The sequence below is a fragment of the Carex rostrata genome, chromosome 23 (assembly GCF_964058835.1).
Source record: "Carex rostrata chromosome 23, lpCarRost1.2, whole genome shotgun sequence".
In the NCBI taxonomy this organism is placed as follows: Eukaryota; Viridiplantae; Streptophyta; class Magnoliopsida; order Poales; family Cyperaceae; genus Carex; species Carex rostrata.
In genome coordinates, this window is record NC_135940.1 from 6,883,800 (window position 1) to 7,025,876 (window position 142,077).

The 142,077-nt window shown below is 34.3% G+C and overlaps 12 protein-coding genes and 1 pseudogene across 23 annotated transcripts; 5 read left to right on the forward strand and 8 right to left on the reverse strand.

The window, feature by feature from the left end:
• Positions 1-9,242: 9,242 nt before the first annotated feature.
• On the forward strand, positions 9,243-13,774 carry LOC144575010 (NAC domain-containing protein 54-like; annotated as a pseudogene). The gene is made up of 7 exons (XR_013518340.1): positions 9,243-9,338; positions 9,444-9,658; positions 11,459-11,739; positions 11,970-12,314; positions 12,664-13,094; positions 13,314-13,392; positions 13,613-13,774. The product of XR_013518340.1 is annotated as an NAC domain-containing protein 54-like (transcript).
• Positions 13,775-19,790: 6,016 nt separating this feature from the next.
• On the reverse strand, positions 19,791-22,913 carry LOC144574772 (vacuolar protein sorting-associated protein 28 homolog 1-like). 2 transcript variants are annotated; one of them, XM_078324829.1, is made up of 3 exons: positions 22,272-22,912; positions 21,383-21,619; positions 19,791-19,974 (listed from the first exon to the last, which is right to left on the reverse strand). In XM_078324829.1, exons 1-2 carry the CDS (start codon positions 22,692-22,694, stop codon positions 21,395-21,397), a joined length of 648 nt encoding a protein of 215 aa, XP_078180955.1. In that variant the 5' UTR covers positions 22,695-22,912; the 3' UTR covers positions 19,791-19,974; positions 21,383-21,394. The 2 variants fall into 2 exon arrangements, with proteins under 2 accessions (XP_078180955.1, XP_078180956.1); XM_078324830.1 differs by lacking the exon at positions 19,791-19,974 and having other exon boundaries at positions 21,286-21,619; positions 22,272-22,913.
• A 630-nt stretch (positions 22,914-23,543) lies between these two features.
• Positions 23,544-27,595, reverse strand: LOC144574773 (uncharacterized). The gene is made up of 4 exons (XM_078324831.1): positions 27,384-27,595; positions 25,800-26,515; positions 24,625-25,086; positions 23,544-23,956 (listed from the first exon to the last, which is right to left on the reverse strand). The coding sequence occupies exons 2-4, from the start codon at positions 26,431-26,433 to the stop codon at positions 23,778-23,780; spliced, it is 1,275 nt and encodes a 424-aa protein (XP_078180957.1). The 5' UTR covers positions 26,434-26,515; positions 27,384-27,595; the 3' UTR covers positions 23,544-23,777.
• Positions 27,596-28,871: 1,276 nt separating this feature from the next.
• On the forward strand, positions 28,872-31,045 carry LOC144574776 (uncharacterized protein C227.17c). The gene is made up of 3 exons (XM_078324833.1): positions 28,872-29,075; positions 29,220-29,338; positions 30,712-31,045. The coding sequence occupies exons 1-3, from the start codon at positions 28,973-28,975 to the stop codon at positions 30,841-30,843; spliced, it is 354 nt and encodes a 117-aa protein (XP_078180959.1). The 5' UTR covers positions 28,872-28,972; the 3' UTR covers positions 30,844-31,045.
• Positions 31,046-32,719: 1,674 nt separating this feature from the next.
• LOC144574775 (elongation factor P (EF-P) family protein) lies at positions 32,720-35,693 on the reverse strand. The gene is made up of 10 exons (XM_078324832.1): positions 35,391-35,693; positions 35,227-35,257; positions 35,110-35,123; positions 34,917-34,967; positions 34,639-34,708; positions 34,489-34,555; positions 34,333-34,400; positions 34,117-34,240; positions 33,358-33,397; positions 32,720-32,791 (listed from the first exon to the last, which is right to left on the reverse strand). Exons 1-10 carry the CDS (start codon positions 35,586-35,588, stop codon positions 32,720-32,722), a joined length of 735 nt encoding a protein of 244 aa, XP_078180958.1. The 5' UTR covers positions 35,589-35,693.
• A 3,343-nt stretch (positions 35,694-39,036) lies between these two features.
• On the reverse strand, positions 39,037-43,757 carry LOC144574877 (protochlorophyllide-dependent translocon component 52, chloroplastic-like). The gene is made up of 7 exons (XM_078324970.1): positions 43,167-43,757; positions 42,262-42,449; positions 42,058-42,154; positions 41,584-41,754; positions 40,908-41,111; positions 40,070-40,263; positions 39,037-39,474 (listed from the first exon to the last, which is right to left on the reverse strand). The coding sequence occupies exons 1-7, from the start codon at positions 43,653-43,655 to the stop codon at positions 39,219-39,221; spliced, it is 1,599 nt and encodes a 532-aa protein (XP_078181096.1). The 5' UTR covers positions 43,656-43,757; the 3' UTR covers positions 39,037-39,218.
• A 6,643-nt stretch (positions 43,758-50,400) lies between these two features.
• Positions 50,401-53,706, reverse strand: LOC144574777 (tryptophan aminotransferase-related protein 2-like). Its single transcript, XM_078324834.1, has 5 exons — positions 53,531-53,706; positions 52,669-52,972; positions 51,119-51,399; positions 50,727-51,028; positions 50,401-50,627 (listed from the first exon to the last, which is right to left on the reverse strand). Exons 1-5 carry the CDS (start codon positions 53,605-53,607, stop codon positions 50,443-50,445), a joined length of 1,149 nt encoding a protein of 382 aa, XP_078180960.1. The 5' UTR covers positions 53,608-53,706; the 3' UTR covers positions 50,401-50,442.
• A 15,769-nt stretch (positions 53,707-69,475) lies between these two features.
• Positions 69,476-78,738, forward strand: LOC144574511 (Cleavage and polyadenylation specificity factor (CPSF) A subunit protein). 2 transcript variants are annotated; one of them, XM_078324471.1, is made up of 15 exons: positions 69,476-69,834; positions 70,339-70,473; positions 70,620-70,699; positions 70,779-70,862; positions 71,041-71,128; positions 71,233-71,393; positions 72,040-73,969; positions 74,287-74,597; positions 74,916-75,162; positions 75,464-75,619; positions 75,714-75,855; positions 76,216-76,292; positions 76,976-77,115; positions 77,602-77,710; positions 78,266-78,738. In XM_078324471.1, exons 1-15 carry the CDS (start codon positions 69,676-69,678, stop codon positions 78,470-78,472), a joined length of 4,026 nt encoding a protein of 1,341 aa, XP_078180597.1. In that variant the 5' UTR covers positions 69,476-69,675; the 3' UTR covers positions 78,473-78,738. The 2 variants fall into 2 exon arrangements, with proteins under 2 accessions (XP_078180597.1, XP_078180598.1); XM_078324472.1 differs by lacking the exons at positions 69,476-69,834; positions 70,339-70,473; positions 70,620-70,699; positions 71,041-71,128 and having other exon boundaries at positions 70,801-70,862.
• A 1,033-nt stretch (positions 78,739-79,771) lies between these two features.
• Positions 79,772-98,332, reverse strand: LOC144574778 (RIBOSOMAL RNA PROCESSING 5). Of its 6 annotated transcripts, none has more exons than XM_078324839.1 (40): positions 97,963-98,332; positions 97,392-97,600; positions 96,819-96,956; positions 96,436-96,612; positions 95,762-95,855; positions 95,310-95,422; positions 95,080-95,202; positions 94,927-94,998; positions 94,745-94,837; positions 94,504-94,617; positions 94,275-94,397; positions 93,850-94,035; positions 92,058-92,132; positions 91,792-91,928; positions 91,285-91,419; positions 91,026-91,165; positions 90,867-90,932; positions 90,634-90,740; positions 90,428-90,508; positions 90,259-90,333; positions 90,071-90,172; positions 89,592-89,751; positions 89,350-89,480; positions 88,577-88,660; positions 88,374-88,474; positions 87,159-87,309; positions 86,743-86,817; positions 86,501-86,657; positions 85,799-86,399; positions 85,427-85,487; positions 85,146-85,291; positions 84,496-84,676; positions 83,870-83,968; positions 83,442-83,782; positions 82,882-83,058; positions 82,393-82,489; positions 82,149-82,304; positions 81,177-81,407; positions 81,012-81,095; positions 79,772-80,126 (listed from the first exon to the last, which is right to left on the reverse strand). In XM_078324839.1, exons 1-40 carry the CDS (start codon positions 98,138-98,140, stop codon positions 80,013-80,015), a joined length of 5,685 nt encoding a protein of 1,894 aa, XP_078180965.1. In that variant the 5' UTR covers positions 98,141-98,332; the 3' UTR covers positions 79,772-80,012. The 6 variants fall into 6 exon arrangements, with proteins under 6 accessions (XP_078180965.1, XP_078180963.1, XP_078180962.1 ...); XM_078324837.1 differs by having other exon boundaries at positions 85,799-86,402; XM_078324836.1 differs by having other exon boundaries at positions 85,799-86,405.
• Positions 98,333-106,750: 8,418 nt separating this feature from the next.
• On the forward strand, positions 106,751-114,143 carry AAE18 (acyl-activating enzyme 18). Of its 3 annotated transcripts, none has more exons than XM_078324842.1 (14): positions 106,751-107,141; positions 108,006-108,135; positions 108,226-108,485; positions 108,580-108,781; positions 109,167-109,207; positions 109,471-109,599; positions 109,749-109,822; positions 110,000-110,220; positions 110,613-110,707; positions 110,821-111,037; positions 111,965-112,090; positions 112,319-112,417; positions 112,921-113,130; positions 113,817-114,143. In XM_078324842.1, the coding sequence occupies exons 1-14, from the start codon at positions 106,867-106,869 to the stop codon at positions 113,925-113,927; spliced, it is 2,190 nt and encodes a 729-aa protein (XP_078180968.1). In that variant the 5' UTR covers positions 106,751-106,866; the 3' UTR covers positions 113,928-114,143. The 3 variants fall into 3 exon arrangements, 2 of the variants coding, with proteins under 2 accessions (XP_078180968.1, XP_078180969.1); XR_013518292.1 differs by having other exon boundaries at positions 106,757-107,141; positions 112,270-112,417; XM_078324843.1 differs by lacking the exon at positions 111,965-112,090 and having other exon boundaries at positions 106,759-107,141.
• Positions 114,144-114,873: 730 nt separating this feature from the next.
• LOC144574780 (mitochondrial 28S ribosomal protein S29-like protein) lies at positions 114,874-119,930 on the reverse strand. Of its 2 annotated transcripts, XM_078324845.1 has the most exons (7): positions 119,446-119,927; positions 119,042-119,205; positions 118,260-118,465; positions 116,373-116,627; positions 115,791-115,877; positions 115,490-115,662; positions 114,874-115,307 (listed from the first exon to the last, which is right to left on the reverse strand). In XM_078324845.1, the coding sequence occupies exons 1-7, from the start codon at positions 119,838-119,840 to the stop codon at positions 115,199-115,201; spliced, it is 1,389 nt and encodes a 462-aa protein (XP_078180971.1). In that variant the 5' UTR covers positions 119,841-119,927; the 3' UTR covers positions 114,874-115,198. The 2 variants fall into 2 exon arrangements, with proteins under 2 accessions (XP_078180971.1, XP_078180972.1); XM_078324846.1 differs by lacking the exon at positions 114,874-115,307 and having other exon boundaries at positions 115,496-115,648; positions 119,446-119,930.
• A 6,411-nt stretch (positions 119,931-126,341) lies between these two features.
• SPP1 (Phosphatidic acid phosphatase (PAP2) family protein) lies at positions 126,342-129,497 on the forward strand. Its single transcript, XM_078324878.1, has 8 exons — positions 126,342-126,900; positions 126,983-127,078; positions 127,165-127,239; positions 127,351-127,481; positions 127,568-127,671; positions 127,995-128,123; positions 128,314-128,429; positions 128,981-129,497. Exons 1-8 carry the CDS (start codon positions 126,736-126,738, stop codon positions 129,380-129,382), a joined length of 1,218 nt encoding a protein of 405 aa, XP_078181004.1. The 5' UTR covers positions 126,342-126,735; the 3' UTR covers positions 129,383-129,497.
• A 2,871-nt stretch (positions 129,498-132,368) lies between these two features.
• On the reverse strand, positions 132,369-137,261 carry LOC144574781 (serine/threonine-protein phosphatase PP2A-2 catalytic subunit). The gene is made up of 11 exons (XM_078324847.1): positions 136,973-137,261; positions 136,117-136,173; positions 135,699-135,782; positions 135,458-135,529; positions 135,084-135,155; positions 134,962-135,002; positions 134,744-134,810; positions 133,948-134,139; positions 133,444-133,533; positions 133,240-133,347; positions 132,369-132,897 (listed from the first exon to the last, which is right to left on the reverse strand). The coding sequence occupies exons 1-11, from the start codon at positions 137,066-137,068 to the stop codon at positions 132,832-132,834; spliced, it is 945 nt and encodes a 314-aa protein (XP_078180973.1). The 5' UTR covers positions 137,069-137,261; the 3' UTR covers positions 132,369-132,831.
• Between the last annotated feature and the right edge of the window lie 4,816 nt (positions 137,262-142,077).

A 142,077-nucleotide genomic window follows, 5' to 3' on the forward strand; every position in this document is an offset into this window, starting at 1 on the left:
TGATCCAACGGTAGCTTAACAAAACAGTAAAATCAGAAGCCACCGTCGGATTGACAATTTGAACTTTGAAAACGAAGATATAAAATATGAGGTATGATGACACACACACACAATGAATAATGAATAATGCTAGAAAAGTAATAATTAATAACATGCGATCAAGAATAGAACCGGATTTTCGAACTATAAGAGTCAAACACGAATAGACCAATCATATAAAAAAATTCTTCAGAGAATGAGAGGTCAATTTTACAATACCATGACATTTTTCTCTAAATTATATAAAAAATTATATATAAATATAGAAGAATTGAATCCATTCTTTTCACTTAAATTTGCTATATAAGATGTAAGAGTAATAAGAATAATAGTTTAAAAATATATTGTAGAAATCTTGAAATATTACATGTTCTACAGAAAAACAATGAAATTGCACCCAAAAGAGAATTTTTTTTCTTCTTCCTTTTCTTTTTATAAAGAAAATTGTATATAAATATAATTAAAAAAAATAGAAGTTAATTGATTCCATTCTTTTCACTTAAATTTGCTATTGCATACACTATAAGATGTAAGAGTAATACGAATAATAGTTTAGGAATATATTGAGAAAATATTAAAATATTGCATGTTCTACAACAAAACAATGAAATTGCACCGAGAAGAGCATTTTTTTTCTTCTCTTTCTTGTATTCAGTTATTTAATTCTTTTCTTAATTAATTTGTTTCAGTTATTTAATTCTTTTCTTAAATCTAACAAATCATCCAAACAAAAATTTTATATCCCACAATAATTTTGCAGAACATAATATTGGTATACACAAAAGAACTACCAACTCGATCGAGATTGCCAAATAATATGTCAAAAATTTTGCTAGAATTTCTTTGATTGGTTGTGGAGCGGATCAGAAACCGCAGTTTCTACCTTTTGTAATGGTAGTTACTGGCATGCTTTAAGACGCCACGTGTCATCTATTTTGCTACAAATATTGCATTTTGATTTTTGAGATTCAAAAGAGTTACGCTAGCTTATTCGCATTTTGTTGACATTCTCACTTCACTTATAATGTTTTACATTTAAGGTAGTCCATTCATGTCACCAATTAAAGATTCATGATGTATAGGCTTAGAATACTGGTTAGATTTAAGGTAGTCCATTAACTTTACTTGTAGAATTAATTTCTTGTGTACCCTTCAACTTTTTCTTATTTTCTTATTTATCCTTCAAGACTTCAATATATTATAGAGTTAATTTCTTATATGTCATTCAACTCTTACTTATTTTTTATAGAGTTAATTGCTTATGTGCCCAATTAAACCCAGACCAAATCTTATTACAAATTTAATTAAAAAAAATTGAGTACCCTCTTTCGAAAAAAATCTCACATCGTCGTATTTAAAATGGGACACAGCAGACATTCATTTTGGTTAATCAGACCTGAGTTAAACCGTTAAATTTGAAACACAAAATTAAAATTAATTTGAGACCATTAATTATACTTTCATATAAAGTTCAGTGGTGTTCTATATGAAAGTATTGTGGTCTCAGATGAATTTTCATATAAAGTTGAAGGAGATTTAACCTAATATATATTTCAAAACAAGTTCAATGGTATTTTGAACAAGAGGAGGGCTCAAATGCGAATTCATATGCTCTCCAGTACCGAACAAGGGAATCTTTTAAAATTAGTGGATCCGGACCATTTTTTAACTTTGCACGAATCTCAAAGCACAAAAATACTAGCCCCCCCTCTGCGTTGTCCCCGAATAGGCACCGGATTGAGTTTATCTGGATCGTAAAGTTGTGGATCCCACCGTTCAATACCTGAGATGATATTTGTCCCTCAAATGCTTCATTGTGTTGTGTCCCAATCATATCCCACATCCTTACCCTTGTTTTCAAAGTTCAAATATTTTATCTAAGACACTCGACATATATTTCCATTTTCCATATTAAAATGTTCAAATTTTATATTTTTGAATATATATATATATATATAGGGCTGCGGCTAATTTGCTACCGGCAGCATTTCTGCCGGCGGTGCTGCCACTGTTTTTTCTATTTTTTGATGTTCAAAAGACAAATCTAAACCGTTAGATGTTTAATCTATATTATAATCTACTTCGAGACCAAATTTTACATTTTTTGGAATTTTTTTACTATATATTAAGCTGGATTGAAAACCGCTGATTTCAATGCTGCAGAAATTTACTGAAATCAGCGGTTTTCAAACCAGCTTAATATATAGTAAAAAAATTCCAAAAAATATAAAATTTTGTCTCCAAGTAGATTATAATATAGATTAAACATCTAACGGTTTGGATTTGTTGTTTGGACATCACACGGCTAAATATAGCCCCGGCAGCACCTCTGCTGAAATGCTGCCAGCAGCAATTTAGACAGACCCTATATATAGAGAGAGATGGGCTATGGTGCATTGCAATGTATGGAGGGGTTTGTGCATTGGACCATAAATCTAAAATTCAAAATCCAAATGACCGATCCAAACCGTTCATCTTGTTCTCCATATTAATATGTGATTGGAGACCAAATTTTACATTTTTCTGAATTTTTTTACTATTTATTAAGTATTTTACAAAATTGTTGATCCAACGGTGGCTGCTGATTTTACTGTTTTGTTAAGCCACCGTTGGATCAACAATTTTGTAAAATACTTAATAAATAGTAAAAAAATTCAGAAAAATGTAAAATTTGGTCTCCAATCACATATTAATATGGAGAACAAGATGAACGGTTTGGATCGACCATTTGGATTTTGAATTTTAGATTTATGGTCCAATGCACAAACCCTTCCATGCATTGCAATGCACCATAGCCCATCTCTCTCTCTCTCTCTGTATATATATATATAGAGTTAGGCTGGGGTGCTATGAATAGCATAGTGGCCTCTATGCTACGGCTCAATATTCGAGTTTTCAAAATCCAAACGGTCGATCCGAACCGTTCATCTTATTCTCCATATTAATATCTGCTTGGAGATCAAATTTTATAATTTTCTGAATTTTTTTACTATTTATTAAGCCACTTTGAAAATCGCTAATCCAATGGTTTTACTGTTTTGTGCAGCCACCGTTGGATCAACAATTTTGTAAAATACTTAATAAATAGTAAAAAAATTCAGAAAAATGTAAAATTTGGTCTCCAAGCAGATATTAATATGGAGAATAAGATGAACGGTTCGGATCGACCGTTTGGATTTTGAAAACTCGAATATTGAGCCGTAGCATAGAGGTCACTATGCTATCCATAGCACCCCAGCCTAACTCTCTCTCTCTCTCTCTATATATATAGAGGTAGGCTAATAAACAATTGATTGTTCCTAGCCTCCCGTGGAACCAAGTCATTTTCCAATTTTTAAAGTCCAAATGATCGATCCAAGCCGTTAGATGTGATCTCTATATTAAAGTGTGCTAGGAGACCAAATTTTACATTTTTTGAATTTTTTTTACTATTTATTAAGCCACTTTGAAAATCGCTGATCCAACGGTGGCTTAACCAAACAGTAAAATCAGAATCGGCTGTTTGAACCGTTATTGTTCAATCTATATTAAAATATACTTGGAGACCAAATTTTACATTTTTTGGATTTTTTTACTATTTATTAAACTGGTTTGAAAACCGCTGTTTTCAGTAAATTTATGCAGCATTGAAAACAGTGGTTTTCAAACCAGCTTAATAAATAGTAAAAAAATTCCAAAAAATATAAAATTTGGTCTCCAAGTAGATTTTAATATAGATTAAACATCTAATGGTTTGGATTTGTTGTTTGAACATCACATAATAAAATATAACCCCGGCAGCACTTGGCTAAAATGCTGCCGGCAGCAATTTAGCCACACTCTATATTTTTATATATGTACAAAATAACTATTTTTTCATAATATTCTTGACCATCCAAAAGTAGTACGATTTAATTTGTACTTATTTAAAAAAATAAAACTATTTTCAAAAATAATATAAAATTTGGTCTTCAAGCACATGTTAATATGGAAATCATGTTGAACAGTTTAGATCAATTATTTAGATTTTAAAAACAAGAAGAATGATTTGGGGCTCAGCCCTCTTTTTGAACAATAAAAGATGGGTTTTCTATATTTATTCTTTTGATGATATTCGGATATATAGCGGATCATGGCGATCATATCAAAAGCCGTACATATAAATTTCAACAGAACAAGATGTGAAGAAGAAAAATAATAAAGCTTTGGATCAGAAAGTGTGTTATAAGTTATAACATGTTGATTCTTGGATTAGACCTTTAACCTTTGTATTTTATTAGTTTGGCTGCTGCGAATTACATTTTGGCAACATGTACAAGAAAATACAATTTTCATCCCAAGAGCAACTTTTGGGAAGTTCTATCAGACACTCGAGTAAAAAAAAAAAATTCCTAAAAAAATAGAAGACCTGATCGACACTCGGAGCCTGGCAAATTTTTAAAGTCAAATTGACCTGAATCTCCGAAATATTTTACTTATCACCTTCAAAATTTAAAATTTCAACCTTGCCATCGCTTTTTAAAAAAATAACATCAAATCATTTTGAGTTGTATTATTATGAATTTATATGCCAATTTATAGTATTTGTTATTATATTTAAAAAAATTAGAATATTTAATAAACAGCAATAATTTTCTACATAACAAAATTATACTAAAATACATATTTGTATTTTATTTCAAACAAATTAAGTATCAGTAATAATCAATATGCTAATTTCATTTTTGTTTAGTGATCGAATAACAAGTTTATGAGCAGAAGTCTCGTTATGAAATCATAATTAATTAGTATTATTATATTATTGTTTAATCCAATTTATTTAATTATATTTAAATATTTAAAAATAATAATTATATTGATATCAAGCTTTTAGAAAAGGAGAATTAAGATTTCTCACAACTACTCTCAAGATACGTACAACCGAACATTTATTTCAGTATATTTTCATAATCATATTCGTACATATCATGGGTATGAATTCTCAAATATTAATTTGGAAGTTCTTGTACTCTTGAAATCTCATCCCGATAATCTTGTGATAATCTAATGTACTAATATATATATATATATAGAGGATGGATAAGCTCAAATCGTTTGTTCCTGGACTTAGGAACAAACGATTCAGTTTTCTGATTTCCGAAGTTCAAATGGACGATCCAAACCGTTAGATGTTTAATCTATATTAAAATGTGCTTGGAGACAAAATTTTATATTTTTTGAAATTTTTTTACTATTTATTAAGATGGTTTGAAAGTCGCTGTTTTTTTATGGTGCAGAATTTTAATAAAAACAGCGACTTTCAAACCCTCTTAATAAATAGTAAAAAAATTCCAAAAAATATAAAATTTTGTCTCCAAGCACATTTTAATATAGATTAAACATCTAACGGTTTGGATTGACCATTTGACCTACGCAAATCAGAGAACTGAATCGTTTGTTCCTGAGTCCAGGAACAAACGATTTGAGCTTAGCCATCCTCTATATATATATATATATATATAGAGTTAGGCTGGGGTGCTATGGATAGCATAGTGGCCTCCCGTGCTACGGCTCAATATTCAAGTTTTCAAAATCCAAACGATCGATCCGAACCGTTCATCTTATTCTCCATATTAATATCTGCTTGGAGACCAAATTTTATAATTTTCTGAATTTTTTTACTATTTATTAAGCCACTTTGAAAATCGTTAATCCAACGGTTTTACTGTTTTGTGCAGCCACCATTGGATCAACAATTTTGTAAAATACTTAATAAATAGTAAAAAAATTCAGAAAAATGTAAAATTTGGTCTCCAAGCAGATATTAATATGGAGAATAAGATGAACGGTTCGGATCGACCGTTTGGATTTTGAAAACTCGAATATTGAGCCGTAGCATAGAGGTCTCTATGCTATCCATAGCACCCCAGCCTAACTCTATATATATATATATATATATATATATATATAGGGTCTGTCTAAATTGCTGCTGGCAGCATTTCGGCAGAGGTGCTGCCGGGGCTATATTTAGCCGTGTGATGTCCAAACAACAAATACAAACCGTTAGATGTTTAATCTATATTATAATCTACTTGGAGACCAAATTTTACATTTTTTGGAATTTTTTTACTATATATTAAGCTGGTTTGAAAACCGCTGATTTCAGTAAATTTCTGCAGCATTGAAATCAGCGGTTTTCAAACCAGCTTAATATATAGTAAAAAAATTCCAAAAAATGTAAAATTTGGTCTCCAAGTAGATTATAATATAGATTAAATATCTAACGGTTTAGATTTGTCGTTTGAACATCAAAAAATAGAAAAAACAGTGGCAGCACCGCCGGCAGAAATGCTGCCGGCAGCAAATTAGCCACAGCCTATATATATATATATATATATATGTATATATATGAGGAGGGTTCAAATACCTCCATGTTTTGCGCCTCCACTATGTCTCCATTTTTAAAACGTTAATTACTCAAAATTTAAATCATAGACTTCAAAATAAATCCGTTAGATGTGATCTATACTATTTTATCTATGTGCTCAAAGAAAATTATCAAATTTTGATTTTCTTTTTATATGAATCAATTAGTTGAAAAATCAACCTCTAGAAATTATCCACATTAGTACGTTTTTACAAGCTTTTGATGACAACCAAAACCAAACGGTTTTATTTTGACTTTTAATTTTTTAATTTTGAGTTATTAAAGTTTTTAAAAATAGAGGTACGATGGAAGAACAAAAAATGGAGGCATTTGAATTCTCATCTCTCTCTATATGTATATATATAGCAAGAAGTTTAATTATCCTCTTGTAACAATTAGGCCCTGTTCGGCAGCTCGCTAAGGAATAGGAATGAGAATAGAAATCCAAAATTTTGAACTAATTTTTACCGTTCGCCGTGGAAAAAAAAACTTGGCTTTGAGTGAATTTTTTTTTCCACGGTAAACAGTAATCTGCCGAACAAAACCTAGAGTGTTCCGCCTTTAGTTGTATAGCAACACACTATACGAGGTAAAAGGCACAGAATTATCAATTACTGCACAAATTTGTTATTAATTAGGTATCTAAAAAGTGATTATTTTTAAATGACAACGGCGGGATCCAAATCCACATCGAGAAGCGTGTGTGAACGTGACGTGAAGGCTTGACCTGAAAGCCTCCGTCCCCACCTCGGGTCCCGCTCCTTTACACCCATAGATGACTAGACAGTTACCTGTCGTCCCACCTATGCCCAATAGGAACTTGCCACGTCAAACTATTCTTCTTTCTACTGCAAAAGACATAGAATAGAGATTTTTTTTTTTAAATAGAATTTATTTAAATTATTTCAACGGAACAAACCTTTTTTAGTTGAATTTTTGAAAACTAGCCTCCACCGATTTCTAGGATCGGTGCAGCAAAAAAAAATCCAACTTACACCGGTTCTAGGGACCGGTGGAGCCAATTTTTATTCATTTTCGCATCTAGTAGAGTATTGCCACATAAAATCAATATTTTTTCTGCACCGATCCGTAGGATCGGTGGAGGATTCTTTGTAATCAATATTTTTTTTGCCCAAGACCGTGGGGTCTTCACTTTTTTTTTTTTTATAAAACAAAATTTTTTTTATTTTTTTTATTTTTTGTATTAAAATATTAGAAATGTTGAATATATTTCTTTGAAAATAGATGAAATACAATATAATTTGATTTATTAGAAAGACTGCAACAAATAACTTGGATCAATATTTTTCAGGTCGGGTTTTTCGCGGCTGTAAGAAAAATTAGAGTAGAAGTAGGGTGTTCTTAAGCTCACCAAAGTGTTTGGTGAGCTTGATTTCAAAACCCGTCAAATCAGTTTCAAATGACGAATCCGAACCGTTGGAACCCGCCTATTTTACGTGTGATGCATCTACATGTGAAATTTTTAAACTTTCGAATTAGTTTAGTATAAAGTTAATTGGTCAAAATTAGAAGGTTAATAAATTAATTTTAGTGCATTCATTTTTTGAACATTTTTTGACCGCTTGACTTTATACTAAACTAATTCGAAAGTTTAAAAATTTCACATGTAGACGCATCACACGTAAAATAGACGGGTTCCAACGGTTCGGATTCGTCATTTGAAACCGATTTGACGGGTTTTGGAGTCAAGCTCACCAAACACTTTGGTGAGCTTAAGAACACCCTAGTTCTACTCGAAAAATTAATATATTTCTTTATGTGTTATTGGAAAAAAAATAAAAATGCTTAGATTCTGAGTTATTGATCCCGGTTCAAAAGTCACTTCTAGGTAATCCAGAAAATATTGTGATCCTTCTAGGACATTTAATTTATAAAAAGTTGTATCTATTTTGAGAATTCTTTTTGAATAACAATCATTAAATAACTTAAAGTTTTTATTTTTTTCAAAAATAGATACAACTTTTCATAAATTAAATGTACTAGGAGGATCACAATGTTTTCTGGATTACCTAGAAGTGACTTTTGAACCGGGATCAATAACTCAGAATCTAAGCATTTTTATTTTTTTCCAATAACACATAAAGAAATATATTAATTTTTCTTACAGCCGCGAAAAACCCGACCTGAAAAATATTGATCCGGGTTATTTGTTGCAGTCTTTCTAATAAATCAAATTATATTGTATTTCATCTATTTTCAAAGAAATATATTCAACATTTCTAATATTTTAATACAAAAAATAAAAAAATTTAAAAAATTTCTGTTTTATAAAAAAAAAAAGTGAAGATCCCACGGTCTTGGGCAAAAAAAATATTGATTACAAAGAATCCTCCACCGATCCTACGGATCGGTGCAGAAAAAATATTGATTTTATGTGGCAATACTCTACTGGATGCGAAAATGAATAAAAATTGGCTCCACTGGTCCCTAGGACCGGTGTAGGTTGGATTTTTTTTGCTGCACCGATCCTAGGGATCGGTGGAGGCTAGTTTTCGAAAATCCAACTAAAGAAGGCTTGTTCCGTTGAAATAATTTAAATGAATTCCATTTTAAAAAAAAAAATCTAGAATAGAAGGTCTATATATTATTAATTATCAGAAAATAGAAAAAGCTCCATATATTAATAAAATAATCTCTGCCAACGATATAAAGCCCCATGAGACAAAAAGAAAGCATTCAAGCTCGAAAATAAAGAGCCTTCCTCTGAACGGTTGAAAGAATCGTCATCCCTTGTCTGCTGGTATAAAGAAAAAAATAAAAAAAATCTCATTGATTGCTAGGTTTAGGCTCTCTATAAATTAAACCATAGATAAGGGTTCTCTGCCTTCTTCCTCTTTCACTTCTCCCCACCATTTTTGTCTCTTGTAGCCACCATCCCTTTGCCATTGCAAAGGTACTTCTACCTCATTTTAATTCCCTTTTTTTGTCTCATGCGTAATATATAAACGCACACATAAGATGTTTGTTAGCTAACAAGCTTCAGTCTTCTATTTTTCAGGGGTTTGTTGTGAGTTATGATAATTTTTGCTTTGTGAGAAAACTGAGGTGTTAAATTAATGGCGCCAGTAAGCTTGCCTCCAGGTTTCAGGTTCCATCCAACAGATGAAGAACTAGTGATATACTATCTAAAGAAGAAGATAAATGGGAGGGAGATTGAACTGGAGATCATTGCAGAAGTCGATCTTTACAAATGCGAACCCTGGGATTTGCCAGGTATGTGCACACATCTTTATTTCTTAATAAAAAATTTGTATTTCCGTTAGCATCTCTTGCATAAATGAATTAACTTGGAAGAACAAGCATTTTTTGCTTAAAATGTACAGCATGTAAATAGGTTTTTTTTTTTTTTTTTTTTTTTTAAAAATGTGAAGTCATGAACATATGTAATTAATGCAGATTCAAAGAAATATTGAAGTACAGTATTCTTAGCTTGAACATCGAATTCCAAGAAATAGAGTACTTAGTCATTAAATGCGAGGTCTAATTTAATTTTTTTTACTATAAAAGTTTATTTTTAATGTAATTAACAATGAAGTATTTTATTATAAAACAATAGAGGTGTATAGTATAGACTAGAGTTAATTTTAAAATTAATTTGCTGAGTAATTAAATTATACTTATTGATACTTTGTTTAAACAAGTGCTCTCATTCGTTTGCGATACCATGCTGCTTCTTGGGGTAAAGGTTAATTCCCATGTTTTCTTGGAAAATACTTCATTCAATATGCATTTTCTGTTGTATAGTTCTTTTTTTTTATTAATTATGAGATTTGAGAAGATCATGTATGTGAAAGGAATCACCACACACAATCATGAAGTATTGCACAAGTTCAATTTTAGGTTGATATATATACAGAATATATAATTTCGTTCATGTATGCCAATCATATAATTTAGTACATGCAGCAGCAATCCAGTTTATAGTTCCATTTGTTTACCCAATCAAATATATTATAGAAAGAAGCTTGTTATATTTTTCTGAAGTGGTCGGTGCATTTCTTTTGAAGGGAATTATGTCATCTTACATGTTGACATTTCCACATTCACATTCATGCTCATGCTCCTGCTGTAAACAAGTTTTCTTCATCTTAACAAAAGCTAAAGTGCAGTACTAGATAAAAGAAACGGTATTTTCATGGCATATAATTAAGTTGATTCCTTGTTGAGGTTCCTACAATGTGGTACCGATCATATATACCATAATATTAAACTTCCAACTGATGAAACAAATTATGTAGGAACGTGAATTCAATAGGAATATTCGGGTTATTTGCAAAAGAACGTCTCTTGAATCCAGTATTGTAAGAACCGAGGAAAAATAGAAAAGAACAAAGTTAGAAAAAATTTGTTAGCCTCAAGTCAAAATATTTTAGAAAGCTCACACTCTTCAAGGCAAGTAAAAATTGCCTGCGCTCTTACTTTTTTTTTTTTTTTTTGTTGAAAACTTGCTAGTAGCTACTAAGGGTCGTGAGGGAAAATCGAACGCTCTTACTTTTATCTTGTATTCCTGTGGGGACCTTTTTGGATTCTATTCAGATTGTGGGCTCCAATCATTATGCTTTGTCTTGTTTAATTTTAATTTCTTGAAAAGTAATTAATTAATCATGCATGCTACTTAATCATTCATTTTATCTCATAGGCATAATAATTATTGTACCAAGCTCACTGTCGGCTAAATCATATATAGAAAATCTAATGACAAGTACATATTTACAGATAGCTTTATGCAACTTATACCAATTAATGATAGAGGTCCTCATTTTTCTTTCCCACTTAATGTTGCAATTTGTGTTTTCTGCATCTTCTTAGTAAAATTAATAACAGTTATGCTATATATATCAATATTTGTGTCAATAAAATATATAAAAGCTTCTCATCAATGTGTAATAACATATATATTCTTAGAATAATTTTAAAAATTGTGAGTGAACGTGTTAGAATTAATAAGAAATTAATATTACTTGACGGTTGAATATTTATATATAACATGAAACTACTCTGATTTTTGTACAGAGAAATCATTTCTACCAAGCAAGGATCTAGAATGGTACTTCTTTAGTCCTCGGGATCGGAAGTACCCGAATGGCTCAAGAACAAACCGAGCAACAAAGGCTGGTTACTGGAAAGCTACAGGAAAAGACCGAAAGGTGAACATCCAGAAACGCTCCATTGGTATGAAGAAAACCCTTGTGTACTATATAGGTCGAGCACCGCATGGCTCCAGGACTGGTTGGGTTATGCATGAATACCGCCTTGACGATAGTGAATGTGATGTACCATCGGCTGGACTTCAGGTGACTACCACAGGGGAAACTTAATTTATATTTAATCTAAAAGCTGATATAATCATATACAAAGAGTTTTTCTTTTCCAAAACCTTCATTCTCTTAGATATGCAAAGGTCTAGCTATATGTATCGCCACCTGGTCATGTAATAAAAAGCTCATTAGGTGTCTTGTAATTAATTTCATACCACAATTCAAGTTAGTTTTCAATGATTTAATCTCCTTTTTTCTAACATCAGGATTCATATGCACTATGTCGTATATTCAAGAAAGCAGGACCTGGTCCAAAGATAATGGACCATCAAGGTGCTCCTTATGAGGACAACTCTCAATGGACGGTAGCGGCCTCAGTTCAATCTCCAGCTGGGAATTTCTCTTCTGATGGAAGAGGTGAAGACATAGAGAACAGTAGCTACTCTCCTTGTGAGCCGACGTACACCTTTGACATGATGCAAGGAAGTTCATTTCACGGTGGCAGTGCTCAAGCTGATGACAAACGGATGCAGTTTTTGAACGAAGAAGTACTTAACCCGATGGCTTCATGCTATCATGATCCTGCCGGCTTCTCTACATTTCCCTCCAAGGTATATATATCATCACATTATTGTTTTAATTACCATGCTGTCAAAATTATTTTTGTAGACGATCAGTATAAAAACAATTAATATGCTATTATGTATATAATTTTTTTTTAGTTTTTAACTAGTTTTGACATGCATGTCTCTCCACTAAATCTTTGCTACATGTACATAGTCTTTCACTTTTTGCTTTTTTTATGAGTTACTAGGGGTGTCAATGATGCCCTTTTAATGGATCCTACATTTTACCATTACCATAACGGATCCTGCATTTTGTGATACTTTATTAGGTCACAATATATGTTATACTATTTTACCATTACCATAACGGATCCTGCATTTTGCAATACTTTAGGTCGACGTTGAACTAGAGTGCGCACGGCTTCAACACAGGCTCTCGTTACCTCCACTGATGACTGACGACTTCCCGCAATTTAATTTTCCTGACCACAAGGCCTTGCACAACAGCACTCCTCACCAAGAAATCAAAGGTGTCGATGTCATTCAAGAAATCTTATCAGTTGCATCTTCCTCTCAAGAAATGATCAACAATTTTGGCTACGACAACAATGTTTGGCTTGGAAATAATTACTCAGACTCAGGTGGATTTCCCGAGTTCCACTTTGGTAGTGGTGTCGCTAGTTCTTCTAGAATGTCAGGCTCAGAAAATGAGTCAGCGAGCTTGATAGGGATCAGAGATTTAGAAGAGGAGTTCAAACAAGAAAGGAAACAAGTAGAGAACTTACGTGGCATCAAATTAAAGTACTGAAAGATGATCTTGGAGAGGTACATCTTGCTTAGGAAAAGAGCTGTACATATGCTTTTGATACGCCAGATTATTTTAAGTTATATATAGTTGTATAGATCGATATATATATAAACTAAATTAAATATCTTACCTGATAGTTAAGTTTTGTGGATTATATATATCTCTACGTTTGTTGTAAAAAAGGCGCTTTTATGTTATATATGCCGTAATTTATTTTATCAATCTTCCAAATGCAGATTGTCTTAAAAGGAGAAGAAAATAACGAAGCAACAAGTATCACGACTTACCCAATAGCAGAGACTTCAGAAATCACAGGTATCTCTCTTGAGAAAAGCTGAGATCTTTGTTATTACTTATTACACAATGGTCATCATAAAAAAAAAAAAAAATCAAATTCTATTAAGATGACTAGATGAGCACGAATATTTTTAAGTGGTGCATATCTTCTGGTGTAGAAATAAATTCTTAATGTTATCTTAATCATCAAGAAGAACAAATTAATATAATTTAGTCATTTATATTAACCCATATTTAGATTGCAGGAGAAGTCGATCGCCGGACCTGTCTGAGTGACAAAAGCTACTTAAACAATGCACACAACTCGCAACTTAGAGCGGACGATTCTCCTGTTAGATTTATTGAAATAAATCCAAATTCTCAACACCGTGATGTATCTGATGATCGATCGAGTTAGAAGACCTTCATATGAACTTCTTGGGAAAGTTGATGTCAATCATGGCCTGTTTGTATCAAGGGTTTGTATGGCAAAGACGTGCTTCTTGCACAGTGAACCATCAAAGATGGTTTATTACCATTTGAACCCAATGGAAAGAGAGACTGAGGAAGTCAAAAGGTTTCACTTAATTTCATCAAAAGGTTAGATTTAGGGTTTCAAAGTTTACAAGTATAATGGCTTTGATAAATGACAAGCTCAAGCTCTTGATCAAAGGCTATGCAAGAGTTCGTTCTGGTATAAATCCTGCACCAATGCTATCTATACGAGTACTGAGAAAACTAAATTTGAACCCTCATGAGTGAAGGGTTTGGTTTTCCAAAGTGACAGGAAAAGGCTTTTCTGGGATGGTTTTGAACCAGAAATGCTCGTTTCTCTTTAATGTGTTCGCTCTCCATTATGTTCTTTTGGTTCAGCCATTGATGAACCTCATACTTACCAATCCAGTTCTATGAATGTAGCATACAAACAATTATTTGTACATAATTAATGATTTAGAGTTGAGAAGTTGAATCAAGGTCTTTCCTTTTTTTTTTTTTTAAGGTTAGTCGGCGAGGTGTGGCTAACAATGATATTGATAAAAAAAAAAGTTTATTTAATTTAGAAATAGTTTTTGTCTCATTTGAATTTTGAGGCATGATCCAATCATCTTTTGACCATAATCCCATGAATTATATATAGAGAACAATTATTATTAGACGTATAGATCAAGTACATTGTTTGTAAAAATATTGTTATTTTTTAATTTGTATGTTGATAATGTTAACGTTCGTTATTTTTTTTTTTTTTTTTTTTGTTATTGAACGTGGGATGTTCGTCCTATTTCCACTAGTAAGGAAACCTACCGTTTGGAAAGTTTCAAGGATTATAACATAAAAATTAGTATGAGAGAATTGACCATATTGAGCTAGATTGAAATAATACTCAACTCATTTATGGGCTAACATGTAATATTAGTCATAGGGATTAGGGAGAGCATTTGTCACTGGTAATGGGCCACTTAAGGCCCATACAAAAGTTAAATGTAACCCGTTAAGTTCTAATCAAATTAAAAACGGCCCAGTATTTAAATGGACAAGAATCCGTATCCTCTCAGGTATTGCACAGATATTGCAGAGGATCACTTACTTTACGGTTTGAGATTAAATTTCAATCAGCTTGGGATTCGGGTCACTGTAAGGGCTGTATTTTTGGGCTTTGAGATTCGTGCCAAGTTAAAAAATTACGGTTCAGATCTAGTAATTGTAAAAGATTCCCTTATCAGGTATTGGAGAGGATGTGAATTCACCAAATCAGGCACCGCAAATCACATGGTTTTCTTTTCTGTTCCTTCATTCAGTATTGTTTCTTTGGAGAATGGAGTGAAGTCATGATTCGTAAACGGATTGGATACCCTGTTCTATAGAAATTAAATGGAACAGGTATTTTCCATCCGAATCTGTTTTTTTTTTCAAATTCTTCTTATTCAGACTATTTAATTTTTTTCATGTTTCTTTCAGTATTACTTGTGGAACTAATATATATTCCGGTCCGGATGAGAATTTGCTCTCAAGAGTGGACTAGATCGTTGCTTTTCTTTCTTTTACTTGTGACTAATATTATTCTCCAACTCTATGTTCATTGACACCTTTATTTACTCTTTGTTTTATTTTCTGATTTGTTTTCTTAATTTTTTTAATTTATATTTGTATTTTAAAGTTCATTTGATTTTTTATTTTCAAATTATCCGTATACATGGATTATCTGTTATGTATCTGTATTTTCTTTTAAAATGGATTTAGTTTTAAATTTGACATTCATTTACTATTTGTATTTGTATTCGTATTCTCTCGTTAAAAGACGAATACAAATTAATATTAACATTAATTTATTCACGCCGAATTCGTTCCATTTATACCCTTGCTAACAGGAGAATAACAAGAAGAAGCTAGATGTTGGATATATCTACAAAATATTTTCCATGTCTAGTTGCGAACAATCATCATTACTTGCGCTTTGTTTACTAGCCAATAAAACCAGTATAGTTCATTAGAGCGAGGCTTCGGTGTATTATGTATAGCGCACATTGCTTCGTACTATAGATTTATATTTTCATATTTAAAATTCAAATAATTGATTTGAATTGTTAAATACGATCTACATTTGAAAATGTACTTAGAGATCAAATTTGATATATTTTTTTAAATTGTTTTACTATTTATTTAGATAAGTAAAATATCATTACTTTTTTACATTTGATAATTTTTAGATCAAGTGATAAACCCTAAATCCTAAACAAGGTATATTGTAGTAAAAATTTAGTATTATATTTTTTTTTTCTGTAAAATTATGAGTATTCAGGTATTCTGGTACGAACCAGGGCCATGCCAATTTTAGCATTCTATTATGTATTTGGTTAAATTGTGGCATTCTTAGCCAAGTTTTACATATTCCAGTATTCTATTATTGTTAGGGGGTGTCAATGGCACCCTTTACACATTTGTAATCTGATTGTACTAGATCTCCTTATTAATTGAAACAATTATTTTTTTCTAGAATTTTTATCATTTAATTATAATTGCGCTTCCTATCTCGCCACTGAAGTAGACATAAGAAATGGGCTCTAATTGTACATGGCATCACACATTGTTGGGCTAAATTAATTACATTCTAAATCTTAGCTTTTGTTTTTAAAAATAATCACTTTCAAGCATGTGCTGCTTTGATGATCTTAGAATTGGTTCAAATGCTTCTTGGTTTGTAGCTGTATTGGCTATTGGTCTTGACCCATTTGAGGAGATTAAGTTTGCTGTTTCTTACGCTAAATATGTAAATCTTAGAGATGCATGCAAGTTGTTCGATGAAATGCCCATTAATAATGTCAGAGGACTGTTTCGGTCGGGTGTGATTGTGTATGCGTTGGTACTGGTACTGTACTTGTAGTTGCACTGTAATAATGTCAAAGCAATTTCATAAACCTTCTAGATATCAAAACCTAATATATATTGTTGTTTGATTTTAGTCCTTTCTCTTTCTTTTATTTGATGCAGAAATTAAATATCAAATCCCTTCGCAACTTGAGTGGCCTACTCATCGAGATGAAGAAAAATACTCAAGGAGAGGAGAAGCCATGAGAGAGGAAATGACTCTTAATATGTGGACAAATTATACAAGATGATAATATGATGCAATTTGATGTTTTGAATTACTGCCCTTTTATTTTATCCTATGTATGCATCATTTTTGTGGATAAAGGCTTGTGAAGATATATATAATAGTGAATGTAAATTTGTTTATGAAATTCCATATAATATTTATATTTATATAAAGACTTGTTTACGATTGATGCAATGTTTTCAATAATAGTCTATATTTTGTTTGATGAGCAATGTCTTATTTTTCTCTAAATTTCTCCTCATTATTAGAATTGAGTTTGTGTAATTATGAAAAATTTGGTTTCTCTAAATTTTGTTTGATGAGCAATGTGCTATCTTTTGTTTGTGTAATTATGAAAAGGTTGGTGCTCTATACCAAATTGTATTAGTACTTCGTGGTTGGTACCTGTTGTACTGGTACACTGATTATATCATTTTGGGATAACTACTGTAAATTCTTTCTTTTTTGTGTTGGTTCTTTTATTTTCCTCTTAAAAAACTAAATGACATGGCCAATTCTTTCTTGCCTTTTTAGTTCTTTTCTTTTCGTCCTTGATTTTTATGATATTAATGGGGACAATGATTTTAATAATCTGAGAGACTTGAGTGGATTTTTTGAATCTGGTAACCTTGACACGCATGGGAACAGATAATGTATCATGCTGCAAATCGGAGGAATCGATTCTAGTGGGAATTGACTATCTTGTAAAATCTGATTCTGCATTCATGTCAGATGGTAATCTACTGTACAGCTGCTGAATTAATACATTTTTTGGAGTATAATGTGTCATGCAATCTGCTGTAATGTACTAGTCGGTACAGTAATGTATTACAGAAATTCAACTTTTTAGTGTTTTATCCTTGATTTTTCTTGAACAAGAAAAATGCTCTTACTGACAAGGATTTTGAGCTCATATGAAAGTTACGATTTACAACTGAAATTTTGAATTTATCTTTTCTTTTTTCTTTTTATAAAGGTCTGTCATCTCTCTAGATGCCTAGTCATAATGTATATTCTGGTTTTGTATTTGAATTTTAAATTTTTTTATAGGCCTTCAAGTGTCAAATAGTCATATGAAAGAAATAGTGGCTGGTGCAAACTAGTCAGATTAAAGAAACGATGAAAGTGTTTCCAAAACCAAAATTTGTGAGGTACGTGTATTCTGAAAATCACGATCTGTTTTTGAGATTCTAAGTGGTCTTGTACATTTGGAGGTGGAATTCGCCATATACCTAATGAATGCATCTCATATGGAGATTTTTATTTTGAGTAAAGATGTTGTCCCCCTTGAATCTGTCCCCTATCTGTCTCCCTAACAACTTTCTTTTTTTGTTCTCTCACGTGGTCAAAATTCACCCTCTTCAATCTTCAATCTTCAATCTTCTCACGTGACGAGGAGAGCGTGGTGCACCGTCGAGATCCGGTGAGGAGAGCGTGGTGCACCGTCGAGATCCGGTGAGGAGAGCGTGGTGCACCGTCGAGATCTGACGAGGAGAGCGTGGTGCACCGTCAAGATTCGGCGGAGAGAGCGTGGTGCACCATTGGAGGGGGTCCATGCTAGCCCAGCGAAGGTTGTCACAATGCAACATATGAATACTTCATTAGTTAGATATGAATACTTCAGTTGTTAGATATGCGTACTTCATGTTACATATGAATACTTCTTGGAAGAGGTGGGATGAGAGAGATGAATCTGACTTTGAATTTTGAATTGTATAAATTATTTCGAACATGTATGAATACTTCGTAATCGTCAGTATGAATAATTCTTTAGTTAGATATGAATACTTCATTGTTTTAGATATGCATACTAGTCTGTTGAGAATATTTCTTGGTCCCAATCTGGGCAGGTGTGAATATTATTAGTGTCAGATGTGAATATTGTTAGTGTCATGTGTGAATACTTTATTAGTTAGATATGAATAGTTATATATATGAATATTTCATTTGTTATATATTGAGTACTTCATTAGTTACATATGAATACTTCATTTGTTAGATATGCATACTTCATGTTAGATATGAACACTTCTTGGAAGAGGTGGGTGAGAGAGATGAATTTGACAATGAATTTTGAATTGTATAAATTATTTTGAACATGTATGAATACTTCGTAATCGTCAGTATGAATACTTCTTGGAAGAGGTGGGGTTGAGAGATGAATCTGACTTTGAATTTGAATTGTATAAATTATTTCAAACATGTATGAATACTTCATAATCGTCAGTATGAATACTTTATTTGTTTAGATATGAATACTTCTTTATTTAGATATGAATAATATATAGTTTCGCTGTAGTGGTCCCCAATTTTGGCAAATGTCGCTTTCAGACAATTGCGGTCCCCAATCCAGGCTGTTACAAGACGTCAGCGGTCCCCCTGGTTGTTACTGGTCCCCTCTAGCTTGTGTTTACATATGACAAATGTTTATGATAATAAGTATGAATACTATAAATTCGTAGGTATGAATACTATATGTTTTGACTATTAATAAAATAACATTAATCTTACTCTTTGGTGATAGTTAGCACGTTTTAACTATTTTTTTTGTCTTTCAGTGCGGGGGACAGATAGGGGACTGAAATAGGGGGATTGTTAGTCGATCCCTATTATTTTATTTTTTAATACTATTTTGAGTGCCTTATGTATTCTATGTACTTGAAAATCTCTTCTTCTTTTTTTACTGATGTAAGGGCAAAATGGTCACATTTACATAAAATAGAAGTTAAAACAACAAATTATTTCATAACCTTCCTTCCCTCTGTATCTTTCACTGGCGCAACAGCCTATGAGTTACCTCTTCCTTCCCATTCCCTCTCTCCCCATCCCCTCCCCTCCCCTCTCTCTCTTCCCCCTCTACTTAAATTTCTGGAGCACACTCTTACATACATTACAATTACAAAAAACAACACCATTTATAAAAAAAAATATCAGGCGGCCTCGTAAGTGGACCAGCAAATGGCAGCAGCTGGTGCATGGAAAAGCATGTGCGTCGTCCATCCTTGCATCAGCACGGTGTAGTCATCACCCTACAGATTTTTATTGTTGAAAACTTGTTGAGTCTTTAAACTATTAATCACATATGGACAGAGAAATAAACATAAAAACTTTTCTGGTAAAATAGCAAGATAAAAGAATAAACGCTCTGTTAATTGTCCCCTTATAGGCTTCAATACAAGGAAATTGGCAAAATAAAGATTGTAATCAGTGTACAAAAAAAAAATTTAAATTACCTGGCATTAAACTCATCATCAGGAGAGATATATTATTTTAAAGCTTATCACAAGTCACAAATTATTCTAGAAGTGCAACTTAACCATGTAAGTTGCAGACTTTTCGTGATTATTTGACAAAGATTGCATACCAGCAAATCAGACTCATTCTTAGTTACCTTCTAACGGGCATTTTTTATTTTATTTCCAATCAAATTACAATATTTTATCTGATTTAACTGTGACCCCACCCATAAATACTTAAAAATAGAAGAAAAAAATATATATACATGTAGCTTTTCAATTAAGGAGATACTTGCAGTTTTTTCAATATTTTATCTGATTTAACTTTAATTTAACTGTGTTTGAGTGTGTTTGAATTCAAGCATATATATACAGTACCTACTCAATTTCAGCCTAGTAAGAGCAAACCTTAAAATCTGAGTACTTGTCTGTCTGAAAATTGCATCCCCAATTTCTCAAATAAACCCCAAAAAAGAAAAAAATTAGTATACTAAATTTTTTGTCATTTGAGGAGGTCAGCAAGTAAAGAGCGGAGAGGAGATCAGAGAGAAGAGAGAGGGCACGATTTCATGACGGGGGTGCACAACGCCAAAGCTTTTCGCGTCAAAGATTCGCTGCCAGGCCATTTTAGCATAGTTGAAGTTTAGCATCAGAGAGAGAAGGGGTTTGTAGTTTTATTAATTGGACGGTCCAGTTGAAGTTTAGCCGCAACGAAGTTTAGAGAGACAGCGCCAAAATAAAATTTTGATCCAGACCATTGATTAGTGTGAAGATGTGAGGTCTAGATAGAGTGTAAAGATGTGTCACCAATTTTTGGTGTAAGTGGATCCCTCTTACAATTATTTATGAATAACACAGATTTGGATATAAGAACACTACTCCGAAGCCCACTAAACTGCCCCTGCATTCATCATATCATAATCCCTAGATAAAAGGATAAACCACATATGTTCATCCTCCTGATCGAACTTTCAGTTTAATCGGGTTGAGTTACCAAAAGTTAGGCTCGCTACAGTAGGGGTTTGGGGAAGGGGTGATATTTCTCAATGTTTAAAATAATGCCCTTGTAATTGAACGAGCCTCGGTTTGGTAAACAGTAACTTGTGTGCTTACTGCAAAACTCTATTACGAGTTGTTTGCAACCGCTATAAGATATAGGTCTTGGTTGCAAAAAAGAAATAAAAATAAAAAAAAGCAAAACCTTCTGAGCAGCTTAGGAGCCGGCATTGGGCAGAGCTGCCATGAAAGAATTGTAGGAAGACTCAAGATCAAAGTGAAGCTGCCGCGCCTGCTGCTCTGTCAGTTCGTCAGCTGCTCCCATCTTCGCCAATCTGGCAAGCCATTCTCTCACCTTCACTTTACCCTCGAAGTCTGGTGGCAAGAGATTGCCAGTGAGTTTGTGGAAGGAGGCAGATAGATCCGACAGTAGCGGGTGTACCTGTTTATATGTTACAAACTTATTAACAAACTACAAATGCAGTGTATATATTAACCTGACATTCATTTATATCTCTCAACATGAATTTTTCAAATATTTTTATATTGCACCTTCTGCCACTAAATTAGTACTCTTAAGTCGTACAGTGCCAGAAAACAAAGGTTTCTGCTGAAATTTAATCTAAGAAAAATAATAATAATAATAATACAAATGCAGTAACCAGCAATTAAAAGTAAATCCATTACCAAATAAAAAGTATTGGAATATGACATCACCATATTTGTTTCCAGTGATTGCAACAAAGAATGTCAATTGGTATTCGGGCTATGTGAACTGGCAAGACCCAATATATTCATGTGAACAATGTTATAAGACAGGTTAGAGAGGACATTTAGACACTCGCAACATGCCAATAATGACCAGTACCAGTATGATAGCAGCTCATGAATGAACCATTGTTGTTACAGTAAAGTCTTCTAAGAAGTTACTTAGATAGAACGTTTATTTTCTTAGCTTGCAAGGACATATATGGGTATTTGTTCTTCCAATCTTCCCAGTTTTAAAGTATTTGACCCTACTGGCAAACTCTATACCAGTACCAGTATGAATGATTGCATTATAAATTTACAATACAGAAGAAGAAAATAATTACCTGATCAACAGCAATCATGTTGAGTTTGATGGTGTCCATGGCAGTAATAAAATTTTGCACACACTGCGCAATTGCAGAGGCAGAGGTTGCTGCAGCGGAAGACGCAGCGGCTGTTGAAGCTGCGCGGTGCTCGACTGTGGCTGGGACGCCAGAAGTGATGAGGCGATTGAGGGCATGGGGGCAATCGAGCTTGTAAGCCTCAGCAAAGCGCTCAATGGAGGGCACAGAAGAAGCGATGGAGGCGGAGAGGGTTCTAAATTGTGCGATGAGTTTGAGGCACTCGGACTCGTAGGAATCGGAGGGAACGAGGTCACGGATGTAGGCCTTTTCGAGCTTCTCGGTGGTCTTGATGATGGCGAAGAGGTCAGCCAGGCTGTCGAGGAGCTCGCGCTCGCGCTTGTCGTGCCACAGGCGTACCTCCATAGCCACCAATTCGGGATTAGTCTTCACCGATCTGGATTCTGGGGATAGAGATGGCGTAAAGAGAGGACAGAGGGATTAGTCGACGCCGATCTGGATTGTGTGGATAGCCAATAGGAGATGGCGTAAAGAGGGGAGAGAGGGATTAGTCGGCGCCGATCTGGATTCTGGGGAGGGGAGAGATGGAAGGATACGCGGAAATAATCACTATCCGAAATATATGTCATATGATCTGGTGAGTCGTAACACCTTGGTAATAATCACTATTGTATACATTTTATTAGAAAGAGATGTCGGAATTTACGAAAATGCTTTTTTTTTTTTAAAAAAAAAAAACTCCCCTATTTATCTTTCTAAATTAAAATCTTAAATTTTCAATCCTGCGTAGTGAATTTGATAAGGATCTCATAACAGTCTTCGCACTATAACTATCATAACCGTCTAGGAACCGCAAATGCTCCATTACTGAATTTTTTTCTTTCTAAATATTAATACATATGCACATAAATATTTATTCTATGAGATAGACAAATTTTACGTAAATAATAGTATCTCCAACCAAATTCGCCAAACATCCCACACCATAATTACCAACCTGGAGTACCGCAAAAACTCTATTGTTGAATTTTTTTTAACCGATCGAGGCAACCGCCTTTTGCATAGAATGAAGTATCACATCGTTTGCTGTTTCACACCACCACTGAGAACACTCGAGTAGTCTGTCTTTTCTACCAAATGGAAACTAGTTTGGCCTCCAAACTGAATCAGTAAACTGACTATATAAAATACAATTGATTGAAATGAAAACTGAGTATATAAAATGCAATTCATAGCAATAATGACACAAACATCTTTTAAGCACTCAATCTAATTACCATAACCACATTAGCATCAAGTCTGAGCACAAAAAATGAAAAGGATAAATGCAAATGGAACCGGTCTGGTCTCGCCAGAGGGGGCCCGCATTCTGACTTAAACTAAGGCATGCAAAAAAAAAAATCCAAAATTCTTTAGTTAATTATCGTGTTCCCCTAACTTTTCATCCTTTTACATAAGAAACTAACTGGACATGAAAGAAAAGAACATCTAATTCTGATTGGTACGAGCAGTAGAAGTCGAGTTTTTCTGTTCCGTAAGCACCGATTTCGAGGAAGGAAGATATGACCATGCAATAGCAGCTGAGCCAAGCGTTACAGCGAGACCAACAGAGGCCAAAATCCACTTCTGCCTTCTCTTGCGCCTGTTCCTTTGTTGCCTTGCCATCTCTATAAAGTAGTCAAAAATGAAAGAAAGTTGTAAGATCTCTTTTGCTCTGTTTTGGTATTGTAAGATGACAAAGCACCAGAAATAAAATTAAATGTAAATTACCAAAAGCCTAGACAGTAAATCTAGACAGCATAGCATATTTAAATTAAATGTAATTACCCAAAGCCTTGACAAAGTAAATCCTAGACAACATAGCATATTTATGTTTTCTCCCTCTGCAAACTTCAGTATTATGCATTTTCAAAATTTATGTGCCTATACATGATTTTCTATATAGTTTAAGAGTAAAATGCTATGACTCCTGTAAAATTGACCCACATACTCAACATAATTTTTTTTATATAATTGACCTCTAATGTGTGTCTGATCTCATAACTAGAAACTCTGACTCTGCCTCTGATGCATTCTATACCACTTGTAAATACACAGGCGAGAACTAATTTTCACTAATCACGATATTGGTATAGAATTAACAAGTGTAGAAAGAGCACCATGCATTGCACAATTGGTTAAGTATTGCTCTCCGTGTAGAAGACGGCAGGTTTGAAACTTTGTGCATGCACTAGGGTTGATATGAGGGCATTAACACTCATCTCATGCTCAAAATGAGAAAAAAAGAATAAGTGCAGACAAATAAAAGAAAAAGGTAAAAGAGGACAAAGCTCACCAACAGCTTCTTGGTTCCTCTGAGACATCTCTCTATTAGCAGCCTCATAATACTGTACCCGATCCATTAACCTCGATATCTCAAAGTTCTTGGACTGAATAATGGGCTCCATCTCAGCCTCCACCTCGGTCTTAGAAATGCCTTTAGCAATCGCGTCACTCACAAGCCGGGATGCAATAATTTGTTGGGACAGCTCCTCTACTGAATCGAGTTCAAAATTTGAACTGTTACTATTACCATTTCTCTCTGTAGTGCTTGGTGGAGGTGGAGAGAGGTGTAGGCCGACAAGAGAGAGGTGGCGGCTCAATCTCACCCATTGATTTCTCAAGCTCTCCGCAGCCTCTTCAGCTTGCTTTCTTCTTTCTATCTCCATCAGAAGACTTAGCCTTATTTCACGTAGTTCCTCTTCTATATCGTTGCATCTGTTAGAAGGGATGGGGGCGCCTGTCTCACTTGAAATTTCTAGGAGAGGTGTTAGAGAAAGAATGAAAAAAGAGCTTAATAAAAGCAGCTTAATAGAAAAAAAAATAATTTACTCGAGGGTAAACTGCAGAGCAGGTTAAGGGGATAGATGATGCTTGATTGCAGTCATAGCAACTTTTATTAAACCTAATTATTAACTTGGTACTTTCCAGATTTGTAGGAAAAGACTTTATCATGATTTAGAACTGATGAATTCGAAAAAAAATCTCTGGCTTAGAGAGTTTATTTAGGGTTTTACAACTAAATTAGGCCATTGAAGCTACAGATATGAATGCTTAATTTCATATTGAAGCTTAATGGGGTTAGTTCAAGGTCAGGTTTTATTTCTGTTCTTTATGCTTGTTACTAGCACGTATCAAACGCTAATATGATATCAACAATTATTAATCTCATTTTTTTTTTTGACATCAACCCAATAGGATTATTCTAAAAAGAAAAAAAAAAAGACTTGAGCAATATCGTCCAAGGGAACAACATTTGCATTTGAACCCCATAACAATATCAAAAGATAATTTTTAACAATTCCACCAATTTAAGGGACGTCTAAAAGATAAAAAATGCTAAGAATGTACTCACAACAGTGCTATGTGTAATTAAATTGCAGGGAAAGAGAAATATAAGCACAGTTAGAACTAATATAGAAATTTATATATTAATTATTCTGAAAAACTAAAAAAAAAGCACATTAATACCTTCAAAGGCATCATAAAACTCTCCAATAGGCGTGCTAGGCTTCCATGACCTCTCAATTGCATATCCATCTTCACTTGCAATACTCATAGATTCCTGCAAATCAAGGAATTCATCTTTCTCAAATTTTTTCTCCTCATTTCTCACTGTCTCCGTCACACTTACTTCAAATTCCTTGCTAGTTCCCTCTTTTTCCTCCTCTCCATTGATTTGCTCAGTTCGAAGTACATTAGCTATCTCTTCAACCAGTTTTTCGTCAGAAGTATGTGCCTCTTCCTCCTCTAGTAAAGGTACAACAGTCTGGGTAGCAATCTCTGACAGATGGGACCCGCCGTCATCATTTTCCAATGATTGACTCTTTAGAAGGCGAGGCCCACGCCTCTTATGGTTGATTATGTAAGGAGATGCAGGTGGATAAGAGGAGGGGGAGGATGGGGAATCAGGTGGCACCGGTGTGTTCTCAGGTGTGGCATATAGGGCCGGTGCCATTTTACGACGCGGGATCAATTTCCTTGGAGAGGGAACCGGAGTGGGAGTTCGGTCCAATTTGATTGGTGCTGGTGGGGGTTTTTGTAATGTATGACGTGAACCCGGTTCCAGAAGCCGGTCAAGGGCCACATGAGTATAAGTAGGCATTATGTAAGATGGTAAAATATTTTGGCCCTTTTACCCCTCAAACATTTATCTTTGTTGCAACCTTATACTTCCTCAACCGGCACTATAACATCAGAAAAGGCAAAAGAAAATTAGAATTAAGATCCGGATGAGCCCTTTTTTGTTGTTCTTTTTGGAGCAACGGTATAAACTAGATGCACTCTACGAAGAAATACTAAACCGTACAAGGCCAAGCCAGACTTATTTTTTATATTGTTGCAGATGGTTACAAATAAAGTGTGACTTAAGATTAAACACCATGCCATATTATTTATATTGTTGCAGCTAGTTACAAAATGCAACGAAAAAGCAATTCAAGGATAAAATTAATTCCCAATCCCCACCTAGTACATTCCCAACCAAACAATGTGTTTAATGCCATCCTGAGTTGGCAAGAGGAAGGAATGCACCTCTTAATTTTGCTCCCGATTTCAAAGTTTACGAGGCAAATGGAGGGAAATAAGGTGCACTCTCCTTCACATTTCTCCGATTTTATTTGCCCCACTTTGAGAATTACTTCATCTTCCTTTTATTCCTCTCCCTCTCCATCCCATCACGCTCAAACTCAAAAGCACAGCAAATTTCACTCGAATTGAATCATTTTTTGCGTATTAGCTGAACCGTAAAAGTAATTGAGCAACAATGTTTTGGAAACAAAGGATAAAAATCAGCCAACCAATTGGCGATTCTTGTGAGGAAAAATTTGAAATATTTCTCTTTAAACAAAAACATGTTTAAGAAAACTAAACAATAAGACTGATGATAACAAAACATTTGGTAGTATATATCACTTTCAGAGATTTAAACTTAAATCGTCATCATTCAGCACAGAATGATGAAAAAGAAATGTTAAATCCATCAATTCCCGTTAAATTAAAGTATCGCCCATATAAAATCTCCAGAACTAATTAAGAACAACGCAAATCACATACCGAAAATGAAACAGCACTGCTCCTTCAATTAAAATCTATCCGGATGAAAGAATATGTAATATTCGACCGTTATTCTCGAACGAAGATCCCTCAGTTGTATGGATTAGAATACCGAAATAGATAAAAATCTAGATAGAATGAGTGGAGTTTGCTCTTGCCCTAGCTGTATCACTCTCTCCTAAATTTAGAAATAGAGAAGTACATCTCGCGCCAAGATACAAGGAAACCCTAGTCGCGGAGATGTGAAGTTTTTAGGTGGACCTGTTCTGTACACCGGATCTCATGCTTCTGTAATAGTTTTTTTTTATTTGGATTAAGAGTAAAGCTACACTAGTTATTAATCCAAAAAATATATACCGTAAAAACAACCATTTAACGTTATTTTCTACAAAAATTTCATATATACGAAGACTGAAAAATTTGAAACTGTGGTACCACCCTAGTGCATTTAATATCACACTAAATGTATTAATTTGGTACTGCAGTTTCAAATAGAGTTAAATAGTTTATTTTTTGTTAAAAGATGTTGAATAAAAAAAAGTTGGATTGTTGATATGTATTGTGAATTAATATTTTTATTTTAAATTTAAATAATTAATATAAATTATTTAACATAATTTTTATATAAAAGTATACTTGATATAAAATTTAATCTTTAAGTATATTTTCAGATAGAAATTAAAATTACATTCAACATATCAAATTAATTATTTGGACATTGAATTTTTTTTTATTGATTTGTAGTACGAAGTACGAACTGTGCGTTATGCATTATGCACTCGGCACTCCTATAGCCTTACTCGATTTTATAATTCTTTTTAGTTATTTTGATTGGTTGGATGATTTTTTAAGTGGGAGCGCTTCCTAAAAACAAAGAAAGTATATATATTTTTTTGATAAAAGTCAAATCTGCTTACGTTCTACTCGCCCTTTTAATAATTTATGTTATAATTTACGAGGAATCGGTTCATAATTTTTTTTTTTTGAAAAATTTGACAATTTATAAAATAAATTTGAAATTTAAATTCAACTCTATTAGCATGATTTATATATGGTGTATATTTTATCACTTATCAAGCGATTTAAAATTTGAACGGTATGAAATTATCGATCCTCTATTATCGTTGAGAAATACTTAAATTGTATAAAATTTGATTGTTAAGCTACTGAATGTCCAATAAATTTTTATAAAGCTTACTTTCTAATTTTCAATTTTGTTGGACTGTTAAGCTACTGTATTTTTAAATTTTATTTTTTTAATACAAAATTGATGCTCTACGTCTACGTTATTTTTCTTAATGCTACCAATAAAAAAATCGGAATTAATAAATCCTGTTTAGATCGGGACCGTTCAATTATGATTCGGACCTATTCGGTCCAGCACGGAGCCTTTAATTAATTATTAAAGTTTAATATTTGTGCGGATTCTCATCGGACAGTTCGCATATAACATAAATATCTGATGTGAATTCCCGATTTCCGAAGGGAAGGGGCGTCTACGCCGATCGCCACCAGTTCAAGTAATACTAGACAAAATAAGTGAATAACAGAAATCAATAGAATCGAGAGAGATCGAGAGAGAGAGAGAGATGGATGAAGGGAAGAAGGGAGAGGTAGGAGCAGGACCTAGTATCCCCGCCGCCCGCCGCCTCTCCTGCACCAAGTGTTTCGATATTCTCTGGTTCTGCTACTGTTAGTTTCCCAATATCTGGATTTGTTAATTTCACTTTGTTCATTGGATAATTTCCTTTTATTTAGATGACACTTTTCAATGGAACGAAACCCTTTATTTTGATTATAAGTGCACGTGTATTGAATTGTATGATGTTTTTGTAGCTCCATTTCATCAGATGCAACAGTATTACAGATACGGGGAGTTTGACAATTGTTTTGCAAAGTGGCATGATCTTTATGACTGCTTAGCTCTGAAAACCAAGAAATCTTCTGAAATCGAGGTTGAAATTTTGATTCAGTTTTAAACTCTTAATATTAAAAGTTTCCTATATCTTTGATCAGACTTTAAGAGTACTCCTATTGGGCCTGTTCGGTGAGGGAGGAAAAGGGAAATTGATTGGAATAGAGCTTCTATTCCAGCCGAACAAGAAAGAAATTGAGTATAATTGTGGAAATTGGAATAGTGGAATTGCATTTGAATTTTTACGGTCAAGCCCCTGCTTTTTACAAGTTAGTCCCTCCTCTATTCCACTACGAGACAATTCTCTATTCCATGGAGATGATGGAATAGTGGAATCGACTCTTTTTCAAGAGATGGAATTGGCTCTGTGCCCAGTATTTTCCACTTTTTCCACCTTCAACCGAACAAAAACCGAATAGTTGGAATTGAAGCACATTCCAAATTCTACTTTCCTCACTTTTTCCTCTATTCCAGTACTTCGCTGTTCAAGCCCATTAGGTCATAAGCAGACAATCTTTTCAAGTTTAACATTTGTCACATCTTTGATGAGAGTGTACTTGAGCCTGTTTCCGGCATGCGGTTCTTTACAACCAACCTGGTTGATGTAAAATTAAGTAAATCTTATGGTGCAAAGACCACCAACAGATGGCCGTCTTATAGTGGTACCAGATCGTACGTACTGGTCCAATTGGTGTATGAAATGAAATGGCTTTGTTTTCTCCGTAACTTCATATGGGGAGCCACTGTAAAATTCTCAGTACAGCTAGAAGACCTACATTAAAATAAAAAAAAGTGCTTCTTGTGCTGGAGAGTTGTTAGCAAGCATTTTGCCATAGAAAAAAAGGAGAAAACTAGACTTAACTAGACTTTTCAGTCAATAATGCTCAGCTTTTAATGTTTTTTGCAAGTTACGCCCAACCTTAGATAGCTCGAACAAAAAATTATACCCGGCCTGAGATGGCACAAAGCTAAAGGCACGTTTTGATAAACTTTGGATGGGATTTTTTTCAATTTTGGGGAAGAGAAGAAATGAAATATTTGCAGTAAGATGCAAAGAATTGACAATTCTACTTCCAACTCTGATTACTCTTTCTTTGTAAAAGAAAGGTTTCTGAATCCAAATTGAAGCAAAGTGAAGGAGCATATATGAAAATATGGTTGCAAGGTTATATGAATTATTTATGAAGATATTTGTTAATAGAAAAAGGCTGTGTAATTTTTCTAATATTTTGATAGACTGCAACAGCAATGTAGTTGGGTTATATTGCAAATAAACCCAAATATGGGCTAGTCCTTATGGGTACAAGAAATGCTTTGTATTATCTGTAAGTGTGGTAATATTAATAAGTATAATTTACAAAGAAACCCCAACAAATCTTACTTAGAATTCTGACTGGCACTCGTATGTTGCAGGAAATTTTAGTGGCAAGAGAGAATGAGAAGAAGCATATATGGACATATCGGACGGTAGATGAAGCATCTGAGAATTGGTTGAAAATGTATAGCCGCTTTTTATCTAGCAGTCCTCCCGAAACTAATCCTTAGTCCAGTTTCACTTGATGAAGCAGATAAATCTTTGTTTTCGGTCAATGAATATTTTGCAATTTCAAATTCTTGAATCCTGTGACAACGGCATCTAGGAGCAATACAATGGGGTTTCCATTATAATGGCTGAAGAACAAAGTGCTATCCTTTTTCTGTTGATAGCAATTTCTTTTATTGATTTGAGATGCATAATGTTAAAGGATATGATACTTAGCATTGTTTAATTTAGTATGTTCACAAATATAAGAAGCATTTATGTCTGGTGCTTCGTAGTTCATGTGCTTTGTTCCTTGAGAGTACGGGGGAAACTAGAAAATTTAGATTGGAGTGGAGGGCTGAAATGCATAATGTCTGGTTACTGAGATTTGAACTCAATTCTCCACAACCACAAAATGAAATTCTATTAACTAGACTACAAGCACACATTTAACATTATTTAACATTTTATGAGAGGGTTATATAAGCTACAAAAAAAAAAAAAAAAATTCTATTTATGATTTTTTTTTAAAACCATAGAGGTGACCAAGTATCCTTAAGACCCGCCCCTGCTTGAGAGCTTAACCATAATCTGTTGTATTGCAGTTTGTTGCGTTTATGAATTGATGTATACATAAATAAGGCCTAACTATGCTTAAGATATTTTATTCTTGTCAGAATTCATCATAATTTTACTTTTAATTCGTATAAAACCAGCCCTTTAAATGTTCGAAATTCACTCTTCTTTAAGCCGAAAAAGGATAAATTCTGCGCTGAATAAAATTTAGACAATTTTTTTTATTGACAAACAATATCATCACCCAAGTTTTAACACATGACATTTAGATAATTCAAATTAGAGAGCAGCACCTTAAAAAAATAACTCCATGCTTTAATAATGTTAACAAAAACAGCAGCGTAGCATGAATTACTACGGCAAATGATTATGACAACCATCACATGTCGCACATAATACATCCCCATACTGTTTAGAATAATTTATGAAAAAAAAGTGCAACCTCTTTATCTAGAAGAATTTATTTGTCTATCATAACGAAATAGTAATCAACTTGAGCTATACTATCTGAACAAAATTCACTCCTTTCAATCACACTAACTCAAATTTGGCAGGACAACTTTCCTCATATTGTTTCATCAATAAAATCGGCTTCTACTGCGTGGCCCTGAAAAATGGTTGTTAAGGGTGAACTTGATTAATTATTTTGGTCATAAATACATTTTTCTTTTAAAAAAAAAATAACAAGAATGAAACAAAATAATACAAGAGTTGGGCTATGGTGCATTGCAATGTATAACTCCTCTTGTACATTGGACTATAAACCGTTGTATTCGAAGTTCAAACAGTCGATCTAATGGGCTCAACATGTTCTCCATCCATATTAAAATGTGCTTGGAAACCAAATTTATATTTTTTGGAAATTTTTTACTATTTTTTGTAGAATTTTTTAAAATCATTGTTTTTTAGAAATTTCTAGACCATAGATAAACAGTGATTTTCAAAAATTCTAAAAAAATAGCAAACAATTTAAAAAAAAAATGAAAAAATTTGGTATCCAGACAGATTTTAATATGGATATAAAATTGAACGGTTTGGATAGGATATTTGAAAATCAAAACCAACGATTTATAGTACAATGTACAAGAGGGACTATACATTGCAATGCACCATAGCCCAACTCATAATACAATGCTAGGTAGAGTATTGTTTTTCTTTTTTTTCCAGGGCCAATTGATATGATTGATCCTTCTATGTTCACATATTATTTCGAGGCAGCCAATATGATAATAAGAATATCTTATCTCTCTATTCCAAGGTTGGCAAGTCAAGTGTAAAAGTAGTATAAAAATGGAATAACAAATAGGAGTTTTAGTAGGTAGTTTACCTGGTAAAATAGGAGTCATCTGTGGTATTGACGATGATCTCATCTCCAGCTTCGACAAATGGAGGTGCCTAAAATATTTAATATTGTTGTAAACAACATGAAAACCACAGATAAAAAGTATATATTCCATAGAAACATTAGAAAAGAAAATAGCTGCGCAAATATTAAAGCTTTCAGATTGTTGTAAACAAGATTTTATATGTATTTTAGTATTGAGGAGGGTTCCAATGCCTCATTTTTTTCATACCTCATCATACCTCATATTTTATATTTTTGTTTTCAAAGTCCAAATTGTCGATCCGAACCGTTCAACAAAATATTTATACTAAAATATGCATGGAGATGAAATTTTATATTTTTTGGAATTTTTTTGCTATTTTTTAAGATAGGTACAAAATCACTGTTTTTGAACCGTTCAAAAAACAGTGATTTTCTACCCATCTTAAAAAATAGTAAAAAAATTTCAAAAATTATAAAATTTCATCCCTAACCATATTTTAGTATGGATATTATGTTGAACGGTTCGGATCGACAATTTAGACATTGAATATGAAGAAAATGAAGATATAAAATATGAGGTATGATGAGGTATAAAAAAAATGAGGCATTGGAACCCTCCTCTTTAGTATTTTACCATTATTGTAAGTCCATTGTCCAGCACTACCCTTTTATACCTGAAAGTTTAAGAATCAAAATTAATTACATATCTAAAAAACTTCTTACTGTGTAAATGAAAAAAAAAAAAAGTATAATGAAATTGAGCTGGAACATCAGCAGTGTATTTTGGTCTCATATACGAAGGTTTTCTTTTTGCAAAAGAAAAGAAGAAAACAATATTCTCCTATTTTAACCTTTGATTTAATGTTTCTCGTGCTTGGAAACAAAACCTTACATTTTCAGCAGATGCATACTAATATCACTGTAATTTTTTTTTATCCTCATTTCTTTTATTCACATAGGAAAAGAATGAACAAAATCAAGAAAATTAAGTTTAAGTGTTGACTTCCAGATATTGATGAACTTGTCATCAGTAGGTTATGTTTACTACTAAAATGACAAACTTGGGTGGAAATTTAGACGCCTATGCTAGTATGCTTCAACCTTGGTTCAATGTTTGCTCATTATTTGAAAGGGGAATGATAACTCAAATGTTCACTCTCATCATTTGTTTCTCAAAAATGTTTTCATTTCCTTTTTTCTCCGAGAGCTATAGGGATTACATGCTTAAAATAACTACATGTGGTTTCGGAAAAGATTTTATGGGTATGTCAGGATTTGGCTGTGGGGACCCATTTACCCCGAGAAATTATCTCAGTTCTCTCTTAAAACCCCCAAGTCAAACTACCGAGAGACAAAATACCAAAAACTTACAAATAGACAAAAAAAAACTTACTGGGGAGCAGCAGTAAGCCCTTTTGTATGAGCACGTGCTTCAACTACAGTGCAAGTTACACGCGTAGGTACAGAAGCTGACATAGGTCTATCGTCATAATATTGCAATGTTACTGGCATGTCCTCTGTATCAGAATTGTATAATCATGTCACTGTGGTATTTTCAAATAAATTAATTGTAGAGAAGCTCAGAAGAAAAAGGTTAACATGGGACCACCTTTCAGGTAAGCAGCAGCTTTGCCAAACAACTCTTTAGAAATTTCAAATTGATCAAATGTTTCAGGCCTAACAAAGATGAAAGATTGTAGATAAGTAACTCTAAGAAGTTAAAATTTATGGAAATTAAACATTAAATTTTGTGATATTATCTTACTCCATAAGCATAATAGAATCGCCTTCCTTGTACAAGAAAGTGAAGGTCTTCTCTTCAACAAACACCTCTGATTAAATTAAATATAAGTTACACTTTAATTCACCAGTAATGAGGTTTCTAACAAAGTTAAAAAACAAAAAAAACACATACTCTCGATTGCCTCGTCAGTGCGAAATCTTTCAACAGTCTTGTTACCAGTGTCAACATCACGGAGTTCGACCTATGAAGCCAAAATATTGAAATCATAAGTCTAATAGTTTTTCTTTATGAAAACCATTTTGCATTTAGGGTTAGAGGTAACTTGGAGGGAACTGATGCCCATGCCCACTAGATAAATATGAAAATTACTTTATCACAAACTAACTATTTGATCCAACATATGCTATTTTACTTAAGAAAGGATGAACAAAACCGACATTTATTTTTACCTGTACAGTAGCTCCTCCTCTTCCTTGGTGTGTATGTTGTGCTTTAATTACCTACAGTAAATCCGATTAACCAACCAAAAGGTATCAGAAATAAAATCATGGAATTATTACGAACAATTGATAAGTAATACATAAACTAAAACAATAGATATAAAAAAAAAAATGAGAAATAAGAAGATAGCAGAAAATATACCTGATATATGCGACCTTCCAATAAAGGTTCCATCAAAAGATATTAGCAGCAACTTGAAAAAAAATAACCCGCTAGAAAAAAAAAGGATGATCATAAGACATAAGCCCAAAGTTTCACCTTTTCTTTGAATCACATTTCCTAGTCTCACCTACACAAAATTTGAGAGCTGTTTGTATCAGTATCAGGCACGTTTCTTTTTTCCATAAATCCAAAATGAAATATCACTATTCAAATGAGCAATCTCTGCTTATTGAAAAAAGAAGAAGAAGATGAGGTGTTACATCTGAACCGAGCATTTTCGCGCCTCGGGTCTGTGTGGCGGCCCATGGGGCGGACAGGGTGGCATGACAGTGGGCCCCACTCGTCGTTCGCCTGGTCAGAGTTGTGAATGGATGCGAGGAGGCCGAGAAGGGAGGAGGCGAGCGGCGGATCAGGCTGCGACGGAGGGCTTCGATCGCTTGCCTCCTTACAGACTGCATTGGAGAGAGTTCTATAATCTCACCTAAACTAGTAAACTGGATTGGTTGGAGACGGAGGCGGAGGCGGAGGCTGGCAAGTGTGCCACATCCGTACACGGTACACCAGGTTAATTGACATCCTCCCAGGGACCTGAAAAGGAAATATTTTACACCTTGTAGATCCGAGCCGTTCTTTTTAACTTGACACGAACCCAATTATATTGCCCCTGCGCTGGTCCGAATCTCAAACAAACTGAGAGTAAATCCCAAACCGTAAAGTGAGAATGCACTTTACAAGTTAATTAAAAATAAATAATCATCACATCATCAAATTGTTATCAGAGATCACGATTAAAGTTAATTAAAAATACATAATCATATAAATTTTCTATTAATATGTGTCTTAATTTTTAGATAATTATTATTTTCATTGATATATTTGTTTTTTATAATGTCCCCGTTGCAACGCACGGGTATGATACTAGTAAATACGGATACGGATAGTAAATAAATATCAAAATTTAAAATTAAATTTGTCTTAAATAGATACAAAATAGATACAAATACGGAGCATATGGTTTATGAATATAAATTATAATATGAATATAAAATGAATAATGGTCGGATAATTAAGGTATATGAACTTTAATATAAATATTAATTAAAAAATTAAATATAAATATTAATGATAACTATAAGTTGGTGTAGAGATGAGAGATAATCTATTGATATAATATATATATAAAAAATAAAAAATAGTAACAAAAGATAATGTGATGTAGTGGTTAGAAATTTAATTACTTTGAGTTTTGACACACAGGTAGGGGTGGCAACGAGCTGTTAAAGAGCGAGTTAGGCCACACTCGTACTCGGCTTGTTAGTGTATCAAGCTGAGAGAGCGAGTTTAGATTCCCGAGTTAAAACTATTGCTCAAGACTGACTCGTGGCTTGTCCAAGCGAGCCGAGCTAGCTCGTTATTAGCTTGGTAGATTTATAAATTTGTATATTTTCTTTCCTGCTATATCTTAAATTTTCATAACACATCTTATCAATTATGGCTAAAATAAAATAATATTTATATGACTAATTACTGAGGAATGCTCTTAATTCAATTGTAATTAAGCAAATCAACTACTATAAATTAAGTTTACAGCTAAATTCATACATACAAATATATCAAAATCCTAAATTCATACAAATATATTCACAGAATAAATTCATACATACCAAATCAAACAAATTCATACAAATTAACTTAATTGCTTATAATTAATTCACACATATTCCATATAAAATTACCAATCAATTTAAACACAGTCCAAAGTGCAATTGCCATAACACTGGCTATAACATCTATAGACCATAATATCCCTAATCTGAAGTGAACGGATCCGATTAAACAATTAAACTATGTATATTAAATAGCTCGTTAACGACCGAGCTGGCTCGTGCCGAGCCAGGCCAAACTCAAACTCATTAATTCTGGCTCGAGTATGTAGCGAGCAAGCTAATTTTAACTCGATCCACTAACGAACGAGCTGTTACCAATCGAGTCACAGGCGAATACCAAGCGGGCCACGAGCCACGAGCTTTTTTGCCAGTCCTACACACAGGTATACAATATAAAATTTGATCTCCAAACACATTCTTTTATATGGAGATCTCAGATAACTGGATCTGTTTATCCGAATTCGAATCTAAATTAGATACGAATTGGATTCGAAACGGATAATCCGACTCCATTTTCACCCCTAGTTCTTTCCAAAGTTGTTATTTTTTTGTTTTTTCTGTCCGTTTTTTCAAATGAATAACATAATAACCAAATTCATGATTATATGCATATTAACAGTGTTATGAATTTATATTTTATTTTTAAAATCTAAATATTAATCTAAACCGTTAAATATGATATTCATATGAAAATAAAAATGTATTTGAAAATTAAATTTATATGTTTTAGATTCTTTTTCCAATGTTATTTTTTTTTAACTATTTTTGTTGTCTGTTATTTTTTTTCTAACGAATAACATAATAACTATCTCTATTTTAAAGAAAATAATAAAAATATGGAAGCTGATATGAGTACCCGCGCTACAGTACCCGTACCTAAACTACCATAACTGTTTGTGGGGACCAAACTGCCATAACCGCACTTCAAATCTGTAACTTTTTTTTTAATATTATTAGTCAAATCTTGAAGTATGTAGTACAAAGAACACAAGTATTTATATCTATATAGTAAAAATGTAAATGATAAATTAATAATTTTTAAATAATCGTACCCGCACTTTTTTTTTTGAAATTTATGATGTCGTACCCGCACCTAAACTGCCATAATTACTTGTGGTTGTGGGGACCGCAACTGTTCCAGATCTGTAACTTTATTTTAAAATATTAATAGTCAAATCTTGAAGTATATAGTTCAAAGAACACAAGTATTTATATCTATATAGTAAACAATGTAAATGATTAATTAATTATTTTTAAATAATCGTACCCGCATCTTTTTTTGAAATTTCTGATGTCGTACCCGCACCTAAACTACCATAATTGCTTGTGGGGACCGCAATCGTTCCAGATCTATAACATTTCTTTTTAATATTAATAGTCAAATCTTGAAGTATATAGTTCAAAGAACACAAGTATTTATATCTATATAGTAAACAATGTTGTAATTTTTACATAACTGCTTGTGGGAACCTAAACTGTCATAATGTTGTAATTAGATCCCTCCTCTTTTTACATATGACACTGAAAGTATTAATATCTAAGTATTGAAAGTATTTATATCTATGCACTGAAGTATTTATTTTTATGAAGTCAACTATTTTTGTTAGAGAAATATTGACGCGGAATTAGTGCCGAGACTTTGAAAGGGTGCTGCTGGAATTTTAGAATAATAATTAGTTGAGACTATATAATATCTTTTAAGAATAATAATTAGTGGACACAATATAATTAGTGGGGACCATAATACATTATTTCCTCTAAATGCGGGTACTGTGCGGGTACAAAAATGATTATTCTAAAAATATACTTCGCATCTAAAATACACGTGTTCAGTAATTTTAAATGAATTTATATACAATAAAATCCTAATTTTTTTTATTTTATTTTTATAAAAACAGAACACAAACCGAACATGTACATACATTCAAATTAAACCGCGTATATGTTATCTAAACATCCGATTTCAGTGTAACTTGTAAATTTGTACGTTCACAAAGCATACATATAATTTTCAAATAAGTAAAAGCAAAATATTAATAATAGATATTTGAAAAACTAGATAAGCCCAAAAAATTCTTGAAATCAAAATACATACAGATCGTGTTGTTTATTATGATGTAGGCTTTTAGAATTTTGAAAAAAAAAATATTTATGTTGAATTTTTTTATTTAAATTATTATGGTTAAATCTGAACTTATTCTGAAATATATTTTTTTTGGAAGAAAAATAACCCCAGATATTATAAATTTTAAACTTGTTTAATAAAAAGTAAATTCTAAACTCTATATACATTACACAAGGTTCGAGCTCCGTATTGTAATGCCTTATATACATAACACATCTCGGACCATTCTGCTGGGCTATGACATAAGAACAGTAAATTAGTTTTTACATTTAAATTCTAAATTACTGTCAGAAGAATTATTTAAAAGCATGGTTATAATCATGGAAATAGAAGGTCTTTTGGATGAAATGAGAGAGCCACCGAGAGGCGGCAAAACACAAGACCGCGACTGAGATGACAGTAGTCTTTGCAATATTTGAGGCTATGTTCTGTTTTGCAACAGCAAAGAACCCAATAATGGCTACTGAGACGATCTGCAAAGACACCTCAATGGCTTTCAGTGTGTTCAGGGCCCCACTGCAGCTTGTGCATTGCACAACATGCGACCAATATCTGAAAAAATGATACAAAAACATATTGTGTTATTGACCATACCATATAATTCAAACATTTTCTAAATAAGTAAAAAAACACAACACATACTATGCTTAATTGAACTACATAAGGAGGAAATATGGTAGAGCACAAATAATAAAGTTGTTGTGGCAGCAGCCAAAAAAGATTCTATGCCGGATTTCAGTATCACGTTGGTCAAAGTTTGATGCTATAGAAAATTATGGTATTGGAATATATTCAGGGGCAGGACAAGATAGGGGCTGAATAAATAAGTGTTATGTAATTTCATTTTATGAAGGGATTGATAATGTAATTTTTTATAAAATTAAAATTTTGAAAAAAAAAAAAACTGAAAAATTCCAATTTATTGGGGGGGGATTTGGGGGGGGGGGGGGGGGGGGGGGGAGGGTTCTTAGCGCCCCTTTTGCTTTATTTACTTCCATCACGGAATATATTAGTCAGTACTGAACACGAACCTGAATGATTTTCCTCCCGGGATTTGCTCTCTTTTTAACAAATTGAGACCGTTTTTTTTTTCCCTTAAACAAAGAAAAATAAATAAATGTTGCATTATATTTATAATTTTCATTACCTATCCAGGAGCTGCTCTTTGGGGGGAGTAGGGGGCAGCAGCTGTGGTGCTGGATTCATACTTCCCCAGTTGACTTGGTTGTTTGAATACTTCCTCAACCAACTTCTAAAGGCAATTACCATAGCATCTGATTTTGTTGGCACATAACAAGCCTTGTGCCAATTTGAAAATGCAGCTGACGCAAGCTTGCGTTCCTGCTTATACAATAAGACAAATCAAGTACAATCCTTAATTGAAATAGAGTAAAAAAGGTAAAATTGATTAAACAAGATTAAAATTTGAAGCAGGTTCCTACAGACAATATAATGGAAAAATGTATACAACCCTGCAAAGAGATTAAAATCTCACATTTTATTCCAAAAGATGAAGAATCCCAACATACCCCTCTCCTACCATTTTTTTTAATTTAATGCCCAAATTAAGCCTCTTTTTCATCTTTTATAGAGGAATGAGGAATGGCAAGTACTTGGGGCATCTTTCAAGTAATAAGGTAATGAAGTGGAGAATAGGATATTTTTGTTCTTCGTAGGGTCTACATTAAAATTTTATATGCATATTTTTGCAGATATACGTGAGACTCCTGCATTTTTCAGGGCTATATGCTGAAAAACGTATATGCCGAGAAATGTCTATGGGAACAGTTCTGGCAAGTCTGCTTTTACCACAACAAATCCTTCCTCATTGAAAAATAAGAAAATATGCTTTCAAACTTATCTTACTTTGTCTCCCAGAGTAAGGGTGCATTAAATAGACGAGAGATTTTAAAACAAATTTACTTGAGGTACTTTAACGCAAGCAACTAATACTGAAATAAAAAATGATAGTGTACTGTACGCACCTCCACATGGAGAAGGTAAAGATCTGAATCCAAGATGAGATTCTGTCCAATATGGAAATACCATCTAGGGATGATTTTATCCAACCAAACAGCAAAGTTCCTTGGAAAAGAATATATAAGCCTGCTCTTACCGGGACTTACTGGAACACACAAGAATATGAGCACAAATCTTTGTTCTTTATCAGTGGTTTTGGTCAATGCCTCCTGAAAAGAAAGAAAAATCTCAAGGTGCTGCATTCTCTTCTTTTGCTGGGTCATATTAATTAGCACTATCACCATGGCACCATTTCATTGTATACTTGTCTTACTTGAGTGCTAACTCCGTATTTAGGGGAAAAAAATCAAACCCTTAATTTTTAAATTCTTCCAAGAACAAAAGCATATACTATGCAAATCAGATTAGCATCTTCTAGTTGCATTTTGTCGATATTGATAGTCAGGGGTGGAACTACCAAATTTACATTGTGGGTTGTGGGGGGGGGGGGTGAAACTTAAAATGCATATTGTGTACTAGTCGGGACTTGAACTCAATTCTCCACGATCACAGAGTGAAATTCTAAACACTAAGCTACATACACACATTAGCAATATATGAGGGGGGCTGAACCATATAGACACTTTTAAAGATAATAAATTCAATTTAATTGCAATATAAATGATTAAAAATTCTAAGTACCTCTTTCGAATTTGGAGAAGTAACAGAGAAGCTTTTTGATGCTGAACCATAAAAGAGGCATGGGGGAACAAACTTTGACCAACCTGCTTCCTGCTTTGCATGGAAGCCGTTTATATCTAACTTCTCTATTGTTATCTCGAGTGGTGCACCTCCTTCTCTATCTGTTTCAATTGTGAAGAATCAAAATAAAAAGACTTCAGAGTTTAGATATAAGATACTAGAAGCAGAGGTTTTCTAACAAATTTTTAGTGTTTTGGGGCCATCATCATTATACTGGTAAAGTTTTAAATGATTAAAGTTTTTCTTTTTTCTTTTGGAAGGTTAGTCGGCTAGGTGTCTACTAAAAATTGTATTAAAAGATTTTTATTTTTATTTTTACAATGCCTCTATCTCACTATAGAGTATCCCATATATACAATATCTCTAACTATTAAATAGAACATTTAAATGATTAAAGTTTTGTGTAGGTACATATCTTCCAGGGACCACGCGTTTTCTAACGTTCATCAACCCATGATGCGCATAAGGAACATGAGCTGGATCCATAAGGTTCTCTGTTAGAACTTCATATCTGAAATATCAATAACCAATATCAACAACAATATATACATAAATCATAACTTGAGAAAAAAAACAAAAAAAAAACAAAAGAGCAACAGAAATCAAGGATTGATTTACCCATATAGAAGGTCTCGTGTCCCCATTGTAGATGTAAATGATGGATCATCCAGCTCCGGGATATATGGAGGTGTTTTTTCGTTCCAAATATCTTTGTAACGAGAATCAGTGTTGGGCCAAAACCACAAAATTTTGTTTTGTTCAACACATGGGTAAACAGCAACACATGCCTTTTCATTCTTATGTACCTGGATTTTTTACATGAGACAGCACAAATAAAAATTACTGCATGAAGCATATGCAAGCCTCTCCAACCAAAACGCTTCAGAGACAGCACAAGAGATTAAATAAAGATTTTCTTTTGAACTCCGTAAAAATTATTTAACTTAATTCTGAGTATGAATTTCCCCAAAAAGCAAGTTTTGCAAAATTACTGAATAATGGCGTGGAGGATATACAAACTAAAATTATTATCAATGCTAATTATGCTTTCTAAATCATAATTTGTCTAGGATGCATGAGGTCTGAAGGTCCCCAATTCAAACCAAATATGCCCCTAACTAAATTAATTGCTTCCTATAATAATTTTTTTTGATGGTTGACGGCAAAGTGCCGGCAACAAATATATTGATAAGAAAAGTTTTTTTACAAGGAGAATTTACAGAATCAGTGGAATCCTCCCAGATAGATAGGATTTCCACCAATAAACCAAAAAACTAGCCTATAATAATTGGATGTGTGTATTATGGAAAAACGAACACATAACGATGAGGGCGTGCCGATTGTTAAGAAAATCAACCTTACTTTGCAGCAACCTCTGTAGCCACTCGTTAGTTAGTTAGTTAGTTAGTTAGTTAATTAGTATACAAATACATTCTCAGGGTCTAAACATAATACAATTAACCGCAATTCCCAAGCATTTCTCACTACAACTTTTAAGACATGTAAGTGAAAGATGAACTCACTGGAGGTCCAAGTGATGGGGCCTGGGGGATGTATTTGCAAGTGCCGGCACCATCAAAGCACCACCCATGATACACACACTGAAGCCTACCTTGCGGGTCAACACGGCCTTCAGAGAGAGGTGCGAGACGGTGGGGGCACTTATCCTCAAACACCTTCCATGCACCTTCAACCCGGTCCCACCAGATCACCACGTCCAGTCCCAGCACTGTCTTGGCCTTCGGTGCGCGCTTGTCGAGGTCGCATATAGGAGCTAGGGGGTACCAATGAGAGAACCAATCGAAGGTTTCCGATGTGGAGGTAGGGTTTGGTGAGGTGGTGGTGGTGGTAGACGAGGGAGAAGTGGACACGTGGAGTCGAGTTGACAGGCGTGGGATATGCGAAGGGGGAGGTTGGAAGGAGGTAGGAGAGGGTTGGGACGGGAAGGGGGAGAGAGAAGAGTAAGGGAAGATGCGTGAGGTTGGGAAGGAGAAGAGGCGTAGGGACTCCATTAGTGACAGAGGGAGAGGAGAGACAGAGAGAGAGAGAGAGAGCGCGCCCGCAAGCTCTGAGAGCTATCCGAGGACGAGAAAGGAGATCGGATATTGGTTGAGTGCACATCCTCTGAGGTAACGGATTATCTGAGTTTAGATAAAAACCGTCCGATCAAAATCTGGGCCAATCTGGCCCGAGGTGGAATGCACAGTGTCTCTTGAATATTCGTGTTAATTCTAATCGGACGGTTCAGATATAAACATAAATATACTGTTACCTCAGCTAATATGAATTCGTATTGGTCGGGATTGGTCCCGCGAAATTCTTGAATCTTTTTCTTAATGACAAATTTTGTAGATACCCATTACATTTTTATAATTAAGAAATAGGTTCAAAATCTAGCGTTATTTTGATTCGTAACATATTGTTCGTTTTTTGTGTAGTACGTCAAGGAAGAAAGTAGGTGCCTGTTGACAAATTGTTGACAACTAATTAATTAATAGGAAAGAGAATGAACATGCTGGTCTACACAAGTATAGCATACTTCTGTTTTTGGAGATTGTTTGTTACAAGTTCCTCTTTTGTTTTTTTCTTAATAAAATGAAATTACAATTCTTTTTTTTTTTTTGTAATTTCATGATAATTGTTAAACAGAACAATTGATATTTTCTCGATTTAAGAATGGACGAATTGATAATGAGTGCATTGCAAAAATCGTATATATCTCACAGAAAAATGTTTGTGCACGCTTAATTTTAAAGATGACAATACTTGTAATATCAAAAGAATTAATAATTAATGAGCGGATTGTAAAAATCATTTATATTACATTTTTTTGTGTACACTTAATTTTATAGATGACAATACTTATATTATACAAAAGAAAAATAAGAAAATGAAATATTTACTTTTTTTGTGTACCAAATGAATATCAAACATATATTTTGCATATATTATCAACATGGAACAAACAATTTTTTAACAAGAGACGGAAAAACTTATTATTTTTTATTTAATTAATTTCACAATAAGGGTTAAATAGAATAATTAATATGCTTAAAATGGGACTGAAGGAATTTTATAGCATGTGCATTCTAAAAGTCTACACTTTACAAAGAAATATGCACTTATAAAAAAATGAAGTACTTATTTTAGCGTACAAAATTAAATACCAAATAGATGTCTAGAGTATCATCCAGCCAATGACAATAAATAGACACAAGCTTTTTTCAGAACGAAATTATACATTTTTTTGGATCTAAACACAAAAAGAGCAAAAAAATCATAAATTGCTTTGTGAAAAAAATGGAGACGACATTGGCCCCCATTACTCCAGCATAAATCCATCCGTAGTATTTACACTTTTTACCTATCAATTTTGTTATTGTAGCATTTGCATTGCAAACATAAACTGTTGTTTTTTATCTATAAATTTGAAAAGTTCAAATCAACATTTATGACACAAAATTTGTAATTATATATGGAGGGTGATCCGATCATGTTTGAGCCACTTTGAAAATTGCTAATTCAACGGTGGCTTAACAAAACAGTAAAATCATAAGTCACCGTTAGATCAGTGATTTTCAAAGTAGCTTAATAAATAGTAAAAAAATTCAGAAAAATGTAAAATTTGGTCTCCAAGCACATTTCAATATAGAGATAGATCGACCTTAAATTTTGAAAACGAAAAAATGACTTATAAGCATATACCCTCATATACTTATGTAAGTAGAGTAGCCAATATCTATATATATATATATAGGGTAAGGCTACGGTGCTATGGGTTGCATAGAGGGCTACGGTGCTACGGCTCAATATTCGAGTTTTCAAAATTCTAACGGTCGATCCGAACCGTTCATCTTGTTCTCCATATTAATATGTGTTTGGAGACCAAATTTTACATTTTTTGAAAAAAATTTACTATTTTTTTAGATAGGTAGAAAATAAGTTGATCTAAAAAATTCTGCACCATTCAGATATTTGATTTTCTACCTATCTAAAAAAATAGTAAAAAGTTTCCAAAAAATATAAAATTTGGTCTCCAAACACATATTAATATGGAGAACAAGATGAACGATTTGGATCGACCGTTAGGATTTTGAAAACTCGAATATTGAGCCGTAGCACTGTAGCCCTCTATGCAACCCATAGCATTGTAGCCTTACCCATATATATATATATATAGATAGATAGATAGATAGATAGATAGAGAGAGAGAGAGAGAGAGAGAGAGAGAGAGAGATGGGCTATGGTGCATTACAATGTATTGACTCTTTTGTACATTGGACTATAAATTACCGGATTCAAAGTTCAAATGATCGATCTAAACTGTTCATCTTATTCTGCATATTAATATGTGTTTGGAGACCAAATTTTACATTTTTTGAAAACTTTTTACTATTTTTTAGATTTATTGAAAATCGTTGTTTTTAGACAAATCTGGACTATAAAAAAACAGCGATTTTCAATAAATCTAAAAAAATAGTAAAAAATTTCCAAAAAATGTAAAATTTGGTCTCCAAATACATATTAATATGAAGAAAAAGATTAACAGTTTGGATCGGTTATTTGGACTTTGAATTCGGTGATTTATAGTCTAATGTACAAAAGAGGCTATACATTGCAATGCACCATAGTCCAACTCTCTCTCTCTCTCTCTCTCTCTCTATCTATCTATCTATATATATGAGGAGGGATCCACTTACACTCTTTTTTGATGACACCGAATTATACCCTACATTTTCAAAGTCCAAACAGTCGATCCAAATAGTTCAACATAATGAATATATTAAAATGTGCTTGCAGATCAAATTTTACATTTTTTGAATTTTTTTTACTATTTATTAAGTATTTTACAAAATTGTTGTTTTCAGACCATTGAATTTTTGTACCCATCTTAATAAATAGTAAAAAAAATTCAAAAAAATGCAAAATTTGATTTGCAAGCACATTTTAATATATCCATCATGTTAAACGGTTTGGATCGACTGTTTGGACTTTGAAAATATTGAATATAATTCGGTGTCACCAAAAAAGAGTGTAAGTACGTAGATCCCTCCTCTTTTCTCTCTCTCTATATATATATATATATATATATATGAGATCAAACATATATATACATTAAAAATTAATTATATAAAATTTTCATAATGAAAATAATAGTTAAATTTTATAGTATTCATAACATTGTATTTTAATCTATAATAAAAATTATACATGGATACATAAATTTTCGAATAAATGACACCAATCATTAACTCTCCACATGAATCCACCTCTACTTACAGTTCACTTACATCTTGAGAAGAAAACTTGTCACGCCGTGATCAATCATGTTATGGAACGTCATGTCATGTGTATTGATTACGTGACGTGACTTGGTGTTGTGATCGCATTCGAGCGAAAATTATATGTCACGTCACGTCATGCAAATCAGTCATGTCATAGCATGAAACATAGAGTATCTAGTTTTTTCTAGTTAATTTTAAGTTTTTTTTTATATGCATAGAGTATTCAGGTTTCTTTTTAGTGTAGATTCAGTGATATCGGTACTCATGTAGTACTGATTTTTATTTTCTCTAGTTTAGTCCAATGAATATTTATAAGTTGACTTTTTAAAATAATGTCAGATGTCTAACGGTCTTTTCTCGAACAAAAAAAATAGTTTTGCAACATTATTTATTTATTTTAAAAAATTTAGAATTTTTCATATTTTTGATATATTTTTTCTGAATTTTTAACAATTTAAATTAAAATATAAAAAAAATTGATGTGACTAATTTATGTCATGTCATGTCACATCACGTGTGATCCGGTGTGACGACACGTGACATGACTATTTCCGTGACATAATTGTCCGCTACCATTTTAATCACGTCACGTGAATAAAGAAAAGTTAATTACGTCACATCACATCACGTATTTCCTTCTCTACTTACTCCCATAATTTCATTCATTGAATTGTTGGTGTAGGAATTAATTCTTATTTATTACCGTTACTTTTTAAGTTACTAACATTTAGTGCGCGAGGGCAACACAAGGAAAGAAACATTGAAAATTTTGTCACATAGCTTAATGCTTTCAATGTATGGTTTGCGCTTTCTAGAAGATTTCAGCTTGGGTCTGATGGCCATTGGATTCAAAGTAGTTTCAATGGGTTCGCTCACCATCGGATCTGTTTTAGAATTCGTGCGCATAAATTTTAAAGCATACGCAAAAGTGCAGGCGCGAATCATAAAGCAAATCTGATGGTGAGCGAACCTATTAGAACCACTTTGAATCTAATGGCCATCGGACCCAAGCTGTTCTCCTCAATTATCTCTCGCTACTTTGCTTCATTTTTTTTTTCAGATTTAATTAATTGCTCAAAAGTCTTTTATTTTATTCTACTCCTCTCAGTGTGGGACTAAAGGGAAATAAATCTGCTACGATCCTACAGGATCGCAGGGTCCCTGCGATTCTAATCTCAACTGTTCATATATTTTGAGATCCATGTATAAAAACTCTTTCTTTTTAAGATTCGTACAATGTAATAAATGAAGGGTTGAAATTGAAATTGCAGGACCCTCCGATCGTGTAGGATCGCAGCAGATTTGCTTCCAGGACTAAAGAGAGTTACTGTGCAATCTTCACATTCTTTTGTTGTTTCGGTAGAGTGGTGGGACCGGAAGTTATTCTGCTTTTAGTTGAGAATAAACAAAACTATACTTTGCTCATTTCTGTTCTTTTAGGTAATAAAATGAAATAAAATTCTCTGTGGCTCATTTGAAAGGAAAGAAAACAATTGCTGAGAACCTAAAAAATGCATAAATGGAAATGAGGCGTTCGGATGAGCATCGGATCAAATTTGATCAGATGTCTGATCTAAATCATCCGATCAATGTTGAGTTCATACAGATCTAAATCTGTCCACATGATTCTCAGCACGGACCAGACAAATATTACTTGGCGTTGGACCGAATTTGGTCCCATGCCCATTGGAGTGCATATCCTCTAAGATATCTCAACTTTTGCGTGACTGACGTGTCCGGTGCCTATTCGGGGATGATTTAGGGGGTCAGTATTATGTGTGCTTTGAGATTTGTGTAGAACGTATTTAAACGGTTGGGACTTTCCACAAAGTCACGCAAAGTTTGAGATATCTCAGAGGATACGAATTCTCGAAAGCGTCCCGCTTCCGGTTTTACGGAAATAAATCTGCTACGATCCTAAGGGATTGTAGGGTCCCTACAATTCCAAATCCAACATTTCATTTGTTTTGAGATTCGTGCATAAAAATAATTTTTATAGAGATTCACACAATCCAAAAAATGAAAGGTTAGATTTGGATATAAGCAGTTGTCGTAGCAGATTTATTTCCCCGGTTTTACATATGACGATGGTAAGTTCCAATGTGCATTATTGCTATAAATAAAGACCCTTTGTTGAATAGGAGACGCTCATCAAAAGCAAACCTTGAAATCCTCATCCTTCCCATATACTTGACAAAAACCATGATTCTGTAATGAGATCATTCTTGATCGTCAAAATCTGTGAAGAATTCATGGAGATAACTTCTTTGGATTTTAATTTTGGCATGGATGGGCTAGGAAATGTCAGAGTCATTTTAATAACACCAAAATTCAAGGTATTCTGTTTATTTCATATACATACCTCTTTTTTTGATAGATCATATATTTTGATTGGTAGATCATATATTTTGATCCTCTCGTGAATAATCACTAGATCGAGCCGTCGTACTAAATTGCTGAGTTGTTAAATTTGCTTGTTCTAAATACAAATATGTAGAAAACCATTTTCTCTGTTGGGACTAATGTGTTACGATTGTTCTTACAATCCGAGTCATAGCTCGTAGTTAATTACTTGATTAGTACACCTTCAATTTTCATGCTCAGAGCTCCGGTGATGTATGGTAAGGTCTTTTAGCGTTATTAATTATTGACGAAACAAAAATTAAGAGAACTGCTTAGAAAAAATGTAGTTTCTCTCTGACATAATTTCATTCGCTCCTGTACCTTGCAATACCTTAATTAATGTTATTTATATTTCTACAAAGTGTGTGTATTGCAGTACCATAAAACTATTTTATTTTGGTGTTCTCAAATTGTGTTTCATGAATAAAAAAACACATATATCTTCATGTTTATCTATTTTTTTTTTCGAATTTCAAGTTACTTTTAACTAAGAAAAAATCAGAAAAAGTCAAAATTAATAAAATACTTGTAAAACAAAGAAGCAACTTTGTAAAAAAAAATGTAAGTATAAATGATAAATTTATTGTTTGGAATTTGAATTGTTATTTGGGATGAATAATGACATAATATATAATGTTATTTGTCATGTATAGTCAACGTTTGATCACGTTTTGTGTCGTATTGTGTCACGTGCCGTGCCGTGCCGTGCTGTTTTTTTCCGAATGGAAGTCACAACACACACGTCATGTATAGTCAACGTTTGATCACGTTTTGTATCTCACTGTTATTAAACCAGTTTGCATGACATGTGGTGCCATGCCGTTTTTTCCGAATGGAAGTCACGACACACATGACTGCTGGCACGCGTGCTGTGATGTAGTGTTCGATCACAACAACATGACTTTTTTACATCCCTAAAGCAGCTAAAGCTCCACAAATATGCAAAAACACAGAATTAGTTCTCATATCACAACATTCCATCCTGGTACAACTAGGTGCTAGCTAGTATTAGAGAACAATATTACAAATAAAACCAAACACTCGAAGTACTTAATTCACTAACAAAACCATTATTTGAACCTCGACCTCGCAAGAACAAAATTCCAATCCATCAATCTAAGCATGTGATGCGTTTGATGAAAATATCAAAATTCTCATCCGTATCCAACATACTTATTCTAGTAAACTCTGCACCAGCCCCAAAGCGTCTCCCACTCATTGTGCACACATTGATGCTCTTAAAGAAAGCTTCGCAATCCTTAATTTTCTGATCCTCACATCTAATCCATGCAAAACCTTCAGTAAGATAAAAAAATAAAAAAAATAAAAACTAATCAGATTTTTCTTCTTCAGCAAATTAATTTAAAGACACTGATATTATCTTGTTGCAGATACCTGGATATGTTTCTGCGTGTTCTTTGGAGAACTCGCAGAATTGAAGGGAGAACCGAGGAAGGCTGCACTGTCCGGATGTGTCCAAGGCCTGACGCAACCTCTGCCACCTGTCAGCCAACATGCGCCGACCAAAGTGAAAGAATTGGCCGATCCCCTCAGGATTTGGAAACTCATAGCCATCTGAGATGACCTTGAGAATCTTAGCTGCTCGAACTTGGGAGTCCTTTGAGACTCCAATGGAGTTCATTTCGATGAACTCTACCATCTTTCGTGCCACCGCTTCATCCTTGACCAGGGCCCAGCTATCATGGAATAAACATATAAATTATGGGTTAAAAGACAATTAAAGATAATAATTACATATTATTAAAAATTGATGACGTTGTGCTAACCCAATACGGGTGCCGGCATGACCGGTGGCTTTTGACACTGTGAAGAGCATTATGTCTTGGTCGGCCGCGCCTCGCATAGGGGTGTACTGAGGCCAATTGTATGCCATATCATGGACCCTTCTCCCTACCTCATGGCCAAGTACGGCATCTCTAATCGCTCCGTCTGGATTGTTGGGGCTGCAAACAAGTTCGATGAAGTTGTCATCCCCTCTGTAGGTGGCTGCATCCCCAGCCCAGTGAAACAGTTTCGATTTCATGAAGTCAACCATACCTGAATACATCTGTAATTAAAATGTAAAAAGCGAATAAAAAAATTATGTGACTTTATGTACTTATTCTTAAGAATGCATGTAAAATGAAATTCTAGTGCATTGCTGGCTTCAGATTTTCTATCTTATAATACGTTGCTTACATAGTTCTTTTGAAGTTTGTGTATTGCTTAATTAGTTCGATAGTCTCTCCAGATAAATTCTCTAATTATAACATTGACAGAACACATGATTTAACAAAATATATATGAAACAGAGAGAAAAACATGATGGTAGAATAGTGTGTGCATATTATTTGCCAGACATTTATTAAATAAGGTTAGACTTTTGCTAATCTCGGCTAGGTACATGACTATAATGTTATACAAATACACTTGTTAAACTATTGTTTTGATATAAGACTTGTCCAGAGAATCCGTTTGGTAAAATTTATTGTTCTTCAGTTAAAGACCCGAAAGAGAATGATCAATTGAACCATATGATTGCCTGAATGTCACTAGCAGCTCACAAGACATTGAGGAGTGTATACTGATCAATCTCACAGGATATAGTTGAATAAAAGGAATATAAAACTTGAAGGTAACTTATAACCAAATCAAAAATAAATTCTTTCTAAATGATCACTCAGTATAACAGTTGAGATAAGTAACATACATAGGATGATATAAATATATTTACTAAAATAAATTTTTGAAATTGAATTCTTTGTTAATTTAAATATTTCAGAAGTAATTTTGTTGGTTTCGCAAAAAATTGTTGCGACGAACTCTTTCAAAATAAAAAAATAAAAAATTATTGTACAAGGACTTAGTAGAAAAATATATTTCATAAATGCCCTAGAGAGTACTTTATTAAAAGAGTTATCTCATTATCTTTCTTTCTTATACTTATATCAAACATAAACATAATGAGATCAAATTTATCTGCTTATCCCCTTATCCTTCTATAGATAGAACACACCTGAAAATGTGATATAGCAGTGCCATACTGCCAGGTAACCTTCAAAGAATATGATATTATCTTTATTTTTATTTTTTTTATAATCTAAAGAATATGATATTATCAGGCAATAAACTGTTCCTACGAATTTAATTCACCAGTGGATCCACAAGCATTTCATAGTAAACAATAATAGAATAGGAAATTTACTTCACCACATTCTGTAAGTCCCCTCAAAAACGTTTTGCAACAGTTCTATTAAATCAGTCCAGATTCAACGGGATCGTCAGTAAATTTTGAAATCAACAACAACAAGTGTGTAAAATTTAACTAAGATCATACCGAGTAATATGGTGCAGCAGAGACAACGTTAACAGGATGGCGAGTCTCAGTGGAAGCGAGAGCAAAAAGAGTGGCATGTATCAGCTGAGTGGACCCCACACCAACGATGAGATGGCGGCCATCAGTAACTGCATTGTTTACAATTCCGTGAAGGCGTCGTGCCTCAATTGCAAATTCAGGCTCCAAAAACCAACAAAGGTTCCCTCGTCCAGAGAAATAGCTCATCTTCTGCCATCCGGGAATTACCACAGTTGCATTGTCGCCAAACTCCCTCCAGAAAGGCTCAAACATAGTCGGGTCCCCCCTGCATAGTTCAATTTTAACTTTATACAATGCAGAGATCAAAATAATAATTAACATTAGCAAAGTGAATGCTACAATATTATGACAATGCACTTTATGATCAGTTTCCAGTTGAATAGCTAAGTTTTTAGATATTTTATTATTTCACCCAGATAAAAGTACTTGAATAATATTTCATTATTGACCCCCCCCCCCAATTGTTCAATACATATCATATGGAATAAATCTAAAGTTGAATATTAAAGAGAGCCCAAAAAAAAGTAATTAATATTCACCTACAAGGTCGTACCAATGCAAAAGTTTCCAAAGTCACTATTAATTACTCAATGATTTGAGTTTGTTTGGAGCTGATGGTACCAATATAAAACAAGTTAAGATGAAAAAAAAAATACTAAACAAAGCTAATCAACAAATTTATAATTTATCAAGTAAAAAAGAAAAGAATAAAATCCTAGTCCATCTCGACACCAGAGTTAAATTACTCCAAAACCAGTACAAAAAAATAAGATAAATTAAGAAACAAACGAGAAAGAGAAGGTAGCTAGAGAAGATCCCTAACATGTTGAGGTTGATGATTCGATCGTGGTCAAGCCCCATCTCGACACCAGTAGTTGCTGTTGATGCCGTCTTCTCCATTCCTTCCTCTTACGTATCAACAGGCTTGTCAATTTTATCTGTTAAGGCTTGAGACACAAAATAGGGGAGGTTGCTTCCTTTTTGCACAGCTCCAAGCAAAATAGTCAGAAATGTATTGTATGCAGACTCTAAAGAAGAAATATTGAATGTATTTGGTGAATTGTTTGACAACCTTGTGCCGGTATTTATAGAATAAATGCACAAAGGAGTGTATCTTTTGTTCAATATTCATTGAACGTGTTGGTGTAAATTTCATTCATTGAACATTTGATGTGCCGAGAGCTACACAAGGAAACAAACATTTAATCTTTTTCGCATAGATTGAGCGCTCTCCATGTATCGTTTCCTCTTTTGTATTTTTATTAATTCTCTTTCTGTAATAGTATCCAAATTTAAATAAAAGTTCAAAGCAAAAAAATAAAAATAAAAGAATGACCAAATGTGTGAATTAATGTTGGTCAAAAGATTTCAAAGTAACTTATCTCCCTCCAATTTTCTTCAATTTTTCAAATTTGCTCAAAAGGTTTTTGTTTTTCCGCTCACCTATGTAGGATCTGTATCTTCTGTAGTACTCCATTACTGTACGCAATCTCAGCCATGCAATCGTTTTCTGGACCAGAGATGGAAAGCAGGTGTCTTTAAGATTCGTGCCAGATTCATTAAAATCTGTGCAGATTAAAACAGATGGGTGAAGATTTTTCATTCTACATGCACGGTGAGAACTAGAGAGGATACGAGTTCCTCTCAGTGAGGATTTAAAGAGACGTTACTATGCAATTAATATTCATAATCTCTTGTTGTTTTTGTAGAGAGGTGGGATTGGGAGTTATTTTTCATTTAGGCAAGAATAAAACAAAATTATTAGTTGCTCGTTTCTGTGCTTTTAGGTAAGGAAAAAAAACAAAATTGTCTACGGATATTTGTTAGGAAAGAAAGTATTGTTGATTAACCGTCTGCACAAGTTAGATTCAGCCCATAAAATAGCATCCCTTTCTCCTAAAAAAGTCAATTCATGAGCAAATTTAGGAATTTCTTTTGTACTGAATATTATGAATCAAAATCGAGATATACTGCACTTTAGATTTCAAGTTTCAAAGCACGCTGAAATTGTTGAAAATTTTCTTTTCTGGCCGAGGCAATCAGATGTACAAAATTTTCAATTTTTTTTTTTTTGAAAGTTAGTGGCTTTAAAATTTTCAATTTAATTCTCTTTAAAAAGAGGAAATCACAAAAATCCACAAAACAGATCTCAAATCTTAATCAAACTTTTAAACCTTGTACCACTGTTCAGACGGGCATGGTATCGACTAATACAGGTGCCAGCATGGATAAAATTAGCAAATATATATAATTCTAGCAAGAAATATGAGTTCGAAATTCGACTTTTGAGAGAATCATCCAATTCTTCTTGTCAGCTTTTAGAAGTTCAATCAAACCCCATAAAAATAGCATTTGCAATCGCAAATCTATATATTTGCAAATGGTAACTGGTGCATAACTGTACTAGCTTCAAAAATTATATTCACAAACTATGTATATATCAAATCAAAGAAAGACAAAAACTTTATTTTAGATCAAGGAAAATTGAGCAGGCAAGCTAGGCAGTCTGATGCTTTTATTACCTAGCCAGGTTTCTGCAAATCTTCCTTTTATGGGTAAATCTCATGCATGCCCAAGAAACCATCAAAATATCATATAATCATAAATTTCATGAATTTATCTGGTCAAATTTATAACTATTAATTTCATGTAGGAGGGTATAGAATTATGTAGGAATTGCTTGAAGTAATTACTTGGGCTCAACTTGGCATCCACAACAAACTGGTACATCCATAACTATGCATTTTGTTTTCTGATACTGGTTGACGGTACTGGTCTTGGCCCAAAATTAAACAACTGAGATAAAATGATGCCAAGGTGATAGTGGGTCAAGTCCGTCTGCCCAAAATTAAACAACTGAAATTCGTGTTTATTGCTGGCATGTGATTTTCTATCTTATAGAGGTTGGATTTCAGGTTAATCAAGTCCGTCTGCATTAACTCAAAAGAGCATCTTTTGAGTTAACTGATCTTGACCGTCTGATTTTAAATGGAGCCAATCCAGCCACAGCCTATTATTCAGGAGTCCTTTAATATTAGTGTGGATCTAGTCTGCACGGATCTTAAAGAAGATCAGACGGTCCAGATACATTAACTCAAAAGATTCTTTTTTGAGTTAATGCAGAGGATACGAATTCCAACCTGAGCTTGGGCGAATTCGTATCCTCTGAGATATCTCAAACTTTGCGTGACTTTGTGAAAAATCCCAACCATTTAAATGCGTTCTTTACAAATCTCAAAGCACAAATAATACTGACCCCCTACATCACCCCGAATAGGCACCGGACACGTCGGTCACGCAAAAATTGAGATATCTCAGAGGATACGCACTCGCCGAATTTTTTATTAATAGAAATAAAATAAATTAAATATTTAAAAACAACACTACTTTTGGTTATTTGTCAAAACTAGGTAGATCGGGTTTTCTAAACCCGTCCCACCGGACGGGTCCAATTAACCCGTCCCGGTTAATTGTAGTTAATCCTTAATCACCATGACGGAAAAAAAAAAAAAAAAAATACCTGGCCGGGTCTTGTTAACCCGTCCCACGCCGAAAAAAAAAAAACAAAAACAAAAGCTGGCCGGGTCCTCTTAACCCGTCCCACGCCGAAAAAAAAATAAAAGGAGACACAAAGCACGAGGTCCATTGAAAAGTTTGAGCGGTCGTCTTTACTATTGATAGATGCTGCTGGGAGAAGAGTAAAATAAGTGACTGGTTGTAAAATACATAGATGTTAAAGAACAAAAAGGGAGCCTGAGACTCTATGAGTGCAGTACGAGTTTCAACCAAACTTTATTTGTGTATAATTTTTGTTATATGGTCAGGTGCGGATATCTTCCGTTGAAGCCTTGGGAGAAATGGTTGGTCTGATTACAAGATCTCAGCTAAAGGCGGCATTGCCAAGGCTCATCCCTACAATATTGGACTTGTATATTTATACTCTTAAACATTTTTTTTATACTTCTTTGAAAAGGAATACTTCAAGCAAATTGTTGTTTAATATTTTAACTCCTTTGACCAACAAGGTGTAAGAAAGATCAAGAAATTGCATATGTTGCCACAAGCAGCCTTCATCATGTTCTCACTGCTGCTTTGTTGACAGAATCAGGTCCTCCTCTCCTTGATTTTGAGGTGAGATCAACTATTTATTAAAATTTGAATTGAGCTGTTTTTGGCTCTTAATTTTGTTTCATTTAATATTTCCAGGAACTAGAGGTAGTTTTGGTTACTCTTTCTCCCAGCAGCATCTATCAATAGTAAAGACGACCGCTCAAACTTTTCAATGGGCCTCAAGGTGCTTTGTGTCTCCTTTTATTTTTTTTTCGGCGTGGGACGGGTTAAGAGGACCCGGCCAGCTTTTGTTTTTTTTTTTTTTTTCGGCGTGGGACGGGTTAACAGGACCCGGCTAGGTATTTTTTTTTTTTTTTTTCCGTCATGGTGATTAAGGATTAACTACAATTAACCGGGACGGGTTAATTGGACCCGTCCGGTGGGACGGGTTTAGAAAATCCGATCTACCTAGTTTTGACAAATAACCAAAAGTAGTGTTGTTTTTAAATATTTAATTTATTTTATTTCTATTAATAAAAAATTCGGTACGCACTCGGGCTTGGGCCCAGTCGAGATTTCGGCATTAAATGCTCTCTGAAACCTCGTTTCTACAATCTATGTATGGCAGGTCTCTTTTATTTTATTTTTCTATTCTTTATATAACTATAAACTAATAGTTTGTTTTAATTTATTTTTTTCGGCTTTTCATATAATACACTAATCGGGTATAAGTTAATTTTAAATACAAGGAGCATTAATTAATGAGGCGAGCAAACATTTAGAATATAACTCTTTATATAATTTTATGCAAATTTCAGTAACATTTTAGCAACTTGAGTTTATGTGAATTTAAAACTAAGTGATATTAAAAGAGAAGTGTTAGAATGAGTTTATTCATTTTTATCTGATAATTATTTATTTTGTAACTGTATCTACTCCGGATTCGTTTAAGACAATTTTCATTTAAAATTTTATATTCGTTTAAGATGAATTTGATTTTAAATTTTATATTGTTTAAGATTAATTTAGTTTTAAATTTTAACATATATTTACTATCCGTTTGTATTTATGTCCGTTCTTTAGTGGATACAAATTTATTATTAGCACTATCCGTGAATTCGCTCCATTTACATCCGAATTCAAACTCAAAATTTGAGTTACTACATAATCCAGATTCCAAATAAGGTAATCCAGTCACAGATTCCCAATTCGGAAACCACCGCCATGCACCAGTCGTCAAGTATTCGCCCCACGATAACTGCATAATAAAGCTCTACACTGAGAAAAGTAACACGTTCGCTTCTCAGCCAAGACGAGTTACAGAGGAATCTGCATCACCCCAGGTACCTGAGGTGCAAGTGGTGAATCTGGACCATTCATTTCACTTGGCACGAATCTCAAAGCAGGCCCCCTTAGACTCAACAGCTATCGGATTGAGTTTAGCCTAGATGGAATTAATTTGGGCCGTCCATTTTTATTAATTGCACCTCAGCTACCTAGGGGGATACGTACTCGTTACGGAGAGGGGAAAGGCAGCGTCCAGTGAGTCAGCACCCTCTGAGGTAGTAGAATATTTGAGTTTAGATCTGGACCGTCCAATCAAAATACGGACAATAGGTTGAATGCAAAAGCAAATTTGATGGTCTGGATCTAAACGCAAAATTTATGTTACTTATTAGGTGATATGTATTCTCGATTCAGAAGTCTGAATGCAGTTCCAATCCTTACCGTGGAAATTTTTATTAATAGGAAATATAATAAAAAAATATCGAGATTAGAGAACGCTTTTGGTTTTTTATTTCAGATATAGGGAAAACGTTTTTATCTATCACGGCCTCTGGCCGTTATGGCTTATCACGGCCAGAGTTAAACGCTTAATTAACCATCCTAACTGAGCTTCTAACTGAACCAAAAAAAAACCCGGAGAAAACCCTGTTTGTTATAGAGTGCAACGGCCTGACCTATCTGTGATCGATAGAAACGGCCAGGAGCGAAAAAAAGGCTGTTTGCGAAAGACAGCAACGGTCAGGCAGAAAAATAAAATAAAACAAACCCCTGACCGTGATAGGTAATAACAGCCAGAGGCAGGGAAAAAAATGCTGGCCGTGATTCTCTGTGACGGCCTATCGGCAGAATAGTAAACATTCTGGACGTGATTCTTTGTGAATGACAGTCCCCAGAATGCCAAAAGCAATATTATGTCCGTAATTCTCCGTAACGTTCATACAGAATATAAATAACCCCAACAATGCCGTGATCTGTACAACAAGTTCATAATCCTCTCTTAATCCCAAAAAAATACGTTATCTCCTCTGAAAAAAAAAAAGAAATCTTCTCTCTTAGATAATTTTTCAATTATGAAAAAGTAATTAATTTATTGTAGAAAGTGTTGTGGAGTTTTGCATCATGAAATATATATTAGATATTGGTTCCCTCTGTTCCACCATCAATAGTTTAGTTTAAAAAATTTCTATGTCATTATTGTCATAGACTGAAACTAGATTTTTTGACGGTGGCACAGGAGAACCCTATCTGTTTCACGTTGCAAAGTTCCTCATCACTTTCTCAGGTTCTCGTATTGTGAATTATAGCTTCAATCAATGTGAGTTATATATGAACATATTATTTTTGTATTATCTTAGTTATGAAGTTTTAATTCTGATCCTCAATAAAAATGAACTAAATTTTTTATGTTGCAATTACCCTTCGTAAATATTTATAAGCCGTATATTGATCAATTGGAGAACCGAAAAAAGTATATGTAATTGTGTTCTTTTTATGTTTAATACCAAGCCAAATTGAAAAAGAAGTTTTAATGGATGAATTGAGTAATATGATCTCTGACGAAGAAAGATTAAAAAAAATCTTTCATTTCATAGCAGTTTTTTTATTAGAGGACTGTACATTTTTTTATAAACATTTAAAAAAATTAATTTAGAAAAATTTAAACTGTTGATTGTTCATAAATTTTTTAAAAATATAAATTATAAAATTATAAAAAAATTACATGGATACATTGCTTATGAAAAAAATAACAATAATAATAAAACTTCATCTACTATTTTTTTTAAATTACTAAAAATAAATTTGTTTAAAACTGCAACATCGCCTTCTTTAAAATTTCACTTGCACTCATATGTAGCAAGAAGTATAATGTCGTAGAACCCTAAAAGAACATGCATTAAATCAATATCAGTTTATATTTTAAGAAATTACAGGAAGTACAAAAAAAGTTTATAAACTTGTGCCTCTGGCCCTGAACTTTTGTTCCTTCAAATGAAGCCACTGAGCACTTAAATTTGGTCAATGGGATATGCGGATGCCAATAGTTTTCCTAAGGTGATAGAACCGCTTTATATATTTGATGTGAATAAATGTGGATAAATAGACACATACCCCAGTTTATAAAGAATAATCTACAATTCTAGTCATATGACTTCAAACATTAATTATAGAGGTGACATCCAGAAGGTAATTAAATAACAAAAAATAGAAGTTCAGGGTACCATGAAACAAAAGACACTATAATTTTCTAATGTTACTGAAAGTTAAGGATTGTTTTGTTTTCTTTTAAATTTTGTAATTAAAAGACATCCACTAGCTTAGAGTGACTATAGGCATATTTATAACATTGCAATTTATGGTATTAATAATTTTATAATTTTAACTTGTGACACTTCAGTTGGGACCAATAGTCACCATTATTTTACATATTTTAATAAGCATGTTGTTTGGTAAATAACATAAAAATAAAAAAAATAAACTGGAGCTGAGTTCTACAAATCTAATCAAGTTGACATAATATTATTGGTGTAGTTTAATTGTTAAATATGATTTTTGTATTTTTTTTTCTTGTAATATTTGAAGAAATAGTGATGTTCATTAGCATAATATTTGAAGAGATAGTAATGTTAATATTCAATAATACAATATGTAAATAAATAAAGTAGTTCATAATATGCAACTAAGATGACTATTTTTATGGTTTGGGGGAACCTCTGTTAGGAAAAAAATATGCTCTTATTAGTTGGACCAGGGTTTGTAGGAGCAAAAAACTTGGTGGATTAGGTGTCCTTGATTTACACATGATGAACAAAGCACTCTTAGCTAAATGGCTCGTTAGATTTTTAGATGATTCAGTTTTAGGTACTTGGAAGACTATTTTGCAACATAAATATAGTGTATTAGGTACCTATGGATTGCTTTCCCCTTTTTGGAAAGATATCATGAAAACTAAAGATATAGTTGATGTTAGCACGGATTGGCAGGTAGGAAATGGGTACTATATAAAATTTTGGCTTGACAGGTGGATTGGTAACACTGCCTTGCATACTGTTTATCCCAACTTGTTTACAATTTGCATATGATTAAAATATTTTAGTCTCACAGGTGTTTACTTTTAATGGCTTACATTTAGAATTTTACAGACAACTAGTTAGTGTCTACCACACAGAGTGGTGTGCTCTATTATCCCAGTTTCATAATTTTCAATTGAGTTCTAATATTGATCAAATCGTTTGGCGATGGTCTAGTACGGGTAGATTTAGCGTGCATTCTTTGTATACTTGGTTGGCTTTTGGGGGGGATTCCTAATTCAATATTTTCCAGCATTTGGAATGCCAATGTACCCCTCAAAATTAAAATTTATTTTATGGTTGACCAAACAAAACAGGATCTTGACAAAGGATAATTTAAGTAAAAGGGGGTGGAATGGTAACCAAAGTTGCATATTTTGCACCATACATGAATCTGTTTCGCATCTATTTATACTTTGCCCTTTGGCTAGACAGATATGGGATTGGATAGCTCAATTTAACAATTTTGTGTTTATTTGTGCAACACTAGATGAGCTATGGGACATAGGTGCATATATACCTATGAAAGATGACAATTTAATTATGATTATTATAGGTGCAGTTTTGTGGACTTTGTGGCTTGAGAGAAATAGGCTTATCTTTAGGGGGGCATTGCCAAACAAGCTAGTAGTCTAGGGGTTCAGATTATAACTATTGCTATGTTTTGGTGTTCCAATCAAAAATATAATGCGCTTGAGAAACTAACATTTGTGATGCCTCATGATGTTAAAGGCCTATTAGGAGGTTTGCATACTATCCATATGGAGGATGGGGAGGCTACAACCCCTATGCTTGGGATAGGGCATTCGATGGTGGACAGGTTTGAAGATGCAGATGAAGGCCTAGGAAGTTGAAGGCAAGAAACTTTTGTGATTTTTACTAATGTAGGGTCATTTTTGCTAAATTGTGTCATATGTGGTAGTGGTAATAGATGCTCCTGTTAGTCTATATGTTTTCTTTGGAGGTTATTTTCGTTGGTATTGTCTTAATGCCGTATTTTGTTGATCTTTATTTTGTTTGTAATATTATTGTGGTACCAATGTTGGTACCGGTTCGCAAATACATTATAATGTGGTTTTCATTTTATTAATGGAAATTGGTGGGATTTTACCCACTTCTTTCAAAAAAAAAAAATTATTATTGTGTAGGTTAATTTATCAAAACAACTAATCATGCTCCTGCTAAGGATTCATTTCAGTGCTGAAGTACGACACAGTCATAAAGGAGCGACATATAGCATTAGTCCTCGATTCTCATTGACGGCAACTGATGAATCTAGTTGGTATGATGTGAAAGGTGAAATTTATCGTCAGCTTGGATATTCTGAGAGTGAGTACAACCTAAAAATACTTGCATGGGTTAATGTTGGTACAACATCTCTACGTTATTATGAGATACTAGAAATCGTCTGTGACCAGACTTGGAGAGGTATTTATACCCAAAGTGTGAACATGAGTACCCAGTTTACTTATGTTGATTTATACGTTGAGTTGGTTCCAATTGTCAGTTCAATACAACCGCAGTTATTTATTGATAGTATGGTACCAGAGATACAACCAAAAGCTGTACATACCTAATACAGTGTTCCACAAGCGGGTCCCAGTCTATTCCAACCATATCAGACAACCAATACAGAGGGAAGACCTTTATCGTGATCCTTATCCCGATGTAAATGAGTTGTCACTGCCTGTTCAGGCATATATGGGTCGGGAGAAATACAATAATCATGACAGTCCATGGGTTGAGCCACCAAGGGTAGGTAATTCTTGTTCTGATGACGACGTGCCTCAAAGTGATGACGAAGATGACGCTGACTCATGTGAGGATGATATTGACTGGGAAAATGAAACTGATTCAGAAAGGGATGTCTCGGCTGATACCTTGAGACAATCATAGCCAACCCGTGTTCGGGCTCAATATTTTCCCATATCTGATCGCGGTATGAGTCACTTTGTGGCAAGTTTCAATGACGCCTTAGCATTCAGAGAAGCATGTGTCAGCTACTTTGGTAGGACCAAACCCCTCAGTTATCCACTTGTTGTAGGTCAAGAGTACCCTTCGAAAGAGGCTCTAAAACATAAAATATATGCTTATCACATAAAAAACAATATTGAAATAAAAACTACTGGTAGCAATAGAACCAGCATGATAGTCGAATGCAAGGACCCCAGGTGTGGTTGGCGTTTGTATGCTGTGTTTGGATTTTTTTTTCATCTAAGTGGAAAATTAGAATAATTTCAGCACCGCATACGTGCCTTGCCGATGCTTATTGCACTGATCATGCATAATTAACTGCAGAAATGATTGCCGATGTTATAAGAGAAGATATTAGGGAAAATGTTACCTTAAACATTAAAAGCATTAAAGGGCTGGTCCGTAAGGAATACAAGGGAATTACTCTCAAATATAATAAGTTGTGGCATGGTCGAGAGCTGGCAATCGCACAAATATTTGGTATTTGGTCAGGCTCGTACGACCTTCTCACCCCACTATTGGAAGTAATTAAAAGAGCCGTTCCTGGCACACAATATGGAGTTGCGCACGAACCCATGAATGATCCAACAAAAAGGTTGTTTAAAGAAGCTATGTGGGCTTACGGTCCGTGCATTACTGTAGTTCCCCATCTCAGGCCAATCATTAGTATTAATGCATGTTTCTTGTCTGGTCGGTATCAAGGGAGGTTGTTGATGGCATGGGGTTATGATGCCGAGAACTAGTTACTTCCTCTGACTTTTGCATTAGTCAAGGAAGAGAGATTCGAGACATGGGGATGGTTCATGATGTGGTTGCGATATGGTGGTATCAAGGGAGATTGTTGATATGCATTTTTTTCGACCGGCACATGGGGATCAAGAAAGTATTCACTGATAGATATGGTGGTTGGTACAAGGATGGTGGCGAGTGTGTTCACATATTGTGTTCTTAACACGTTACCGAGAATTTGATGAGAAAGGTACACATAAAAAAAACTGCGAAATATTTAAAATACTAGTGAACAAAAAGAAGCCATGAAGGTGTGAGGAGTATTTTGAATTTTTACGGAGGAAAAGTCCGGTTGCAGTTGAAACATTATCCTTTGTCTCCCTATGCAACATTGTCATGTGTGGTCCTGACATGATCATGTGATCCCTATCATAAATATTACATTAATATTTCAATAAACATAATCAGCATCATAATCAAGACCTTGTTGAAACTACTGTAAAGTTTTCTATACTTACCAGATCGTACTGAGGTGGCATGTTCGTGACTTGTGCGAGATAGTCCATCAACCCGTTATTAGAGTTGATCAAATTCTCTTGATAGTGGGGATTATCATCTTGGGGCAACGGTGGAATAGGTTCTTGACCATGTGGAATATCACCAATTTCAATGTCATCGGGAGTCTTCTCCATTTCTTCCTCTTACCGTATCAACAGGCTTGTGAATTTTATCTGTTGAGGGCTTGAGACACAAAATAGGGGAGGTTGCTTCCTTCTGCACAGCCCCAAGCAAAATAGCCAGAAATATATTGTATGTAGACCCTAGAGAAGGAATATTGAATGTATTTGGTGAATTGTTTGACAACCTTGTGCCGGTATTTATAGAATAAAATGCACAAAGGAGTGTATCTTTTGTTCAATATTCATTGAACGTGTTGGTGTAAATTTCATTCATTGAACATTTGGTGCGCCGAGGGCTACACAAGGAAACAAACATTGAATCTTTTTCGCATAGCTTGAGCGCTCTCCATGTATCGTTTCCTCTTTTGTATTTTTATTAATTCTCTTTCTGTAATAGCACCCAAATTTAAATAAAAGTTCAAAGCAAAAAAATAAAAATAAAAGAATGGCCAAATGTGTGAATTAATGTTGGTCAAAAGATTTCAAAGTAACTTATCTCCCTCCAATTTTCTTCAATTTTTCAAATTTGCTCAAAAGGCTTTTGTTTTTCCGCTCACCTATGTGGGATCTGTATCTTCTGCAATACTCCATTACTGTACGCAATCTCAGCCATGCAATCATTTTCTGGACCAGAGGTGGAAAGCATGTGTCTTTAAGATTCGTGCCAGATTCATTAAAATCTGTGCAGATTAAAACAGATGGGTGAAGATTTTTCATTCTACATGCACGGTGAGAACTAGAGAGGATACGAGTTCCTCTCAGTGCGGGTTTAAAGAGGTGCTACTATGCAATTAATATTCATAATCTTTGGGCAAGGGTGGAATGGGTTCTTGACCAGGTGGAATATCACCAATTCCAATTTCAATGTCATCTTGGGGCAAGAGTGGAATGGGTTCTTGAGAATGGTCGCTCTCATCATGTTATGATATTTAGTTTCCATACCATTATCTCATAGAAGGCCACAACTTATTTTTAGCAAAAACTTCCCAATAGCTTTGCAAGTGGTTGATTTGCCCAGAGCTATGCCAATGGTGTTTAACTTTATCCCTCATAGTCCCTATAACATTAAAAAGTTTGTAACTTATCTGATAGAATAATTCCATAAAATAAATATGTTTATAATTAAATTTGAACTTACAACACGTGTGGATTTCGAGGCACTGGGAATGTACCATACTTCTTCGTGCTCATCTCTATATTCGGGCATGGGATTATCAACACCCTATATGAACCTTCTATTCAAGAAGACGTTAACATACAGTTCCTCTAAAACCAAATTCGATAATCAAAAAGCTGGTCGTCCATCCATATCCCCGTTATTTCAACCAAGTTGCCGGCAGGATTAGATGTCCTTTCTATGTAAAATTGGTGCTCATTGGCCCAATTTTTTCTGACCACATTGACTTGTGACTAATGTTATGTAACTGGCGTGCCTCCATCTCGTCCAACAATGGTTTAAGAGATGGGATGACCTGTGTATATCCAAATTGCCTCATCACTCAATTAGGATAATGATATTCCACTATCCAAAAGTGTATTAGTGGCATATAGGCAAGCCATACATCACTTTCATCGTAAATTTGTGACGGCAGCCGAGATGGATTCTCTTGTAACATATCTTTGTAAGGCTCCCATTTTACATGTAGTCTTCAAGATCTTGCAGTGTTGAACAGAAGTAGCCAACTCCAGCACAACCGTGAGCTTGCTTATAGTCATGAAAATAACACAACTGTTCCCTGATTGCAGGACACTTATAATAAAAAAAATACATAATCTTAATAAACATAATAAATGACAAATTAAACTATTGTAAAGTTTTTTGTACTTACTTTTCTGAATCTGGGTTACCCCAATTTGGAGTCCATCCATTTAGGAGATAAGGACGCCCGTTCGGTAATCTGGTCCAACATCAATGTTGGAGAAGAAGAGTTGGTCCCCACACTATTCTTGTCTTATGCTCAACGGCATTACACAAGTTCCTATAGAGTACTGCTAGAACAGCACCACCCCAGTTGTATTGAGTCGGTGAGTTAAGATTGTCAAGAAATTACAGATACATGGCCGGAACAGAATCTCTCGAAGAATCAGCATAAAGCATAGTCCCGAACAAGTCGAGTATGTAAGCCCGAGTGTACTACTGTACCTGCTCCTTTGTAGGCTCACTCGGCTATTTGTTTGGCATGACAGCAAATCGATTGCGCAGTTCCTTCAGTTCTATGGAATATCCAGAAGTCGTGTGAACAACTTCTTCGTTCGGCCCCATTCTCTTCTTCTTTTTAAGCAGTAGAGCTGCAAGCCCAACTCCAAGAAGCTGCTCCACTAATTCAGACGCTTGTACGTCTGCAAAACCAGTCATCTTGCAGTGTGACTGTCATCTCTTCCACTGGAAGATGGAAAGTATGTGTCTCTGGTCTCCACCGCTCAATGAAGCCAACAAGGAGCCATTTGTCAATATTTATTTCTTTCATTCTAGAAACCTGAAATAAATCAAGCCTTCGCACGTATGGTTCGCATCGCTCGTGGTATAGAATCACAGCTCGGTGGTGTCGAACATCCAACCCGTGATAAGTCTGTCATTGTTATACAATTTGGTAAAAAAATAATAATAATAATTCAAACATTTATATCTCATAGCAAAAATTATGTGAAATTTAAATTTTACATGATTCATTGAGTAATTTATAGGATCAGATAATAACGATATTTTATGCTGTGCATGCAGCATCCATAAAATTTTCCACCATCTTGCATGAATAACATTTTAAATAATTTAGATTCAACTGTACATTTTTGAGGTACATAATATGATGAATTTCGTACATAATATTTGTTAAATTTTAATCAAACCTAAAATATAAACATAAAACTAATTGAATAAAATTAAAACATAAAATTAATGCAAGTTTGGTACAATTTGAGAAAATTAAAACTAATTTGTAAAATTAAACCTAATCGGATACTAATTAAAAAACTAAACCTAAATAGTGTGTGCTAATTTATGAAATTAAACTTAAATACAAAATTGATGCTTAATTACAAAATTAAATCTATTTGAGAAATTACTAATTTCTACAATCAAATTAATAAATTATTAAACCTAATTAAATCTAAAAATATTTTTCAAAAATTACTAATTGGTTACAATTTCACCTAATTAAACTTAATAGTAGTCTTCACAACAAATCAAATTAATAAATTATTGAGAAATGACTAATTTTAGTAAAAGAAAAAAAAACTCACTTAAGAAAGGGAGAGGGCGAAATGGAAGCAGAGGAGACCTGGCCGTTGCTTGCTATGACGTCCTGTGCATGTGGTTGAGTTCTCTTCTTGGCTAGGACCACAGATTTTTTTTTCTTTTTTGGTGTTGTCGGCTGAGACAGGGACAGAGAGCGAAAGAGAAAGAGAGATAGCGAAAGAAGGGAAGGGAAAGGGGACCGTAGGATCTGGCCGTGATGGGCTATCACGGACACCATTTTTCGCATTTTTTTTTCTACGCTGGCCGTTTCTATCCATCATGGACAGGGTTTTTTTCTGGTTTTTTTGTCTGGTTCAGTTAGAATGGTTAATTAAGCATTAACTCTGACCGTGATAAGCCATAATGGCCAGAGGCCATAACAGATAAAAATGTTTTCCCTATATTTGAAAAAAAAAACAAAAGCGTTATCTAATCTCGATATTTTTTTTATGGGCCCTGAATTGTCCCCCCACTCTCATCCCCCCATTATCCCCCTAATTTTATTTGTTCAATCTCGTCCACATTTCTCACGATCTATAAGGAATTTTGCAAATCTAAAACCACGAATGTCTTCTACGCAATTTTATCTTTCAAATGAGATCCATGATGACATATTTTCGAGCTCGTCGTCACACAAGTATTTATACCTCGTCATTTAAGTATTTATACATAATATTTTCCACATATGACACTGCTGACATTTAAAAGTATTAATATCAAGTATTACAAGTATATTTATACCTATGCACTGAAGTATTTATACCTATGTGGTCAACTATTTTTGTTAGAGAAAGGTTGACGTAGGGATGATTGGGGAAGGTTGATGCGGAGATGCGAGGTCCACGATTGGGAATAAATACTTACAAGTATAGGTATAAATACTTGCACGATGAGGTATAAATACTTGTGTGACGATGAGTCCGAAAGTATATCATCGTGTATCTCATTTGAAAGATAAAATTGCGTAGAATACGTTCGTGGTTTTAGATTCGCAAAATTCCTCATAGATCGTGAGAAATGTGGACGACATTGAAAAAAGAAAAAAACTCACATCTAAAAACGTGTATGATTTTTCTCCTCATGTAGTTTGAGTGGTCCCCCCATATAGTCATATCAAGTTAGACATGCAAGTATTAATATCTTAGTTTGCAAATATTAATTTATTATCTTCCAAATATTTATACCTATGAATTTAATTAAATTTGGAAGATCACAGTGTTTTGAATAAATTTAATTAAACTAGTTAATTAAGTTAGTTTATGAAAGTTAAAATCTGTTTAAGAGATAAGGGATGATGAGAGTGGAGGGTTTCATATAATTTTTTTTTTATTTTACTATTAATAAAGAGTATAACTAATATAACATCAGTGTCATTTCAGTCTATATAACACCAACTCCAAAACCTATCAAATCGAGTTCAAATGGTGAATTCAAACCGATCTACTTCATTAGTTGTACGTTTACATGTAAAATTTATAAGTTTTTGAGTTTATTTGATATCAAGTCAAGCGGTCAAATGTTTGAGTTTTTAAGTTAATTTTAATACATTCATTTTTTTAATTTTTTTACTGCTTAATTTGATACTAAAATAACTTGAAAATATAAAAAACTTGTATGTAAACACATCACTCATAAAGTAAATTAATTTAAACGGTTTGAATTCATCGTTTAAAATCAATTTGATAGATTTTGGAGTTATATTATATATACGGAAATGATATATTAGCCATTATCGTTAATAAAATTTTCGGGTCTTTACCGCCTACTGTCCGACTTGCGTCGAAAAGTAACTAAACTAAACCCGACGTCAGTAAGATCCGCCTCCACGAATTCTCGCCATTGACAGTGCAAACCCGCTTCCTATACCCTCCTCCCGTTTCCACCTCGACCCTAATCGTTTCCACATCCCGTTGAGAGTAGAGATCGAGAAGGTGCGGACAGACAGATGGCGATTGGAGAGAAGGGTTTGGCGGAGGCTGCAGCTACTCCGGCGCCGGCGAGGAGCCATTACCTAGCGAAGTGCATCCTCAGAGGGAGCGCCGTGCTTCATGCCGTACAAGGCCGCTTCCGCTTCCCTTCTTCCTCGGACGTAGTGTTTGGAAAGGTTTTGATCTCTTGTCAAATTCTCCTATCCTGTAACCAAATCAGGTCTAGTGACCCAAAACTTTTGGCGATTATTTTGTCGAAGAAAAAGATCAATGTAGAAATAATAATTAAAAATTATCAAATTTCGTCCTCTTCTTGATTCCTTGTTATTTTTCATAATATAAGAACAGAGTGCTGTTAGATATTTTAGAGCTGAAATACTTGTATATCTGATAGTCCAACTAATAATGATTATAAGCTCTCAGCAAACAGGTCTCTCAAAACAGTCTCTTAGTTTTGATTACTCATAAAAAGTTATAGTAAGCTACCCTAATTAATTGCCAAAATGATATATTCTGTTTCTCATTTTATCTCTGTCTTGGAGTTAGTTTTACTAGATTTTGTAAATTTCTTTAGAATATCTCCAGCAATGAATTTCTGGTTAGTATTATTTCATAGGGCTGTAATTTTGCCTTTAATGATTTTACTACCAGAGTCTAACCATAATAATATGAATTGCCAGGAGACTTCTCTTGAGCTGGTAGAAATTAGTGAAGATGGAGTACTACAAACAGTATTTGAGCAAACTGTTTTTGGAATTATAAAGGACATTGCTGTCTTAAGGTGGAATGACCAATATCAACAATTTATTCCTCAGGTTCTATTTTATTTTTTTAATATATTTTTATTCTGGATTTTGATGTCAAGCATGAAAATTATATTTCTCCTCATTATTCTTACCAAATGGTAACAAGAATTCATCTGATTTAAAAAATGAAAAGATATTTTTTTTCTGTTTAACAGGCGCAAGGAAGAGATTTGCTGGTTATTCTTTCGGATTCTGGAAAGCTCTCTATTCTGGCCTTCAGTTCTGAGATGCATAGGTTGTTGATCGCTTCATTTTTGTATGCTTTTAGCTTACCGCTATCCAAGTACCTTCTAATCTGTTTGGATTTGGTGTAGGTTCTTTGCCGTTACAGATGTTGAGATGTCAAAACCTGGTAATTCAAGACACGAGTTGGGAAGAATGATAGCTATTGATCCAGAGTAAGCAATATTTTTCATGTTTTTTTAGAATACAATCATTATTTAAAAGATGTTCTCCTTTGTACCACTAGAATGTCAGTATATTCACATCCAATTTTCAGCATCAAGTTAATTTGCAATTTCTCCTAATGTAGTTTATGTTATATTTATATGTACTTCATCATCTGCTTGATTGCAGAGGTAGTTTTATAGCTGTTAGCGCATATGAGGACAAACTTGTAATATTTCCGGTTGCTCAAACCCCTGGAGGCAGCTTTCTAGATGATGTATGCCAACTCTATATTCAAACTATAAAAAAAAAATCTCACTTACCTAATTTGTACACTGATTTCATACTTTTAAGATATTCTATATTTTGTGTCAATTTTAGAAAATTTCATATCCGCCAGAGCATGATGAGTCCTGTAGTCTGAGGGGTATGTATAGATCCAGTGTTCGTGGCACTATTTGGAGCATGTGCTTCATTTCAAGCAGTGCCAATTTTCTCAGTGCAGAAGGGTATCATCCAATCTTGGCTGCGATAGTGCACCGGTTTGTACCTCTCTCTTACTGTCAATTGGACAAATTATTTTTCTGTTGTCTTAAATAGGCCAGGCCTGATAACCATCCCCTAAATACCTCACATTAACTTTTTCACACATCTTGAATGTGTACCTGCCTATTGTGCCGATGCACACTTATCTATTTCAGTTAAGACATCACTGTTGATAGCTGTCATGCTGCTTTGACAGCTGTCAACACCTGTCTGGATCTTCTGGACTTGTTTTCCGAACACCATAAAATGCACATTTGACTATTGCTCAATGCACACATGAGTATTACACTAATACACACTTGGCTATTGCGTCAATGCACACTTATTTAGATGGGGGTTGTTTATGGGTGAGAAATTGAGGGCTACATGTATTATTACTAAACAGGTTGTTCCTTGGGGGAATCTTTACTTAAGGATTAGCATACAACAGGCGATCTTGTTGAAGTGAAGGGGTTTGTGTAGATTTAAATGACCAGACACCTAACGTAGAATGGGTTTCCTTGTAAAAAAATGATGGGTACTTTCTGCTGTGGTTTAGATAAGTTATATTATGGCATGGGTATAATAGGCCATGCACATTCAAGGTTTATATTCATGTTAATTCGTTGCATTTGTAATTGACAATTTTGCATACATTGGCAGGAGAGCCTCTTCTGGAAATGAAGTGCTATTATTTGGCTACAACTCTAAAACAAGTAGCATTCATGTTATATCTAACTATTGTGAAAATACGAAGTTGGCACATAGCATAGCTGCAGTCCCTAACTTCTCAGGCTTTGCCTTTTTATTTCGCATCGGTGATGTTCTTCTATTGGACCTTAGAAACCCAGAGATCATTCGGTGCATCCACAAGATAAGTTTACCTTTCCCCAGTGCAGTTGAAGAAAGGAACTTCATTGTCGACATTTCTAAACAACCACCTAAGTTTGATGATCAGGTAATGTTTGACGAGGCAGCTTGCGCTTTATTAGAGTTAAAGGATTCCGGTGATGATACGATGGGGGATGATGATCCCATGAATATTGACACTGGAAATGGGAAGGAAGTTCAGAATTTGAACTTTATTTGCTCGTGGAGTTGGAAACCTGCTATGCGTACCTGTTCTAAGCTGTTATTTTGCCTAGACACTGGAGAGTTGTATGTTATTGAGATAAATTTTGATGTTGAAGGAATCAGAATCAGTCTTTCTGACAGTCTATTTTCAGGTCAGCCATGCAAGAGTTTGTTATGGATGAAGGATGTCCTTATATTGGGACTTGCCGAAATGGGAGATGGCATGGTACTTAAGATCGAGAATGGGGCATTAGTGTACAAAGGTTTGATACAGAACATAGCACCGATTTTGGATTTGGCAGTTGCTGATTGCCATGATGAGAAACAGGATCAGATGTTTGCATGCTGCGGGATGAAACCCGATGGGTCATTAAGGGTTATTCGGAATGGTATTAGTGTTGAAAATCTTCTTAGGACACCTCCTATTTATCAAGGTATATCTGGTACATGGGCACTGAAGATGAAAGAGGCTGATTTGTACCATTCATTTCTCGTCCTTTCTTTTTTGGAAGAGACCAGAGTGCTCTCTGTAGGGTTGAGTTTTAATGATGTAAGTGAGGCGGCCGGGTTCCAGCCTAATGTTTGCACTTTGGCATGTGGCTTGATGTCTGACCTGTCGCTTGTCCAGATTCACAGCAGAGGTGTGAGGCTTTGTTTACCAACAACAACTGCTCATCCTGAAGGTGTACCTCTCAGTACACCAGTTTGCACTTTCTGGACACCCCCTGATGGACTAAATATCAATGTAGGTGCCACTGGGCATAACTTAGTTGTAGTTGCCACTTCAAACCCCTGTTTCCTGTGTGTACTTGGGTTCAAACATCTCTCAGCTTACAAGTATGAAATTTATGAGATTCAGCGTGTATTGCTTCATTATGAGGTATCTTGTATGTCTATACCCTCTGACCATGTGGAGTTGACACGGAGTCAAAGTGACGATACCAATTCTGGCGTCTTAACTAAACTGAATGCAAGCAAGGTTGTTGTCATTGGCACTCACAAACCTTCGGTGGAGATTTTCTCACTAGAACCTAAAGATACTCTCCGTGTTCTTGCTGTTGGGCTCATAACAGTGAATAATGCACTTGGCTGTCCTATAAGTGGTTGTGTACCTGAAGATGTTAGGTTGGTGTTATCAGACAGGGTCTATGTGCTATCAGGCTTGAGAAATGGGATGTTACTTCGGTTTGAATGGACTAATCTCTATTTTTTCTCTCAACCTGAACCAAGTTCCTATTTCGGAAACATGGAAATCTCCTTGGCCAAATCAGAAACTGCAATTCTTGAGATGATTGCTGTTAGGCGTATTGGTATAATGCCAGTTAGTCTGGTCCCCCTGAATGACTCTTCTAATTCAGATGTCATTGTTTTAAGTGACAGACCCTGGTTATTGCATGCCAGTAGACAGAGCCTTGCGTACACTTCCATTTCTTTTCAGCCAGCCTCTCATGTGACTGCGGTGTGTTTTGCTGATTGCCCGTTGGGTATCTTGTTTGTGTCTGAGAATAGTTTGCATTTGGTGCGCTTCTGATTTTTTGTTTACTATTCATGTGTTTTTGTACATTCACATATAAGTTCTCGTTCTTTAACTTGATAGCTCATTTTTTTCTTGAAGGAATATTTGTCTGGTTTATACTTTGTTACCAATATCTTCTCAGCAAAAAAACTACTTTGGTGCATGTGTCTGTGTTGAATGATTGAAAACAGGCTAAATATGTGATATTTTTTCTGTGGCAATCAATTTTAGGCTCTTCTTTCTGGAGTTGTTAAATTCTGGCCATACTGCTTTGATCCTATCTATTTTATCTTTGCTTACCAAGCATTTGACTTTTGCAGGTAGAAATGGTGCATAGCAAGAGATTAAATGTACAAAAGTTTCCTATCGAGGGGAACCCAAGAAAAGTTCTATACCATAATGAAAGCAAAACTTTATTCATGATAAGAACTGGCTTAAGCAGTCCATCATGCTCCTCAGATATATGCCAAGTGGATCCTCTTAGTGGGTCTTTGCTATCTAAGTTCAAATGCGAACAGGGTGAAACTGCAAAATGCATGCAGATAGTTAATGCAGGGTCTGAACAAGTGCTAGTTGTTGGAACAAGTCGCTCTTCTGGTCCATTCATAATGCCAAGTGGTGAAGCTGAAAGGTTCAACTTTTCTAGTTTTTTTTTGTTTCGTTTTCATTTTTTGTTTTTCCTTTTCTTGCTTCCTGTGATTTCATTGCAGAAATTAGGGTTTGAAATTCTAGCATCCTTTTGATCGTTTCACATGGCCTGGACTGAATTTATTTTGGTCTGTGGTCTCAATACCCTTTCTCACTTGTAATCACAACATCAATTTCTCTCAGGCTTCATCATTTTTCCAAATTCAGCAAATGTTTATATTGATATGATCTAAACTCTAAATCATCATTGTTAATATCCTATTAAAATAAAATCACTAAAACTTTCTTCTCACTGGAGCAGTACTAGAGGCCGGATAATAATCTTAAGTTTGTCTAGTGCCAAAAGCAATGACGCTGCTAGTTCACCATATCAAGACATTTGTAGCTACGTCTCTGAAGAAGTAATAGCAAGTCCTAGCTCCAATACCCAAATTGAAGATTTGAGCATTGAACTGCTAAAATCAGTTGCTCAAATCAATTTACCAGGGGCTGTTCTTGCAGTCTGTCCATATCTCCAAAATTCTTTTTTGGCTGCTGCTGGTAGCATGGTAAGATTCAGTCTTAACCATTTTTCTTTCTTTCCAGTTTGATTTAGTTCAATTTGATCTGACTTTTAAGTTTGTAAAAAAAAAAAAATATGATTGCTTGCTTTATTAGATATGAAAATTCCTCTGTAAATGAATTAAGTGAAGATAATAGAAAGGCGATCATACTGGTAATATAACTAATTTGAATCTTAACTGAACTGATGTACTGTACTGGCACCTGAATTTATGTCTATGCTAGTGGTAGCTTAATCTTGGTTTGTTGTTCTTTCATTTCAACCGGATGCATGTCATTGGTTACCAGCTTAGTATGTTCGGATTTGTGTATGACAATCCACATCGACCGAAGAAGCTTGCAGTTACCAGGACACGGTTTACAATTACTTGCTTGAAAACATTTTATACAAGGATAGCTGTTGGTGATTGTCGTGATGGTATCCTTTTCTATGCCTACCGTGAGGTAAATATTTCTTTTGGTTGTACATAGTATTGTGGATAAGACAAGCTTATGCTTCTGCTCATAAATCAAAGATGCACCACATATCTTTTGTTAGGATGCCAAGAAATTGGAATTAGAATATTCTGACCCAGCTCAGAGATTGGTCGCTGATTGTGCTCTTATGGACCGTGAAACTGCTGTTGTATCGGATCGCAGAGGGAGCATTTCAATCCTGTCATGTCTGAAGAACTTGGAAGGTACTGAATCGCGATAAACAAATAAGAAGTATTAAACTAACTAATTCATGGCAGTACTGAATACTGCTGATATGGTGAAACCTTGCTTATTTGAGGAAAAGACCTGTTGATGCTATGGTATCAGGGCAATTGGAGGATAGGATTTTGGATTTTAGTACCTTAGTACTCAGTATCCTGAAAAAATTTAAGTCAACGTACATTTTTTTTTTCATTATCTTTTGATCACATTGCTTAAAAATAATTCCCTTAATTTTTTTTCTCTAGGCATTAATAGTGATTCTGGGAAGGTAAGTGTTATGGTTTGGTGTTATTTCCTCTAACCCTAAAAAAAAAATTATTGTTTGGTGTTACACCTTGCAGCTTATGAAAGCCCTGAGAAGAACTTAAACATAAATTGCTCATTCTATATGGGGGAAACAGTCATGAGCATCCAGAAGGTACTTTTGTTCCCATTAATGCTTATCATCTATTTGAGGCAATATAAGTAAAAAAATATATATATATATATATCTTGGATTAACTTTTTGGTTTCTTTTGTTATATAGTATTTTCAGCAAGAGTGAGGCTACAGTACTATGCATAGCGCGGATTGGTCCATACTGCAGATCAATATTATCGTTTTCAAAGTCCACATAGTTGATCTGAATTGTTTAACATGATTTTCATATGAAAATATACTTGCAGACTAAATTTTATATTTTTTTACTATTTTTTAAGATAGGTGGGAAATCACTACTTTTGAATGGTCTAGAATATTTAAATCAAGTGATTTTCAACCTATCAAAAAAAATTCTGAAAAATGTAAAATTTGATATACAAGTACATTTTCATATGAAGATCATGTTGAACGGTTCAGATTGATTGTTTGGACTTTGAAAATGGAGATATTGATCCATAGTACGGATCAGTATGCGGTATGCATAGAGTACTGTAGCCTCACTCTTTTCAGCAATTATTTATTTGTTTGTTTCACTATCATAAGTTCCCTGCACAGTGGCTCTAGTCTGTTACCGGTTGCCTATGATGTATACTGAACACCTTCTGGTCTTGTCTATAACTTTTGCTCTTTAGGCTCTTCAGTTTCTTTTGTGCATGCTTGACTTTCTGTACATTTTCATAGGCTTTGTTTTCCTACAAACTCCCTGTTGATGAAATGGTGAGTGGTGGCAACAATACAGAGAGGTTTCTTGAATCTTCTTATAACAGTGTTATTGCAAGTACATTGCTCGGAAGTGTGTTCATTCTTATCCCACTTACTAGGTAAGTTGCACATTTTGTTCTTTGATTTTTTGCTTGTTTATATTGCATTTTGTTTTTATTCAGTGTTATTTTAAAATAGCAAACTTAGTAGGGCCTGTCATGGTAAAACACATTGTCTAGCATGTTTTCTTTCATTATGATTATTATTATTTACTTATTTTATTTTCCTTGACACTCTGGTTAGGTTACAATTGACCTTTGTAAAGCTTTATTTTCCAGAGCCTCTGATCATATTTGGAGGCACGCCATGATCTGAAAAACATTTTTGTTAGTCTCTCATATATTTGCTTGGTATAAGTATCAACTTTTCATCGTATTATACTATTATGTAATCATTGGTTGAAACAAATCTATGAAGACTTTGCAATTGATTGGGAATGATGTGTCTGTACTCACACTTGCTGAGGATAAAATTGAATGTCCTTTCACAATAAGCTACTCCCTCAGGTAATATACTTTAATTTTATTGCTTATGTGATCTTACAGAGAAGAGCATCAACTATTAGAAGTGGTACAAGATAGACTTGCAACTCATAGACTGACATCTCCAGTCTTAGGAAATGACCACAAGGAGTTTCGTGGGCGGGACTCACCTGTAAGTTTTAATTCTTACCTTGAATGATTTACTGTCCTGATAGGTTTCTGTTGATGTTATTTAGTGAAGATAGTGCAAGCCCTTAGGCAGGGTTTGGATTCTTTTTTCTTCTCTTTTCTTTTTGTCGGACCCACCATTTAACGACTGTTAATCTATTCTTAAACCTTTGACCACCTGATGCAAGGAAAAAAAAAATTATTTCCAGAAGGGCACGCCTAAACTTTGATACAAAATTCTCAGAATAAATGGGAAGATACTGAACCCAAGAAATTAAGAACCTTTGATCTGAAACCGGCCATAATACTCGATCTAGAAATAGCCTAACCTGAATGGCCCGAGACGTGTATCTGGTGTGAACTTCCCAAACCTATTTTTTCCCATCCCATTCATTTGTCATCTCTAACTTCAACACACTTATGTTGCTTTCAAATCTCAATTCATCTTGAAACCCAGGTTCTCATATTATATTTCCTTCTGGATTGGAACGTTGCATGGGAATGTTACACCCGAGCATAACTTTGTCTCGTTTGCTGAAACCATTTTCTTTTTATGCAGGCTGGAGTACCAACAATACTGGATGGCGACTTGCTTGTGCAGTTCTTGGAGCTTACTAGTCTACAACAAGAGGCCGTGCTTATGTCGACAGGTGGACAGAGCAGTAAAGTCTCTACATCAGATGCCCAACCTGCTCCACGACCAACTCCCCTCTCTGTCAACCAGGTTGTACAAACACTTGAACGGGTCCATTATGCACTCACATAAAGTTTTTTATATTGAGACAGAAGAGCATAGAGGTTGATAGCAACAAGTTAGTTTTATTGCATAGAATACTTGATGCAGCTTTTGTTTGTACAGAGAGTGCATTAGTATGAGTCTCCTGTAAATTTAGTAGGATGCCTGATTTGGTTCTCTCAACCAGTCAACTGGCCATACAGTTTTACCATTTTTTTATGCTGTATGTAAAATAATTAACAACAAAAGACCAAAAGCCACATGTCATCACTGCATAGGGCATCACACTTTGCACATAAGCATTATCTTGAACCATCTGCATCTCGCTAGAGCTTACGGCATATTTTTCATTGGACCATATTTATCTGAAGTAGGTTTTTCATTGAACCATTTGTATCATCAGCTCATCGGTTGGACCAAAACTTGCCCAATGAGTTGGATTAATGGGTTTGATGGGTGCAGACCCAGTAACTAAACATGGCTCGTAAGGGTTTAGTAGAGTGCAACATGTATTTTATTGCAACCAGAATTTGGATACAGTTTTAACTACCAACGTAAAATTGGCATAAAAGCTGGCAATTGGACCCACGCACTTCAGCGTGAAGTCCAATGACAGAACCAACCTGAAGACCTTAATCTGTTAAAGAGGTATGTATATCGGGGTGCAAACAGATCAAATTCGGATCAGATAGTGATAAAATCACATCTGTATTTGGTTTTATTTTTAAAATACAGATATAGATCGGATATTGAATGGATAAGACTACAAATATAGGTATAATTTGGATCATAATTCAGATAACGTAACAAATTAACATATTATTCAATAAAATTAAATTTGAAGTCCGCTTATTCGTTTTTATTTAAAATTATAATACTTCTAATTGTATTTGTAAAATTTAAAATTTAACACTTTTAGGCAAAAGTATAACACCGGCATTGAACTCCTAACGTCGATGTTGTTATAGTCCAAGCTTCAGCGTTTTAAGATATCAAACGAAAAACCTTCACATTTGGATTAAACGAGCAGGTTTTACCTTGAATTTGAGTAATACAATTTGCTATTCTTTTGATGATTACAAAATTTTGGATTGATAAACCTAAGAGAGTTATAAACTAATTCCATTCTAGTATGAACTATCAACGTTGATAAAGTGCTAGACCAATCCCAGCCAAGCAAGCAAGAATAAGTTGTATGAACAAAAATTGACTGCAAAATTCTTTTAATGAAATTATAGCTTGTAATCTGCTCACTGCATAAAAAAAGAAAAAGAAAAAAGAACGTAACCTGCAGCCGTTTGATCATATTGTCTACTTACTGAATACAAGTTTAAGGATAATAACAAACAAAATATAACAATTAAAAACTAAATTTGGAGAGCTCTCTTCAGTCCACTACAGCGTTATATGAATCGAATATAAATTAAACAAAATTTTCACTGAAAAATACAAAATTTCCTTTCGCAAAGGGGATCCCAGTTCTTCAAAATGGATCCCATCAAAATACGTGAAATGATTAGAAGCCGAAAGATTTCCGGGCTCTGCCTTAATGAATTGTCCTAATTAAACATTATTGTGAGGCCACCGAACTCTCCACATATTCCAATGCTTTTCTCTTTACATGCTCGATCCTTTCTTCATCTCCTTGGGATTTCTCAAAATCAAGGTACTTCTTGAATAAGAACTGCAGATAAACATAAAAGATCAAATCTAATTAGCAGCATAAATACAAGGATGCTAGCACCCAGAAATAAAAAGAGTAGCAGTTGCTTCCTGTACAAGGTCTAAACAATTATATCGAAGCACATAATTTGGTTGGAAGATTACAAAGCTTTTTGAACTCTAATGAGATAAGATGAATCTATATTTTTATTTTGAATCCACATTCAATTAATTAAAATGAGTTGTATTTTATTTTTCTCATTTATTAGAAAATAAAAATAAACCCACTAAAGAAATAAAATTGATTAAGAAGATCTAATTATTTTAGCCTTTCCTCGAATATTTTTTATTAAACTGAGGGTATGAACTATGAAGCAACTGGACAAGCATCAATTTTATTTAGGCTTAATTTACTCGTGCACAAGTGAAGCCCTATTGAATCCAATCTGATTTCTAAGGTTTTTCAAACAAAATATTTTAACTTTTCTAATTGGAGGTTTCGAATCAATGGAAAATAGGCTTATGGATTTATTGTTTTATGATGAGTAGTACTTCAATTTGTTTTTTAAAGGATTAAAAGGACTAGTCCCTGGTTCGGTTCCCAGAGGAGGAACTCTCGGCTCCGTTTTAGGATTAGTTTTGAATCCTTCGTTTTTAAAAGGAATAGTCCCTGGTTCGGTTCTGAGAGGAGGAACTCTCGGCTCCGTTTTAGGATTAGTTTTTAAATGGACTAGTCCCTGGTTCGGTTCTGAGAGGAGGAACTCTCGGCTCCGTTTCAGGATGAGTTTTTATTGATCTTCTTTTATTTCTGTTTTTCTTTTTCTCTTTTTTTTTAGACTATACTGACAAAACACACATTTGCATGGTGCAAGTGCTATTAATGAAACAACATAATCAAGTAAAAAACCTTCATCTTTTTCGCAGGAAGGATCAAAGAAGTAGCCCTCTCAAACAAAGCTCTAATAATTTCAACATCACCAAGTCTTATCTCCTGCAAAAGCATGACAAAAGAAAATAATTAATCAAAAAAAAAAAAAAAGACTAGGAAACAAACAAAACAGAATCAAATTACTTGATCAAGGTAGACACTCCAAAGATCGGTTCTCTTTGGGTATTCTCGCAATATTCCTTCAAACAAAGATCTGCCTCTCTCAGGAACACCACCCTTGAATTCTAAGATTGCCATCTGAGAGATGAATTTTATGTGCTTCTTTTGAGGCAAGCTCAGAAGAGCTCGTTTCACTATCACCTGGGTACAATCTTGGCCTTGCTTGAGGATGTTTTGGGCACTGCGTAACCACACCTAACATTCCAAGGATAGTTATCAGTAAATGTATTTTTTATTAAGCACTTAAACAGACAATTGACATGCAGGCTACTAATGTTTCTAACTGAGGCAACAATTGTGCACCAAATAATTAAAAAAGCATCATACAAATGTAACTAGAAGAGGGCTCAAATGCCTAGTCTTTCATGTCTCATCGTGCCTCATATCCTTTATCTCCATTTTTGAAATCCAAGCAGTCATCTGAAGCTATCAACATGATCTCCATATATAAATGTGCTTGGAGACCAAATTTTATATTTTTTTAGATAGGTACAAAATCACTGTTTTTGGATGGTCAAAAACTGAGATTTTTGTACCTAAAAAAATAGTAAAAAAATTCAAAAAATATAATTTGGCCTCCAAGCACAATTAATATGGAGATCATGTTGATCGTTCGGATTGACTATTTGGACTTTGAGAACGGATATAAAGGACGTGAGGCACGATGAGGTATGAAAGACACAAGGTATTTTAAACCTCCTCGTGTAACTATATCAAAAAAATTGTATACTGTACAAAAAGGGATATGGTGTCAAACGTACTGTGTGCATACACCCAGGGAAAAAAAAAAAAAGCAGTTTCATTAATAAGCAGCTATGCCAAAACTAATATGCATAACAATTAATAGTTGATTGTATGACAATATTTCCTTTCATGATGTATTCATATATAGTTGCAACTATTTTATTGAAATCACAAAACAAAACATATAGACACCTTGCATGAAGTTTTAAACTTCTTTGTCATTCTGGCAAGAAGTTCATCCGCTAGCTTGTGCTGTTCAGTTCTCTCATACATTCCAAGGAGAGCAAGATGCAACTTTTTTGGATCACACAACTGCAGTGCTCTCTGAAACGTCTTTTTGACAGCTTCCTGTAAATTGCCAAAAGAACCAAGTCATTATTTGCACCAGCCAAGTGAGGAAAATATATAACAATGACACAAAATCCCCTAATTTTACCTCAGGAGGATTTCCATATTTATTTTCTAAATTGAAGTATGCGACCCAAACATTCAGTTTTTCTTCCTCTTCTCTGATATTTATTGTTCTCAAGGCCCTTCACCATGAAAAGATAAGGAAGATCAAAATTAGTACGGAAGAATTGTAGAACACACTACATGTAACTAAATGAAGTATTAAACAACTTAGACCAATTAAGGTACTGTTCTAATCATGATCGGTACTCAGATAATGGCACATCGATAGCACAAGCTGGATTTGTATGGATCTCATAATTGTCTTGAAAGTATATAGAGCAGAATGAGAGCAACAATGAATAACAATGGAAAAATGAAGTAGTAATTGACTACTCTCAACTCAACAGTTGATTTATCATCGTGAATTGATACTTGTGAATCTCAAATTTTCTAATTTAACTCATTTGATTGTTTGTTTTGATTTCCTTCAGATGCAACGCTTTTGAGACAGTTTAATTGTAATATATGTTACCTTTCAGCAATTGAGCGTGCTTTCTCAACATCTGCCACATCCAACATGAATGCCATGTAATTGATCCAAACATAGCTGCTATTAGGTGAGCTCCGTACCAATTTCTCAAATTCCTCCTCACTCTTTGGAGCATCCTTCTTTAAAGATCTTTCCTCAGCAGCACTGATTTCAAGTTCCCTGTATGCAAGATAGTTAAGAGCAAATTTTGCAATCAGGGTCAGTACCAACTTGTACCAGACAGAAGTAAAGTAGTGATAAGAGGTATTTTACAAGGTAATTTGGGTAGAAGTTGCCAACTTGTGATTTTGAAGTTTTGCATAGAGATTAGACTTCATCACTACATGAGACCTCAAAATTGACAATAAATAAGCAAAAGATAAACCTAATCTCTATGCAAAACTTCAAAATTAACAATATAAAGCCAAAAGACAAACTGTGACGAGATGAATAATGGGTGATACCAGGTATAATGGTATATATTATCAGTATCTTACCTTTACATCAACCCTGGTCCTAGAGCAAAAATACCTAAAGATACATTAGCAAACTACTCAACAAACCTCTCTTCTTTTGCCTTCTTTTTCGCAAGTTTAATTTTCTTCTTGTTAGCAGCATCATCTCCACTCACAACAACTTTCTCAGAAGTAAGATTATCATCATTATCTGAGGAATCAGATTCATCCAATGACACTTGAAGAGGAGGGACTGAGGCTCTAGATTGTGCTTGGCTAAGTTCGGTGTCGCCATTTTCGTGTAATGATGTGAAACCCATATCAATATTGACCTCTTCATTAGCACAGGTATCATTTTCATTATTTTCTAGAACTATATCGCCGTCAGAACCATCTTCAAAGTAAGACTGTTTCATTCCAAGAGAAATTTTGTTCTTTGCCTCGTCGACCTGAGCACAAGGAAAAAATAAGTTTATATACATTGAAGCATACAAATATTCCATGCTATTAAAAGTATATTCAGGGAGACAATGTACCTTCAGAATCTTTGCCTTCACTCTATCACCTGCCTTGTACATTGCATGGAGGTCATCAATTGATTCATCAGATATCTCTGACACATGGCACAAACCAACCTGCATAAGCATTCAACTGATCACTCTTCCACACAAAATATTCTCTAGATTTAACTTAAAACTCTAGATGGCATATAAAATGCCTCATCTTTTCATTTATTGCACTTCAAAAATGTACACCCAACCCTGAAGTAAGGTATCCTCAAGCACAAGGTAGACACGGTATTGTGATTTCTCTATTTGAAGTAACATAATTTACTTGAGATAAAGAAACATCTTGTGCAAAAATTTAGATTTTTTTTTCACAAATTTTCATTTTCGAATTTTGATTTCTCTGTTTCTCTATTTACCTTTAGAAAATTCAGGCAAACGTACAATTACCTAAACTTTCCTTAATGTTTAATTTATGAAACAATGTTTCTACATATGGGGAATTTGGGTTGACACGCTGATAGTCTAGTGCTTACAATTTTATGATTTCAATAATTTGAATGCATGTTTCAGAAGAATTGGTGAAGTGCAACAACTGACGAATGAGGGGCTTATGTTCAATAAAGCCAAAGATAAATCTACATAACATAACATACCAGTTTGCTATTGTCAAGTGTTATAAATAAGCCATACAACTCAACCCTCCTAACATGTCCGTAAATCACAGCACCCACATGCAGATTGCTAAACCCAACACCATCTGCCTTTCTCATCTCCCTATTTATCTTCTTCAAGGTGACCTCAACTTTCTTTGATGAAGCTTCCACGGACATAACCCTGCATTAACACTCATTTGCATCAAGGGACTAGAACCACAAATCATTTTTTTCCCCTAAAACTTACAAGTAGCAGGAATTTCAAGCAGCCTTCTGCATTAAGGTGGTGTTTGGCTGAGGCCTAAACCATGGAATAAGGAGTTTAGGCATCAGTTCTCCCCCAAACACGGATTTATTAGGCCAGCCTAACTAGGCATAACTCTAAAATTAGGCCTCTAAATTTAAACCATCTCTCCAGGCGGCTTAAGAGTTAAGTCTCCCTACGGTCCCACTGTCAGCAACTATCCAATTTTTTGACCCTCACTACTTCTATAGTTGATAATATTTCTTAATAACTTAGGCCATGAAATAAATTTAGACCTCAACCAAAACATGAAAAGCTTCCAAAACTTTAGGCCTCAACCAAACACCACCTAAGGCCATAGATCTAAATTATCTTCTGGAAGCTAAATTTTGCAAATATTTCTTACTTTCCATGCACAAGCTTCCCAACAGGGAACGCCTTATCAGGTTTCTGAATGTACTCATCTGACAAGTGAGATATGAGTATGCGAGCATCTATAGTCCGAGAAAGCATGATGAAGCATCCTTTGGGGCTAACATTCTTCACATAACCCTGCAACAGTTTTGGAGGGGTTAAATAGTATTTTTATTGAGCTTCTGTTGTACACTCTTGATCACAACTTTTGAGAAGATATATATGACAAGAGATATATGGGTTACATGAGACTATAGGAACTGTCTCATATACCTGGACTTCCATATTAGGCTGTATGTCATCCATTGTCTGGGGCCTGTTGGTGTGAACTCCCCTGAGAAAATAAATAATTAAACAATATTAGAAACATACTGATTACTAATAAACTAAATCCAAACTATCTTTGGTGAGAGATCCTGAAAATAACTGGTGAAGTAAAAAAGCTGCCAACCTATAAGTGCCACTAGTAGTTTTCACAAAAAGAACAAAGGCAACTAAAGCTAATATTTGAAGTCTCAACAAAATGTATTATTTAGACCAACAGAATTATTCCAAGCACTGCACTACAGCCAGGTTTTATTATCCAGGTGTTCCAAGAATGTCAAAGATATAAAGCAAAGCAAGTTGATTGCAAATGGCACTTACACTCCAGAATCAGATTTGATGCCGAGTAAAGAAGCACGGAGAGATAAATCAACGTGCATTGTTCCCTCAGACGAGCGACTTATGTCCAGGATCTTAGTTTTAACAAACTGCCCTTCATGAAATCCAGTTAAAGGTTCGGGCACCAACTCATCAACAAGCTCGGTGTAGTGAACCCTCCCGTATAAATGCGGACCCACCTGTACAAGGAGCCCACCAACACCAGGTAGAAACTTCTTTATTCGCCCTCCAACAATATCGCCTTTCTTCAAGTTCTCAGAACTAGTAATATTTGCATTGTCCTTTGCAACTTGATTGACCGTGATAAGTCCAACAGAAGCAGGAAGAGGTTTCAATCTAACTAATCTCTTTTCTTTGTTTATGTTTATAATTTGTCCATTCACGGCTTGACCAACCCTGTACAGGTTTTTAAATTTTTCGAGTTCATTGGGTTCCGAAGAGGCATCGAGAATGAAAATATGAGCGGTAACACTTCTAGATATTGTTAGCCAGGCCCACTCTGTGTCTATTTTCATGACATATCCTCTAATGATGTCTCCGAGAGAAAAATTGAAATCTGATGCCGGAGGAGTAATCTCTTCATCTTCTCCTGGCAAACTCACAGCATAAATTAACTGACAAAAATTCAATCAGAGAAAAAAAAACCGAGTGACAAGCCTGTTAGGCATTATCATCAGAAAATACCTTGAAGCAAAGAAGGTCTAACTGACAATTCCAATAGGTTTGTTTTCCCGCCCCTCCCTGAGTGATCGACCTTGGCAATATTCCGTGCATGAAGCACCTGACCAATTCGATATTTACCAAATGGATTCTCCGCAAAATCATCAGATTTGTCTAGTACCTGCCACAGAGAAATTCGCCAAGCAAATAGATGATCAGACCAAAAAGAGAAAGGACCCAGTAATCGTACAGAGCTAACTAATTACCTCAGTTATATGGACTCTCCCTTGAAGCCCAGTTCCAAGTCTCACAATTAGTTCAAGTGGCTTGATCTCAACAATCTAAACAAGATTTGAATAAAAAAAATAATGAAAACATTGCTTAATCTCAACAATATATAACAAAGTTTTGATAATTAATAAAAAAAATAATAATAAAGGTTTTCCAAAACAGTTAAAAAAATATCGAGGTTGATAACTGCAATCAAGGTTTTCAGCAATTTCAGCAATCAAAAGAAGGCAATATATGTTTTGTCCTCGTTCAAGAGGATAAATGATCCACAACTTGGACGGTTTCTAATGAGAAAACCCTGCTTGCAGTTGGTAATTCGCAAAAGTCAATTATCATTACAGATGCTCCATGTCCCAAATAAAAACCAAAAAGAAAAAAAAACAACTCGGACCTCCCCTTCAACAGCAGATCCGACTTTGTAATTGGATTTCTTCGCCCTCTTCGAGCTAGACGCCCTGGATTTATCACTTAATGTTTTAAGGAGGAGAAGAAGCCTCTCAGACACATCAGTGCTTGGAAGAGCTCCAACAACAGCAGTGACACTAAAGATACAAATAGTCAAATCACATTCATCATAGATGCACAAAAGATCAATTATTACAAGAGATGCCATATCAACTATATCCAATACCACCAATTTTACTATGTACCAGTCAATATAGCTTTTTTCAAACCTTAAATTGAGATCATAATGAAATAGGGATTACAATGAGCTCTAGGCATTATGCTTCTCTAGGTTAGGGTTGAGAATCCTTGAACCAACTCACCGGTGAACCTGGCCACCACCCGACCCACATAATTCTGGGCAATTGGTTGATGGGCCAGATCTGGCTCAAGCATTTTTGGAAGCATAGTGGGTCCGTCAAATACATGCTAATGGGTCATGCCCAACCAGCTTGGATGATCTATTTATCCACAGCAACATAGACAGTGGACCCTCTTCTATAGACAAAAGCCCATTTTGTTCAGATAGAAGAAGAAAAGAAAGAAGCGGATTGAATTCCCCACATGTGGGAATCAAATTCTTCCCAACTGCAGTATAAACAACACTAACACCAGCAACCCACTAAGTGTTATGTCAAGTGTAGTATAATATGCAAGTAAACAACCTGCACATGCACCCTATTTTAAAACTTGCAAAACTTGGGTGCAGGTGCAGGTTGGTACCACCAGTGCAAAAAGATGACAATAATTGCTCCACGTGCTTTTGACCATTTCAGTTCAATTGAGTGTGCATTTCAGCTGAAAGAAGTGGTCATACTGCCTAAAAGAAGTATCAATTCCTGGGAATTCGAATAATGACTGAAAGAACATGTTTTGACCGAAATGTGTGACAGCTGTCAACAGCTTTTTTGAACTGAAATAGGCAAGTTTTCATTTGGATTCAATGAAATTGAATTCCAGCTGAAAGAACTGTTCATTCTAGGCTTAAAATGTATGTATTTTGGATACAAGGAGAACTCTAGTAGTAGTTATTAAAGCTGTAAAAAAAAAGTATTTCTGACAAGACTCTCGACCTGCCTATGCCGCCACCAAGTGGCTAGGTGCTTATAATCTGAATACAAACTACAAAGGAAAGCAATGACCAGAACTTGATATATGCTACCTTTGGCCAGGAGAATAGGACTTGTGAGGCAGCTTTTGCAAGTTGTAGTCGGTTATGGAAGCATACCCTATGGTGTAGCTGTATCCTGGGATTGAAAGCACCTGGGATGGGAAAACAAAACAGCTAAGAGAGAATAGCAAAAGGGAAGAATGAGGCAGCCTATTCTATAAAAATGCTGAAATTAATTCTCAAGGAATAATTACCAAATAATTCTCTTTGGCAATCTCCACAACTGCAATAACTTCCTCATGTAGCTCTAGGTCAGAGGTTGTGTTCCTACGGCGTTTCTGAAATGCACAACTAGTTTCAATATTACAAAAGATGCTGTAGGATAACAATAATTCAGTCAAATAACCAGAAGAGATACTAGTAACATTAATTTGATAAAAGCTAGTAATAAGAGTCATCTTTTTGTGCTTATATTCTAGGGATATGTCATCTCACATTCTTTTGGTCCTTCAAAAAAAATCTGATGCACCATGTAACATTATAATCAGAAGATGAAGTGTTAAAGTGGCATTGCCTATTTTGAATGAGGCTACGGTACTATGCATAGCGCACTTTGTTCTATACAATGGATCCACACCTTCATTTCCAAAGTCCAAATAGTCGATCCGAACCGTTGATCATGATCTCCATATGAAAATGTACTTGGCAATCAAATTTTAATTTTTTAAGGATTCTTTAAATTTTTTCTTATATAGGTACAAAATCACTTGATTTAAAGATTCTGGACCATCCGAAAATAGTGATTCTCTACCTATCTAAAAAATAGTAAAAAAAATTTTAAAAATGTAAAATTTGGCTTCCGAGCACATTTTCAAATGGAGATCATGCCGAGCGGTTCGGATTGACTGTTTGGACTTTAAAATAGAGATATGCATCCGTAGTACGGACCAAAGTGCGTTATGCATAGTACCGTAGCCTCACTCGCCTATTTAATGGTTTTATTAAGAAGCTGACTCGGAATACTGACCTTCTTTTGTGCACTGCTTGCTGCGCTAACCAGTTCAGGCTTACACGACAAATCTACTAGGCCATCAGACCTTGATATATCCAATACAACAGCTTTAACAGAAGATCCTTCCTCCAACTTCTCGCCACCAACTAAAAATACATTCTTGTTAGCATCTCTACTGCTGGATAAGTATAATTTAAGACAACAAAAAAAACCAGAAACCAAGAGCATATATACTGCTGGATAAGTAGAATGCTTACACTGATGATTTGCAATGAAACCAAGAGCATTACTATGGTCATTGAAGCTAACAATTACACCGAACTCTCTTGTAGCATCGACCTTACACTCAACCAAACTGCCGATACTGAGGCTCTTTATCCAATCTTGATCACCATTTGAACTCTGGAGTGTGGCTATCTAAAAAGAAAGACAAACCAACTGATTAAGAAAAATAAAACAACATGACATTTTGAAAGAAGAAAATATATGGATATAGATAAGAATCACTTGATGTATATAAACAAATCACCAATTAATTAATCTAAACCAACAATAGTGTTACCATACATCTAAATGTACAAAGATTTAAGTTTTTGTTCAAAATTTAAGATATCAATGAACTCAACCTTTCCCAGCAACATGCTTAGAGATATAAAACAAACAACCTTCCAGATGTAACATCACATGTAGGAGTATAAGAATATAAAGAAAAAGATTATGTTATTTGGGAACTAACTTTATCTTCAGTAAGGAAGTATCCTCGGATAAATGAGACATCCGAAGAGGAACAGAGGGATTGCTTCAAAGAAAGCTTGATCCTTCCAGATTCAGCATTTGCCTGTCACCGGATCATCAATAGATCAATTTAGGGTCTGAAGCATGTAAACTTAGCAAAAAAACAATCATTTTTTATGATTAACTCACATTCAGAACATGGCTTCGAACTGATTGTCCAGTATAGAAAGCATCCGTCAAATCTTCCACCTGTTCATCTGTTGCCTTTTGAAGCAAACATAGGATCATTTAGTTGTCTATATACAGTTTAAAAAAATATAGTTTAAAGTCATAAAGAAGGGAGAAGAACAGAACATACTATTGGCTTGGGGCAAAATCCAGTCAAATTCCCAAGAAAGCGAACAAAGCAACCGGTTTCAATTATGTTGGAGATGTAACCCTAACAAAGACACAAGAGCTATTTAGGTGACCATTATAAATAGGAAAGTACAAATATAAAGCTAAATTCAAGCAAAACTGAGAAGTGAATAAAGCAAAAAGAAAATCGGTAAAAAGATATCATACATGGACAGCAGCTCCTAAATGGATCTGTGAAATATCTGAAGGGATCTCACTTGCATAATGAATAAATGAATGCTTTGCAGACAAAATTAAACTATTTCCCTCTATATCTGCAATAAAAGGAAATACAAAATGGTTCAAGAAAATTGCAAATTATGCAATATAACAATACCAAAAGAATAACAGCAGCATTTGAAAATGATACATAGTCGCAGGTTTAAGAAGAGCTTCTGTACCAATGACTACCAGCTGATCAAATTTGTATCCAGGCTTCAAGACCTCCCTGAATGCAGAAGCTTGATCTGATAAATGTTAAAAACACCTTACATTTAATAAAGCAGATAAATATTAAATTCATCAATAGACATATATAATGAAAATCTTTCAAATTTTACCGTGATAGTCTGCCAGATGTTCATTGTAGATAGCTCCTTTGAAGCTTGCATTGACATTAACAATCACTGCTGAAGGGGTTACATGCTCCACAACTGCAGAAACAACAGTTCCCAAATTTGCATTCTCACCCTTGGGAATCCTGAAAATACAAGCTAGACTATTTACAAGTAATATATATATATATATCCAATTCATATTTTAAAAATGTAAGAACATTCAATAATATGGTAATAGTAAAAAGGATAGCTGTATGATAACCTCTTCGGAGATATAACAAAACTAATATTTATTCTCTTTGAAGCAGGTTTAGAACTATTTATTCTACACTTGACAACTTGGCCAACATGATACACACTCTCTGCTTCAATTCCAGGCTGCAAGTCAAGTTCTGACCTGGAGCAGAAGTAAAGGTAAAGAAAAATTAAACTTAAATTAGTATAATGGATTAAAACAACTAAGTAGGATAAAAGCACCAAGGGAGAGTGTGAATGCTATTGCAATATGCACATGCAAAAGATACCAAATAAGATTTTGAAACTTGCTTCAGAAGCCACGTGATCCGCAAGGAAGATTTTTGCTATTATGTAGTATCCACAATAGCAAAATACTACATAATAGCAAACCAAACTAAAAAATCTTGTTCTAGCTATTGCGAGCAGCTTTGCACTATGGCCATCTCAGACTTATACATTAAAACTCACACTCTCATCTCTCATGAATGCATGAAAAAATCCAGAGGAAAAAGGAAAACGTGAAGAAACTAACCTGGGAACAAACCCCTGCACCCCATTATAAAATTTCACGAAGCAACCATGCTTTTCAATTTTTGAAATCCATCCATGTGTCACTAGTCCTTCAGTTGCATCTGCATAAGAAGCAAGAATATCGAGCTTCGATTTGACCTAAACATAAATTGCAGAAAGTTCTTATGCTGTTAGCCACAGGTACCTCCGTACCTTTAAGCCAAATTATGGTAAACAATTGTTCACATGTTTTAGTCTGATAAAAAGAAAGAGAGAAAGAATTCATACAAGTGTCTTCTTGTGTGTCACTGTTATTCTCTTGGATTTGCAGCCCAAGACTTTGAAAGACAACTGTGCTCCAACCTAGCAAGTAAAATGTCGAGAAAACTCTATTATTTTAGAAATAGAAGCGTTTTGTCAATTCTGCCATTGCCGTCAACCTTTTCTTGTATATTTATTGTTTTTACTTATAGTAATTAATAATTAATCAACTATTTAATTATCCACCATCGCTACTACTGTAGCTGCTTTTATTATTGAATACTGAGCAAGAATAATATGGAATACTCCATACTCAAAAAAGGAAAATTCGACTTTGAAATAGATTTACAAAAAATCACTCGGATCACTAAGGATTTTATTTCCTAAAAAATAGGTCCTAACAAACTACATTGGCTTTATCATTGTTGTTGATTTGTTGTCATTGTCACTATCATTATTATCATTTCTAGTTTTGCTATAGGTTAAGATCGACAGTCTATATAATATCCATAAACAACAACAACCAAGCCTTTAGTCCCAAACAATTTGGGGTAGGCTAGAAATGAATCCCAATCATAATCATAAAGTAGATAGTTATAAAATAGTAATAAAAATAACAATAATAATAATAATAATAATTATTATTATTATTATTATTATGATAATAATAATAATTATTATTATTATTATGATAATAATATTAATACGAGAATGGCCAAGCTCAAAACGTTTTTTCCTAGCCCCCGGAACAAACGACTTGGTTTTTCGATTTTCAAAGTCCAAACAGTCGATCCAAACCGTTAGATGTTCAATCTTATATTAAAATGTGCTTGGAGACCAAATTTTACATTTTTTGGAATTTTTTTACTATTTATTAAGATTGTTTGAAAACCGCTGTTTTGCAATAGTGCAGAATTTTAATAAAAACAACGATTTTTAAACCATTTTAATAAATAGTAAAATAATTCCAAAAATTATAAAATTTGGTCTCCAAGCACATTTTAATATAGATTGAAAATCTAATGGTTTGGATCGACTGTTTCGACTTCAAAAATCGAAAAACCGAGTCATTTGTTCGAAGGGTTAGGAAAAAAACGTTTTGAGCTTAGCCATTCTCATAGTAATAGTAGTAATAGTAGTAGTAATACTAATAGTAATAATGGTATCAATAAGAATAGTAATAATCCTAATACTAATTATATTATGCCTAAACTATAGATCGTAGGGGTCAAAAAAGTCCTAAATATAACATCCATAAACAAGGTATAAATTAAAAATCCGACATTAGAGGCACAATCTATATGGCAAACATATTAAGTAAATAAAGTGTTGGGGTTTGATGTATATTTTACATTCATGGTGTGTTTAAATGAAAAGGTGGAATACTTGGGTTAACAGCTAATCCAAGGCCGCTAACCCAACATTTTGTTGGAATAACGGAATAGCCGCTAACCCAAGAGAGAGAGATTGCATTGGGAAATGGGTCCAAACTCAGAATAGGGAATCCGGGCTAGCGCTGACCCAGGAATACCACTATTCTGGACCATCCAAACGCGACCTTCAGTTGAGCTTCTCAACAGTGTAAACTTGGTCATTCTTGACACATACCAAATGATTACTAAGTTGTACAAAAGTTCATAGGTAAACTATTTACAAGTCCAACACAGCACATAAACTTACTTTTACATTGCCAAGCTTTGATTATCAAGGTTTTGGGGGATTGACTATGTCACATTTATTGTTGGCATCATCATTACTATGATTAATTCGGGTACCTAGATGCTATGAAGTTGTTCCATTATACTTGGAGAAACAGTACCTGAAATTTCTTAGGTGGCTTGACTATGTCCAGTTCTGACATGTGTGGAAGCGGGCAGAGTGCCTTTACACCACTGGAGAATTGCACGATTGCACCAAAACTGTCCACAACTACAACCTTAGCCTTCACTTTCATACCAGGCTTGACATCAGAATGTGTGAACACAGAATTTTCAAAAGCACTAGCCTACAAAGCAATCATCAAAACCAAAAAAGACAATTCCATCACCACTCCAAAAATAAATCAACTCAACTGCATGACAACAGTACAAAGAAGATGTCACTTGAATAATGTTAGGCATAGGCTAAATCGAGAAACATACAACCCCCAGGAAAATCCACAATTATTTTATTAAATTTTATAGCTTGCATGCAAATGAACAGACAATCATACAGTTAGCAATTGAGAGAGAGAAAGACAAGTACTTTTGAGGTCCCAATTGCTACTCCTTCCAAATGTCGAAATGCCAGAACGCGAACTCGTAAAAGACTATTTTCCTTAAATTTTTTCTCCAGCTTTGAAGTTTGTTCATCAGAGATTTCATTCATCTGCTAATTGATAAGGTTAAAAAATGTTAACCTGCCTCCAAGAAGCAAAACTTGTAGTTAATATAATGTTCAAATGCCACTGTGAATGTACAATACCAAAACATACATTGATATATGCTGGTGAAGGAGCTGGGGAAGAAGGTATTTCAACAAGGAGACCGATTCCTTTGTCCACCCTCACTACTCGGGACTCATCATAAATCTCTCCAATTTTAATGTTCTGCATAGATAAATAAAATGAGTAAAAGTGGTATCCACAGAAATGTTGCAAAAGTACTCATTTCAGGCTTCCGAGATATAAGATTACTGATTACTCAAGGTAAACATTTCACATTAGCAAAACTTACAATTGAGGGTAATTTATTCAGAACAAGCTCTGTATTTAATGTAAGGCCAACAGCTCTAGTAGATGGATCAATAAACAATATTCGAGCAACAACCTGAACATAGAAAACATAACAAGTTATATAAAATGTTGTTACATGGAGATATAAAGGTGATACATCACTATCTTGAAGATAACATCTACCTTTTTGTGCTGACTGTACTCATCTTTCCACCTTCCGGAGGGAAGGTTATTAGGCAAATGGAAAAGATCCACCTGTACAAAAGCAATTGTTTCAAACCATCAGTTTAGCCTCAGAATAGTTTTATAAAACCAAATATAACGGTGTAAGCTTACAGTTCCGGTAAAATAAGTTAGGAAGGACAACATTATCCCATTCTCAAGAATAGATGTAACACGTGCATTGACCATCATCCCAGGAATCAAGTGATCAATTGAAAGACCTTTTATATCCTTCGTCTACAAGTAAATATCAAGATCAAAATATCATCAAATATCAATAGGCAGTAATGATGCAAGTCCGATTAAAAAAAAAAAAAAAAAAAAAAAAGATATGCCAAACATACAAAACTCTTGGCAATCAACTCTGGATCGGAGCTCAGTTGAACAATTGATCGGAATTTATCAACCCCTTTAACAACACATTGCATTAGTTGTCCACTCTTCATGTTGCCTTCACCTTCGGAAAACAGTAAAAAAAAATATATATATTACATAAGAGGTGTTGTTAAAAAATTAAAATAAAAGAAACAAACAAACAAGAAGCAAAATAGGAACCCAGGAACTTTGATCATTGCATGAATATGCAACTCGTGAATGTATTGTTAATAGTCAAGACATAGCAACAACTGGCAATTCTCTCAAGCCAGATGCTTGGAGCTAATTACTATGAACAATTAAATTAAATTAATTAGTGATGTTGAACATTTCCAACTGCAGCTCCAAGGGTGTAATCCTTGGTGACATGAAATGCTCCTGCTTTTGCAACACTTGCAAATGAAATTTATTGATAGCGTACCTTCTTTTCTTGGCATAAATCCACCAAATGCTGAAGGTCCGAAATGAAGAATGTAACCATGATCCTCAACACTCTTTACCTGAGCAGTAAGAACCTGAAAAGCAGAAACAAAATCAATAGTGTAAAGTACTAATGCAGTAATACATCACAAACTGTAAGTTAGATTAAAATATAAACAAAGATCAAAAAGCACATTCATCAGCTCCAGTCAAGATAATGTCCATACATGGTTGTGACTAGTGACGGGCAATTATCAATTGATTTAAAAAAGAATCCAGGTAAATATTTCTTCTTTGTAGAAAGCTTATAGATTAAGAATTTCTAAAATCCAGGAGCTCGCAAAATATGTAAGAACAACATGTCAAAAATATTTGTGTACTATACCAGATAATGTGTATCTGGTTCTTTCATCCAGTCTAGAGCTTTTTGTGGTGAGATTTTACTGTACGCTTTGTAATCTCATTTTGGGGTAATCTGGCTGCTAAAAACTAAGATGTGTGTGTGTGTGGCTGGTGGGTGTGGGGGTTAGTGTAGAGACAATCTTCTTTTGTAAATATGTATAAACTTATGGATTCCAATACAAACAGTGGCACCAGAATACCACTTTTTTCAAAAAAAAAAAAAAAGGCAAAAATATTTACATTATGCAGCTCAACAAATTTTAAAGAGCTTACCATTCCTTCCTGGATGGCATCCAAGGAAAGGCCCTTGTGCACCAAGCTTAGCCTCAAACTTATCCATATTCTTTTGCTTCCTTTACCGTCTTTTTTATCATCCTCCACCTTCACCACGACACAAGGAAGCAGCTGGCGCACATGAGCAACTCGTCCAAAAATGCCTGTTTCAGTATCCTGACAGGTTTTTCAGGAGAGGGGGCAAAAAAAAAAAAAGTCCAACTAAAATTAAAATATAGGTCACAGAAGTCGATCAACCTAAAGAGGCCCCGCACTGCCAAATAAAACGAGGCACCATCTTTCTGTTATAAAATACCTCCACGTGACATGCTATGCCCTATTTAGGTTAAAGGCTCGTATAAATAAATGCTGGAAAATCATACCTTTTCAGTTTCTACCAGTATGTCGGATATTTCGTCAGCATGAACAAAACCTTTTAATCCACCTGGAAGACTGATGACAAGATCCTTTGGGTTTACTTCAACGACTACTCCCCAAAACCTCATACCAGGTTTCACATTCTGAACCAAAAATTACTTGTCAGAAAAAATTACATGCAAGAGGCATAAAATAATATATATGAATTAGTAAATAATGTGGTTTATTCCTGTGCGGGTTATTTATTACAGAGCAGCCACTTGCATGTAGTTCAATCTTTTAATTGTTGTTACCTCCTAAATCAGCATACTACATATCCCAAGTACATACCTCTATCTAGCAGTAACTGCAAATTACCCTACCCCGGACATATCTGCATTGGACGTAGCTTATTAACATTGTAACACGGGTAACTTAACCAAACCAAAGTTTAATCCAAAAATAAAAGAATAGGAAAAATACCCACGAAGGTTAGTACACTATGAATGACCAAATTATCACCACAAAGGACATCCAAAAATCCGCCTGGGTAAAAAAATCCACCAGAATGAAATCTATTAAGGGTTCAAAAATGTTACCTTTAAGGTTATCCTGTTAGCGAACCTAGGTAGCTTTCCAGTTACTCCTTCACCAAAAAGTGATCCCAAGTCTTCTTGTGTCTCGGGTCCTTTTGTTCTCCTATCCCTCTTCCCTTTTCTCCCAAATTGTCTCTCTTCCCTCTCAAAATCTGCCTCAGCTTCAGCTCTGGCTTCAGCCACCTCATGTCGGCTTAATAGGCTAGCCCCTCCTGTTTTACGCCAGAAATTATGAATTAAACTACTCTGAACTGTTCAATTAAGCTCCTGTTCTAATCCATAATAAAAAAATTTAACCAAAATTAACCCAAGTACAGCATTACATATCCTCAACTCAACTAAGCAACAAAAGAACTGCAGCAAAAATGAAACAAAATTTCCGGTGTAACAAGCAGCAGTGACGTACTGATCCAATCCTCACTTTGAATCAAAATTCTAAGCTCAACCTTGCATTAAAACTTCCGATTGTGTATTTTTACCTACTACAAGTCTACAGCTTTCCTATTCCTACAAACAGTCAAGATTTACGCCAAAACAACGAGATAGAAAAGAAAACGTCGTAGCATCAAATTACCTCTGGGAAAATCCGGGTCATCGTCCTGAAGGAGCAAGGAAGAAGGCAAATCCTTGGAAGCCTCCTTTTTGCCATCCTCCTTTCTCGATTTTTTGAAGGACTTATAAGGCTTTGGTACTTCCTTTGGGTTTCTCGCATGGGGCATCTTCTTCTTGTTCTTCTCGATTCCAGGTACCATTAGGATATTGCTGTCGGAGAAAAAAAAAATCACTGTTGTCGAGGTCGAGGTCGAGGTCGGGTGGCACGGGGCTTGCGCGTAACAAAGGGATGGGTAGCACACTAGCACGGGGGTCGGCGAAGCATCGGGGTTTAGGGTTTATTTGTTTTCCTTTTTTTTCGTCGAAAATTGAAAGATGAAAAAATGTCAAGCGGGCCACGTCAAATGGGCAAAAACGAGAAGCGAAAGAGTGTTGAAGTATGAAGCGGAAAATAAATGGGCCGAAGCCCATTTGCATTTCACAGAAATCACTTCCGAAGTTCTGATTAACACCCTGTTTGGATGGAGAGTAGCGGAAGAGGTGAAGAACAGGAAGGAATATTTAGATGACTAATGAGAAAAAATAATTTTTTTTTTCCGTCTTATTTCTTATTTGATTGATTAAAATTTAGAAAGTTAATAAAAAATTCGATGACTGTTGTAGGATTGTGACCAAAAATTGTATGATAATTATATAAGTGAGATATATGATTAGGCATTTGTGTTATTTTTTTTTAAATTGCAACAAAATTTATTTCCATCTGTTGCACTCTAAATTGGGAAGGAAACAATTCTATTTATTACAATGACACTAAATCTTTCACCTCCGACATAATTTTGTCAACCAAACACAATTCGACGAAAAGTTTTATTTTCTTTCCATTTCCTCCCTTTCTCTACTCTCCTTCCAAATGAGGTGTAAAAAGAGGAAACGGTACGCTCGAGTATCTCAGCATGTCCTATAAGCTATAACTCAACTTTTGAGTTGATAGATTTACGAACCATATTTTGTTTTTTAAAAAAAAAAAAATTCGCAGAAGCTACAAAATCGTGAGAGGAAATTAAATTATCGACCTTTAAGTAACCAATAATTTTAAGATTTTTCTTATAGTTAACTATGCTACTTCCTCTTTCTCTCCAAGGAGAAAGATTTTGCATAATTTTTGCATCGTGCTTTAATAAATTATTTTTAAGTAAAGATTTTACATTTTTTTTTTGTATGTGCTTTGATTGCTTGTTACGATTGTTTCTTTTGTGTGTTTTTTATTTCTTCATTTGATCCGCAACGTATTTAACAAAATTATCTGCGAAACCTCTCCAACAACGAGTTCGGACCACTCAATCGTAAAAAGAGGGCTGATAATCTTGACATGCAAACCCAAACACAAGCATGTTTAAATTAAAATAACAAGTCAAAATGGCCCAAATCGAATGAATTAGAAATATTAGCTAATTACTAAATACAAAAATACGCAAATCTGAATTTTTCAAATTCAAATTGAAGCGATCCAAAATTTGTATAAGATCTAACATGGACAGTTATCGTGATAAGAATTAAGCCAAACCGAAACTATATAACACCTAAACAAAAAGAGAAATGTTATGATCCCGAGCTATCATATCCAAGTACGTCCTCTAAGTAGTTTAATAAAAAAAATTCTTTCAATACTGTTTAATTTCTATTTCCAGCGCTAATATCCAGACATTTAAAGTTATATTTATAACATTTTAAAATGTTATTTGCAAGTATATAAACATATATCTAAAAGCATTTCTAAATAGTTTTAATTCTCAACTACTTTTGTCTTAAAGCCAAAATTTAAATAAGACAAAAGTAATAACTTGGTTTTTTGATGCATTCTATATTAAAACTAGGCTAAAATACGAGAAATTTGGCATAATTTTTGAGGTCAAACTCTAATTAAAAGTGTATATAATTGAGGCTTATCATTTATACGTTTTATTCTATAGAAGTATAGATTTAAAGTGTTATTAATGAGGTTTATATGCTGAATTTTTTTTATAAACCATAATTAATAAATGAAAATTTATTGAACCAGTATGATTTTTTTTTTTAAAACCACAAAGACCGAATTGTCAATTCGGTCTCCTCATTTTGCTTTTTTTCAGACCGAATTGCCAATTCGATCTCACCCTTTTTTTCACTTTTCCTCTTTTTTTTTTTGTGGCTGACGGTGTACATTTTTTTTTTCTTCCAAATCGAATGGCCATTTCAGTTTCTTTATTTTTTTCCTCCAGATCAAATGGCCATTTCGGTCTTACCATTGCTACAAGTAACGTGTCAATTAAGAAACAAGCAATATGTGATGTGATGTCAATCAACCTCATTGCACGCCTGTGAACAATTTAATGCTGATATTCTGATATTATGTGATTCTTTGTGCCAATGACATAAGATAGCATCTGTGTTCCAAAACATGAAAATTAATTGGCAAGAGCGGTGATTAAAACAGTTTTCCAAAACATGAAAATTAAAAATAAAAGCATGATAGTTTTCTACGTGAAGAACAATTTTTTTTGTCACATCCTTGTTATAGATAAAACATAAATTATTATACTGCAATTATAGGATCAAAATTGCACCAAGTAATAATTTAATCATTAATAATACGTATTTTAGTTTCAATCAATCAATACGTTTAAAAAATAAAATTACAATAAAAAAATTAGTTTAATTGACATTGAACGTGGTAATGAAATTATTAAGTTATTTAGTATATATGAAAACATTTCCTTAAATGGATTTGCATTTTTCATACAGTTAATGATCGATGTGTACAAAAAAAATCATCTCGACAACATAAATCTAACTATATTCACTTCTGATATTATGGATTATTTTATAACAATACCATATTTTTATAAGTCAAGTTTTTGTGAACTTTCTAAAATGTCACTAGATGGTTTCAATGTAGAGGTCATAGATGATGGCTAATTTAGATCCACATAATATCACTAGTATTCATTAACGCCATTTTGTAAGTATACATCTTTTTCCAAAAGTAGCTTCCCTGCATTGAATATCCCTCTCATTGGTAGATTTAACATAGGGATGACGTGGCTGCCTAGGAGTAGTGGTGATCCACAATAGGATAGAATGAGGAATTTTTTGGAGACCGAATCCTTCATTCGATCTTTCTAATACATTTAATTTATAAAAAGTTTATATCTATTTTGAGAATTATTTGCGAAAAACAATCATTAAATAAATTAAAGTTTTTATTTTTTTTTCAAAAATAGATACAACTTTTTAAAAATTAAATGTACTAGAAAGATCATAATATTTTTTGTATTACCTAGAAGTGAATTTTGAACCGGGATCAATAACTCAGAATCTAAGTATTTTTATTATTTTCCAATAACACATAAATAAATATATTAATTTTTCTTACAGCCACGAAAAATCCGGCCTGAAAAATATTGATCCGGGTTATTTGTTGCAGTCTTTCTAATAAATCAAATTATATTGTATTTCATCTATTTTCAAAGAAATATATTCAACATTTCTAATATTTTAATACAAAAAAAAAAGCAAAAGCAAAATCCAGTGTGGCCGCTGCCCCAAAAGCGGCCCAAATAAGCACCCGTTTCCTCTCGCAGCGGCCCGGTTCCAGCTGCCTGCTTCCCTTGACAGGGGCCATGCGAATTATATAAATTCCGACCCAGATTGGTGTTTTGGTTTATCAATTTTAATAAAATGGTATTTTTAAAAATTTCGGTGTTACACTGTCATTATAATTTTACTTCAATTAATTTTAAATTCCCATTAAACAGGTTGGATTGTCGCTATCCTTTCCTCGACCAATGAGAAGTATTACACGTGGCAATACAAATGATTTCATTTTTTTTTTTTCAAATATTTTGGTCACTTGGTTCTCAGCAAATTGGATCCAACAATATATAGTTTTGTTTCAGCCTTTCAATTTCAACGAAAGAAACTTGCACAGAAGAGCTTTTGTGAAATTTCTAGAATGTTTATAAAATTACAGAGTGAGAAGAGAACGCAACAAAAATAAATAAATAATGAGAGCATTGAAAGGATATGATGAGGAAACCTTATTTGCATTTTGGTTGGAACTGTACAACGTCATGGCATTTAAATTTAGATATAACTGTTAGTATACCTATTGAAATGTTATAATATAAAATCTCTATTTCTCTTTCAAAACATTCAAATTTCTTATTATTCCATTTTAACTTAAAATAATTATTGTCATATCCATCAAAACTTCTTAATTTATAATTTCTCATCAAAATCTGAAAATTACTTAATTTCTTCCCTAAAAACAAACAATCTTTCTCATTACCACTTTCTTTAGTCTAATTTTATCTGAACTTTAATCCTACATGTTTCATTAGCGTTTGTTTATTTATTTTTTTATCAGAGAGTGGTGTTGTCAAAGAGGCTCAAATTGTAGTAAAGCCATTAGTTTAATCGAACGACAATATTCTATTCAATGGTAGTCAAAATTATTTTTCTTTTTATATATAATAATGGGAAAGTGGTGCCAGATAGGCACTTGCTAAACCCGGAACGGGTAGAACCCGTTTTGCCCGGCCCGTACCCGTTACCCGTGGTACCCGTACCCGTTGCCCGGGTACAAACGGGTAGACGGGTACGGGTAATAAATGGACCGGATAACATGATTTAAAAAATAACCCGTTGTACCCGTACCCGTTTACCCGCCAACCCGTACCCGCCTACCCGCATACCCGTACCCGTACCCGTTACCCGTACCCGACCCGTTTCACTTCAAAAAAATTTGAATTTTTTTGAAAAAAACAGAAAAAAAAGGGAAAAAACAGAAAAAAAAAAAAAAAAAAAAAAACGGGCGGACCGGACCTGTACCCGTACCCGTACCCGTCAACCCGCAACGGGTACGGGTAATAAACGGACCGGATATAGGTTTTGGCCCAATTACCCGTCTACCCGTTACGGATTTTACCCGTACCCGACCTACCCCTTTACCCGTCCTACCCGTTACCCGTAACGGGTAACCCGGAACGGGTCACGGGTTACCCGTTAGCAAATGTCTAGTGCCAGATAACGCTACCAGTCCTAAATACTACCAAAATAAATTACAGCCGAAAAACCTTCACAAACAATATTCTTTTAAGCAGACAACAAACAGTTATAACTGGATGCATTATTCTTCTTTTTTTTAATCTGCCCCGGACACTTAAAACAGCATATATAGGTTAACAATTAGTTAGTCAATAATTTGAATATCAAGCAATTAACAAGAACTTGTTAAATTGACAGGAGAGCATGTTAAATTTGTTTGTCTAAACTCAAAAATTTAAGCTGAGTCTTATGAGGTGTCATTTTATTTTAAAATAAAAAAATACTAATAAGTTAAAATAGAAGTTTAAAAATTAAATTAAAGAAAGGAAAAGATGAGAAAGATTGTTTTTAATAATTTTTAAGTTTTGATGAGAAAATTGAATATTTCGAAATTTTCAATAAATACGACAACAATTACACCCTTAAATTTATTATTTCACCGCGTGGTTAGTTATTTTAATTGGACCGCTGAGCTTTTAGCACTTCATTATTTTCACACCGTAAGCCTTCTTTTTTTAAAATAAAATAAAAATAAAAATGGGAGTTATGCCCTGGCTCAGTTCGAGTTAGATCATGACTTAGCTTGTTAGTTCTGAACCGAGCTACAGCCGAGTGAGCTGGACCCAGAGCATTCGAGCTAAAATCTCAGCTTGAACTCGTGACAAGCCAACCCGAGCTAGCTCACGAGCTGGCTCGCTGGGTCTGACTGGATCTTGTTTTAAGAAAAACTAAATTATACAAACTTTTTAGATCGAGCTGAACTGAGCTAGACAGCATAAAATGCACACAAAGTTATAAATTGATGCCTGGCCGAGTTAGCTCGCGAGCTGACGAACAAGGTTAGCCCCAGCTTGAACTCATTAATTATGGACCGAGCTAGTGGTGAGCTGGCTTGTTAATATCTCGGTCCAGTAACAAACGAGTCAGGTGGGAGTCACGATTGAGCGCTTTTGCCACCCCTACTCATTTGTATTGAAAACCGTAAGCCCTTTAAACCATTAAATATTAATAGTTTGTTCAAGAATAAATCAAACCTTACTATTTTGTAATTAAAAACTAAGAGGCGAAATACCTACTAAATTCTGCATCAATCAAAGCACAAGTTTACAAAGTCATTACAGAACGAGTAAATTTGCTCGTCCAATTTTTATTCACTAATCCGACGTGATGCGAACATTTTTATCCTCTAATCCTCGGAGATGATGGGGCGGCGCTCTTGTCGAGATCATGCAATCTCGCATCCAATCGATCTCTTCAAAAATCAAAAGAAGCCAAACTACAAGTCTACGGCGCTTTATAGAAGAGAGGGAAGATATTTTGGCAGCTTCTATCTTGATCTCCATTGTTATTCTCGTATAAAATGAACAACGATTGAGATTGATTTTCTTAGTATCTCTACCGGCTCAGATTAAAAAAATAAGGTCGGAATAATTGTTGTCTGTGTGAAAATAATATTTTCAAGTAATGTTATGTATCTTGAATTTCTATATAGAGAATTGATCAACACAACTCGAGAATATGTCACATCAGATCCAAAACAGACAGAGATTTTGAAAATTCAAAGCTGTGCAATTTGAAACTAAATTGTCTATTTTCATGAAACTAATTTAAAAAGAATCCTCATAACAATTCTCGCACCTTTATTTCTGCAAAAAATCCCGCACTAACTTTCAAAAAAATCACAACAGGACTACTAAATCATGAGAAAAATACAAGTATTTAGCATGGATCATTGAATTATTTACCTTCACCCAGAAAAATATTAATACATATGCAGTGAACTCTATTTTTTGATCCAAAACAATCCATCTGTTTTCCCCGCGCAACAATTCATTTTTTCTTTATATCGTCCCCACACAACTGGATGGTCCAACCACACCTTTATCCCCGCAATTAGGACAGTGATAACAATCCCCGCAGGTTTATCCCTGCATTTATCCCCGCAGATACTGCCAAAAAAAACATGGGGGGACCGCCCAATCATTAATGAGCGTTTAAAAAACTGCGGGTATTTAACTTGAAGCATTAAAGTATTTATCTTGAATTTGTCAGGTATTAAACCCTATGCAATGATCTCTATTTATGAAAGAATAAATCAATCCATTAATTGTCCCCGCACAAAATTTCCTTTTTTTTTGAATCGTCCCCGCACAACTGGGGACTATTAAACATGGGGGGACCGCTCAATCATTAATGAACGTTTAAAAAACTGTTAGTATTTAACTTGAAGCATCAAAGTATTTAACTTGAATTTATCAGGTATTAAACCCTATGCAATGATCTCTATTTATGAAAGAATAAATCAATCCATTAATTGTTCCCGCACAAAATTTCTTTTTTTTTGAATCGTCCCCGCACAACTGGAGACCATTAAATAAACAATCCTCTCATCCAATGATAAATACTCTGAGACATAATGATAAATATTTTATGTTACATGGGTAAATACTTGACATTATATGGATAAATACTTTATGTTACATGGATAAATATTTCTCAGACATACTTGCAATTTTCAGTAAAACATCAATGATAAATACTCTCATGCATAATGATAAATATTTTATGTTACATGGATAAATACTTTGTATTGCATAGATAAATACTTCTCAGACATAATTGCAACTTACAGTAAAACATCAATGATAAATACTCTATGTTACAAGGGTAAATACTTCTCAGAAATAATGATAAATATTTTTTTGAACATCAATTAACAGATAAGCATTTATTAACAGTAATTGTTATTAGATAACAGTATAATTAATGCGCATATTGTTTTTAAAGCAATAATTAACGCGGGAATTGTTATTAGAGGAATGCATAATTAATGCGGGGATGGGAGTGGGGGGTTCTTATAATTAGTGAGGGGATAAAAGGAAACTTTTAGGGAAATTAGTGGGGGGATATATGGCAGTTAAGGAAGAGAGAGAGTGCGGGAAAAATGGGGGGATGGGAGTGGGGGATTTGTTATAATTATTCCCGCAATTAACCTTGCATAAACTTCCAAAACAACCATGGGGGACCACTCAATCATTAATAAAATGCTAGTGTTTAACTTGAAGTATCAAATTATTTATTTTGAATTTGTAAGTATTAATTCCTACGCAACGATCTCTATTTACGAAATAATAAATCAATTCATCAGTTATCCCCGCTCAAAATTTCATTTTTTCTTTGTATTATCCCCGCACAACTGGGGACCATTAGATAAACATAGATCCTAATCGTCCGATCAAAATTCGGGTCAATCCGGTTCTAAGTGGACGTGTGGAACGCAGGACGATTCTGATTAGACGGTCCAGATCTAAAAATAAATATTCCGTTACCTTAGGTGATATTTTTTTTTTTGAGGAAATTGACCCGTAGGTTTTGCATTAATAGAAATAGAAACGTTTACAGCTTAAAGTAGAAAATAACATAAAAAAAGAAAAAAAACAACCAATTTATATTTGTGGTGAGATTAAAAAACACAAAATGAAATTAAATAGAATATCGTAGCCCTCCATCTAACAGGCTATTTGGAAGCCTTGAGTCGCGTCCCTTCTATTGAGTCCCGCCCCTTCTATTTTATCAAATTCTGAATAGATCAGGGGTCTGTTTGTAATATTCCTTATCTCACCTGATTTAGTAGTCCAGTTAGGTGATATGAATTCCAACCATACTACTGGAAAGGTCAATAAATAATGCAGTCCACGGCCAAACCATACACTCTCTCACGACATTCAAATCAACACCGCCACCGATCCTTCTTTTGCCTCCACCTACCTCTTCCTCTGACTGTATCACCACCTACCTCAGCGCAGCATAAGCCACTCACCAAATTAATCAAGCGATACCAATGGCGCGAGTGAAGGGTAGCGTCTGGGAAATACTGCCAGAGGATGTGGCTGCAGCCGGCTTGCCACGCAAGGAGGCTGAGACGTTTGTCACCTCGCTTCATCAAGCGCTGGCCGGGAATCCCAGGGAGGGTGCTGAGGCGGCGGTGTGGAAAGCGGTGGTGCCGTTGCTTCGGCCGGAGTATCCCCATGCTCTCCATCAGCTTGTCTACTATTCGGTTTACAATCACTGGGATGCGGCTTCCCGCGGCCCGCCGCCCTATTGGTTTCCCTCTCTGTAAGCTCCTCCATCTGTCTCTCTTTCTGTACATCTATAGAGCGATTTTTATCAGTATGCTGTTGTTGATTGGAGCTTGAGTAAGTATGTGTCATGCAAAAACTTTGGTTATGTCACTGTTAGAATTCAATTTTTGGAGACTTGAATTGAGAGGTGTAAATTTGTAGTTGAAAAAGTCATTGCATGGAGTTTGTTAACCGTCTCTCTTCTTTGCAGATGCAATAAGGGTCGTGCTGTTCACTAGTTCTTTTATGATCACGTTCTGCTATATGTCAAATTAATTTGGGTAAACCGATTGGACTGTCCAGATCAGTCACAAACCTCCAACTCCAGTTCATGTGTAGCTATGGAGAAATTGAATCCTTCGAAAAGCACTGGGAGAGATAGAATGGAAGTGCATGGGTGTTTGTGGGGGGGGGGGGGTGGTGGGGGGGCTGTTTGGGTTTTTTCACGAGGGTACGGGATATGTACCATTTCATCCAACTGCCTTTAAGCACATGTAATTTTTACTTGAGAGATGATTTTTGGCACCCGGATCTTTTTCACCCCCAAGTCGCCCACCAGCCTGTTCTGCCAGGTGCGAATTAAAGCATGATCCCTGTAGGATTTGTGCAGGATTGATGCTTATGGATGAAAGTGCTGGACGGGCATGGTACGCTCTAGTTGGTGGGTGACTCAGGGGTGAAAATGATCTGTGCCCCTCGTTATAATTTTCATATTTGTCACCTCCCAGTTTGCGGAAGTGCCCACAAGTACATGTAATTTTCATATATTGGACCTCAAGCTTTGTTTATAATTTACTTTGATTAATTTATCCTGAACTGGAAAATATTTCAATATTTCTCTTTTTTTCGATCACTACAGGCAAGACTGTAAAAATACAAATCTTGGGAGACTCATGGAAGCTCATGGCCCAAAACTTCTTGGATCATTATATAAAGATCCTATTACAAGTTTCAATCTATTCCAGAAGTTCACTGTTCAGCATCCAGAGGTTGTAACTCCTAATCGAGAACCAAATTTCTGAGGTATTATGATGCTGAAAATTATTATTGTATTAATGTTTTTTATTTATGATTTACAGATTTACTGGTCAATTGTGACAAAGGAGCTTTCTGTCAAGTTTCAGCACCCCCCAAAATGCATACTGGATCGATCACTTAAGTCCAAGGAAGGAGGATTGTGGTTCCCTGGTGGGGTTTTAAATATTGCTGAGTGCTGTATCTATCCAGTGCCATTTCAAAACAAGACAGATAGCAGTGTTGCTATCATATGGAGGGATGAGGGTTTTGATGATTTGCCCGTCAATTATGTGTCAGTGAAGGAACTTCGTGAGCAGGTGATGTAAGTAACAATTTCATTACCAACTCTTTACTCTGTTATTGAAGTCAAAATGTACATGAAACTTTTTGTGAGTCTAACTGTACTGAATTCCTAGGACGGTTGCAAATGCGCTTGACACGTTGTTTAACAAAGGGGATGCAATTGCAATAGATATGCCAATGACATACAAAGCTGTTGTTATATACTTGGCCATCATTCTTTCAGGCCGAGTTGTTGTATCAATAGCTGATAGCTTTGTTGCAAAGGAGATTGGGACCCGCATGAAAGTGTCTAAAGCAAAGGCAATATTTACACAGGTGAGGCTTTCAGTTCTGTTAATTCTTACCCATACCTGAATTTCAGTCATTGTATTTTTTCGCTTTTTATTTCCCTATTGCACATTTTAGGTATATTCAGGCTGTGTATAGGTTTCATTTGTGGCAAAAGTCAACATTAACTGAAGCAACGTGCAAAGTTTTTATTGGATAGAGACTTAATTTGCCCAAGGATATCTTATTGCTATTTTGGACTATACTGTGACTAACTTTAGAAATGAAAATTTGGAATACTGGTACTAAGTATGCTTGGGTGCTTATACTACTGCTCTGCAGATTGTTTGTGACATTCACAAGAAATGCAAGTTGTATTGCTTTATGTGACGTCAATAACTATTTTTTCAATAAACATTTTTTTTTTTTGTAGGACTTCATAATCAGAGGAGGGAGGAAGTTTCCTCTTTACAGGTATAATAACTGATTCTCGGTAGTTTACATTCTTTTGATTTTTTTTTTTTATTCTCTGTAGGAAACTGTAACTGGATTTTGAAGGAAATGAAAGCATAAGGGCGTGAATGTTTGCAAAAAAAAATATATATTCAAAAAAGAAAAAAGGGTGACTCAGTACTACAGCTGTATCTTGCAAATAGTCCAATCTTAGTTTTGTTAGTAAAAATCACATAAGAAGCATCTGTATTTCCCACTTTTCACCTGATTATTTCCTTCTATAGTCGTGTTGTAGAAGGAACCACATGTAAAACTATTGTCCTTCCAGCAGCTGGAACAAATATAGGCGTGAAATTGAGGACTAATGATTTGTCTTGGAATGATTTCATTTCTCGCACATCAAGCCTTGCAAGGTACTTAACCTTTTCTTATTTATTAAAATACTCCATTCTGCTTATTTATATATTTTTAAAATAACATGATCTAATAATATAAAGTGCCCAAAATATGTCGTAATCACCTAAATTTGGCATTGACAAGCTCTTGTGTTTACTTTGCACAGACCAAATAATTATTCTGCAGTTTATATGGACGCTGAAAGTGTGACTAACATACTCTTTTCTTCTGGAACAACAGGTTTATAAATCCCCTGACATCTGTTTTTTTTTACTGTACATCAATACCTGTTCATTCAGGCATGAGTCATCACAGATGCGTACCAGCTGGCTCATTCCTTGATGACGTGTACTGACTATTTGACTTCTTATTATAACTTTGCCAAACTTGACCAGCTTACCATATATTGCATTACAGGAGACCCAAAAGCCATTCCATGGACACAACTTTCTCCAATTAGATGCGGAGGCGATTCATGGGCGCATACTGATGCTCAATCTGGAGATGTTCTTTGCTGGCCGACAAATTTGGGTTGGGTAATGGGACCCATTACCCTTTATTCTAGCTTGCTGACGGGTGGTACTCTGGCTCTTTACCATGGTTCCCCTCTTGGCCATGGCTTTGGAAAGTTTGTACAGGTACTCTAGATATATTAAATTTAACATCTTCGTTTGTTGAATAAAATGACTAAAGTGCTTAAAATCTTCGTTTTATCAATTTTAATTGGCATATGTGGAACTTTTGTAACTCAGTTTTATATTTAAATGCTTTCCTTTTGTCAATAGCCCATAAGCAATCCTCAAAGTTACATTTCATTTCTATATCATGTAAAATGATTGATTTTAACTTTTTCCTTAAAATCGCACATACAAAATGCAAGTTTTATTCTATCTGCTTTCAAATCCCTTGGTCCTTTGGCCACTGACTTTGAAAGGGTACTTAGCAAGTACTCCTAAAGTGTTATACAAGTACAGAAACTAGTTGGCAAAATTACTTGTTAATAATTAAAAAAATCCAACAATTGATCCAGGATGCAGGTGTGACCTTTTTAGGGACTGTGCCAAGCTTAGTGAAGACATGGAAAAACAGCAATTGCATGGAAGGTCTTGATTGGAGCAAGATAAGGTATTTGTTCCTCCACTTATCCAAAAATATACTTCTGTTATGTTTAGACTCATATGTCGTACTCCTATGCAGCATATCTAGTGTTTTCTCAATTCCATAAACTGTTTTGGCAGGATATGTGCTACAACAGGGGAGGCCTCTGATATAGATGATGATCTCTGGATCTCTTCACGTACTTCTTATAGTCCAATGATAGAATGTTGTGGTGGCACTGAGCTAGCATCCTCTTATATCCAAGGAAACCTGTTGCAACCTCAAGCTTTTGGGGCATTTAGTGCTCCTTCCATGACGACTGGACTTGTCATTTTTGATGAACAAGGAAATCCCTTTGTAAGTTGCTGTTTTGCACTACTACCCAACATGATTATTGACTGCACAAAATATATGATATATCATGAAATTGAGTGAGGCTATGGTACTATTCATAGCGCATATTGGCCCGTGCCATGGACTCAAATATTTAGTTTGAAAGTCCTAAGGATCAATCCAAACTGTTCAACATGGTTTCCATATGAATATGTACTTGTAAACTAAATTTTACATTTCTTAGAAATTTTTACTATTTTTTTAGGTAGGTAGAAAATCCCTTATCTGAAAATTCTGGACTGTCCAAAAACAGTGATTTTCTACCCATCTAAAAAAATAGTTAAAAATTTCTAAAAAAATGAAAAATTTAGTTTACAAGTACATATTCATATGGAGACTATGTTGAATGGTTCGGATCGACCGTTACGATTTTGAAAAAAATATATTGATCCGTAGTATAAACCAATCCGCTATGCATATAGTACTGTAGCCTCACTCCATGAAATTTGTCAATCTGAGTTTTATTGATATAGCATGAAATATTCAAAAAAGAATATTGTCTGCAGAAATTATGCAAGATCCTAAATTTTGAAAAGGTTAGAAAGTAAAAGAAAGTTCTGGGAAGAAGAAAAAAGGAAACTGCAGATGAGCTCTCTTCTGTGATACTGTATATTTTAAAATTTTCCAAACTTGCCACTTAACACTTAATTCCTGTGATGATTGTATTGCATTTTCTTTTCATTCTTGAACTAAAATTTAGCTTCTTAATTTTTGAATTCTTAATTCTATACAATGGTACCATGAGAATAACAGTAATTTCAAGGGTACAAGCAAAGTCTTCAAACTTTGTTAAGGGCTTTTATGAGGAAGTATATTGCTAATTTAGTTTGCTTGGTTTTGCATACTGTGTACATAGACATAAACTTTGGGAAACTTTTGCTTCTTTGGCAGCCTGATGATCAGACATGTGTTGGAGAAATGGGCTTAGTTCCTGCATACCTGGGTGCTACCAACAGGTTACTCAATGCTGATCACTACAAAGTTTATTTTGATGGAATGCCGATTTACAGAGGAGTGGTATGAACTATATCTTATAATGCCTGTATATACCTATATAGTTGCAAAATGAATATTCTTCTTTGTTCGGAAATACAAAAGCACTATGTTTATGCTATGACTTGTGCAAATGTTTATCGGACAGGAGATTTGATGGGTATTTTGGTATAATTGCATTTGTTTTTGTCCTATCAAACTAGGGGAAGAAACTACTTCTGATAAGATTTAACTATTTTGTACTGTTGCCAGCAATTAAGAAGGCATGGAGACGTCCTTCAGAGAACAGTTGGCGGTTATTACATTGTCCAGGGAAGGGCTGATGATACCATGAATCTTGGAGGCATCAAGGTGATAGGAAGATCATATTATTTGTTGAGTGAGGCTATGGCACTATGCATAGTGCAGATTGGTCCATACTATGGATCAATATTTTTGTTCCAAAGTTTAAATAGTCAAATCTGAACTGTTCAATGCGATCTCCTTATGAAAATGTACTTGCAGACTAAATTTGACATTTTTTAGAATCTTTTTACTATATTTTAGATAGGTAGAAAATCACTACTTTTGAATATCTAGAATTTTTAGATCAAGTGATTTTCTACCTATCTAAAAAAATAGTAAAAGAAATTCTAAAAAATGTAAAACTTGATCTACAAGTACATATTTATATGGAGATCATGTTGAACAGTTCTGATTGATTGTTTGGGCTTTGAAAATGGAGATATTGATCCATAGTACAGACCAGCATGCGCTATGCATATATGCATAGTAACTATTATTTGTGTCCTTTTTAAGTGTTCTGCCTAATTTAATTTGCTATTTTTTTTTTAATTATTTGCATTCATTTTCAGACAAGCTCAGTTGAGATAGAACGGGTGTGCAATAGAGCAGACGATAGTGTTCTAGAAACAGCTGCACTTAGTGTCAAATCCAGGACAGGTGGTCCTGAGCAGCTTGTCATCTTGGCTGTTTTGAAAGACAAATCATCCCAACATGATATCGATCTTCTAAAAAGGAAATTCCAGAAAGCGATTCAAACTAATCTCAATCCTCTGTTTAAGGTGCAAATGATTTATTGTTAGATTGTCTATTATTCATTTTTTTTTTCCATTCGTTTGGTCTGATGTTAGTGGAGTAGTATTGCCTGCCCTATATTGACTGGGTTCATAGAGTGAGGCTATGGTACTCTGCAAAGTGTGGATTGGTCCGTACTCTGGATCCATTTCTCCGTTTTCAAAGTCTAAACAGTCGATTTAATAGCTCAACATGATCTCCATATGAAAATGTACTTGGAGACCAAATTTTACATTTTTTAGAATGTTTCTATTTTTTAAAATAGGTTGCAAATCACTACTTTTGGATGGTATAAAATTTTAGATCGGTGGTTTTCTACCTATCTTAAAAGATAGTAAAACAAATTCTAAAAAATGTAAAATTTGGAGAATAGTAAAACAAATTCTAAAAAAATGTAAAATTTGGTCTCCAAGTACATTTTTACATGGAGATCATTTTGAATGTTTCTGATTGATTTTTTGAACTTCTTAAATGGAGATATTGATACATAGCACGGACCATTATGTACTTTGCAAAGTACCGTAGCCTCACTCTGGGTTCATATTACCAGCCAGTGCTCACAAATGCAAATAATAATAGGACAATAATGTAGGTACCAAACCTGACAGTATGAATATCACTGCAAGATAGTGTTTGGTCAAGGAAAAATTATATATATTTGTTGCGTGTATAGGTGAGATTTGTCAAGGTTGTCCCAGAGTTCCCTCGTACTGCTTCAAACAAATTGCTGAGAAGAGTTCTCAGAGACCAGCTAAAGCAGCAGTCAACTCAAAGCAAATTATAAGCATTTTATTGCATGATTTAGCAACTGGCGTTGAGAATTCGGCAAGAATATGGAATAAGTTGGTTGGCAATGTTCATAAGAACATGTCAAATATTGCAATTGCCCATCATCATGGGAATAATTGGATTTGTCATAATTGGAAAAAGAATAATTTTTGATAAATATTCACGTTTGTATCGGTGGGATGATGTAAAGAAGGTTTGTCTGATAATAAAACAGGTGATATATAAAAATGCCACATTTTAAAAATAGAAGATCGATAACTGAAATTAATTTATTACTCTGCAATAAAATTACCAGCTGATTTTAATTTATTAGCTAATTCAGAAGTATTAATTAGCGCTCGACATATTAAATATCGTCTTTGAATACAACTAAAATCTGGATCTGACCTTCAAAAGCAATACCTTTTAGTCTTTTACAGATTATTGTTATTGTTATAAATAGAAATGTCCAAGTAATTGTTGAATCTCAATGCATCTCCTCCACTATATTTTGTTTATTCGATTTAAACCAATACACATTTGACTATCGTGCCAATACAAATTTATTCATTTAAAAAAAAAACTGATAAAAGCAGTCGGAAGTTATTTTGAGGTATTGAAGGCTACTTGTTCATAAGCCAAATTTGTTGTCATACCAATCTTAAACGAATGAATAATTCTATTTCAGCCAAACTGTATAGACCAAAAAACAAAAAGCGGCAAATTTCGATACAGTTGGCCTCTCATGTGATCAGATCTAACGTTGAATTTTTTTTTTTTTTTTTTCGCTATCCTGACGTCCTTGCAAAATAGTAGAAACACGTCTTATCAACATAATTCTAAATTTTTCATCAAACCAAAAACCAAATTCAGCAATTGTGAATTTATGAAACATACAATCAGAATTAACACAGTTTTCACTACATAAATCTTATTTATAAGAAGCGCAACTATATTTCACAAGTTCAACAACTGCAAAATTAAACCTCTTCAGGAATGTTTCTGATTTGAATCCAACACAAAATACTCTATAAAGATTCATATGGATGTTCAATTCCACCATAAGTAACGAGGATGATTTATTTGAAAACTTGGTACAACAATGGTAAAAAGATTAAATAGCGAAAATGATGGAACCTTACCAAAAAAAATTTAGTTGAGATGTCTGATGTCTAATCAGAACCAAGCCCAAAAAAATCTATGTTTGCAACTAAAGTTGGAAAAAAGAGCCAGAGAATACAAATGATAATTAAATGGTTATGAAAAAGGATGAAAATTTCAAAAGAGTTATATAAAAGGAGCAAGCCACCGCATCTCTGAGCCATTTCCATTAGACAAGAAGTATATCTTCTTCCACCGTTCATCAGAAAATTTTTCCTGCCTGATTAATTTTTGCCTGGCAAAAACAGATTTTTTTTAAAAAACAATTGAAGTAACAGATCATATTCACTGGCAGCATAGTAAAAAATGAAATCCCTATACGGAGGCATTTGAATCTAACTATAGATTAATTTGAGATCTATACAAGTGAAAGAAAAAAAAATTAAACATAAAAATGTTAATTGTCAAAGCTATTACCTCAGATAGTAATGGCAAACAGTTGCTGCTTCATCTAAGGTGTACCGAGGGAACGCTACACGAGCACCTAAGGGAACATCCGGAAGGTCCTGCCTTAATTTACCAACAGCTGTTGAGTGAGAAAATGCACCTATCATCATGTCATCATGCATCATTGACCTATATGCATTAACCTGTTAGAGCAAAATTTCTATGTAAGACCCCTCAATAACAAGTATATTATAACTTGTGTAAGAATAGTAGCTAAATTGGAGTGAAATATACTCAAGAAAAATTACAAAATGGATCAAATTGTACAAACCATTGTAAGTTCTTTGGCGTGAATTGGACGGCACGAACGAACTGTCACAGGTTCCTCGTACTCGCTGAAGGTGAACCAATTGTTGTACTAGCAAACACCACAAAAAATTAGCAAAGATATTAAATTTCAAGAGTGAGGCGGCTATGGTACTATGCATAGCGCATAATGGTCTGTTCTAGGATCAATACTTGCATTTTCAATGTCCAAACAATCGATCTGAACCGTTCAACATGATCTCCATACAAAAATGTACTTGTAGATCAAATTTTACATTTTTTATAATTTTTTTAATATTTTTTCAGATAGGTAGAAAATGACTTGATCTAAAAATTATAGACCATTAAAAAGTAGTGATTTTCTACATATCTAAAAAATAGTAAAAAAATTCCCCAAAATGTAAAATTTAGTTTGAAGTAAATTTCCATATGGAGATCACGTTGAATGATTTAGATTGATTGTTTGGATCTTGAAAACAAAAATATTGATCCGTAGTACGGACCAATCTGTGCTATGCATAGTACCATAGCCTCACTCAAATTTCAAAATCAATATGAAATTTCTCATCTCCATATCCTGAGGTACCTGATCAATAGCAAAAAGTACAGGTACATCTTTGACCAGAGAGAGTTCTTCTCTTAGACGAACCACTACCCCAACTGCTGCATGTGAATAATTAATTCCAGTCTGAATAAGATCGTACAATGTTGATCCTTCTGGCATCGTCATGGAATCGGCATCTGTCATCATTCCATCACCAGCACTTTCTCCTAAAGGTATCGGTTCAAAATTTTGACAAGGTAACTGCTGTAAGCAGGGCTCGTTGAACTTCAGAAAGTCCTGTTGCATGAAATTAATAAGTTTGGTGATGTTTGGTTAAGGACTAAAGTTACGGAGGCCTACATTATTCAGGTTTGGTTGAGGTCTAAAGAATAGAGAGAGGTAAAATTTGCAAATAGTCACTGACAGTGGGTCCAGGATGCAACACAAAATTAAGGTATCTAGAGAGGTGGCTTAGTTTAAGCCATGGCCTAACTTTAGGCTTATGCCTGGTCATGTTTGGTTGTGGACTAAATAGTGGAATAAGGGTTTTAGGCCTCACTTATTCCACCAAACATGATTTAATTGAGCCGGACTAAGATGGAATAAGCCGACCTTTAGGCCGGCCTAAATTGGCCTAAAGTAACCCACCTCTCTAGGTGGTTTAATTTTATTTGAGTATGAGGCCTAAATTTTCATTGTTTTTATTATTTTTAATCACTTTTTAAGGAATGTAAAATAAGCAATTAATTTTGTTTCATTTAAGCATAAAGGAACTTGTAACTTTATCAATTATAGAATCAATATATATTTTTTTAAATGGGATAAATTTCTAAATTAACAAAATATGCAATCAAAAGAATAATTAAATTAAATGTTTTTTGAAATTGTACTAACAAATAAATAATTTTTTTGTTCATCAACCCAACATATTTTTGACAAATAAATTGGTACACATACAAATTTGATTAAATAAAATTCACTAAATGCAATGTGCATTTCTAAGATATAGAATAATTTGTACATAACTCATTTTCTTGTACAATTTCTTTCAATCAAAATGAAAAAAAATACGAAGAATAGTTTTATTATTGATATTACAAATTTTGTAAGATAAAATAATTTGTAATATCAAATCATGCCTAAAGCCACCAAATTCTTACTAAACAAGGAATAACTTGCGTCAAGGTATAATTTTAGGCATCAACCAAACATGAATAATTTAGGTCGGCCTAAGTTGGAATAACCAAGTTAGGCCACATTAGCTTTAGTCCACAACCAAACACCACCAGTTAGGCCAGCCTATTTAATGCTAGTTTGATGGAATAACTGAAGCCTAAACCCCTTATTCCATGGTTAGCAATAAGCAGATAAAATTAGCTTAACAAATTTTTTAGTCTCCTTCAAAATTGGCCAGAAACCGAGTAATATAACCTATGGTCCAAAACTATTATACTATCCAGTACCAACATAGATGCCTATTTGAGTAGGGGTTCAAATACCTCATGTTTTTCATGCCTTAGTCGTGCCTCACATCTTCAACGTCCAAACAGTCGATCTGAACCGCTCAACATAATCTTCGCATTAAATTGTGCTTGGAGACCAAATTTTATATTTTTGAATTCTTTTTACTATTTTTTTAAGATAAGTACAAAACGACTGTTTTTGGATGGTCCAGAATCTTCCGAAAAACAGTGATTTTGTATCTATCTAAAAAAATAGTAAGAAAATTCCAAAAAATAAAAAATTGGTCTCTAAGCACATTTTAATATGGAGCAGTTCGGATCGACTGTTTGGACTTTGAAAATCGGAGATAAGAATGTGAGGTATGATTGAGACATGAAAGACATGAGACATTTAAACCCTACTCATACCTGTTTATGCATGAAATAAAATTAGAAAGCTCTAACTATTATAACCAAAGAACCATACCTGCAAGGTCCTTTTGGCTTGGATAGGTGTATCCCAAAGACCATTAGAGGGGTTTTTGTAGAAGAATCCACCATGAGTCCACTCCTTACCTTGCGGGACATAAAACACCAGCCATCCTTCGGTACGTGCCCAGTGTACCAGCATAGCAAGTGCAATGCTTTTACCAGAACTCCTAGGCCCATCTAAGACAATTTGCTTCTTTGGCTCTGGAAAGTTGTCGAGGTATTAGAGAACAAGTAGTGATTTATTTTTGTGCTCGAGGATTCCTTCAAATTATGTGCCATATTTTTAATATTCAATGTGACGCATTTTGCTTAAGCCATGCGCGCATGTAACAAAAATCAGAAGGACAAAAAAGATGTACCAAAATAATATTTTAACATTTTTGAGTCTCCATTGAAATTTAGTATGAATTCCTGAGACAAAATAATACTATACTTAATACCGCTCTCAACTGTGTAATGAACAAAAGATGTTAAACTCGTAAAACAGTCTTGAAGTTATGGAAATCATACATACACTCTTAAGACAAGGAGAATACTATTTTATAGCAGAAAAGTCTGATGGAACAAAAAAGTTCGAAAATTCAATTCGCAATCTCCACTGAAATTTAGCATGAATTTCTGAGACTAAAGAATACTAATTCATACTGGATAACATAATCAACTGCGTGATGAACATAGGACCTTCAAACTCTTGAAGCATGATCCTATATAATGATATAAAACAGATAACTTACACCGAAGTTTATAAGTAGAGTAATGTGTAAAAGAAACACTAACCTTTCTTTTTGCTTGATATGGGGGGATCAACTATTCTTCTGAAATTGTCTCGTAGGTCTAAAAAGCTCTCTCTCACCATTACTGCGCACCGTCTTGTCCCCTCAAATTCTCTCGTCATCCCCTGTGGCAATCCTTCTGGTAACATTGCGTTCCATTCATCCAAACTACAAAAGGAAAAACGAAAATACAAATTTAAACAGGGCCAACTTAGTTTGGAAGGGCAAGGACCACATTGGTACAAACCATACTAGATTTTTATGACTGACTAAACGAGTTAATTTAACTTTTCATAACCAGATACAATCTGACTTCAATCCTCAATTGATCGCAATTTGAGCTAAAAATGCAGCCAGATTTTTCAATCTCTTTCTACTATGTTTGTGTGCTATATGAGAGCAAGGAACCTGAAATCCACATAGGCGCAAGCATCTGTATGGGAGAAGGAAGAGAAAGTTTTGGTGAAAGCGAAGAGAGGCCGACCATCGGGGCCCACATCGAGCTCCTTGTCATACACCACAGGGAGGGGACTGGTAGGAATCTCAAAATTAGCATTGAGGAGGTCACCAGAAGAAGCGAAATCAGCTGACGGATCCTCATCCGCCGCGGCGCCGCGTGAATCCTTCGTTCGGGGCTTCCCCTTGGAGGGTGCGCTAGCCTTGGAGCCGCTCTTCCCCTTTGCTGCATAGGCGCGAGAGGAGGACAGCGCGAACGCATTGCGAAGAGAGGTGACGTGGCATCCGGCGTCGGCGCCTGCGCCGGCGCCGGAGGTGGAGAGAGAACGGAGAAGAGATCGGATCATTGATTAGAGAGAGTGAGCGCTTGGGTTTTGGAGGGTTTTACTCGCAACACGTAGTAGTCCGGCAACTGCCAGTGTTCTTTTTCCGAGTGTAACAGGTTGGAGTAAATATATTAACAGGTTACTTTATACTTTATGCAGCACACAAACCATATGTAGTGCTGTTTTGATTCTATAGTCCGTTCGCTGCATGAAACAAAAATAGTTCTGTTTAAATAGTGACCCGCTTGCGCGTGGCATTTTCCGATAAAATTCCGACCCAATATATTTTTGGAATTTGGGTTATTAATATTGGGCCGATATAACTTTCGGATACTTGTTTGACATACAACGGGCTTATAATGGGCTTTTTATCAAATCTTCTGATCCGATACGCCCCGAGATATCTACTGACAGATTTCTGCAATGGAAACATAGCAGGAGAATGGAGAGTCAAGCAAGAATGCAAGATGATGGTCGGTTTTTAGCAAAACATCGCAATCTACACTACGATAATTAATAATAAATACGACAGCAGTTAATGTTTCCAAATTAATATTCTTAGTAAAATATCAACATCAATGAGCCTGGAAGGTGGCTAAGGGCATATGGACCACTGCAATCTCATTTATTTTGAGTAAAGTTAAGGTGTGATGTGTTCACCAAGAGAGTTTGGTGAGCACAACTCCAAAAGTATATCGAATTGGTTTCAAACGATAAATTTAAAATATTGAAATCCATGTACTTTATGAGTGATGCATGTATATGTAAAATTTTAAAAGTTTTGAATTCATTTGCTACAAGATCATGCGGTCAAAGAAATATTTTTTTACAAGTTATTTTATAAATTGTTTTATATATTTATTTTTCATAATTTCTTTGACTGCTTGATCTTGTAGCAAATAAATTCAAAACTTTTAAAATTTTGCATGTACATATATACATTACTCATGAAGTACGTGAATTTCAATAATTTGAATTTGTCGTTTGAAGCCGATTCGATGTACTTTTGAAGTTGTGCTCACCAAAGCCTCTTAGTGAGCACATCGCACCCTAGCTTTGCTCATTTATTTTTATATTACGCCTATAGGCTAATTAAATTGCAATTAAAAATATAGTTGTTCTTGCTGACGTCTAGTAAATTTAATTATGAGAATATAAAAACTAAAATTTGTAAGATCAACCAGGTGGGCATTAATTAATAAGTCTTGATGGCGTCGTATTTTTTTTTTCTTTTTTATTTGAGTTAAAAAAGAGGTTCAGGTCATGTGCGTATCTAATGGATGATGCGTAGTTCATTTCGAACCAATGTTATGCGACAGTTTGGACTTCGAAGGCTGTTTTTTAAAAAAGGCCAAGACCCATTTTTTGAAATATCGAAAGATGCACCTATTTTTTTTAGAGAAAAATACATAATTTTCGAAATTTAAAAAAACTATACATAAAATTCTCTTTTCTTAAACGGTGCGTTCTGAACTACGTTCGAAGGATTAGTCAGTAATGATCGGATCTAGGTGTTAATGGGTACGATACAGATAAAGTAAAAGTATTTTTATATTCATATCTATTAAAAATGACCTTATTCATACTCTATTTTTACTAGGGGTGTAAACGGTCGGATATGAATTGGATAGTAGTCAAACCGTATTCTTATCCGTTATAATTTTTCGGATATGGATGCGAATACGGATAGTCTCGGATACGGATACGGATCGGATATTAAATGGATACGATCGGATATCAGACAGATACGAATACTGATATGAATATAATTCGGATAATTAAAAATAAATTACCAATGTACATTTACTAATAACATCTAAATATAATTTTTTTTATTTATAAATTAGATCTAGTATTTTTCTCAATAAGTTTGTTGGTTACAAAATATATATTATATTATCAAAACATTAGCCACTAATCATATCATAGTGTTATATTGTTCATTATAATATATATTAGAATATATATGTATATATATTTTAATAAATCATTAGTATGTTAAAAACATAGAGTACATTTGTTGTGGTTTCGGGGGGTAAACGATCGGATACGGATAGTTAAGGATAGTTAAAATCCTTACCGAATTCTTATCCGTTATAATTTTTTTAGATACGGATACAGATAGTCTCGGATATGAATACGGATCGGATAATTGAAATAATTTTCTGGATACGGATCCGGATGAAATCGGATAATATCCGATCCGTTTACACCCCTAACCCTTACCCATTAAGATTTGATCTTATCCTACTATATCTTTACCCATTAAAATTATCGGATAACGAAACGGTAACGGTTGAATAACGAATAATACTTAGTATAATAATTATTTATTATATTTTACAAATAAAACATCAAAACTCATTTATTTTGCACATATACAATGACATTACTATAAAAAATAAAAATAAATGTGCGACCAATTTCAACTAAATTGTATTTTTTACAAAATAAGAAAATTCAAAAAAAAAATACATCTTCCGACAAATTCAATTATTTAATTAAAAAACAAGACATACAATTAAAATAATATGTTTAATATTTTTCTTACAACAAAAAACAATACACTAAATAACAAAAGTACTCATTAATTATTCCTCAAATATTATCATATTATTATATTTTATATAATTACCTTATAGGGTAATAGGTACGAAATAACTTTTACCCGTATCCTTACCCATTTAGCTAATGAAAAAATATCCTTACTCATACTCATATTTAATAAGGAGTATGGCTAATATAACATCAGTGTCATTTCAGTCTATATAACACCAACTTCAAAACTATCAAATCGAGTTCAAATGATGAATCCAAACCGTTCAAACGGTGAATCCAAACCGTTCAAACCAATTTAATTTATGAGTGATACGTTTACATGCAAACTTTTTATATTTTCAAGTTATTTTAGTATCAAATCAAGCGGCAAAAAAAATTGAAAAATGAATATATTAAAATTAACTTAAAAACTCAACCATTTGACCGCTTGACTTGATATCAAATAAACTCAAAAACTTATAAATTTTACATGTAAATGCACAACTAATGAAGTAGATCAGTTTGAACGGTTTGGATTCACCATTTAAACTCGATTTGATAAGTTTTGGAGTTGGTGTTAAATGACACTGATGTTATATTAGCCATACTCTTTAATAAGCTAATGAAAAAAAAAATCTTACCTATACCCACCTACCTTATAGAATACGGTACAGATCAGGTAAACGGTTAAAAGAATTGACAACTCTAATCGGATCCTGACCAGCGTTACAGGCAGATCGGATTGCATCTAAGCCGCTGAATCATAGATACAGACGTCAGACGTACAGTGGAAATGCTGAGTTGCTGACCAACTCGTGTTAATTTACGGTAATTGCGAACTTTCCCAACACGGCGCGCGATAGTTTAATCAAAAGACAGGTGACGGCCCACAAGGCCACAGAACTGCCAAAAGAAAAAGGGAAATATCATATAAAGTAACAAAAAATTTGGGTGTATATTCTGACCGTCTGATCTATTTTGGTACAAATATTGAAGGATCTCCTGCATTCCACCTCAGACCGTACTGACCCGGATTCTGATCGGACGGTGTTAATATAAATTAAATATTTAAGTTACTTCAGAGGAGACGGACTCCAGATTCCACAAACAGCCTGGTCATTTATCTGATTCTCTTCTCCTGTCGCTTTCTAACGGGTCAAAACGGCCCTGTGACGTCAGCTTGTGTTATTTTGCAAATTACACCCTACCCTAGGTAGTTCTTCTTCGTTTTTGACTTGGATTTTGCAACTGTGCTTAGTCTAAAGTACATAAAAATTATAACGAGCAACTGTCATGAATCATTATTACTTGCCATAGCCTCTTATTGTGGTCTCTGAAATTAGTCATTTAAATTGAGAATATTTAGTTGTTGTTGTTGTGTTTTTTTTTAAAAAAAAAAAATTAGCAGAAAAGGGTCTTTGTAAAATTAGCTTAATTGATATTTTTAAAATACAAGGATCAATATAGAAAAATATAATAAATGTTATGGTGGTCAATTGTAAATATATCTACTTCTTTTTTTAAAAATATATTAACAAACTGGGGATTTAAAAAAAAAAGAAAAAAGAATCAATTTACTCCATTCCTTTCACCTAGAGATGGAAAGTCCACACACTCGTGTAAAGTAATTGTACATGTCTTTATCTAACAAAAATAAAGTATTCTTAGATATATGTGTAAAAATATAGATCTTACGAAATTATTGCATAACACTTGAAAGCAGATATAACGTATAGAGAATGATAAGTTGAAAATCATGACAATAATTTTTAAAATAAATTAAAATTAAATTAAAAATATACAAAAATAAATTTATAGTTATGTTATGTTATGTTATTTGACATATAAATAATCAAACTATCGAATTTCATACAATTTGTGTGTTGATTGATAAACCGGTAATAATTTAAATCATTAAAAATTTACTTGATGTATAGTAAAACATAAATCAATTCTCACATTTTAGACATAATATGTAGATAATATAGAGCGTGTCTGTAACGTTGAATTTAAAATTTATTTTTAAAAATTGTCAAGATTATTAAAATAAAGAGCTAAGCTTCTTCAATTTCAATCTTCTAATTAGTACTAGTTGCTAGTTTTAAATTATGCATTACACATATTCTTAATTTTTCAAGCGATTTGTTAAGGCTCTGTTCAGCCGCGTTACTTTTCAGTTCAATTTCTGTGCCCATGTCCATTCCCAATTGGAGGCTGAACATGGCCTAAATTTGTGAATGAGAGAAATACAAGCAACAAACCGAGTCCGATCCATTGTTTATTCACCTCATTTTTTTTTTATTAAAGTTCTTAGACACACACCACACACACTACTCGAACCCGTGTTGTCCTGTGAGAGAACATACGCTTTATCCAACTGCGCTAGACAATTTTGGCTATTCACCTCGTTTTGAAAAACATGTCTTTGTTTGAAATGGCTCATTTGAGACCACAAATATCAATCCAAAGACTTCATATTCAAGTCTTTCTATGACTAGAAATAGAACTAAAGACTAGTACTACGTTATCCACAAAGTAAAATCCAAAAGTAAACAACGATGTTCTGCTCCATTTTCCACCACATCAGGTATACTTCCAATTTTCACTGTAGTAAGTTGGTTTTTAAAATTAATAAAAAATAAAGGAGGCTGATAATTAACCCCGCACCTCCCACCCCGCAATTAACTCCGCACAAAATGCCAAAAAACTCCAGCTGTCATTTTTTTTCATAAGGTATTAATACTTACGTGCAGAAGTATTTATTTCTAAGAACGAAAGTATTTATCTCTAAGCACGAAAGTATTTAGGAGACCATGCAAGTTTTTTTCATGGAAGGTGGGGAGAATCTCAAATCACATGGGGGACCATACACGTTTTTAGAGGTGGGTTTTTTTATCTCATTTCAATCTCGTCCACATTTCTCACAATATATGAGAAATTTTGCAAATCTAAAACCACGAACGTTTTCTACGTAATTTTCTCTTTCAAATGAGATCCATGATGACATACTTCCGAGTAAGTCGTTACAGAAGTATTTATCTCTCATCGTGCAAGTATTTATATCTATACTTGAAAGTATTTTTTTGCATATAATACTTATAATACTTGATATTAATACTTTCATATGTCAGTATAAATACTTATAATACATGATATTAATACTTTCATATGTCAATATAAATACTTATAATACTTGATATTAATACTTTCATATATCAGTATAAATACTTATAATAATTGATAGTAATACTTTCATATGTCTGTATAGGTATAAATACTTGCACGATGAGGGATAAATACTTTTGTAACGACTTGTCCAAAAGTATGTCATCATGGATCTCATTTGAAAGAGAAAATTACGTAGAAAACGTTCGTGATTTTAGATTCGCAAAATTTCTCATAGATCGTGAGAAATGTGAACGAGATTGAAATGAGATAAAACTAATTTGGAGAGAGATAGAGTGGGGGGATGGTGGGGGGATGGAATGGGGGGAGTAATATAATTGTTCAAAAATAAATTGTTTATTTTATATTACACATATTTAATATCTCATCTGATAATTAAATAAATTAATTTACAGAAGTAAAATATTGAAAAATAAATCTGTGTTTATGATTGTGAGTCCTACAAAAGGAGAGAGTTAATCCGTCTGAAAATATTTCAAATTAAGTGTGAAATTTTTTTAATTAAAATGAAGTAACTTATTTCAAATTAACTCACTTTTTATTCTATTTTTTATTTTACACATCATCTGAAGACTTAAGTGTAAAATAAAAAGTTCATTCTGCCTCTTACCACACAATCAAACATGACATAAACGCGGATTAAATTGAGAATTCTCAAATTTGACAGTTAAAATTTCCCATTGATCGGAAAAATTGCACGACTTACAATTATAAAAATAATAGAGAATGGATGCCAGCTGGACTTCTCGAATTTTAGTCCGAACTGGAGGCGCACGGTACCGCGCATTCAAAGTACGGCTGCTCCGTTATTCAACCCCCAAAAACAAGTTAAAAAGACTTTATTGAACCAGCAGCAGCAGCAGCAGGAGAGAAGAACAACCGAGCGCAAATAAATAAATAATAAGAGATTTCAGTGTTTCGTTTCATCTATACACCAACTTAACAATACATTAAACACCCAAGAGACCCCACAAACTTTTTATAGATCCTCCCACAGAGAAAGGGTCTTCAAATTTTACCAAATTTGTAGATTTTTATAGAGTTCTCCTTCAGCGAGGAAGGGATCGAGATTAATTTGGATTTTGTTTTCTAATTTGGAAGATACGAACTTCATGCATTTTAGCAATTGATCGGTAGTTAGCTTTACCTCGACCACGAGAAATTTTTATTAATTTTCGGAGATTATAAAGAAATGGAGACAGATTTCTCTTCCTGGCAAGCGTTGATGCTCTCTTTTATCCTCGGATGGGTGGTGGCTTCCTCTTTGTTTGATCTGACGAAGCGGATCAGATCGTGGGTTCAACCATGGGTTGGTCGCCAGGTGCTTGCTGAAACTCCTTCCATCTTGAGAATCCAGGTTAGCCAATTTGAATTGCATTATTCTGTGCATTTTTCGTTTCAGTTTTCAAATTTAGGTGCTTATTGTTTCAACTTCGCAGAAATTGCAACATCCGTTTTTGGATAAACTTTTCACTGTGGTCTCTTGTGTTGTCTCGGTGCCATTCTACACTGGATTTCTCCCTATACTGTTTTGGGTAGACCTTCTTTTAAATCTACTCTAATTCTGTTTAATCTCCTCTTTGCTCAACTTAAATTAATATATGTGATGCTTCTTCAATAGAGCGGGCACGGTCGATTGGCTAGACAGATGACTTTGTTAATGGCTTTCTGTGATTACATTGGAAATTGTATCAAGGTAAATTAAGAATCCTTGAAGAATATAATTTCAGATGGTTTTCTTATTTTTTAGTGTTATCTTTCTTTTCTTTTTTGTTGGTTTAAGTTTGAATCTTTTTCTATTATATAGGATTTGGTATCTGCGCCTCGGCCGAGCTCCCCTCCTGTTAGGAGACTGACAGTTACAGATGATGAAAAACAACATGCAATGGAGTATGGTCTACCTTCCTCACATGCCCTTAACACAGTTTGCTTGACCGGGTATTTAATTAATTGATTTTTTTTTAAAAATGGCTTAAAATTGATTGTTTTTCATCTTAGTCTGGTTTACTTTCTATGTTTTTTAGATATTTTTTACACTATGTTGTGACAAGTGGAGGCCCCATAGATGCGATAACAATAGCTGTCATGTTTGCCACTGTTTTTTTGCTTGTTACGCTGGTTGCAATTGGTGAGTACAGCAGTTGTTCCAATATTTCACTTTCAAAATATTGAAAAGAAGGGACAATAGATATATTTCATATAAGAGGTAACTTTTAGGAACTAAATTCCCAAATAATTTTCTGTGCAATATTATGACTGCTGAAATAGGATGTTTGATTTGGACTGGATTGGAATTTTCTTGTAGAATGAGCTTATAAAAACAAAGCTCGAAAATAGCTTGTATAGAGAGATTTTTGGTGGGAATCTTCCCCTAAATATAATTATCATTATAATTTTGGGCTTTAATTTTAGGAATATTATAATTTAACTGACAAAAAAAATTTGTATTAGGGAGAATATACCTTGGGATGCACAGCCTTATAGATGTCGGAGCAGGAATTACCTTTGGGCTCCTAATACTTGCATTTTGGCTTTCTGTTCACGACTATGTCGATAATTTTATCATTTCTGGGCAAAATGGTAAGTTTAATCCAAACTTGAACACAACCTTGTGAAATGCTAATTGCTTGGAGAAGAGTGCATGTTGCCTTTCTAAAAATCAAACCATTTTCTTTAATTTCGTTAACCTGTGTAAAATTCTAATTAATTCAAGATGAGTGCATACTGTTTATACCAGTAATATTTAACCCTTTTTATTTATTTCCTGTAGTTGCATCTTTCTCGACATGCCTCTCATTCTTACTATGTTTTGCGTACCCAACTCCTGAAATACCAACGCCAAGCTTCGAGTTTCACGCAGCCTTCACTGGTGTTGCATATGGAATAGTAAGAATTTAATACTTTTTTTTTTCATGTTCCTTTATTGTTACGTATGCACAGACAAACTCTTTCAGGAGGTGATACCATAATTCTTTCTGCGCACCATATTAGTTTATTTGTTTCATTGACTTGTGATGACTAAATTAAATGACCCCGGGTTGTGCTGTATTTTCGAACAGGAGGGTACCAGGTCAGGGTATTTTCTTGTAAACAAAAATTCAGCTCGCAAATAACCTCAACTAGATACCTTTGAAAGATTTAACAGTTAAAAGTATGAATAAGATACAAAACCAGTTAGTACCGGCCAAAACCCAGCACCCAGCCTGTTATTTACTAATCACCATGGGCGAGGCCAGACTTTCAAGCTATGGGGTCAATCATATAAACTTTTCATGCTAAGTATGGAGGTCAATTTTACCATTCTCATAGCATTTTACTCTAAACTATATAGCAAAATCATGTATAAGCATAGATATTTTGGAAATGAATAGGGGTCAATTGACCCACATTCACTCCATGTAGATCGCCTGCTAATCACTATACCTGTGCTCACTCAGATCGTAGGATTGCAACAAACTTACCACATTTATGACCCTGAGAGCCCTCGCATTTTTACCGCTCAACTCCCTCTTCTAATTTTCTTGGGCCGGGTGCTTGTTGGGATTGCTACAATTCTTACAGTGAAATTCTGTAGCAAGGCCATAGCCAAATGGCTTCTTCCAGTCGTGTGCAACACTTTTGGCATCCCTATTGTCTCCTCTTGCTACGTGCCATCTCTCAAGGCCTCTGAAAATGCAAAGAACAAGCCAGAAAACATTGGATACCTCCAGAGGGTTTTCTCTCTCTTCCCTCAGAAGGTGTATGATGTCGATACCGGGATAAGGTTTATTCAGTATGCTGGTCTTGCTTGGTCAGTGGTGGATTTGGCTCCTACAGTTTTTAGGTACTTCAGTTTGTAGAGAGTAGAGACGACATACTCTTTTAGGGCGCTTTTTGCGAGCTATGGTTCCTCTAAGAGGTTGTACATATGTTATTATTTAATATTGATTTTGTATAATCAATTATATCATTTAATCCTGTGTGGAGTTCAATGAGATCGCTAGCGAACTTGCTGCTGTCCATTTATTTTTGTATATTGTGATATCTGATTTTTTTTTTAAATTTATATTCAGCTCAAATAAAATTCACATAAATGATTAAGAGCTACTAGAAAAATGCAGACAATGTTATGACTTTGGAGCATTGGAGTGAGATAAGTGAGTGTTGCCCTTCAAGTTTTTACACAGCTGAGAGTGGCCTTTCAAAATTAAATTTGATTTAACAGTAAATGCTCTTGTTTTGTTGCCAGTACCATTGTGCTTGATACTGGCCTACTTTGATTGGGATATTAAAATGGTATTTAGTGTAGTCTTATATTGCGGGATTCTTTGAATTCATATCACCTAAGGTAACAGATATTTCTGTTTAGATCACGATTGTTCGATCAGAATCAACACAGATATAAAAGGGTTCTGTGCATTACACCTCGGCCGGATTGGTCTGAATTCTGATTGGACAGTCTGGATCTAAATATAAATATTATGTTACCTCAGAGGATATGGACTCGGATTCTATATGAGAGACTATCTCAGGAGAAAAGCTAACAAGGGTAAAGTACTATGGCCTGAGCCAAACTCTCTCTATATATGTCTCTTTCTCTCATTTTCTTTTTCTTCCTGTAGTAATTCTTAACAGAAGCTGCTAAGGTCATTAAATTAATAGAACAAAGCACAAATCCAATCCAATAAAAGAAAACAAAACCAAACCCTGACAGGGTTGTTAGAAGCAAACATCTATGTAGCTATAAGACTAGAAGAAAACGTCAAACTCAAAGTGAAAACCAAAACATGGTCATTTCTAGTAAGATTGCAAGGTCCAAAGCCTTAAAAGTGAAAACATATCCGATAATATCTGTTCAAATCCACTCCGAATTCGCTTATGATCCGAATACGGATAAATAGAGCTGATAATCCGGATCCAAATTAAAGTATTTATTAAACTATCTATTAAATATGGAGAGAAAACCCGAATTCGGAAACATATAATTTTGTGAATGTGTAAACGGTGTGGATATCCGGTTCTATCCGGATCCTATATTCCTTCACATTAGTCCGGACTTAAGATATATAAATATCCCAAGTTAATTTTCGCTTTACTTGTGAGACTAAATTGTTGAGCACTTGAGCTCCGGTTCGGACTTGTTTCTTTTCTTGAGCTCAAGCTTACGTGGACCGCTTTCAATTCTTTTTTATTCGCTGCCTACAATTCTTATTTCATTTTACATTTCTTTACATTCTTCTTTTTCTGATTTGTTTTTCTCCAATAGTATTTGTATTTCAAAATTCACATGCCTTATTTATCCGATAATTATTCATATTCGTAAGTTATCCGCTAGGCTTGCTAAACGAGTCGGGCTGACTCATGGACTTTGAGTCGGGCTTTTGAATGAGCCTAATTGAGCTGAGTTCAATTTGAGTGTCCAAACTCGGCTCGAACTCGAAATAATTCATTCCTAACTGAATCGAGCCGAGCCGATTCAAGTTGTCCATCAAGTTTCGCTGATTCGTTTCACCTCTCCGACCCTTTCACACTCAGTCTTACCTCGCTAAAGCTTCTCTCGCGCTCTCAGTCTCACCTCTCATCTCTCCTTTCGAGACGACCGAGAAGAAAGCAATGAAATCAAATTGGAAAACAGAGAGAGAGATGGGGGTGGAGGGTCCATTGCTGCATTGGGATCCAATGAATATCAGAGAGAGAAATGGTGGGTTCCATAGCCACACTGGGATCCAATCAACATCGGAGAGAGAGAGAAATGGTGGATCCACTTCTTTTTCGAGATAACTCTTGAAGATTATTTTATATTATTTTGACTAACACAGAGTAGTTTGACTATACAATCTAGTTCTAACTGCGAAGTTTAGCTCAAGAATCAAATTCTATCGGGCCAAGTTCTGGGCCGAACTGAGTTCGAACCGAGCTAAGATGTTTGAACGATCTGAGCCGATCTGGACCTTTTCCTTCAAAGCTGAGCTTAGGACCTTTTCCTTCAAAGCTGAGCTAAGCTCAAGCTGAGCTTTTATTGTTTAAAAAAAGAGCTGAGCCGAGTTTGAGTCGAAACCCGCTCATTAGCAGGCCTATTATCCGCTCCATATTCGTATCCATTTGAGGCGGTTATTGTTTAAATTTTGACATCCGTTTACTATCCATATTCTGTACTTGTATCCACTCATTGAAATGCGGATAAGAATATGGTATTAGCATTATCCGCTTCATATTCGCTCCATTCACCCCTACAAGGTTCCCCTTGCTCTTTGGTTAGATCTCAGCATCTCAACCGTCTGATAGGCTGATACGCACAACCTTATAAGCAACCAACTGCTGTAAAACTAGAAGTGCTCAAGTCTGTGCTACAGGAAAGCAAATGGAAGAGAAACGAAAAAGTACTTTATTTAGATCTGAAGCTACGGTCATTGCAGTGCATTGAATGCTCCGAAAAAGTACCTGAATACCATTCCGAACTGAAATTTCCAGAACCAAACCTAGACCCTTTATGGAACCATATAGGTCCATACTTCGGGCATATATTTCATTTAATTCGACTGACTTTATACCAAAAATAAGCGCCTACTGTAAAGTCAAATTGGGCCATGTTATTTGCAAGAGCCCTTTCATCAGAACCTGAACTTCCAAGCACCAGTATGCGCTTCTGCAGTATACTAAACAAAATAGCTCTGCAATCTAGTGCTGTCAATTAAATATGCAAGAAAAACATTGGTCTAAATGAACTGCAGTCCAATTGCACGAGTACAGCAACTCTAGTTGCCTAATTAATAGGATGAAATACAATACCAAATCTTAGATTTGACATTTGCAAAAAATATATACGCAAGATCAAAGAAATTTGCAGATTCTAAAGGAAACCTCCATATAATTCTTGTAGTAATGTATCGACCTGCTTGTACCACACTCGCAAATATAGAACACCAGGGAATTAGTTAACTCCAATAACACCAGTAAAACTATAATAATTAACCAGATGACCAAATTTTAAGCTCTACAAAACAAAAGAAAGATGAAAAATTTGAACGCCACAAGAACAGCAAGTGAGGAAAGCGAACATAAAAAATCCACAGAGAGAAGGTAAAAATAGTAGCTGTTCGGTGCTGCAATTCAAAACCCTGCCAATGAAGCTCGTCCTTCCAATTGTAACACTATATATGTTTCCCCATTGTACACACTAACCAACTTGAGTGAGCAAATTGTAGGTTCAAAACAAAATATCTGCAATTACATATCATTCGGCAAGAAGTACCTCAGCTACTGGAAACAAGAACTCACCATTTCTTTTACAACAATTTCAAGACCTGCCTCAGAGAAAGTAATCAGGTGTTCTACGAGTGACATCTGGCTCCCCTCTTCTTGGAGCAGGTTCAAACTGCCAGAAAACATATATAAACAAAAAGCAAGGAATAGGAGAAAAAAGATGATTTCACTGAGTGAGCATATTAATTAAGACAATGCATATACAGCAACTTTTTGCGGGCAAATTGGAAAAAGGAAGAAGCTGAATAACATGTAATTGATTTTGTTTATTTAATAAGTACCCTCATCTCATTCTTTTTGATTTCACAAGTACTACTCATGAGATATTTATCACTCCAAAGAATATTTTATTCATTTCTAATGTGTACCATAATTGACCTACACTTCAAAGATTATTCTATCCCTATAAAAATTAAAAAAATTCTTATGCTATGTAAAGATAAAAGAATCTTGCCTGGATGAAAGTATGGCCTCTGCAATCATCCACCTCCAAGATAGAAGCCATGTTGCCACAACGATAGCAATAATTAGGCGCACTAAATATGGTCACAACCTTTTGTTCCTGTTATTAAAAAATGGGTCCAATTAAAACAAAAAAAAACTTAGTATAGTGAAAAGAAACGCCTGTTCAAACATAATTCAAAGATTGAACACTTACATGTCCCCAGTTATATCCCTCCATAACCAATTGATGGGCTCTTGCTATCAACTTCAAATTATTGGTATGGTTGAATTGTTCAGATATATCCTGAAATACAACGAATTGCATAGGTTCACAAGCAAGAAGAGGGAAGCAGAATACAAGGATTGTATCAGATAGTAAATAAAGGTCAATGTATCACCAAGACAGAATACAAGGATTGTATCAAGAGATTTTATAACTGTACGAACCAAGCATGTAACAGTTTGTAATGGTCAATGCTGAACAGAAGATTGCATGGTTGGTACCACGTATGACCCACACAATATTAAGCATCTCAGATATTGCGGGAGATTACTAATCTGACATTCTCTGTCTTTGGTTATAAAGAAGATTGAAAAGTTAGCAGTAATTTGGACATTTTCCAAAAGGATATGAGAAATAAAGCATATTGATAGAGGTATCACAGTTAAGTAAATGCAGAATTTTACCAAGAGAATACATGAGGGTTGGGAGACATACTTGACCAAAGGTATAACCAGCACCGCGTGGAGAGATGCCCCAGCCGCAACGGTCATCAGGATCAGACCACAGAAGATCACACATTGGCCCTTCATGAGGCACTTCTTGCACTCGATCAAAGTTGCGTATATTATCTAGAGTCTCAATTGATGGTGACAGCCCACCATGCAGGCAAAATATCTCTGATTCGACCTACCACAGCCAAATGCTAATTGATAAGCAAGAAATCTAGCTTGGCAAGCTAAATCCATAGTTACCATTTGATCGGACATAACCTTTTGACTGTATACACCCTTCTTTTGGAAAAATAAAGTTCTGCTTTCTTTTAAGAAAAATAAGGTTAAGTTTCCAAAAGGAATATACTTTTGAGCTGTCGTTAACAGCCAAAAGGAATATGTTAATGATATGAATGAACTTGGATGAAGCTAACACCTACTGATATCACAAACTTGGAAATATAGCAAACAATAATGAGAAATCTCAATTATATATTATGAATCAAATGTATTGTGTTCTCAGTTGGCCAATGTGATCTATAGAAGGACACTAAAAAAATCAGAAGGTTCACAAAAGGTCAATGTCAATACAGCAAGTCCATGAACTTGCATAAACCCTTTGAAAAAAAATATTAATATGCTTTAATTATATAAAACAATAAACAAGAGGTAACAGGGATATTAATTAAGATTTAAACTTGAATATCTCAATTGATGACACTAGTACCCATAGAAACTACAGCCACATGAAGGCAATAAATAAGTCTATGAAAAGAACCAAAAGGATAAAAAATACAAACCAGCGCTGTCAAAGGAAAATAATCAAAGAGGTCTGTGAAGGTCTTCCAGACAGTGGCATTGCCATACCTGCATTTAACATGTAGTGCTTAATTGGTAATCGAATTGAAATGAAATTAAAATCCAGCAACCCAATGTAAAGTCAAAAGTTCAATTTCACTCAACACAGATAGCCAGAGTAACAAGTAACAAAAATTAGAAAGCACGCAAAGTTACTAACTTCCGCAAGCATTCGTCGTAGAACCCATAAACCTGAGTAATCTGCAAATTAAACAAAATTAAATTTAAGCTTTTAATGCAACCACAGTCTCTTTTTCAAACAAGAAAAGAGAAGACAAGTACCTGTCGGCTCTCATGGTTTCCTCTAAGAATTGTAATTCTCTGGGGATAACGAACCTTCAAGGCTACAAGAAGCTGTTCCACAATGATAAAATTAGGATCAAATAAGGTACTGAAATATAAAACAATGCAATCAAATTTATTTGACAACGGAAAAGAAACTTTTTTTACTCATTAGCAGCAGCATGACATACATTATCAAAGTAACTACCTAAATGTGAAAATATTAAGCAATCCTTGAATAATGTTTTTCTTCTTTAGCTCCCACCACTTACCTTAAAATACAGTTGGTTAAATCTATATAATGTAACTATAGTTTTTTGATCAACCTAATATAATATCCTTATAAGTGTATTTGTTACTATCAGGAAACTTACTGTCACTGTTTCCACTGAGTAGTAACCACGATCAACATAATCTCCCATGAATAGGTAGTTTGTATCGGGACACTGGAAAATGTCAAGAAATAGAAAATCTGTCACAACACATAAAATACAAATGTGTTCTTGTAAATAGAACTTTTGGAATATAAACAAGAGAAGCAGACCAAGAGGTCATAAGAAATGTAGGAGAAAATTAAATAGATCATCTCTGAATATAGTAGATGGAAATATGTACCTTGCCTCCAATACGAAAAAGTTCCGCAAGATCGTGAAATTGACCATGGATATCTCCACAAATTGTCACCGGACTTTTCACAGGCTGCATTTGAAAATGAAAAAGCAAATAAACAAATGGTAATACCAACGTACCAGCAAGTATCTAGAAATTAGGCAAAAATACAACCAAATATCACAAGGTACGGACCTCATTCTTCTGTTTATAACTTCAAGGGAACATCATTGGCCAATGCACGGAAGATGTACTAGAATAAATTTATCTAAAACTATAACGCCCAACTAAGATGACCTCCTTAACATAGGAGAAATAGAGAACCAAAAATATATGTTTGCTATCTACAGTATGATTTGACAAGCTTTTGGTAGATATCATCATATTTGGAAAAGAGGAAGAATCAGAAGTGAAAGAGTATTACCTGAACATTGCTTTCTTCCATCAATATTTCTTTAGCCTTTTCACATAGTACTCTAACCTGTATATGGAACATAAAGAATAATGAAATTTAGTCAATGTATTAAATGGTACTGATAATTGGATTTAGAACGATATTCGAAAAGTTCTTGCTGCTTTGGAAAAGGCTCAGAAAAGGTTTTGGAAGTGGTTAGAAAAATCTCCAATCCCCTTCTTTAGCAAGGCCTAAATTTTTTAATAGCAACAATTTTCATAGCATAATGTAACTAATGCTTTCTGCTATAAATTAACAGGGATTAATTGCATGCCAAATAATGAAATGTGTATTCAAATCATATGCCCCCAAGTGAAAACTCTAAAGGCAGACCTAGAAAAGAATCACACTATCAAACAAATCAAGATTGTGTTAAACTCAACCAAAATCACAAAAAAAGAGGCTGCACTAATTAACAGTTGAGAAGTTAGAGACACCAATGCATCTGAAAAAAAAAATGCATCATGATCTAAGAAAGAGAAATTACAGTTTGCAATTTCACTAAAGACTACGCCAGATAACAATAACACTCTTCTTACATCTAGCAAAATTTCTGCAAAATTACATAATTTCATTGCATTCCCGTCAAATAACTAATGTAAATCACAGATCGGACCCCCAAATCCTTGCCAATGCCATATTGACCTTATAAACCCTAAAAAGATCAGATCGCCGTAAAATTTATCCAAATCATCCAAACAATCAAGTGAAAGACCTGATCCGGGTGGCACTGGCTGAAAATAAGGAATCCCGAAAGGCAAAAGCAAAATGGAAGTGAAAATCACCAAAAAAAGAAGAAGAAGAAGAAAAGTGTAAAATAGAGAACCTCTTGCTCGGAGAGCGGCTTGCACTGCATGAGCTGCTCGATCTGCTCGTCAAGATTGCCATGTGAGCTTGCCACCGAAGGATTGGCGCTACTCATCTCAGAAACCCTAACCCTAGATCCTCGATTTCCCCCTTTCACTCTCTTCCCCCCCTCTCTCTCTCTCTCGACAGAAACGACTACGGCGTACCGGAGAGACTGATGTAGTAAAATCGAGAGAGAGGAAGGAAAGGGAAACTCCAGAAATTCACTTTTCTGGGTTTTATATCGGATTTATTGGTTCCTTTCGTTCTAGTATCTCCTCCGATAAATTCATATAATCTAAGGTAACATAATATTTCTGTTTAGATCTGGAACGTCCGATCAGAATCAGCACGAAATTAGGGAGTTACCGTGCATTTTATCTCCGGCCGAATTGATCGAAAATCTAATCGGACGGTCTAAATATAAACTCAAATATTCTCTTACCTCAGAGGTTGCGAAATCTCTCGGTTTCTCCTCCGATCGTGTCAAGGATAATTGGGAGATAATTAAGTTTTGCAATTTAGACCCTGTATCGTTTCAGCGTTCACTGCCGTCCTTTAATTAATTACATTTATAGAGAAAGCACATTTATCGTTTAATTAATTGCTGAAGTCCAGTAAGCTCGCTATCTCATTAATTTGCTCTCTTATCTCTTTATTAGTATCGTGCCCATGCGTTGTAACGGGGACAATATTACAAGAGAACTCAATCTTCTACACAGAGAAATGATGAATTTAATCAAAAGAAGACAGATTATTTATTTAGATGACTCAGATTCAATCAACAAAAAAAACAGTAAATCAGAACTCTGACAGAATCTAGACATTAAGCTTCTTAATAAGGAGGAGAGATATTGTAATGCTAATATGGTGTAAGAAGTATTAACGGGCAAAATTATTGACAGAAGTGGTCTGAGCATCAGTCATATATTTTTTTTCATTTTGCCTCCTATTAATGGTGGGCTGTATAAGTAAAACTAGTTCTGTTACTATCTTTATGATTATGAACGGTCCTTGAAAAACACTTAACACACAGGCCGGCCATAAGTAACAGATAAAGATATTAATGGCATTGTTTTGGCTTTATGCAATCCATAAGTCATATTTTTTTTTTAATCTTGTTATTTATGTAATGTATAAACTATAAAGTCAAAATAATATTATCAATATTTACTCATACAATTTTTTTGAGTAAAAATTGGAGTTCAAGATATTCAATTTTTAATATCTATAAAGATCAAATGTTTAAATAGCGTTTATCGCGTCATAGCGGACTAGTTAAAAAAACAGCGCTATGCTCAAATAGTGCCGCCGCTATAGTGCGGAATAACGCACTATAGCGCCATAACTTTTATGGTCCAAAAACGCTATAGCGCGCTATTTAGAACCTTGATAAAGATTACTCTTTGAAATGCAATCTCCCACACAAAAATTATTATCTTTGTACTATATATATTAAAGGCTAATTTCATCTTTATTCATGTATAACAAGTAACTTTTGAAATTACGATACTTTGTTTTTTCTTCTTTGAAGTAGTAACGAAAATATAAGATTACCATATATAAAACAATTGCCTATTTAAATGTCGCCGAAGAATGGATTGCGCTGGCTAAGTTTATGTGTTAAAGAAAAAACACATGTTCCTCAAATGAAAACTGAACTAATATATTCTTCCCCTCTGTAAATAAGGTCAGCACTATCCAGACATATCCTCGAGTTTGACTATTGTATAAACTTTAATATTACAATCGAAATATAAATAATTAAATTATGTATTTTTATTTCAAACTGTCAATTTATTTTATTATTTTCAGAAACTTTTTTCTTTTTTTGAGATTTTTAAACGAAAAAACATAGAAACTGTAAGAAAATAAAAATATTCTCATGCCAAATAGGCCATCTTTCGAAAATCTAAAAAAATAGTAAAAATAAAACTTTGAAATAATAAAATAATGTACCCCCACAATAATCTAAAATCTAGTACCAGTGACCTCCAAGAACAGAAAGAGAGAAAAAAAAGAGTCCCAGACGGTTCAAACCCTAAGCAGCTATCTCCTTTCCTCCTCCACATCTCTATCTTTAATTTAATCTTATGTCACTTCTTCTAGGCTTCTCTTCCGATAAAGTGCCTCCTCTCTCTCTCTCTCGCCTCTCCCTTGAGAGGAGAGAAGAATGAGAGAGAGGGGAGGAACCGGAGCCGAGAATGCAGTATCGTCAGAGTTCGAAGCGTTGAGTCTCTACGCCATCTCGATCGGAGCACGAATAAGTAGATTTGGTTGTCGAAGCGCGGTGCCGGTCGAAAATATGGATCCGGTAGTAGAGAGCAATAGAGAAATGTAATAGGATAATTATTAGTGTATATAAGTGAGATTAGAGTTATTTAAAGTAGTTTGAAGGATTTTGTGAGAATAAAAGAGTGGATTTAAATTTAGAGTTATTTGACTCGTTGTAAGTTCATTTTTTTATTAATAAAATTGTTAGTTAACACTTAAACCACTAACTTTAAAAAAAAATTGAACAACTTGAATCAAATTTTAGATATGAAAATATACTGAGTGGGTGATCTTCTACGTATATTTAAAAATAGTAAAAGAAAAAATAAAATTTGGTAAAAAAAAAGTACATATTTATATGGAATCATGTTTAGATTGATCATTAGAATTATGAAAATAAAAATATTGTTTCATACTATGGGCCAATCTGTACTAGAACTGTAAATGAGCTGAGTTTAAGCGAGTTACCTCCAACTCGAACTCGGTTCGTTTAATAAACAAGCGAGCCAATTCGAGTTGAGATGATAATAACGAGTTGTAGAGCCAACTCGAGTTGGCTCACAACTCGTTTAGTCAGTGATAGTATTACAACACAAGTTCAAACATATTTTGCACGAATCTCAAAGTACAAATAACAGTCTAGAGATTCGGATTTGATTATTTTGAGATTTATTGTGACCAATACTATATAACTTTATGTAACTCGAGTTATAAATGAGCAAGTTGGGGCCAACTTGAACTCAGCTCATTTATTAAACAAGTTGGTCAACTCAAGTTGTAAATGAGTGAATTAAAACGCGCTATAAATGTATGAGTTTAAACTCTTTTGCCTAGCCCTAATCTGTACTATATATAGTGCCAAAGACTCACTCAAAATATATAATTTAAACAATTTGTACTTTTCAGTCGAAATATATATATATATATATATTTAACAATTTTCGGTCGAAATATTAATGTTTGTATAATAAATAAAACTTCATATTAATTTTATAAGCAGATAATCCACAAGGTAGGCAACCATATGATTGAGGAAAATATAGTAAACATCCTCAATTATAAATTTAATATTTACACTTATCATTACAATTTTTTTTTAAAAATTTGTGCTAATTTTTTAGAGTAAAGATTGAAAATCATGCTACTCAATTATTTAATATATACGTTAAATTTTTCATCAGAATTTCAAACTTACCGCATTGTTTTGTCACTTTGTTAAAGGCTCGTTCTTGGCTTGTGTTTTTTTTTTTTTGAGCAAAGGTTGGATATCAAGTCATCCAACTATTTAATACCCTTGTTATTATAACAAATGATTTTTTTTCCATCCGAAATTTCGAACCCATGATCCACATAAAATGTGCCTTTGCCACTAGACCAACAACTAGTTCTAGCATTTCAAAATCTCAACGCAGTATAAAATGTAGCATGCAACGAGATACAACTTTGTTTTTATAAAATTGCGCATGTGATTAACAAGCCTAACACGCATAAAAAGATGCAGTAAATTTATAAAATCGATGTTTTTTTTTTTTTTTTTTTATCGTGTCACGGATATATATATTCGATCATGTACTAAAAATATCAATTATCAGATTTGAGCTTTGGATCTCATAAACCACAGAGCCAAATTCCAAAGAAATATCACATGGATTCATCTCTTATCCATTCACAAATACAAATATGAATCAGGGGGGGTGGCCAGACAACTTGGCAATTGTTTAACCATCTCATTTGACGCAAGGGAATTTTTATTTTATTTTTCAAAATTTACAACTGGAATGGATTTGGAATTTGGACTTGGTATTCTGGAGGCAGGTCTGGAATTGGTAAACTTTTTTTTATTTTTTATTTATTTTTAGAAAGGAATTGGTAAACTTATTATTCTGGTTTTATACCGACCTATAACAAATTAATGGGTTTAGAAACGGGTGCTGATATTAACAACACTAATTCTTATATTAACACAACATATTCAAATAATTTAATAGTCTAGACAAATTTGCCCTTCATTAATTATTTCCTTTTAAAAATAATCTGATATATTAATGCCCACCTATATTTCCTTGTTTGTTTACTTTTTTTGTGCAAATTAAAGTAGTAGGTATATTAATTATCAGGGTCTTATAGCAAAAGTAAAATAATTAAACAATAAATTAATTAGACCAAGCTTCTATCTCTTTTTCTTCACAAAAACAAGTGTTCTAATTCTTCAATCAACACCATTATTGAATTACTGAACTTCAATCCCCTACAAGCATATTCTCTTCTTCTCAGATACGGAGCAAAACATTCAAACTATAAGAGTCAGATATGAACAACAATCAATTATATAAAATTTTCATGCTGTGAATAGGGGTCAATTTTACAGTACATATAACATTTCAAATTATATAAAAAAAGAGGAGGGCTCAAATACCTCATTATTTCATGCCCCAATCATACCCCAACATCTTTATCTTCGATTTCAAAGTTCAAATTAAATATTTGAACTGCTCAACATAATATCCACGTTAAAATGTGCTTAGATATCAAATTTTATATATTTTTGGAAACATTTTTACTATTTTTTAAGATAGATACAAAATTAATATTTTTCAAAGAAATTGTGGGTCATCTAAAAACAATGATTTGTACCTATCTTAAAAAAATTGTAAAAAAATTCCAAAAAAAAAATATAAAATTTGATCTCTAAGCACACCTTAACGTGGATATCATATTGAGCGGTTCAGATATTTTGTTTGAACTTTGAAATCAAAGATTAAGATGTTGGGCTACGATTGGAGCATGAAACAATGGAACATTTGAGCCCTC

Bases quoted from the DNA above. Each gene is read 5' to 3' on its own strand.
- LOC144574772 (XM_078324829.1), bottom strand. From the start codon at position 22,694: ATGGAGGTACGCCTGTGGCACGACAAGCGCGAGCGCGAGCTCCTCGAC. The intron at 21,620-22,271 runs GTAATTATTTTC...ACATATAAACAG, and splicing joins ACATGATTGCTGTTGATCAG to GTACACCCGCTACTGTCGGA.
- LOC144574775 (XM_078324832.1), bottom strand. From the start codon at position 35,588: ATGCAGTCTGTAAGGAGGCAAGCGATCGAAGCCCTCCGTCGCAGCCTG. The intron at 34,709-34,916 runs GTAAAAATAAAT...TTGGCTTCATAG, and splicing joins GAGGAGGAGCTACTGTACAG to GTCGAACTCCGTGATGTTGA. The intron at 33,398-34,116 runs GTAAGTTTTTTT...TTAAACTTTCAG, and splicing joins GGGCTTACTGCTGCTCCCCA to GTATAAAAGGGTAGTGCTGG.
- LOC144574773 (XM_078324831.1), bottom strand. From the start codon at position 26,433: ATGCCTACTTATACTCATGTGGCCCTTGACCGGCTTCTGGAACCGGGT. The intron at 25,087-25,799 runs GTATTAATGTGC...CACCTCTCCTAG, and splicing joins GTTTTATGATGCCTTTGAAG to AAATTTCAAGTGAGACAGGC. The intron at 23,957-24,624 runs GTGAGCTTTGTC...ACTACTTTATAG, and splicing joins GAGGAACCAAGAAGCTGTTG to AGATGGCAAGGCAACAAAGG.
- LOC144574781 (XM_078324847.1), bottom strand. From the start codon at position 137,068: ATGAGTAGCGCCAATCCTTCGGTGGCAAGCTCACATGGCAATCTTGAC. The intron at 135,156-135,457 runs GTAAGTTTCCTG...ATTGTGGAACAG, and splicing joins ACTCAGTGGAAACAGTGACA to CTTCTTGTAGCCTTGAAGGT. The intron at 132,898-133,239 runs GCAAGATTCTTT...GTTTTCTGGCAG, and splicing joins GAGGCCATACTTTCATCCAG to TTTGAACCTGCTCCAAGAAG.
- AAE18 (XM_078324842.1), top strand. From the start codon at position 106,867: ATGGCGCGAGTGAAGGGTAGCGTCTGGGAAATACTGCCAGAGGATGTG. The intron at 108,782-109,166 runs GTGAGGCTTTCA...TTTTTTTTGTAG, and splicing joins CAAAGGCAATATTTACACAG to GACTTCATAATCAGAGGAGG. The intron at 112,418-112,920 runs GTGATAGGAAGA...ATTCATTTTCAG, and splicing joins TGAATCTTGGAGGCATCAAG to ACAAGCTCAGTTGAGATAGA.
- LOC144574778 (XM_078324836.1), bottom strand. From the start codon at position 98,140: ATGGTACCTGGAATCGAGAAGAACAAGAAGAAGATGCCCCATGCGAGA. The intron at 95,203-95,309 runs GTATGTTTGGCA...ATTTACTTGTAG, and splicing joins AGTTGATTGCCAAGAGTTTT to ACGAAGGATATAAAAGGTCT. The intron at 81,096-81,176 runs GTAATTTGATTC...ATGCTTTTGCAG, and splicing joins GGAGTGTCTACCTTGATCAA to GAGATAAGACTTGGTGATGT.
- SPP1 (XM_078324878.1), top strand. From the start codon at position 126,736: ATGGAGACAGATTTCTCTTCCTGGCAAGCGTTGATGCTCTCTTTTATC. The intron at 126,901-126,982 runs GTTAGCCAATTT...TCAACTTCGCAG, and splicing joins CTTCCATCTTGAGAATCCAG to AAATTGCAACATCCGTTTTT. The intron at 128,124-128,313 runs GTAAGTTTAATC...TATTTCCTGTAG, and splicing joins TATCATTTCTGGGCAAAATG to TTGCATCTTTCTCGACATGC.
- LOC144574780 (XM_078324845.1), bottom strand. From the start codon at position 119,840: ATGATCCGATCTCTTCTCCGTTCTCTCTCCACCTCCGGCGCCGGCGCA. The intron at 118,466-119,041 runs GTTAGTGTTTCT...ACAACTTTCCAG, and splicing joins CATATCAAGCAAAAAGAAAG to AGCCAAAGAAGCAAATTGTC. The intron at 116,628-118,259 runs GTATGGTTCTTT...TTCATGCAACAG, and splicing joins AAGCCAAAAGGACCTTGCAG to GACTTTCTGAAGTTCAACGA.
- LOC144574777 (XM_078324834.1), bottom strand. From the start codon at position 53,607: ATGGAGAAGACGGCATCAACAGCAACTACTGGTGTCGAGATGGGGCTT. The intron at 51,400-52,668 runs GTATGATCTTAG...TTTTAATTACAG, and splicing joins CTGCTGCACCATATTACTCG to ATGTATTCAGGTATGGTTGA. The intron at 50,628-50,726 runs GTATCTGCAACA...ATCTTACTGAAG, and splicing joins ACACGCAGAAACATATCCAG to GTTTTGCATGGATTAGATGT.
- LOC144574511 (XM_078324471.1), top strand. From the start codon at position 69,676: ATGGCGATTGGAGAGAAGGGTTTGGCGGAGGCTGCAGCTACTCCGGCG. The intron at 70,474-70,619 runs GTTCTATTTTAT...TCTGTTTAACAG, and splicing joins ATCAACAATTTATTCCTCAG to GCGCAAGGAAGAGATTTGCT. The intron at 77,711-78,265 runs GTAAGTTTTAAT...CTTTTTATGCAG, and splicing joins TTCGTGGGCGGGACTCACCT to GCTGGAGTACCAACAATACT.
- LOC144574776 (XM_078324833.1), top strand. From the start codon at position 28,973: ATGGATGAAGGGAAGAAGGGAGAGGTAGGAGCAGGACCTAGTATCCCC. The intron at 29,076-29,219 runs GTTAGTTTCCCA...ATGTTTTTGTAG, and splicing joins TATTCTCTGGTTCTGCTACT to CTCCATTTCATCAGATGCAA. The intron at 29,339-30,711 runs GTTGAAATTTTG...CGTATGTTGCAG, and splicing joins AGAAATCTTCTGAAATCGAG to GAAATTTTAGTGGCAAGAGA.
- LOC144574877 (XM_078324970.1), bottom strand. From the start codon at position 43,655: ATGGAGTCCCTACGCCTCTTCTCCTTCCCAACCTCACGCATCTTCCCT. The intron at 41,755-42,057 runs TATGTACCTACA...TGATTCTTCACA, and splicing joins AACGCGTGGTCCCTGGAAGA to ATTGAAACAGATAGAGAAGG. The intron at 41,112-41,583 runs GTACTTAGAATT...CTTTCTTTTCAG, and splicing joins CTTCTCCAAATTCGAAAGAG to GAGGCATTGACCAAAACCAC.